Source organism: Boleophthalmus pectinirostris, unplaced genomic scaffold (assembly GCF_026225935.1).
Source record: "Boleophthalmus pectinirostris isolate CB_2022bp ecotype Guang Dong unplaced genomic scaffold, ASM2622593v1 HiC_scaffold_18, whole genome shotgun sequence".
NCBI lineage: Eukaryota > Metazoa > Chordata > Actinopteri > Gobiiformes > Gobiidae > Boleophthalmus > Boleophthalmus pectinirostris.
The window spans coordinates 42,820,308-42,964,486 of NW_026571133.1; the positions used below are offsets into that span (position 1 = coordinate 42,820,308).

Consider the following 144,179-nt stretch of genomic DNA (forward strand, 5'->3'; position numbering starts at 1 on the left):
TTAAGTCAAAATTGCCCATAAAAGTGATTTTAGTCATTGATTTACATTAGAATGTTGTGGCCCCTCTTTCTGTGTTCATATTAACTCGCTCTACATCAGGGGTGTCAAACATACTGACATACAGTATAATCCGTCATACTGGGTGACGGATCCGGCCCTCCAAGACCTTTAATCTGGCCCTCGGCTGATTTTCTACTAAAATATTTTAATTAAATTTTCTATTCAAATATTGGTAATTTTCTGCGTCGCTTAACATAGCATCATCTCCAGCGCCAGCACCAGAGCAGCACAAATGAAGACTTGTCTCTTTCCAAACACTCTTAAAGGACGATCGTTTTGACTGTTGACCGTGACACCCTCATCAGAAAAATGTCCAAAAGTGAGAAAAGTGGAGCCGAGTGCAGGATTTTCCAAGAAAAATGGACTTATGCCTATTTTCATACAAGTTCATGTTAAAACATTGTGTTGAAATTGCATTTTTCTTAAAGTTTCAGGTTGTTCATAATATTATATTTTGTAAAAGAAAATATCTGTAATAGATTTGCGTTTCTCTGCACAAATATTTGAACTTATTTTTATTTTTGGGGTTTATATGACATGAGTTTTCTGATCTGGTCCCTTTGGGATCAAAGTAGGTTGGGTACTGCCCCTGGACCAAATGAGTTTGACACCTCTGATCTACATGATTCCATTTCATTATGAGGGAGCCTCTGTCCTGTCTGGTGTCATGTCAGTGTCTTGTGGGATTTCAGCAGATTTGGGACTCTCCCGGGAGCTAAGGTAGTTGTGTCACTCAGGTTTGGGTTTATGTCGGCTACTTGGGGTTTGAGACATTTCTTCTCGTTGTTTGCTCACTCACTGCATTTGATGGATGCAGCTGTTGAGACGTGTCCCACTCACTAGTGTTGATTTGGCATCATGACTTGTTTTGTCACACGGCAATGAACTGTTTTGGTTCTGACAGCGGCGCCAGCGTCACGGCTTCATGTTCACCGTACAGACTGCGGCGCTTTCTGCACTCAGGCTGCACACACATCTGCTCTGTTGATAAACAAATAATCCATCTATAGTCTACATCAGGAGTGTCAAACTCATTTTGGTCCGGGGGCCGTATCCAACCTATTTTGATCCAAAGGGGCCGGATCAGAAAACTCATGTCATATAAACCCCAAAAATAGCAATAACTTCAAATATTTGTGCAGAGAAACACAAATCTATTACAGAAATCTTTTTTAATTGATGAACTCTTTCTTTTACAAAATATTATAATATTATGAACAACCTGAAACTTTAAGAAAAATGCAATTTCAACACAATGTTTTAACATGAACTTGTATCCAAATAGGAATAAGTCCATTTTTTCTTGGAAAATCCTGCACTTGGCTCCACTTTTCTCATGTTGGACATTTTTCTGATGAGGGTGTCACGGTCAACAGTCAAAACGATCGTCCTTTAAGAGCGTTTGGAAAGAGACAAGTCTTCATTTGTGCTGCTCTGGTGGGAGGGGCCACGTACAGAGACACTGGAGACGCTGCTGTGATAAACACCACAGAAAATTAACAATGTTTTAATAGAAAATATAATTAAAATATATGAAGAATCCCTCAGTCGTCCAGGTAGAATCCATGAGGAGAAAATTCAGTTTGTCAACTGGACAAACATTAGTTTGGTTGAAGACGTTTCACAGCTCATCCAAGCTGCTTCTTCAGTTCTGGTGGACACTTCTTTATATCTGCAGGGAGGAGCTATAACAATGTTCTGCTAATTAGACCCCACACCCTGTACAAGTCACTAGGCCTAACTAACAAACACAAACTGTAAACAAGTAGTGTGTTAGTTTCAGTTAGTTAGCTCCTCCCTGCAGATATAAGGAAGTGTCCACCAGCGTCTGACCTGAACTGAAGAAGCAGCTTGGGTGAACTGCAAAACATCTTCAACCAAACTAACTTTTGTCCAGTCGACAAACTGAATTTTCTCCTCATATAATTAAAATACTTTAGTAGAAAATCAGTCGAGGGCCAGATTAAAGGTCTGGGGAGAGCCGTATGTTTGACACCCGTGGTCTACATTGACAAGTTCGTCCAAGCGTCATTACCGTAAGTAAAACAAATAAAATAAACTGATGGTGATTGATTTATTAGTTAAATAACCTATAAGGACGTGTAAACACCTAGTTTTGACAAATGTGAAATGAAAGACCTCAGTCATGATTGGCTCTTGTGGTTGCTATGATACTTGCGGTCAGATTTCTAAATATGGAGTGTGGCTCCAAATTCACTCCTGTAAACGTTTGGACCAGAAGTCTCATTTGAGCGACGTTGATCACTTCTTATTCCACTTCTTTTATACAGTTTGTGGTACAATGTAACTTTTGGTTGGGGGTCCGTCACCTGCTTGTGGATATACAGTATCATTGTTCTGCCTGGAATGTTCCACAGTGTGACATTAAACAGCTCTACCTTACTTCTTTTTTTTTTTTTTTTCAAGTGGTTTTATAGCTCAAAAATACCTTGAAAAACTCATTCTGACTGTGAGCAGTGTCGCCTCTCCACAGATCTGACCTGTAACTTGGTCTGGTTTGGTCTCCGTGAAGTTAGAAAAGTTTAATGTCATACTGTGAAACATTCCAAAGCAATAACGTCTCCATGGAGAAAAGCGTTTGACGAATCCTCCGCCAGAAAAGTTACACAAAGCACCTTTAACACACAAACCCTGAATTTTTAGGCTTTTCTCTCAAATTGAAAACACTCTATTCCACTTTGTGATATCATGTGGTAATACAGGTCCTCCACTGTGTTTTGAAACTTCACACAAGTGATAGATCAATATATCAGTTCGCCAGTATATCAGGCCGATATTTGGACTTTTTAGCATATGTCCAGCACCGGCCTATATTTAGTTTTGGTTGATTTGTCTCCTAAAAATACACACAAGTTTTATTTTAACTCTTTCATAAGAAGGAAAACTGCACAAAATGTGACTAGACAGTTTCCATATGGATTTGTGGTAGAAAAAAAAGGGTTGTGGGTGAGTTTCTAGTAAATTTGAATTGTATAATTTAAGGGAAAAAATCCTAATCGTCCCTGCATATCTCCTCAAAACATCGGCAGAGCTTATCAGCCATCACTTGCTCTGTATTTTAAACAATCAGAATCGGAATCTGCCATGGAAATACCTGTATGAGTCACTCTCTACTCCACGCACCTTCACTAGAATCATCTGGATAATTTCAGTTCTGGAATTGCTGATCTCTACTGAACTAACGGCCTGTTTACATGAGAACACTTGCAGGTAAAAACAACAAAATATTTGATCAGAAATACCTTTAGTTTAGACGGTGATGGCGTTTTGGGGGCTTAAAATACAAATATCTGAAACCACCCTCCAGAGTGGAAAAGTTGAATATGGTCCCAGTCAAGCAGAAGTAAACAACAAGGCCAAAAATTCAAGTTCATGCATCTGATATAAAAATGTATTGAACAGATACATATGTACTCTAGTTTATGAAACTGTTGACCTTTTTTCTGTACCATTTTTGGTTCTAAAGTTCCATATGTTTTAAACAGACCATGTATGAAACATGGAACAAAAATTATTTCCCAAATTTCAAAGACCTGAAAATCATGTCAATAAATGGATGTATTTCATCATATCTTGTGTTATTCCATCTTTGAAGTGTTCATGAAGGTACAGGATATATATATATATTTTTAATGTCTTTAAAATGATAAAAATTTGCTTGGAAGGACTGACATATTTTATAGAAATAGTTTCCTTTCATTTTGAAATAATATTAAAATATTTGGTAGAAAAAAGCGACAAATTATACAAAATCATTCACCTTCTACTTGCTTGTACAATTTTCCCTCCGTTACCATGACTTTTTTAATAAAAAATCTCATGAGTCAAAAAGTAAGAGGTTTTTCAACCTAATCTTGTACCATATGGTAGAAAACAACAACAACAACAACAACAACAACTTGAAAGAATATCACAGGTTTAACTTGACCCTGTTGGAGTGTAACTCTTTCCTACATTCTGATACTTTACTTATTTCAATAGTCCCTCGAGTTTCTGAATAAGAGACATTTAAAATCGGCCCCTGTTTTCCCTCCGTTACTGCTTGACCCGACACCTCTGTCAAATTCTGGATGCACCAGTTGGTCTCAGGCGAGTCAGACGGATCTGGACCTGGAGAACCAGTCGATGGTGGGACGACTTTGTGGAAGGAAGTAAGTGATGAAAATTTGTGGCATGAAATCTTCTGTATGTCCAAAGACGCTCTTGTTGCTTTAAATACAAACATACACAGTCCAATTCTACACACTTTTTCATCACTGTATGTACGCAGATTTACTCCTAAAAACACTTGTCTAAACGTGGAATAAAAAGTGAAGATGTGAGCCAATTTTGCGTCTTCTATTCAGACCGTCATCATATAAACGTAGCCTAAAGCTCAAAGGACGAATAAAAGGTGGATTAAAAATGTAATTACTTTGATTTAGAGATGTTTATAGTCTATATGGCTTTAAGAATCTTTACATCATCATCATGGGGAGACTGAATGAACTGTCGTGGAAATTATCTGTGAAATAATCCTAAAACATAAGAGAAGACTGTCTAGATGATTTATTACATTTGCACTGGTAACAAACTTACTACTGACGGAGAGAGTTTCTGCTGTGAGCCCAGAGCAGTGTGGTAACAATACTCCAATACTTTCTGAGGTCCAAGAACTTTTTGCGTGTAGGTCAGTCAGTCTGGCCGCTGGGCTTTCTTAGCTCAGAGATGTTAAACCTTTACATTTATCATCTGAGTACAGGTCAGGAGGATCAAACAATGAACCTGTGAAATAAACAGCAGATACTTCAATGGAAAACCCAAACGTACCTACATCCTTCCTGTGAGAGAATAACCAGGTGGCGCCACTAGGTCAGGAATCAGAATACACTAGACGATTTGCAAGAACCCCAGAAGTTGTAAAAGAGCTGTGAAGTCTTGACGTCAAACCTGTCGCGTCTGTCTGGGTCCTTTTTGTGGAACAGCACAACAGTAAACAAAGCATCGAGATGGATGTAGATGAAGACAGACATTCTGTGTTGGCAACGATTCCCGAGATCGAGGATTTAAAGCCGGAACAAAGAGAAAGTTTGGTGAATTTTATCAAGAGGAAAGATGTTATTGTCCTTCTTCCTACAGGATTTGGTGCATTACATACGTCACGACCAAATAGCAGTGATTGGTTAAATAAAAAAAGTACTCGCCTACTGTCGAGTGAACGAATCCTAATGCTGCGAGGATAGTGTGGCTTTTAACACTACTTACCAAAGTGTTGAATTGTGAAACAAAACATACAACAGGAAAATCAACCAGATTAATAATAAGAATTATTATTAAGAATTATTAAGAATTATCACCAACAGTCATTGTAGAGAGACATCCAACCCAATATTTGTTCAACTTAAAGTGTTGAAAATGCAGGAGATTATTGACTTAAGTCTCCTCAAAATCATGAATAAAGCAAAGTGCAATGTACCTGTAAATATTCAAAGACTGTTTGCGATGAGAACAACCACTACAATTTAAAAAGAACCTACATGTTTAAAAAAAACTGATTCAGAACCAAGGTTATGGAACGAAGCGTCGCTGTGAAAGGAGTTCACTTATGGAACAGTTTTGACATTTAAAAAACATATAAAATCGAATGCAGTGTGTCTGTATGAAAAAGAAAACTATGTTGTTGTGCATAATAATGAAGATTTACTGTTTGCAGTTGATCAGTACTTGTGCCTGAACTGACATGGAATGTTTAGTGACCATCAGTGTTGATGTTTTGTCTTGAAAAAGGAAAGGGGGCAGATAACAGAAGAAAATGTTTCTTCTTTCTGCTCCTTTTCATTCATTTCTGGTGTGTCTGGTGTTGTGACACTGTCGATGTCTGTTTATGCTTTATGAAATAAATAAATAATAAATAAATAATAAAAAATAATACCAACAGCAAGCTGCCAAGGTGTTCCTAACTCTGGGCAAATGCCAAGGAGTAAAGCTGCATTTTGAGCAAGGATTTAAAGTGCTCCAATGATGCTAAAACAACACCCAGTACTAACATGTCCACCACAGAACCTGATCAGAAGATGTCATCTGAAGCTTTATTGCTTCATTGTTTGTAATGTTCCACTGCATCTGCACTGTAACTTTCTTTTTTTTTAAATTACACGTGTTTTTAGGTTTTATGCCATTCAGCATTCACAGCAAAACAAAATCTGAGTTTTGTGAGTGTCTGTGATGAGGAAACAACATTATAACATAAATCAGAAAATAGTGTCCTATGAGACATTTAAGATTTGCTTTAAGTCTGTTTGCTGTGGCTCCTCCTCGGCTGATTGAAGGATCACACAAACATCTTTTACAGAATTAAACCTTTTCTTTTTCTTATGAATGAAATCACAAATGAAAACGGGTAGAAATACACTTCTAATGAATCCTAAAACGAGCAAATGGCTGAATGAACCAAAAAAAAAGTGAATGAAACCGAGGAGGGACCAGTGCGCACAAAGAATGCGCGCGCCCTCCTCTGCCACGTGAACGCGCAGGGGTCCCGCGGCGCGCATGCACAGCTGTTCAGCACCGCGGACAGCAGCCGGGTGCAGTCCGCGTTGAGGAGCGAGGCACAGCGGCAGCAGCAGCGGCGGCAGAAGCGCGGCGGACCGTGGAAGGAGGCACCGGCGCAGCGCGGACTCACTGCGGAACAAAAATGAACCGGCGACGCGCTTTTCTCCCGCACACCCCACCGCAGCGCTCCTGAATCCGCCTCCACTGCTTCCTCTCTCCACCTCCACCACCTCCTCCTCCTCCTCCAAGCCCGCGGTGCCGTCCACGAGCAGCGAGCGGACCCCCAGTGCCTACACCGCGGAGAGCAGCCAGCGCGCGGACGCCGCTCTCCTCCGCGCCATGCGTCTGTTCCTGCTCGCGGTGCTCCTCTCGTGCTCCTGTGCGCGAGCCGGCTGCGAGCCCAAGATCGTGAACATCGGAGCCGTGCTGAGCCAGAAGCGCTACGAGCAGGTGTTCAAGGATGCCGTGGCGCAGGCGAACCAGGTCTACGGCCGCGACAAGTTCAAGCTGACCGCCATCTCCGTGACGCACAAGCCCAACGCGATCCAGATGGCGCTGTCCGTGTGCGAGGACCTCATCTCCAGTCAGGTACGCGCTCATCTCCGCCGCATGCCTGCCCTCCTCTGCGCCGCCGTGCCGCGCCGTGCCGCGCCGTGCCCCCGTGCGCTATTGCCTCCGTAGTGTGTGAAGGGAGAGAGATGCGGTGTTCTCGGGGAACGCGCGGGCAGAGCGGGTACACTCTGAGGTTTTTCAAAGCAGTTTTAGTCCTGGTTTGGATCTGGGTTGTACCTGCTTTGGTCCTGGTTTGGATCTGTGTTTTTAGTCCTGCCTTCTTGGTTTAGATCGGGGTTTTATTCCTGTTTTCATCCTGGTTTAGGTCTGAGTTACACCAGCTTTAGTCCTGGTTTAGATATTTCCTTCAGTCCGGTTTTAATCTTGGTTTAGATCTGGGTTTTAGTCCTGGTTTAGGTCTGGTTTGGATGTGCATTTTATTCCTGGTTTAGATCTGGGTTTTAGTCCTGGTTTAGATCTGGGTTTGTCCTGGTTAGGTCTGGGGTTTAGATATTGGTTTTAGACTTGTTTTACATCTGGCTTTTAGTCCTGGTCTAGGTCTGAGTTACACCTTCTTTAGTCTTGGTTTAGATCTGGGTTTTATTTCTGTTTTAGTCCTGGTTTGGATCTGTGTTTTTAGTCCTGGATTAGGTCTGCTTTAGTCCTGGTTTAGATATTGGTTTGAGTTCTCTTTTAGATCTGAGTTTCAGTCCTGGTTTAGATCTGGATTGTACCGACCTTAGTCTTGGTTTAGATCAGGGTTTCTTTTCTGTTTTATTCCCGGTTTGGATCTGCATTTTAGTCCTGGTTTAGGTCTGTGTTTTTAGTCCTGTCTTAGTCTTGGTTTAGATCAGGGTTAGCCCTGGTTAGGTCTGGGTTGTTCTTACTTTAATCCTGGTTTAGATATTGGTTTGAGTCCCATTTTAGATCTGTGTTTTAGTCCTGGTTCAAATCTGAGTTGTACTTGCTTTAGTCCTGGTTTAGATCTGTGTTTTTAGTCGTGCCATAGTCTTGGTTTAGAGGGTTTTATTTCTGTTTTAGCCTTGGTTTGGATTCTGTGTTTTAGTCCTGGTTTAGGTCTGGGTTGTACCTGCTTTAGTCTTGTTTCAGATCTGGGTTATCCGTGGTTTGGATTTGCATTTTAGTCCTGGTTTAGGTCTGGGTTGTACCTGCTTTAGTCCTAGTTTAGATATTGGTTTGAATCCTGTTTTAGATCTATGTTTAAGTCTTGGTTTAGATCTGAATTGTGCCTACTTTAGTATTGGTTGAGATCTAGGCTTTAGTCCTGGTTCAGATTTGAGTTGCACCTGCTTTAGTCCTGGTTTAGATCTGTGTTTTTAGTCCTGCCTTAGTCTTGCTTTTGATCGTGTTTTTTTTTTTTTTCCTGTTTTACTCATGGTCTGGATCTGCGTTTTAGTCCTGGTTTAGATCTGGGCTTTAGTCCTGGTTCAAATCTGGGTTGTACCTGTTTAATCCTGGTTTAGATCAATGTTTTAGTCCTGGTTTAGTCCTGGTTTAGTTCTGGGTTTTAGTCTTGGTTTAGATCTGGGTGATGCCTGCTTTTGTCCTGTTTTAGATCTGGTTTTTAATCCTGGTTTAGACCTGGTTTGTATCTCTTTTAGTCCTGGTTTAGGTCTGGGTACCACCTGCTTTAGTCTTCTTTTAGATCTGTGTTTTAGTCCTGGTTTAGTTCTGGATTGTCACTGCTTTAGTCTTGGTTTAGGTCTGGGTTTTATTCCTGTTTTAGTCCTGGTTTGGATCTGCGTTTTAGTCCTGGTTTAGGTTTCGGTTGTACCTACTTTAGTATTGGTTTAGATCTGGGTTTTAATCCTGGTTTTAAGTCTGGGTTTTATTCCTGTTTTAGTCCTAGTTTAGATCTGTGTTTTTAGTCCTGGTTTATTTCTGGGTTATACCTGCCTTAGTCTAGGCTTAGATCTGGGTTTTAGTCTTGTTTTATTCCTGGTTTAGGTCTGGGTTATACCTACTTTAGTCTTGGTTTAGATCCTAGTTTTAGTCCTGGTTTAGACCTGGGTTGTACCTGTTGTAGTGTTGGTTTAGATCTGAGTTTCAGTTCTTTTTTTTTAGATCTGTGTTTAGATCTGGATTGCGCCTACTTTAGTCCTGGTTTAGATCTGGATTGTACCTGTTTTAGTCCTGGTTGAGATCTGGGTGACGCCTGCTGTAGTCTTCTTTTAAATCTGGGTTTTAGTCCTGGTTTAGATCTGAATTGTACCTACGTTATTCTTCGTTTCGATCTGGGTTTTAGTCCTGGTTTAGATCTGGGTTGTCCTTGCTTTAGTCTGGGTTTAGATCAGGGTGTTTGTCCTGGTTTAAACTTGAGTTATGCCTGCTTTAGTCCTGGTTTAGATCTGGTTTTTAATCCTGGTTTAGATCTGGATTGTCTTTGTTTTAGTCTAGGTTTAGATCTGAATTGTACCTACTTTATTCTTGGTTTAGGTTTTCGTCCTGCTTTACGTTTGGGTTTTAGTCGGCGCACTTCCTGTATCACCACATGACATCACAGGGTCGATCGGAGTATTTTCTGTTTAAGAGAAGAACTTTGAAGTCTAAATGTGCAGAGTTTGTGTGTTAAACGTGAGTGAATGAAACAAAACACAACTCCAGGTCTGTTTGACATGACTAAACTAGTTTATAACCCAGATTAAAAACTGGTGGGCCCTTTGAGTTTCATGCAGCACACATCGTTTATTGACTTTAGGGCCTTTTGTGTTTTATTACTCGCAGTTATGATTCTACTAATGCTCCACGGTTAAGATGGATGGAGCCTTCAGAATCACACTTTGGGAGCGTCCAGTGTCACAGGTTCAGCCGATAAAATACTCGGAAAGACTCAAACGTTGACTTTTGTTAATGGTTTTAAAGGTGCATTGCGTAACTTTTCAGTTGGAGGTCCGTTTTCTGCTCGTTTCTATGGATACGTCACTGCTCTACCTTACATTTATTCAATTACAGGTGGTTTTATAGCTCAAAAAACAGGGATTTGGACTGTGAGCGGGGTCGCCTCTCCACAGATTTGACCTGTAACCAGTGTTGGGGAGTAACAGATTACATGTACCAGAGTTACATAATCAGAGTACAAATTATGAATAACTGTATTCAGTTACAGTTACTGTTTTAAGTGAGTGGTAATTGGATTACAGTTACTTTGTAGAAATAAATGGATTACACAGAGGTATTTTCCTGTTTTCACTTTTATTTATTTTTTTCTAAACCAGGTCTAAATTAGGTCTAAACCAGGTCTAAACCAGGTCTAAAACCAGATCTAAACCAGGACTAAACCAGGACTAAACCAGGTCTAAACCAGGACTAAACCAGGTCTAAACCAAGACTAAACCAGGTCTAAACCACATCTAAACCAGATCTAAACCAAGTCTAATCCAGGTTTAAACCAGGACTAAATCTGTAGGGGAATACATTTTAAAAGTAACCTTCCCAACACTGCCTGTAACTTGGTCTGGTGTGGTCTCCATGGACCTTACTTTGGACATACTTGGAGTTTTGGAGTTTGTTTTATTCGTGTCTGATTAATCCTACGTACGAGGCATCCTCCCCAAAGTGCTCCTCCATGTTTTTAAAGTCCATAGCCTTTCACAGGACCCATTTTGGTCGATTCAGTGCAAAAGTCTTAAAGACACAGCTCAGCAACGTTTTGTCGTTAACCTCATTTGAGCTGCTTCACTCATAGATTATAAAATGTGTGTAAGTAAATAATACGGGTCTGGTCAAGCAGTAACGGAGGGAAACGGGCAGATTTTTGACATTCAAATGTCTCTTATTCAGAAACTAGAGGAACTATTGAAATAAGTAAAGTATCAGAATGTAGGAAAGAGTTACACTCCAACAGGGTCAAGTTAAACCTGTGATATTCTTTCAAGTTGTTGACAAAAATTTTTAAAAACTCATGTCGGTAACAGAGGGAATGAAATATGCAGCACTTTTTGGACAATAAATCCAAACAGTGATAACTCTTGGTTCTCACTTCCATATCCTTAACAAACTGGTTTGAATATTTGCTTCATATAGTTTTCTACCATATGGTACAAGATTAGGTTGAAAAACCTCTTACTTTTTGAGTCATGAGATTTTTTATTAAGAAAGGTCATGGTAACGGAGGGAAAAGTAACAGAGGGAAAATTGTACAAACAAGTAGAAGGTGCAGGATTTTACATCATTTGTCGCTTTTTTCTTCTGAATATTTTAATATTACTTCAAAATGAAAGGAAACTATTTCTATAAAATATGTCAGTCCTTCCCGGCTAATTTGTATCATTTTAAATACTTTTTTTTTTTTTTTTAAATCATGTCCCTTCATCAACAGTTCAAAGATGGAATAACACAAGATATGATGAAATACATCCATTTATTGACATGATTTGCAGGTCTTTGAAATTTGGGAAATAATTTTTGTTCCATGTTTCATACATGGTCTGTTTAAAACATATGGAACTTTAGAACCAAAAATTGGTACAGAAAAAAGGTCAACAGTTTCATAAACTAGAGTACATATGTATCTGTTCAATACATTTTTATATCAGATGCATTAACTTGAATTTTTGGCCTTGCTGTTTACTTCTGCTTGACCGGGCCGATTTGAAGCATTTAGGCTCGTCTATGAAATCAAAATAATACAAAATCTCACCAAATAAAAGCCCCACAGCCTCTCTCCCCACTTTTCCCACCCTCCCCACCAAAAGCGCCAACTCCGTTGTACAACATGCAAACAAACAGCACCGTGCGACAACACCATCGGCTGCGCAGGTGTGAACACAGACCATAGAACCACAGGTCAGCGCCCGAGCACGGCACGGCCCAAAAGTCCCAGGGTAAGTGCACTGCTACTACAACAGGCGCTGGGACAGACAGTTGTGCTGACTTGACGTCCCTGAGCAAATCCTGCACCTCAGAAAAACTGTTGTGTCCTGTGTGTCCTGTGTGTTACATACATATATTATTTATCCAATACCTAATCAGCACATAATGTCCAAGTCCACTGTCACGTGATCGGCGTCAATTTCTGATTACGTGATCGAATCGGGACAACCCTAGTCTGAGTGATGTGACCAGCTACTTGGATTTAGGTGTTTTTGACCAGAAAGCTGCAACTGTACCTGATTTGTTTTCAATTTGCCAATAGGAACAGTAGATAATGCTGCACAAACACCATATACACGGTTTAGTAGTGGAAAAAAGTGGATTAAGTGTTTAGTTTTACATTAAATTAAATAAATATATTATATATAAAGCTCCATTTGATAGATTTGCATGCATCTCTCACACCTAGACTCAGCCTGTCACTGCTCAGAATGGATTACGACAGTTTGATGAAGTGGCTGAGAGGTTTTATCATTACTCTTCATAAGAATTCACTTAGAGCTCGCCCGTGTTCACATGAGCTTCAACATTCACATTCATCTGACGAGTGAAAAATGGAGGACAAATATTTGAGGTGTGCTTCCTGTTTGAGAGTTAATGATGATGTGAAGAGAAGAGAGCAGAGACGGGAGAGGGAGATGCGAGGAGAGGAGCAGAGGAGGGCTGTGAGTAGGAGGATGCTATTGTTTCTCTGAGCTCAAACTCCGTCGGCCATGTTTGTGTGGGAGGGGCTCGGAGCGGTGACCTTTCTGTGCCGGAGCGTGCGGGAGTCTTCAAAAGTGCACACGGAGCTTTAGAGGTTTTGTGTGGAGTTTAACCCTCAGGCTTTTCTATGGACTTTTGTCCATTTTACTGTTCTTTTCAAATCAGTCATCTCACTATTTCACTTCAGTTCATGTTAAAGACACTGCATTTTGTGGAAAGGTGTAAATCTTGTTGAACTTTTACTCCCCCGGTTTGTTTTTGCTACTACACTGGAATACTCAGATAAAAAAGCCACACTAACCCAAACCTAACCTGATTTTATTTTATTTTTTTATTTTTTTCATTTAAATCCAATTGGTCTCTCTATGGACAAAAAATCTTCTCTTTTTTTGAGAAATCAGTCTATATTTAAGGATTAAAACTGCCGGTTTAAAAACATTTCACATGTAGTGTAAAAATAGCCTCTAAATTTGAGATAACTTCTAGAAAACTGGAGCATAATTGGGTCCATTTAAGCTTCAGTTTCTGGTTGAGGATCTGTCACCTGCTTGTTTCTATGGCTACATCACTGCTCTGCCTGGAATGTTCCACAGTATGACATTAATTTACATTGATTCAAATACAGGTAGATTTACGGCTCAAAAATACCTAAAAGTCGCCTCTCCACAGACCTGACCTGTAACTTGGTCTGGTTTGGGCTCTGTGAAGATAGAAAGGTTTAATGCCAACAACCTGCAAACATTACTTTGATCCAATGTTGTTCCTTTATGAAAAATATACTTGGAGTTTTGTTTTGTTTTCTAAATTTGAGATATCTTCTAGAAAAGTGAGACCAGCGTATAATGGAGAATTTGAGTTTTTGTGTAACATCAGTTCTGAAACACTCTTCATATTAATTACAATGGGGCCTTGAAAACTGCAAATATCTGAATCTTTCTGTAACAATGGAAACATTATCAAACATAAGATAAGACCGAAAAGCCCAAATGAGCCACAGCTCAGACCACTGGACTGTCTTTGGCACTTTGAGCCTTGTAAGTAAAGACAACAGCAGTGGGACTGTGAAAGAAATAGAATTCTCAACTTAGAGAAAAGATCTCAATCCTCACCTCCAGTGATGATGGAGGATATAGAGAGGCTGGGGAGGTTGATGGTTCTACTGCTGCAGTAGAGATGATCTCATCAGGTTTGTCAAGTTATAGTGAAATCATTAGATTACTAAAACCAGGCATGTTTTACAAGAGGAAACAACATTCTAACAAGGCAGCTAAAAAAAAAAGAATGCACACTTTAATATCAGCCTGAAGGTAACACACACACACACACACACACACACACACACACGGGGTCCTTGAATAAATGCTCATTTTGGCTCAAATCTTTTTTTAGTTCTAGTCTATTTATTTGGTCCATTAAATTCTTACTCCATTTATAAACGTGCACGTTCAGACAGAGCTCATCCTGCTCACGTGCACATCCACTGACAGTGGTGCAAATGCAGTAACCAAAATATATGTTATGGCATAGGCTATAGGCTACAGCGTATTCTGAGACTGCAACGGCTACAGTCAGTTGATTTATTTACCCGTCTCCCCTGTCATTCAGCCTGAAGTCAAAGTGCTGCCAAATTGCAGAAGTACTAGTATTTTCGCTTACGCCCTGACTTGCCGTCTTGTCTTGGTCTGCCTTATGAGCATCATACTAATCAAACATCATCTCCCCACGCAGTTAAAAGAAACATTACAGATACTATTAGTTTTAAATTGTGATATTAAACTGAGCCCTCGAAATGAGTTTCCTCCGCAGGGTGGCTGGGCACTCCCTTAGAAATAGACGTGAGGAGCTCAGTCACACGGGAGGAGCTCAGAGTAGAGCCGCTGCTCCTCCATGTCGAGAGGAGCAGCTGAGGTGGCTCGGGCATCTGTTCCAGATGCCTCCTGGACGCCTCCCTCGGGAGGTGTTCCGGGCATGTCCCAGCGGGAGGAGGCCCCGGGGAAGACCCAGGACACGCTGGAGGGACTATGCCTCTGGGCTGGCCTGGGAACGCCTCGGGGTCCCTCCGGAGGAGCTGTAGGAAGTGTCTGGGATGAAGGAAGTCTGGGAGTCCCTGCTTAGACTGCTGCCCCCCGACCCGGCCCCGGATAAATGGAAGAAAATCGATGGATATTAAACTGAAAAAACAACCGCACATTCATTTGTGCTGAGTAAACAAATTCAGGGATCAATAAATTATAATATTATATTAGGTCCTTATGCACTGCAGATTTTTTAATGATGGTGATGAAACTGATACCACTGCTACTTTTTGAAACCGCAGGATACTGTAATACCGTATTAGCGGCCAACCCTACCCTGGTGTATGTTCTGCTTTGGAGCTTGGACCCAGTGAGTCTCCATTTCTTTTTATTAGTGACAAAACACAACTGTAATTTCAGCTTTAGTCATAAAAATGAACAATGCTTTTCCATGCGGCGTTCGTTTTGCACTTGAGGGTTTACACAGTGCACCCACATCAGCCATGCATCACCACGCGGCTGCTCCGGCGACTGCTTCAAAATGACTTAAGCCATTTGGAGGTTCTTATTTTCAAAGTCCAGACGCATTTGAGCAGTGATCCATAAAACGAGTGGACCTGCGGCGTCCTTCAGGCTGCACTGACCCTGGTTCTGGGTTGTTTTATGGTGCCACAGATGAGAGCAGAGGTTTGATTTGCACACTGTCTAATGAGCAGCGCAGGACGGGAACAGAGAAACAATAGAGAAGTATTACACTGGATACTTTTTACTTTTACTTCACCACATTTGAGAGCAGGTCGCTGTACTTTCTGCTCCACTATATTTTTGAACTAGACTGAAAAGTAAACACATTTTATTCTAGTTTGAGACGTGCTGAAAAGGCTGAGGGGGTTTATTGTTTGAGCAAACTGAAATATAAAAATAAAAAGACCTATGGAAAAAAAAAAAAAAAAAAGGACTGTTTAACAAAATTCTTCACAAATATTCATAAAAATCACTGCACGTGAAGCTTCAGTATGACTCAAAATTTGCGTGAAATACTTTTAACTTTTTTATTACATTTTTAAACAGGTACTTTAATACTTTTTTTTTCACTGGATACTTTTACTTTTATTAGATTTTTGTTGTGATTTTGTTTCAGTAGCTGTACTTTTACTTACGCTCATATGTGTGTGATTCATAGACTGTAAAAAGAAGTGGTCGAGGGGAGAGTGACGTCACCCAGCAAAGCAGTTATAGTAGCGACATTTATTAGGAATAGGAATTTAATTACGGACAAACTAGCAAAACAAAAACACCATCATGTCAAGTGGATTCATATGAACCTTTTAAAGATGCCTGGAGTTTTAAAGGTGGAGGAGTTCAAGTATAGAGGCTTTGCACCGTCACGTGACCCTATAGCAACGGTACCTACGCCGCCATGACACCGGGCACGATATGTCACTGACTTCAGCAGCATCGGAGAAACATGGGCAGGTTTTGTTGTGTATTTGGTTGTTCTAGACGCTCTGAAAGGTATAAAAGGATTCATTTCTTCACTGTTCCTCTGGAAATTACTCATCAGGAGCAACAATTCCCGAGATTGGGATTTAAAGCCCGAACAAAGGGAATGTTTGGTGAATTTTATCAAGTGGACTAACGTTATTGTCCTTCTTCCTACGGGATTTGGCGCATTACATAAGTCACAACCAAATAGCAGCGATTGGTTAAATAAAAAAAGTACCTGCCTACCGTCGAGCGAACAAATCCTAATGCTGCGAGGTCAGGTCCACGAAGTGAAACCGGCTGATGAATCAGGTTATCGAAGGAGGTCCCAGGGAAAACCCAGGACACGCTGGAGGGACTATGTCTCTGGACAGGCCTGGGAACGCCTCAGGGTCCCCCGGAAGAGCTGGAGGAAGTGTCCGGGGTTAAGGAAATCTGCGAGTCCCTGCGTAGACTGATGCCCCTGTGACCCAGCCCTGGATAAGCAGAAGAAAATGGATGGATGGATAAAGGTGCATTGTGTCACTTTTTCGGCAGAGAGTCTGTCAAGTGCTTTTCTCCATGGAGATGTTTCACAGTATGGTATTAAACCTTTCTATCTCCATGGAGACCAAACCAGACCAAGTTACAATTCAGATGTGTTCAGACTCAGATCGTTCCGCTCACAGTCAGAGTGTCTGTTTTGAGTAAATGTAAAGTAGAGCTGTTTAATGTCACACTGTGAAATTCTACGCAGAGAAATGACGTCTCCATAGAAACAAGCAGGTGACAGACCCCAACCAAAAAGTTACATAGTGCACCTTTAATAATACCTTAAGAAACATGGAGTAAACGTGGAGTATTTTAGACAAAGCCATAAGTTCTCCATGAAACAGCAGGTGACGGATGTTCAGAAAAGTGACACACTTTCACTGGGTTGAAGTTTCACTGTCGTCTGCTTCTGAGTGTTTGGTGATTCACGCTCAGTCGCTCATTAACTTCTCAATGGGCTGGAGATTAAAACATTAGCAAAAGAGCAGATTTGACAAGCAGGCCTTATGGCTCTGATCACTCACACACACACACACACACACACACACACACACACACACACACACACAGAGATACACACGGGCTCATGCGGGGCTGAGAGACGCTAACAACACACTAAGAACACACTACAAAAGAGGAGGAGATAGGGTGAGATTGGAGAGAGGGAGAGGAGGAGGGGAGGACGAGAGGAGAGGAGAGAAGGAGATGGAAGAGAGGAGAGAAGGAGATGGAAGAGAGGAGTAGAGGACTGGAAAAGGGTTAAGATGGGGAAAGATGAGAGGAGGAGGTGGAGGAGAAGAGATACTAGTACAGAAGCGAGAGGGGGAGGACAGTATGTGTGTAGATGGTCTACAGCAGCAGCAGCAGATGAGGCAGATGTGAGGATGAGAAGAGGAGAGGAGAAGGTGGAAGAGAGAAGGAGGAGGAGGAGACAAACTGGTATAGAAGAGAGTGGGGGGGGCTCCGTATGCGTGTAGATGGTCCACGGCAGCAGCAGATGGGGAGAGTGCCCTTGAGCAGATTTGTGACCCAGGCGTACGAGAAACAGCTCAATAATAATGTGTGTGTAGCTCTGTGTGATACACACAGTGTGTGTGCTGAGTGTGTGTGTCTTCATTCATGTACAAGGCGTCTCTCAGTGTGAAACACAAAAATACTGCAGGAGTGGGATTAGGAGAAACTGCATTAAGACTTGAATGGACTTTTGTCCCTTGAGAAAAACATATTCCATCAGTCACAAAGCACTTTGTGTGTGTTCTCAAATCCACGTGACTCTCTCAAAGAAAATGAAAGAGACGGCATGTAAGGTTTTGAATTTATATTTTAAAAATGTGTCCAACAGTGGCTCATTTGCCTGGTTGGTTGTCTGTGCGGATTCCAGCTCCTGCAGATGAATGTGTGTCCTTGGGCAAGACACTTATTCCACCATGGCCCAGAGTGTCTGTGTGTCTGTGTACACTGTGGGGAGTGAGTGGTTTCTTGCTGTAAGTACTTTAGGTGCCTGAGTGGTGCAAAAGCTCTGTAGAAAACTGTGACCATCAGTGAGGGAATAATGGTGTTGTAATGGGTAATCTAACTAATTACTTTTTCTATCATTACCATGTGGGTGTGGGTGGGTTGGAGACCTGCCTGTGCTGGAGCACAGTGGTGGGTGTGGGCGGGTAGAGGCACACAGAGCAGGTTGGGTCAGGCCACCATATGGACCAGACTTCTTCTCCAGGCCAGTGCTCTTTTCAACTGGAGACTGTAACTCTCTCCTACATATTACTCTTATAATGTAAACTAGAATTATGTCACGTAATTCAAAAATAAAGGCTAAAGGAAGTGTAGTAGTTTGTACTCTTATGGGCAAACAGACCTGCCCATAGTGGACACAAACAGCTGCAGGTTCTGGGCTTGAGGTAGAGACCATTCAGATCAGAGAGAGACATTTTTAGGCTTAAAGCAACTGGATTTCAGCATTGAAACTGGCAACGCAAATTAAAGACTCATGAGAGGCTCATTCTGTTTTCTGATTGAATAATTGTCTTGAGAACCAAAGACACCAAATTATAAAATAAACAAGTTGACCATCACGCCCAATGTTTTCGTAAAAGGAAATTAATCAGCGTTAACAGTTATTATCAGTAAGAATATGTCCACTTCATATCAGAGAACATGTTTCTGGAATCTAAAATTTAAATCTATAATATATACAGTGGCACTAACAGCCAAAAATGTACCAAAAATACGTAAAAAAAAAAAAGAAAAAAAAAAGCCTATTTTAAAAGGCTTTTTTTTTTCTTTTTTTTTACGTATTTTTGGTATGGTGGACTATTAGAGCAAAAATAAAGAACCTCCTTTCATCTCTTCATCTTTTTAGACCGCCATAAAAGTACTTAACATGTTCACAGAAAGTACTTTTTAAAATATTTTTCTCTTTGTTAATTTTAGTAACATGAAATAGAAAAAGCAGAAAAAGCAGTGGGTGTGATTTTTATGAACTCAGCGCCAGAGAATACACCATGAATCACAACAGGCCCGAGCCTGACGGAAACAGACCACTACTGCATATGGTCGGTGGTTCGATCACTACCGGCGACGCGTGCTGTCATTGTGTCCTCGGGCAAGACACTTCACCGACCTTGCCTGTAAAGTGCACAGCAGAGGAGTGATAAGAATACTACGACGAGTTGTAAGAAGGACTTTGTTTATCAGGAAATCTTGTGTCTAATGCATTATTTATTCATCCTTTTTTTTTTTGTTATTATCAAAGAGTGATTTGTACAGCACGTCTCTTGTAAATGTTTCCAGTACCAGTGTGTGTGTGTGTGTGTGTGTGTGTGTTGAGGTGAGCTGTATGAAAATGGAGCAGACTGAGGGATAATGCTGTCTTGGTTTTGCATAATCTCACTCTCTTATTCCATTTACGTTTTTGTACAAATGACTCAGTAACTTTAAAAGCTTCTAATGGACCGGTGTGTGTGTGTGCGCGTGTGTGTTTGTGTGTGTGTGCGCGTGTGTGTTTGTGTTTGTGTGTGTGTGTGTGTGTGTGCTGCAGGTAACTTCAGTGTAATACTTTTCACTTCCGTCAGAACCTTTAGGAGACTTGGGGAGGCGCACGTTTGTCTTTGCCTTTTATGTGGAGTGACTGTTTGGTTTGTGTGGGGATGTGCTCCACCTGCTTGTCTCTATGGAGATTTGTATTGCTTTACAATGTTCCACAGTGTAGCATTAACTTTTCTATTATGTTTCTATTCTCAGACTTACACTAAGACAAACTTTATTGATCCACAAAGGAAATGATTTGGACACATCACAATGTAATATAATAACACAGAGAAAAAAAAATGTAAATGTTAATGATACATTTTAAATAAGTAGTAAAAAAGAACAAGAGACAGATGTGAAATAAGACATCAGCTTTATACAAGAGCAAGAGCACCATCAGGTGGGTCGCAAGAGATTTTTTTAGGGTCGCCTTGTCACGATCTGCATGTAGGTCTGCAGTATACACATACATACTTCTCCATGCACAGAATCTCCACACACTCCTCCTGCTCCTCACTTATTCACTTCTTTGGCAGCACTGTGTTGTTTAACCAGTTTTCAGTGGGAAACTCTGATTAATGTTTTTCATAGTTTAAAACTGGAGTAATACTAATTGTTCAGAGAGACATGATCACTCAGTCAACAATAAAAGATATATTTTGTGATTTACGAATAATGTCTTGTACAGTTGTAGGGAGTATTATCTGTCCCTCAGTGCAGTGGGGGAGCAGGAGTGTCCATGATGGAGAGCAGTTTGTCCAGTGTCCTCGTGTCCCTCAGTGAGACAAATGACTCCAGCTCACACAAGCAGCTTTGTGGATCAGTTTGTCGATCTGCCCAGTGTCCCTGTTCCTGGTGCTGCTCCTCCAGCAGATCACAGACAAGTCCAGGGCACTTGCTCCACAGACTGGGAGAAGATCTCCAGGAACTTGCTGCACACAGTGAAAGACCTGAGGTTTCTCAGGATGTAGAGTCACTCATGCTCTTCTTGTACGCAGCATTACAGTTGTTCCTCCAGTTCAGCCTGTCGTTCACCTGGACGCCAAGTTACTTGTAGCCAGAACCTGAAGCTGCCACCAGGCGCCGTCATTTGTGCCATTAAGAGTTTCAGTCAAAGCCAGCCAACAATTGTGTATGCCAAACTGAGCCGCCAACTAATCAAATTTGGCTGAGTCAGCTAGAATTATATGCATCAAATAATATTTCTATCCATCACGTAGAGAGATATATGAAAAATAAACAACAAACGAAATCGATCACAAAACACAACGCACAGCCAAGCGCAGTTTACAGAGGACAATCTGAGCCCCAACACGACGTAACACACCACACACAACCCGCCCCAACAACATCAGTACAACTACAATAAGAGGCCATGGTCCCAACATGAACACATCAGCGCCGCTCCTACAGCACAGAGCAGAACACCCAGAGCAGCTCCGTCAGACCCACAAGCTCATTTACACATTTACACAACAGTGAAGCTGCGTCCTCAGATTTGCCAAACTAATGAAAACAGGCCTCTTACCTGCTCCAGACGACTGATGCAGAGCCTCTCCTCTGTCTACTGTCCTGTTGGTTCTACATTATTGTCCAATATGATGAGAACAAACTGGTCCAAGTCCTGCTCCAGTCAAGTCCGGTCAGGTCCAGTCAGGTTCGAGCTGGTTGTAAAACACATCTTAATCCCATTTCCCACTGAAATGTGAAAGTTACATCAGTCCATATTAGCACCAGGGCACCAGGTGGACTTAAACCCTTTGTGTGCTACGTCCAGGTCAAACTTTTATGCCCAGAAACGTGCGGACAGAGGCGGATAGAGCAGAGAGCAAGTGCCCCGGGTCCAGCCGCAGGTCCTGGCAGTGGGTCTGTCTGCTGCTTTGAGTTTCTGTTTGCTCTCTCCGGTTTGGAGGTTTAGGCAAAAGTACCTTAGCTAGCCGCCATTGTGTCAAAATCAAAATAAGAGCTGTAGGATATCTGCATATTGACATCTTGTAAATCAGTGGAACACAAACTATAGGCATGAAATGACAGCTTTAGTCATTTGTAGCCATGAACATTTTGGCGGCTGCAGCAGACATTTAGGTTTTGGCTGAGCCAGCTCTCCAGCCAATAACTTCATCAACCAGCCATTATTCTCAAAACAAACATCTTAGAGGTCTACTTGTAGCAGTCCATGTCAGTAGTTTCACGTCATGGCCCTGGATGTTGAAGGGCTCCACTGGTGTTCTCTTCCTCATGAAGTCAGTCACCAGTTCCTTGGTCTTGTCAACGTTCAGGAGCAGATGGTTTGCCTGGGACCACTCCACTCACTGTCCTGTCCTCCAGCTCCTGACCATCTCTGATGCACCCAACCACTGCAGAGTCATCAGAACTTCTGCAGATGGCAGGACTCAGAGCTGTACTGGAAATCAGAGGTGTACAGAAGTACACAGATACAAGTATTTAAATGCTTAGAAATACATTCATAAACGGCGTACTTACTGTGATGTTGATTCTTTTACAGTGCGACTCCTCATCACGTTTGATTCTTTGTTTCAGAATTAGACTTGGAGATGCAGACGGGGCGTGTTTGTGAGTCCTGGAGTTGTCGTACTGCAGTATTTGCATATACTCAGAGTCACTTGTAATCAGCGCAGCTTCACCACATTCTACAACTAAACAAAAGCCAAAAGGCCCCTGGCGATGAGGCCCCACAGAGCAGTACTGCACTTTGCATACTTCTGCATATTTGGACCTTTATAAATATGGATAAGAAAAACAGTGGGGAAAGGTCACGATATGAACTAGAATGTCCTCGCCACATTTAAGGGTAGTAGTAGTTTGATTCTTCGTATGTATCGCCGCATCATGATAATATCGTATTGTGAGCCGTGTCTTGTGTATCGTATCGAATATGTAGTAAATCATATTGTCTAGAGCTCACTCCGTCCATGGAGAAGTTACCAGAGCACAATACCAGCATCAACTAGTACTGGTGATTCTAGCCGATACCGATATTATGCAATCTTCGACCGATATCGGTGTCGATATATTGGTGCACCTCTAGTATCAGCATTAGTAAAAGTGATAATACTCTTAGTATTTGTGGTAGCAGTGCAAGAAGCAGTAGTAGTAGTAGGTAGGCAGGTAGTAGTAGCAGTAGCAGTAGTAGTAGTAGTAGTAGTAGTAGTAGTAGTAGTAGTAGTAGTAGTAGCAGTGGTAGTTGTAGTAGTAATGGTAGTAGTAGTAGTACTGGTAATAGTAGTAATAGTAGTAGTAGTGGTAGTAGTAGCAGTAGTGGTGATAGTAGTAATAGTAGTGGTAGTAGTAGTGGTGGTAATAGTAGTAGTAGCAGTAGTAGCAGTAGTAGTAGTAATAGTAGCAGCAATAGTAATAGTAGTAGCTGTAGTAGCGGTAGTAGTAGTAGTGGTAGTGGTAGTAGTAGTAGTAGTCGTAAGTAGTAGTAGTAACAGCAGTAATAGTAGTAGTAGTAGTAGCAATGGTAGTTGTAGTAGTAATGGTAGTAGTAGTAGTACTGGTAATAGTAGTAATAGCAGTAGTAGTAGTAGTAGTTGTAGTAGCGGTAGTAGTGGTAGTAGTAGTAGTAGTGGTGATAGTAGTAATAGTAGTGGTAGTAGTAGTGGTGGTAATAGTAGTAGTGCCAGTAGTAGCAGTAGCAGCAGTAGTAATAGTAGTAGTTGTAGTAGCGGTAGTAGTAGTAGTGGTAGTGGTAGTAGTAGTAGTAGTAGTCGTAAGTAGTAGTAGTAGCAGCAGTAATAGTAGTAGTAGTAGTAGTAGTAGTAGTAGTAGTGGTAGTAGTAGTAGTAGTCGTAAGTAGTAGTAGTAGCAGCAGTAATAGTAGTAGTAGTAGTAGTAGTAGTAGTAGTAGTAGTAGTAGTAGTAGTGGTAGTAGCGGTAGTAGTAGTAGTAGTAGTAGTAGTAGTAGTAGTAGTAGTAGTAGTAGTAGTAGTAGTAGTAGTTGTAGTAGTAGTAGTAGTTGTAAGTAGTAGTAGTAGTAGTAGTAGTAGTAGTAGTAGTAGTAGTAGTAGTAGTAGTAGTAGTAGTAGTAGTAGTAGTAGTAGTTGTAGTAGTAGTAGTAGTTGTAAGTAGTAGTAGTGGCAGCAGTAATATAGTAGTAGTAGTAGTAGTAGTAGTAGTAGTAGTAGTAGTAGTAGTTGTAAGTAGTAGTAGTAGCAGTAGTAGTAGTAGTAGTAGTAGTGGTAGTAGTAGCGGTAGTAGTAGTAGTAGTAGTAGTTGTAGTAGTAGTAGTAGTTGTAAGTAGTAGTAGTAGCAGTAGTAGTAGTAGTAGTAGTAGTAGTGGTAGTAGTAGCGGTAGTAGTAGTAGTAGTAGTAGTAGTAATGGCAGAGATAAAAATGCTGGTACTACATACAGTAGTACCGCAGCTATAAGTGGTAACTGACAATATCTAGAAGTACTAGTACTGCTAGCTGTACTTTTAGAAGCCTAATTGCAATACTAGTACTAATAGTCATAGTTAGAGTGGTTTTGAGGTAGTGGTATTATTAGCAGTCATGTTGTAGTAATAATAGTTGCAGCAGTAAAGTAATAAACATGTACTAATACTGATGGTAGAAGTACTGGTAACTGAGGATGTACAAGTACTAATGTATGTAGAAGTTATTTAGGAGTGAATTCGTTTTACAAGTACTTTTATTTAAGTGTAATCAAATTAAAGGTCGTGTATTACAAAAAAAATGTCTCTTGTGAACTTTAAGCCTTGATAGAATGTTGTTCCCTCCTCAAAAACAGACCTGGACTTGTGTTTTGTTTCATTCCAAAGCTCAAAATGCTCTGCTCCACCTTGTGATGTCATGAAGTGGTAGTTCTCAAGTGAACAGCTCCATTTTACTTTTAGTTCAGTAGAGATTGTCGATTCTAAAGCTGAAATCATCCAACTGATTCTAGTGAAGGTGCATGAAGTTTAAAAACACAGAGGAGCACTTCCTGTATCACCACATGACATCACAAGGTGGAACAGTGTTTTCTGTTTGAGAGAAGAACAGGGTTTGTTCATGTACATTTGCAGTAAGAAAACTTGAGTGAAGTGCTCCTTGTATTTTTGTATTTTTTTTTTCAAAGCAGGATTACATAAGACTAAATCATGAATATTTAATGTTTTTGTTTCTTTTGTTTTTTTGTCTTTATTTGTTCTAATAGTTGCACAGATACAAACGTGCGGTGTGCAAACGAGTCTTTCTAACGACCCTCCCACACATGACGGACACTTTGGAGTCGTTGGGCGTTTTTACACTTGTCCTGATTTTGAGTCCTGGTTTAGTCCAGATGTAGACTTGGTTTGGTTCTGTTAGAGTCCAGGTTTAGTCTTAGTTTTGTTTCAGTTCTTTCTCTCTCTCTTTCCCCCACTTTCTCTCCTCTCCTGGACACCCCTCTCTCTCTCTCTCTCCCCTTTTCTCTTTCTCCCTTCTTTCTCTCTTCTGCTCTCTCTCTCCCTTTTCTGTCTCTCCTTCCTTTCTCTCTCCTGCCCTCTCTCTCTCCTTGTCTTTCTCACTCTCTCTTGCTCTCTCCTGCCCTCTTTCCCTCCCTCTCCTCCCCCTCTCCCTTTTCTTTCTCACTCTCTCTTTCTCTCCTTCCCCTCTCTCTCTCTCTCTCTTCCAATTTCTCTCTGTCCCTTTTTCTTTCTCACTCTCCCTGCACCCACTCTCTCTCCTCTCTCTTTCTCCCTTCTTTCTCTCTCTCTCTCTCCTCCCCCCTCCACTCCCTCTTTCTTTCTCCCTCTTTGTCTTTCCCCCTCTCTCTCTCTTTCCTGGACCCCCCTCTCCCTTCTTCCCCTCTCTCTCCCTCCTTTCTCTCTTCTGCTCCCTTTCTCTCCCTTTTTCTTTCTCACTCTCTCCTGCAAACTCTCTCCTATCTTTCTTTATCCCCTTCTCTCTCTCCCCTTTTCTGTCTCTCCTTCCTTTCTCACTCCTGCCCCCTCTCTCTCTCCTGCCCTCACTCCCTCTCTCCTTTCTCTCCCTCTCCTCCCCCTCTCCCTTTTCTTTCTTGCTCTCTCTTTCTCTCCTTCCCCTCTCTTTCTCACTCTCCCTGCACCCACTCTCCTCTCTCTTTCTCCCTTCCTTCTCTCTCTCTAATGCCCCCTACACTCCTCTTTCTTTTCTCCCTCTTTCTCTTCTCTCTTTCCTGGACCCTCCTCTCCCTTCTTCCTCTCTCTCTCCCCTTTTCTCTCTCTCCCTCCTTTCTCTCTCCTGCCCTCTCTCCCTCCCTCCCCCTCCTCTCCCTTTTCTTTCTCACTCTCTCTTTCTCTCCTCCCCCCTCTCTCTTTCTCCCTCTCTCTCCTGTGCCCCCTCTGTCTTCTTCCTCTCTCTCACTCCCTCCTTTTTCTTTCCTGCTCCTCTCTCTCTCTGCCTTGCTCTCTCCTGCCCCAACTCTCTCCCTCCTTTCTATATCTCTCTCCTCTCTCTCCTTCGTTCTTCCTCCCTCTCTCTCCCTCTCTCTCTCTCATCCCCCTTGATCTCCCTCTTTTTCTCTCTCTCTCTCCTCTCTTTCCTACCCCTCCTCTCTCTCTACCTCCTTTATCTCTCTCTCTCTCCTGCTCGCTTTCCTTCTCTGTCAGGATTTATCTTTTACTTTTAATTATTTCTATAGGATTGTGAGTGTTTAAAGTCTTTATAATTAAGTCTAATGTTAAGGACATATGGTTTATCCTGTGATTACCCACAATCCCGAGGGTGACCTGGTACATATAATGAACTCTCGTGAGCTTCTTTCTGTTCGAATGTTGTTTCCTCTTCACTATGGCTCTTTAAACGTGAGGCCAAACAACCGACAATTTCACAGTTTGGAAATTCATTGTGTTTCAAATATTACAAATATTGTGTTTCAAATATTACAAAACTCACAATTTACCAGAGTTTTACAGTAAAATATATTCATCAACATTATAACTTAACACATTTAAACACTGTTGGGCAAGTGACTTCAGAACTGTAATGTGTTATTTATGACCTGGTACTGTCATGTCAAAGTCATTCGTTACATTACAGTATTACTGTATTTAAAATGTAAAACATTACACGACTATTGGATTACTTTTAAGTTACTCTCACCAAAATAACTGAAGATGCTGAACTTTTGTGCCGTATACAGACTGAACCAGGACTAAACCAGGACTAAACTAGGTCTAAACCAGGACTAAACTAGGTCTAAACCAGGACTAAACCAGGTCTAAACCAGGACTAAACCAGGACTAAACTAGGTCTAAACCAGGACTAAACTAGGTCTAAACCAGGACTAAACCAGGTCTAAACCAGGACTAAACCAGGACGGAACCAAGGACTAAACCAGGACTAAACTAGGTCTAAACCAGGACTAAACTAGGTCTAAACCAGGACTAAACTAGGTCTAAACCAGGACTAAACCAGGTCTAAACCAGGACGGAACCAAGGACTAAACCAGGACTAAACCAGGTCTAAACCAGGACTGAACCAGGTCTAAACCAGGACTAAACCAGAACTAAACCAGGACTGAACCAGGTCTAAACCAGGACGGAACCAAGGACTAAACCAGGACTAAACCAGAACTGAACCAGGACTAAACCAGAACTGAACCAGGACTAAACCAGAACTGAACCAGGACTAAAACAGAACTGAACCAGGACTGACCTAGGTCTAAACCAGGCCTAAACCAGGTCTAATCTTGGACTAGAACTTGAAATCTAGGACTAACCCTGTGGAGCGTGGAGTTCTGCGTCGGTCCTTTTGCTCGCGGTCACCTGACGGTCTACACGATCGCATCTCCTGGAATTTCGCTGTTGATATTTTAGCGAATTTGTATGAAGAAAACCAAAAAACCCAGCACTTCAAACCAGGTTAAAAAGGATTGTAAATGCGCGTTACTGACATATTTTTTCCCTGTTATGCCGAACATTACTGTGTTACAGCAAAAAACAATGGATTACAGTATTTTGTTACTTTTATAACATGTTACTCCAACACTTGATTTAAAGGGCCTATAATATGTTCTGATCTGTGTTAGAACCTGCAGATTTAGGCTTTTTTCTCAAACAGAAAACTCTCTGTCCCACCTTGTGATGTCACGAGGTAATACAGGAAATAATAATAAAGTGTTACTCAAACAAAACACACAAAAGTCCAGGTTTGTTTTTGAGGAGGAAACATCATAATAACCTGACTTAAAGCTCACAAGAGTGTGTTCTGTGTACCAGGTCACTCTTTGTGGGTAAACACAGGATAAACCATATGCTGTTGGAAATAGATTTAATTATAACGTTGTCAAATGCACAGAAATCCTACAGAAATAATTAAAACAGGCCAAATCCTGTAAATTAATGAGCGTCATCTGTCCAAACAGCAGAACCTATAGACAACATCTGTGGTTTTTCAGCCTTTCACATTTCACTAAACCAAAACTTTATGTTCTGAATACTAAAGTGTACAGATGATGTAGCGTTCTGTTTCTGTGTTTTTCCATAAATCATGTCACTTTTATACAAAATCTGTATAAATATGAGTCATGTTGTGCCCGGGTTAAACCAGGACTATAACAAGACCAAGACAAAACCAAGTCTACAAGTGGACTAAACTGGAACTCAAAACCAGGACAAGTGTAAGTGTGCACAAGGACTCCAAGATGGATACATGGGGGACCCGGGATCGAATTCCCACCTAAGTGCACAATGAGTCAGTGTGGGTCCTTGGGCAAGACCCTTCACACTACTGCCCACCTCATACACGATGAGAGACAATGAAACTTACAAGATGCCGGCTCAGTCGTCGCCCAACCAAACAAGGTCTGCGTCAGGTGCTGGGGAACCAAAGAAGAAGATGAAAAATGGGCAACTGGAACAAGGAGGAAATGGGTGAGATGTGAGAACAAGTAACAAGAGGAGTTACATGAACAAGATGTAGGAGAAACGGTGACTTACCCACAGTCCAAACTAACAGCCAACAACTAGTGTTCCAATGCAATGACAAGGAGGAGCCAGGGCACCAGGTCAGAGGGGAGGAGAAAATTCCTCCAACTCCATCCTCAAACCTAAATCAAAACAAACAAGAGAACAACAAGTGTATCCAGGTCAGGTCCAGAGGTGTGGAAGCTCCATTATGGCCATGAATTGTTCTGTTAGTTAGACCCCACACCCTGTACAGGTCAATAGGCCGAACTAACAAACACAAACTGTAAACAAGTAGTGTGTTAGTTTCAGTTAGTTTAGCTCCTCCCTGCAGCTTGGATGAACTGCAAAACTTCTTCAACCAAACTAACTTTTGTCCAGTCGACAAACTGAATTTTCTCCTCACCATGGATTCTACCTGGATGACTGAGGGATTCTTCACACAGGTCAGAGGGAAGTTATAAAGTCCCCTGATACTGTTTTATCCTCCCCTTACTGAGGTTTATTGCCCCAATAAGTATCAGCCCCAATAAGTATCAGCGACTGACTAAACCTAAGGAAGCGTGGAGAGAAGTGAGCCAACTGTCAGAGGCACAGAACGGTGCAATGAAAAAGCACCCAAGAGGTAGAGCCAGATCCCCACACCTGAAGCACTGCAAACTGTCAAACAAAGACTCCAAACCTTGGCCAGACGCCTAAAGAGTTATACACGAGATAAAGAAGCAGACGAAAGAACTGCCTGTTCACAACACAAGCTGCGAAACCCACAGCAAACTCCCTGCCTTTATATATATATATTTAGATCATCCATATACTTTATATATCTTATATAACACACAGACTCCCTGGTGGTTCTCACTCTCTTTGTTTTAAAGGGTCTGTCTCTTTTCACATTGTATCTTCTGCACATAAACAAGCACAGTTTGGGTTTTGGAACATCCATTACACAATAGTTCTGAAATCTTATTGATTTCTTGGAGGCATCACAGACCAGGAACTATGAAAGACCGACTATTGCTCCTCCCCCCGCCCGTCCTGAGAAAGCACAGGCTCCGCCCTCCAAACGTGACGTAGGCGACGAGTGAGCCGCCCTTCCTCCGCCCATCTCAGGGAGGGAGGCGGAGACAGGCGTGCATCCTGTGGCATAAGTGATTGGTAAATTATGAATAAACTCTAGTAGATCAACTTATTATATCGTGTAAACTGCAGTGTAGAACAATGAGCTTATGCTGTCACTTTTGTTTAGGTGTTCATGTGGGAATTGTCAGCTGATATGGGGTTGATGCAGGGCGGAGGCGGGGGAGTGGGGGAGCGGGGTGGTTGCGAAGTGCTTTCTGCTATGTCAAACGTGTCATAGGTGTATCTGCCGCGTCATCGTTGTAGCAGCTTTAGTTCGTTGTCATGTGGGAGGGTGGCAGAAATACACTGCAATTTGCTAAAAAAAAACACAGACTCAATCTAAAAACCACTTGGGCGACATATACAAGACCCACACATCACTCTTAGAAAGTCGAAAGCTCTGAAAAGTAGATTGTGCATGAGATGTTCCCTTTAAATTGAGCCCTTCCCTTGTGTTCTCACTGTGTACTTCTTGTGTACTGAACAGTTTTTGGATGTTGAATGGCAGTATATGTTTGTTTGCTTTATACAAAAGAAAAGCAGTGTAGAGTTTCACTAAATAAAATAATAATAATAATGATAATAATAATTTTGATTTGAAAAACAAGTCGTGTTTGTGTGATTCAGGTAACCAACCTTAAGCTTTATTCTCACAGAAGTAAAGTTTGGTAACTGTTGTTCCAGATTTCAGTACATCAAGTATGGAAGTGTGAGTGAACAATACAACGTGTAAAGAGCATTTTGATTAAGAGTGAATTTAATTTTGTTGATTACAGCAATACTTTTCGAGACCTTTGATTGTGTGTATCGGATGTGTGCTTTCCATCTTGGCTTTTCATCTATTATTATAACTAAAAAATATATTATGAGAAACCCACTCGATTTTAACATCATCGACATGGATTGAAACGTCAGAATTTATTTTATAATTATCAAAAAATAGCACGACTTCAGTAAACTACAAAGCCGCACCACCAGCGCACACAAACACACAGGGAGCAGACAGCGACCACACAGCGAAACACACCCACAGACACACTCATCACTCCACGCCCACGAGGAACGGAACGGAGGAACAAACCGAAAAAGCGAGTGCAATGTGAAACTTCTCTATTATACAGTTTTCCGTGAGGATGGGTTGTCTAACCACAACTGAACAACTGAGTCACTGCGAACACGCCAACAATCCAGCGGTCCCAGACAGCCCCCTCCCTACTAGTCCAGTTCCTTATATACTTTTGTGGGATTTTTTTGGGTGATTTGCTAACCTATATATTTTTGGAAAGGTTATAGTATATGAAGTCAGAAAATCAATGTTTGCATTTGCCCAGATGTCTATATGGCGGCCATATTGAATTTTTAAAAAATGGCCACCAAAAAACTCTTTTTGAAATATCTCAGCCTCTGAATAATTTGAAATGTTGATTTTAACTGCTAAACCCACATTTTCAGGGTCAGGGAATCAAATGGTGCTAGTTACAAAGCTATCAAGCTACCAAGACTTACCCACATTAACCCTTGGATGCATAAGTGGGTAAAAAATGAATGGTTGTTTTCTTGCAATTTCATTGTAATATCCGCATGTAATACTCCAAAAACATGTTTTTGTTTTTTTAATTATCCTGTTGAAATACATCAACAATATGGGTAAAACAAACATGAGCTCCCTGACCCTGAAAATGTGGGTTTAGCAGTTAAAATCAACATTTCATCTTATTCAGAGGCTGAGATATTTCAAAAAGAGATTGTGTAGACATCTGGGCAAATGCAAACATTGATTTTCTGACTCCATATATTATAACCTTTCCAAAAATATATAGGTTAGCAAATCCGCAAAAAATTCCCACTAAGGTTAAAAAATGGGAATAAGGAACTGGACTATACACACCACAACTGAACAAAGCCCAGAGTCACCGTGAACGCCACAAACAAAGTCCCACTCACCCATCCAGCTGTTGTGTTTCCTTTAAAGTCCGTTTATTTGTGAAAAAAAGTTTGAAAATAGACCATTTAATGACAGTGCGTTTTATAATCCAGAGCGCCTATAGCTCGGAAAATACGGTCGCTTTTGTCTTGTTTAAATTTAGAGATAACTTATTAGAATCCATCCATAATTTGATTTTACTTCCACAGTTGTAATAAGTTGATCATAATTGTCACTGGTGTCATCTGCATGTGTTAAATTCTGTGCCCCCTCTTGTTTTGCAGGTCTATGCCATCCTGGTGAGCCACCCCCCGCAGTCCAACGACCACCTCACCCCCACCCCGGTCTCCTACACCGCCGGCTTCTACCGCATCCCCGTGGTAGGCCTGACCACGCGCATGTCCATCTACTCCGATAAGGTGAGTTCACGGACCGCGCGGAAATCTCGACTTCCGTGTGTGTGTGTGTGTGTGTGTTTGTGTGTGAGCTGTTGTGTAATCGTGCGTACTCCCTACTGACAATGAAAGGTCGTTAATAAGCTACTCCTGAATGTTTAATGGAGCTGCATGAATAAAAGATCACGCGAGGTCTGTCACAGAGACGAGACGATCAAGACGCTCAAGAAGTGACAGAACAAACACAATACTAGATCATATGTTTTTAATGATATATTTTTATTTGCACCAGTTAAATGTGCTGTAGGCTTAAAGGTGCATTGTGTCACTTTTCTGGTGGAGGGTCCATCACCTGCTTCTTTGGAGAGGCCATTGCTTTGCGTAGAATGTTCCACAGTGTGACATTAAACAGCTCTACCTTACATTTATTCAATTACAGGTGGTTTAAGAGCTCAAAACTACCACGAAAAACAGACATTCTGACAAATCTGACCTGTAACTTTGTCTGGTTTGGTCATGAAGATAGAGTGAGTTGTACTTCCTCATAGAAAGCTTGGAAGTGGCGGACTGATATATGAGAAAATAGTCCCTCAACCTGCAACGATTTATGCGATGCAAGGTTAGTTTTATTTCAAACATTATTCTATCAACACAGACATTCACATGGACAGTCTGGTGTAATAATAGATTTGTTTCAGGTGTTTTGTGGAGTGGGTAAGACTGTTTTTAGTGGCAGGAGAACTATGACCATTGACATGCACTAGTCTAACACCACTGACCTCTGCAAATACAAGGACTGGATGGAATATTTAAAAAAGTGTCTCCACACGTCTCCAACACTCTAGGAAATGAGGTTCTATGTCCAAAATTCCAGACTGTCCCTTTAACAACACAAATCGGCTCACATGTTATAGTTTCAACTAAGTCAGTTCTTTATGGTCAGATTGTGTTAAAACAAATCTCAAATTAAAGCTCCTGTATTACACGAAATTGACTCTTGTGAGCTTTAAGTTATGTTATAATGCTGTTTCCTCATCTAAAAAATACATGGAGTGGTGTTTTGTTTCATTCACACATGTTTGAGTAAGCTCCAAAGTTCAAAATGCTCTGTTCCACCTCGTGATGTCATGTAGCAGTAGTTTCCAAGTTAACACCTCTTTTTACCTTTAGTTCAGTACAGATCGGAAAGTCTGGGTCTGGAATCATCCAAATAATTCTAGTGAAGGTGTGTGGAGTTTAAAAACACAGTGGAGCACTTCCTGTATTACCACATGACATCACAAGGTGGAACAGATTTCTAGTTGAGAGAAAACTCAGTCTAAATCTGCAAGGTTTTTGTGTTAAACATGTGTGAATGAAACAAAACACAATATTATAACATAGATCAGAAAATAGTGTAATATGGGCCCTTTAAAATCTAACAGAGCTTCAGACAGAGCAGTGCCTCCAGTTAGCTTCACACCCATGTATGTATTGTGATTCTAACATAGTATCATACATCTTCTCCTATAAGCTCATGTTTGTCGAGGATTTTTCTTTTTTTCTTTTAATACTTTCTGCATCCACAAAACACATCGACCTTCAAAAATCTGTCCCACAACAAAACAGAAATTGAAAATCGTTTTTAAATGGTTGCCAACACATTCTGAGCCACTGGAGTGAGGAGAATACATCTGCGGGGCATCTGGAGTAAACTCGTACAGTCAGGGAAGGGGCCATTTCCACCGGATCTGATCTTCGGTTTCATCTGTTTACTCCACAAACAATCTGCTGTGCTTTAAAAATGTACAAGAGACGGCGGAGTTGGGAATATGACAGAAAAATGTGATAACTCTACTGATTAAATTAGCAATAAGATGGGAGTCTGTTTCCCCGCCGGCCGTTCTACCCCGCCGTGGGAGAAGAAGAACGCAGCGGTGTCCTTTTAAAGAGACGTATTTTAAACAGTAAGAGACAGTGAAGAGCTAAATCGTGCAGTAAACAAACAGAATATAAATGAAAGAAGAACCATTTGCTCTATTTCCAAGACTCTATGAACTTCAGTCAACCAAAGAATGTACTTCTATTCGTACTTCACTTCCTCTAGTGTTTATTGTAGTAAAAAGTCAGTATGCGAGGTCTGGGGAATGGATAGTAATATAGACCACAATGCATTGTGAGAGTTGGGAAAACAACAATGTATGACAGGTGTTTAACTGGACACAACACAACTGAATGAAGCAAATAAAAGTGCTGGTTTATGGCACTTTACAATCCAGGCTGGCGCCACCTAGTGCCTCTGCTCAATTTCATTTCTCTCCAGCAACTAGGTCAGGAAACAGAATACACTAGACGGTTCGCAAAAATCTCAGAAGTGCGAGTTCGGGCACCAGCCAAATAGCGAAGAGCCATATATTCTGTGTTGGTGATGATTCCGAGGTTCCGAGGATTTAAAGCCGGAATAAAGAGAATGTTTGGTGAATTTCATCAAGGGGTAAAGACGTTATTGTCCTTCTTCCTACGGGATTTGGGAAAAGCTTAATATATCAGTTAAACTCGTTAGTGGCGCATTACATACCTGACGAACAAATAGCTGCGATTGGTTAAATAAAAAAAAAAAGCCAGTCGACTGGCAGAAAAGTGTACCAGTTTTCCAGGGTGGACGGCGTTGGGTTTAAAAGATTAGTGGCTAAACTGGAGCCAAAATATAAAATACCATAGCATTTAAGTTTTTTTTTTTCCCTATGAGAAGGATTCAAATATCCATTGAGTAATAATGTGTTTAATGCAGCTTTGTGCAGCTTTGTTTACGTTTTACATAAACTAAACTTATGGCTCATTAGCATAAGCTCTGAAAATAACTGCTCGCTCCTTGTGCACTGATGCAGTCAAAATCTGTCAGACTTCCTCTGAGGCTCTTGACTACAGTAGCCGTAATGCTCAGACAATCCATGAAGCGGTGCACCTTCATAGTTTAGCCAAGTTGTACTAAAACATTGTTTAGTTGTTACTTGAATTTTGCACTTCAACTTCAAAGACTTTTCAAGATGTTCAAAATGTCACTGATATGAAAATGACAATAAATGTTTTACCAAATGACTGATCAAAGCATTTTATAATGTCACTCTTGTTATAATGTATAATATAATATCGTGAGCATTCCCACGATATCGCAATAAATATCGTACTGTGAGGTTCATACTGTGACTATATCGTATTGTGAGACTTGAATATCGTTACACCCCTATTATTAACATTTAAAAGTCTTATCTATGACCGACCGGGTTTAGACTGAAGTGAAATCACTTATGAAAGCCTAACCCTGTTTACAAATGATGATGCCAACAATACAGCAGTCAGCAAAGAACAACCAACAACTTGGGCAGCACTGAGAAAAAAAATTAAAAAATACAATAATAATAATAACAGTCCTCTTGAGTTCAGTCCAGCAGTTCTTTTGAGTAAACTCTATTCCTACACCTAAGGAAAAAAAAAAAGAAGACGATGATGAAATACAGCTCGGGTTACAACACCAAAACAAACCTTTTTCCTTTAAAATCATCAACATTTACTGTACAAACTAACCTGCCTCTGCTGCCTACAGAATCTACATTATTACAGTTTGTGACGAGGAGACAACATTAGAACATAGATCAGAAAATATGGGCCCTTTAACATTGTCCAATTATGCAGCTAAGTTTGATCTTGTGCTTGAAATGAACATATTTTAAAAGCCCTTCCGCTCTCGTCTTCATACTGAAATATTGATGAAGGTCCGTGCTGTCTGGAGGCCATCTGATCTCATTCCTCGGAAGAGCTCTGGGCTAAAGAACACGAGCATATGGACTACTCTAAGACTATTGGATGGAAGCTACATAAAGGGAATGACAGATTTAGCAGATTCTCCAGTGAGATTCTCTGGTGATGTTGTTATTGTATCTGCTATAGACAAAGGCTGCTTGAAGGTGCTCTACCTGATTTTGATCATCTAGAAGCGTGCAAAACAGAGCTGGTTCATCTGAAACAGTCCATAGACGTCCAAAGTTATTCCTCACTTCCCAGTCCTTTCAGGCTGTGGCTCCCAAATCATAGAATGCCCTGCAGACTCCACTGACTCTTGTAAAAAGCAGCTCAAGACTCTGCTATTTTGACAAGCTTTTGTTCCTCTGTTTTGTACATGTTCTTCATTGCACTCTCTAAAGCACTTTGTCATTCTTTATCTGTGAAAGGTGCTTGATAAATGAATAACTTACCGACTTACACATTCTGAGCATTCTAATTATTCAACGTGATGAGTTTATGAGCTCTTTTCACATCTTTCAGAGACCAGAGTGCAGATTTAGCCTGATTTATCAGAGAGTTTCACTTTGTAGAAACCGTCTGACCTCACAGCGTAAGAATTTGTTCGCTCGACGGTAGGCAGGTACTTTTTTTATTTAATCAAGTGCTGCTACCGGGGCTAATATATTAAGCTTTTCCCAAATCCTGTAGGAAGAAGGACAATAACGTCTTTCCCCTTGATAAAATTCACCAAACATTCTCTTAGTTCCGGCTTTAAATCCTTGACCTCGGGAATCATTGCCAATACAGAATGTATGGATCTTCGTTGATTGGCTGGTGCCCGAAATCACAATTTGGGGATCTTGCAAACCGTCTAGTGTATTCTGATTCCTGACCTAGTCGCTGGAGAGAAATGAAACTGAGCGGAGGCACTCGGTGGCACCAGCCTGACTAGCGCAGATTTGCCATCACTGTAAAACTAGCACAAACTAGCAAGCTAACTGACACTTTTGTTTTTCTTTTTTAAGAGCTGTTTATACAATATATCTGTACTGGGGACAAGACAAATTTGGACTTAGACAAACTTTACTGATCCACCAGAGGAATGATTTGGACACAGGAGCTCACGCATCACAATATAATATAAAAAAAGAGAAAAAATACAAATGGTAATAATAATTTCTAAATAAGCAGGAAAAATAGTAGGTGTCAAATAAGGCACAATTATATAAATGTAAATTAGAGGTCTGCGAGGGACAACATTTTCAGCCCAGCTCCAGCCTGCACCCGCATTGTGCAGTCCTGCTCCCGTCCCCGCAAAGAATTGTAATTTTCAGTCCCGCTCCTGAACGCAAGTGCCAAATAAAATTTCCTGCACAAATGATGTATGATGGGCACACATGAATCATTTGTATATTTTACCTTACACTCATATTTAGTTTCTGGGATTTCAGTTTATCATCCCACCCGCCCGCTCCTGCATTGTGCAGTCCTGCTTGCGCCCACACCCTCAATGAGCTTTCAAAATGTGTCCCACACCGCACTGTTTTGCATCAGGACCCGCGGTTGCACGGCTCAAATGTTAATGTACAAGTCAAAATAAATATGTAAATTAAGTAATAAAAATAGATCTCAGCTATATATAAGAGGTCATAAGGAAAACAGTGCAAAAATGATATGATGATTGAAATTTAGTTCAAATACATGAGTACAAGGCTTTTAAAGCAGAATGAAGCAACATTTTTACCACATTACACATCATTGTAAGTCCATGTGATGTTCAAATCTGAATTTTCAGGGTGTTTGAAGTGTCCATGTGCTCCCCCTGCTGTTTCTGAGCAGAAATCTACACTTGCAATATGACCAATATGAGCCAAGAGTTCTCCTGAGAAACCCTGGCTCTTTTAAAATATTTGCCAACATAATAAGTTTGTATGAGATTAGACTGGTTCACTGGTTGGCGGTTCAAATCCCACTCTCAACATCTTGGTAGAGCGGTCAGATCCACTTACCCACAGGTTGGCGGTGTGATTCCAGCTCCCACAGATGAATAGTGTCTGCGTACATTGCTGTATGAATGTGTGTGTGAATGGGTGAGCGGTTCGTTGCTGTAAAGGACTTTGAGTGCCTTGAAGGTGGAAAAGAACTTTATAAAAATGTGACCAAAAAAATGTGTATTTTCATAAGGGAGCTGTAGGGGGAGCTCTGCCGCTGAACGTGACTTAGTTGTTCTTTAAAGTGAAAGTGTGAATAACCGTATGTCGTGTAAAATGTGTGGTCCACAGAGCATCCACCTGTCGTTCCTGCGCACCGTGCCCCCGTACTCGCACCAGGCTCACGTGTGGTTCGACCTCATGAGGGAGTTCAACTGGAACCACATCATCCTGATCGTGAGCGACGACCACGAGGGCCGAGCGGCACAGAAGAGACTGGAGACGCTGCTGGAGGAGAGAGAGACCAAGGTGAGGAGAGACCCCCCGCCCCCCACAGGCCCGGAGTGTCCTCTCTGTGGGGCCGGGAGCCGACCAGGGCCCCAGTGACCGTCCAGAGGCAGCACATGGTTCACACTGAGAGCTGGAGTTAAGCGATTGGTCATAAGAGCTCATTAAAAAAGAATAATAATGAAGACATGATCAGTTTGGGACACAACCACTGAGCTACTTAGATGTCAGCTTCCTTAAGACCTTTGACCTCATTCAAAAGGTAATTGTATCGCAACAGATCAAGAGTTTGTTTTCATACCTGACCGTTTGGACTTCCTCAGAGTCTCGTGATGTTGCTGTGATGTATCAGTTGATTTAAACAGGTTTGGCGTTGTCTTTCTACCGGTGGAAGCAGGACGACAGCGCCACCTGCAGTCCCACTTCCTCAGGACAGTATCTCAGGTGTGTGAGAGTAAATCATTGGGACAGGGATTAAAAAGGCAATTCACGGGACAATAAACCAGGACGAGGGGCCTTTTTTTACTGTCACAAACTGTCAGGTATGAAATCAAACTCTTGGGTCTGAAAAAAGAACCTAATAACATAAAACAGACATGTCAAACTCAGGCCCAGGGACCAAATTTCGCCCGTGATATAATTATATTTGGCCCACGAGATCAAATCAAATCTGTATTAGAGCTGCCCGCTGGCTACAGATCGACTATAGACACATTTATTTATTTAAAATGTTGTTAAAATGATTTTATATTCTGCTTGTTCTGGATTCAATGTTTAAGCAAAACTATTATTAAACATTTATTTTAATAAGAAAAGGTTTAACATGACATATCTTGAAAGAAAAGAAAACATGCAGATGTTGCTGAAATTTTTCAATAAATATTTAGTTTGGCCCATGACTTAGTCCCAGTTTTTAATTTTATCCCATTGTGAGTTTGAGTTTGAGTTTGACGACCCTGTAATAAATCATCAGGAGGTCAAATGAACATCGTTGGACTGTCATGGCAACAGTCCTAATTTCTTATAATTCTGAAACCTATAGATCTACTATACAGCATGTTGTCTAGATAAATGAGAATAATTGATATGTACATATATTTTGGTTACAACATAAAAGTTTTAGAAAAGAGTTATCGATTTGACAAGATATTCACGGTGGATACTTTTCAAACATTTGTAAGGACAGTAAAACCAGGGCCATGTCCAGCCGTTTTACATTGGAACTGACCAAGTAACACTAATTAATAAGAAGAATTACACATATTTGTCTCCAGTATACACACATCAGGAATCTCGGACTTCTGATCACTGTTCAATTCATACTGGGAAGGATTTTCCGAAAAAGTGAGCATCAAACCGTCATGTTTGTTTTCCCAGTGGGATGTGTCTATTGACAAAGTTGATCTTTTCAAGTCTTTTGAACCATATCACTTTTGTTTCTGGTTCTGATATTGTCATATTTTAGTTTTGGGATTCGGACATCGTAATTGTGTGGTTCCCGTGGATCAATCCTGCCCATCGTCTTCGCCTTTCACTATTTTTAAATTCCGTTGAGAAGGGAAACAGTTTGAACGGAGGTTTGCAGTCACACACATCTGATTCTCTTTTGCATTTATGGAGTTCACAAACACATTTCTCGAGCTGTTTCCCGCTGTTAGGATCCAACAACCACACAATTACAATGTCCGAATCCCAAAACTAAAATATGACAATATCAGAACCAGAAACAAAAGTGATATGTTCAAAAGCAGTGTTGGGAAGGTTACTTTTAAAATGTATTCCCCTACAGATTACAGATTACAGATCCCAAAATGTAGTTTGTTACATAATCCATTAAATTACTTAAAGTGAGTAACGTAATCTGAATACTTTGGATTACTTGATTTGCTGTAGAGAAGACTAGATCTTCACATGAGATGTTTTGTCTGCTAAAAGACAGCGTCATGGTTTAGTCCTGTTTCAGTCCTGGGTTAGTCCTGGTTTAGACCTGGTTTAGACTTGGTTTAGTGTCCGACAATGAGTGGAAATACTGGGAAAAAAAAAAAAAAATGGATATAGCCTAAAATGTGAAAACAGGAAAATACCTCTGCGTAATCCTTTTATTTCAACAAAGTAACTGTAATCCAATTACCACTCATTAAAACAGTAACTGTAACTGAATACAGTTACTCATAATTTGTACTCTGATTATGTAACTCCAGTACATGTAATCTGTTACTCCCCAACACTGTTCAGAAGACTAGAAAAGATCAGCTTTGTCAATAGACACATCCCACGGGGAAATCAAACATGTTCAGCACTTCTTTCTGCTGCAGTACCATTAGACTGGCCACTAGTCCCAAAGCTTAAAATGTAGCCGCTTCATGACATCACAAACTGGAACAGAGCATTTTGAGCTTTGGAAATGTAGACTGACTAAAATAAATAAAAATGTCAATCTCAATGCACTGCAGGCAACCAAAATAAAAAAGCAATAACAACAATGCATGAAAGCAATACATATAACTGAAACAGCATTCTCTTTTTGTGAATTATTTTGCAAAACATGTTATATTATGCTTATTATGATTATTATTATTACTAGTTATTTTTTATGTATCATGTAGTGCCGCTCTACTAATCATGCTGGACACAATAGGCGAGTTTCAGCTGACGTCATTGTTATTAAAAGCCCGCGTTGCATGCTAGGAAATATTTTGGTCGGAGGCAAGAAACATGATAGCGGTCAAACACAGTGCGTAACCTCGCGTATTTATCCCCGATAATGGTAAATTCCTGCTGTATAATCGGATGCACAAATAGAAGCACGGAAGAAGGAAAATGTCTTTTTCGTATTCTGAGTGAAAAGAACCTCTAACGGCGAATTAAACGTCTTTCAAACATTCGCAGAGCAAACGTAGAAGATCCTAACAAACCGTGGACTTCAACAAGTTCAACAACACATCCAGACTCTTGGAGGTTTTCATCTTTTCTGCTGTGAATGGCCCAGGAGTTTCCACCAAGTCATTGTGGATATCACCCAAGTGAATATTTGTCCAGGTAGTTGGTGATTCTGACCAGAAATTTGGTTTGGTCCACCTTTTGTCGGGGTTGAAAAGGGTGATTTGGCTCCATCGATGCTTATGACCAGTTTCTGGTCAAATGGTCTTGGGTCCTCTGCTGTTAGAGTGGATAAATAACCGGGATCAATACCCTTTACGTGCTTTCTCGCTCCGTCCGTCATGTTGAATTAGGGTTTCTTGCCGCCGACCAAAATAATTCCCAGCATGCAACGCACGCTTTTGTCAACAATGAAACTCGCCTATAACGAAAAAAAAAAAGAAACACGTCATTATAAATATTCTTTCTTAATGAGCTCAATCCAAATGTTCCATTCCAACCAGTGTCTGCGTGGTGTCACTGGCGCCCTCTAGCGGCCCGTCCCCGTGTGTGTCCCTGTGTACATCTGTCACCATTGTGTAAACACTGCTAACACCCGAGGCATCAGCAGCGTCTAATGTGCTGGAATCTGACAGTGAAGTGTGTTCCTTTGCCCATCTTCACGTTGCTTTTTGCCATAGTCCAAATTTATCCAGTGTCTTTCCACATTGGGAGCCAAATAGTGGACCTTAACACGGGGCTCTGCAAACCATCACCACGACGACGTCAGGGTCACGTGAGTTTGAAAATATAGTTGGATAAATTGAATATTTAGGTGTTGATGTTGAAGGATTTACTTTTTTGAGCTTTTATAATGTTTTTTTCTAATACAAAACATGCCTTAAAAGTGCGCTGTGACTTTTTTCTTGTGGATATGTCATTTCTCCATCTGGAATGTTCCGCAGTGTGACATTAAACAGCTCTACTTTACATTAATTCAAATTACAGCTGGTTTTATAGCTCAAAAACACCTAGAAAAACAGACATTCTCACTGTAAGTGGCGTCGCCTCCCCACAGATCTGACCTGTAACTTGGTCTGGCTTGGTTTCCATCAAGATAGAAAGGTTTAATGTCATACTGTGGAACATTCCAGACAAAGCAATAACATGTCTACAGTGAAAACCGTTCGACAGACCTTCCACCAGAAAAGTTACGCAATGCACGTTTAAGTTTTTATATGTATATGCTTAAATACTCATACAAATTCTGGAAAAATTACATGGCTACTGTTTTATAACATTGTAGGATTGCAGGTCAAATTAACTGAAAGTGAATTACTGTATTTTTCGGACTATAAGTCGCTCTGGAGAATAAGTCGCACCAGCTAAAAACTGTGTAATGAAGAAGAAAAAAACATATGTAAGTGGCACTTTTTAACACTTAATAATAACTACACCTTATTTAGCCTTAATAAAGCATGAACAAAGACTTAATTAATAATGATTCAAGCTTAGTAACTACTTAATTACTACCTGAAGTAGCACTTAACTTGTACTTAATTCATCTGTGCTGTAAATAGTTACTCAATACTTCTTAATTACTCATGGACTCACCATTTGCATGTTTACAAAGGCATATTTAAGTTCACATTTGAGCATTTATTAATCATTAATAAGTGATGAGAGAATTATTTTCTAATAATACAATGCAATGATCATTCAGGCAGCTGTTATCTGTTAGTTAAGTCTAATAAGGTGTAGTTATTATAAAGTGTTACCTTTTATTTTATAAAATCACAGACCAGGAACCGAAATTTCCTGTTGAAAGTCAAGTTCTAGTAAAAACAACAGAAGAGAGAACAACAGACTGTTAACGTCACATATGAACAGTTCTTCAGATAAACTCTAACATAAACAACAGAACAGAACAAGTTTATGAAACTCTCCATCTCACTCCAAATCACTAAATCCATTCAATTCTTCATCCTCGGTGTCACTTCTGAAAAACTCAGCCTCGACTTTCGGACTTAAACAGAGCGTCGCTTCCTCTTCTGTGTCGCTGTCGTCAGACTCAGCATCAGTTCCAGTTAGAATTATTCGGGTCTTTCTGAATCCCGACAGGATGGTTTCAGTGTCACTGAAGTCCAGACTTTGTCCATTCATCCAGTGACTTCAGGAAAGTTTCGTGCTGCATCCTCCCGGTTACTGTGAAGCTTTCCGTCAGTCCCTCACAAATTTCTCACTCATTCCAAACTTTCTTTCTGTTGCTCGAGAGGCTCTTTCTGCAGGAGACATGTGCAGTAGAGTGAAGTGACAGTGGTACAGGAGGAACAGGAGCAGCAGATACTCACACACAAGACTAGAACCTCTCACTGTTTTCTCTCATTTTCAGTGTGAAAATTTTAACATATAAGTCGCAGGAAACACCCAAACCATGAAAAAAAGTGCGACTTATAGTCCAAAAAATTGTTCATTCTGGCTCATTTCTGTGTTGCAGCTCAGACTTTTTGATACTGGTTTACTGGGATTATCCTGCTCTGTGTCAGTAGCATGAAGTAGTTTCAGTACTAGACTAAAGGCCACCACACACTACAGGAGAATTTGCCCAATTTTGGCTGTGATTTGAGTTCGGGGAGGCCACTGTGCTCCTCTTGTGTGTGGTGTCAGTGTGACTCTGAGCAGCTCTTCTCATACACACTCTAAATTTTGACTGTTGAATTTGAGGGCTTGAATATATTTGTGCTGAATATTAAAAAGGTGATTTTTTTAATACTGAATTTTAAACACTTAAAATGTCAACAACTAAAATTCAGAATAAAAATAATTCAAACATGTTTTTTTCAGAGATGAAAAATTGAAAGCGAGAAATTCAGTGGTATTTAAAAATCAAAATCAGATGGAACAAATTATCTTCCATACAGGATTATCTGTTACATGGGGTGAGTTATATATAATGTACCAATATTATCATTTCTTGTAGTATATCTCTTCTTATTATTCTTCTTTTATTATTATTTATTTATTTATTTTATTTCATGTATTTATTTGTTTGAGCCAGGAACAACAAAATAAAAAAATTATAACAAAAATAGTGATATGTACATGAACATATTTGGGACCTGATGTTCAAAAGGAGGAGGATAACGTTTAAAAAACTTCCCCAATATTATTAGTAATATTGTTTATTATTATTATTATTATTATTATTATTAGTAGTAGTAGTAGTAGTAGTAGTAGTAGTAGTATCTAGGCCTGTAACGATAATCAATAAATCAATTAATCGTACGATAACTTTTAACAAGCTCAATAACTTTTCCAGAAGCAATAAGTTCTATTTGCAGCTTTGTTTTCCTCGCTCTCTGTCGCTCTCAAAGAGACTGAATGTTAGAAGGCGTCTATCGCTCTGACTCCTCTCGTTTAACAAGCGTAATGACGCTTGAACCAACATGTGCTGTATTTATCGACACTAAATGACTAAAATCACTTTTAAGGACAATTTTGTTACAGAGACTTAATAATCCATTTTATTTATTGCTTTGGTTGTGTTTGGTTCAGCACTGGTTTATTCAAGTGCATTTTTATTAACAAGTCCTTGCTGTGAGCCAGACACATTAGACTAGTCCTGTGTTAACAAGTCTGTTTCATTTAGGCCTGTTGTTTTTGGTTGTATTACAGTTCCTGTGTTAAATGTTCTTTAGAAAGTCAAGTTTATTGATCTTTAAAAGTGTGTGTTTGCATTTTTATTCCATGGTCATTATATTAGCTGAAATTGGTCTTAAAATGTCAATATTATTGTTTATTGCAATAAATTCTTGGTCAGTTAATCATCCAGCAAAATCTGTTATCGTTACAGGCCTAGTAGTATTTCTGTAGTAACATATCAAGCTTCAGATTCAATTATGGTGACAGGCCTAGTCGTCCACGCTCAGAGAAACAAATACCAGGATCATAGAGTCCATCAGTGTCTGAAAACCAGGTCTAGGGAGCATAAACCAAGACGAGGGGGCACACACCTTATCACACACATGGACTTCTGTACTTCTTTTTGTGAAAGTTTGCCAGACAGTAGGGGAAGCTGAAGCTCCCTACTGTCTGGCAAATTTTCCTGTGGTACAAAAAGAATCTCTAATTCTAAAGCAAAAGACAACTCATTTTTCTAATCTGAGCCGTCTCCCTGGGCCTGTCTAAGAACAAGAGACAGTTGTTTTAATAGCTGCTGTTTTTGCCCAGACCTTTTCGTCTGAAGTGTCACTCATGCGGTGCCCTGATTAGTGCACACTGCTCAGGTCGCTCTCACGTGTGTCGCTTGTTATTTTCTCTGCGAAACATAAAAGATGTGAGCACCTCCAGGATCCACTTTACTGCGACTGACAAAACTACCGACGCCTGAGCAAATGATTTAAACGTTCACCAATGAAACTAACTCCAGGTATGTTTGAGACCAGGAAACTTCAGTAGAACTTCTTTTACTGTTTTATAACGTAGGTCTTTGAAGTGGCCCTGGATACTTCTCAGTCTTCTTATAATACCCTGGTAACACTTTAGTTTAGAGACCACATATTCATCTCTAACTAAATGGTAATTAGTATGTTAATTAGTGGTTATGTCTTGGGTAGTGTTTATAAAGCACGTGTTAAAGCAGAACAGATAGAACAGTTATGATCATGTCCAAATGATGATCACTAAACACTAAACATACCTATCTTTCATTCACTGAATTACAGATTTCATTGATCAAAACCCCTTAAAGGTCCCATCTCATGCCAAATCAACTTTTCAGAAATTTCTACCTTCTAAGAGTGATGGCCTTGTTTATGTCGCCCAAGTGGTTTTTAGATTGAGTTGGCGTTTTTTAACAAATTGCAGTGTATTTCTGTCACCCTCCCACGTGACAACGAACTAAAGCTGCTACAACGATGACGCGGCAGATACATCTATGACACGTTTGACGAAGCAGAAAGAGCTTCGCACCTGCCCCCCTCCCCCACTCCACCGCCTCCACCCCGCGTCTGCTGACAATTCCCACATGAACACCTAAACAAAAGCAACAGCATAAGTTCATTGTTCTACACTGCAGTGATATAAAAAGTTGACCTACTAGTGTTTATTAATACTTTACCAATCAGTAATGTTCAGCTGATGTGGACGCGGTGCTTGAGCTTCGTGCACCTCCAAGTCCTCGTCCGATTCCAGGTGTAACACATGTGGCTGAACGCGCTGTATCTCCATGATGAATAAAAGTTTATTCCTACCACTATCAGGGTGCACGTCTGTCTCCCCCTCCCTCCCTGAGATGGCGGAGGAAGGGCGGCTCACTCGTCGCCTACGTCACGTTTGGAGGGCGGAGCCTGTGTTTTCTCAGAACGGACGGGGGGAGGAGCAATAGTCGGCCTTTCATAGTTCCTGGTCTGTGACTGTCTTCCAAGAAATCAGTAAGATTTCATAACTATTGTGTAATGGATGTTCCAAAACCCAAATTGTGCTTGTATATGTGCAGAAGATACAATGTGAAAAGAGTTATTTTACATGAGATGGGCCTTTAAAAACATACATTAGTACTGTAAGTAAGCTTGTCTGCCCACAGATCTGACTTGCAACAAGCATCACCTGCTTGTATCTATGGAGACGAACATCTGAGGTTGTGAACTAACATACAGAAATAAGAACTAACAAAGATCTAATCCCCCGCAAATGATTAAAAAAAAAGTGGGTATGAGAGCATAAAAACAGGTGGCATGTAAGGGACTTCAAGGAAAAAAGAGTTGGGGACCCCTGATTTAGCTCGACCTCAGTCCAAACGGTAGTGGTAACGGTCATCGGCCGGTTTCACTTCGTAGAAACCGTCTGACCTCGCAGTGTTAGGATTCGTTCTCTCGACGGTAGGCGGGTACTTTTTTTATTTAACCAATTGCTGCTATTTGGTCGTGACATATGTAATGCACCACTAATGGGGTTAACTGGTATATTAAGCTTTTCCCAAATCCCGTAGGAAGAAGGACAATAACGTCTTTCCCCTTGATGAAATTCACCTTTCTCTTTGTTCCGGCTTTAAATCCTCGATCTCGGGAATCGTTGCCAACACAGAATGTCTGGCTCTTTGCTGATTGGCTGGTGCCCGAACTCACACTTCTGGGGTATTTGCAAACCGTCTAGTGTATTCTGATTCCTGAACTAGTCACAGGAGAGAAATGAAACTGTGTGGAGGCACTCGGTGGCACCAGCCTGGTTATATAACTGCTAACACATAACATATTTAGATCACATGTTCCTTTTATTGTTTTGAAAATCCTGTATTCATTGAAAACAATAAATTAACATGTTTTCTAAGTTTCACTTTCATTTTTGACACTCTCCCATTCCCTTGCCCTCTGCACTACATCACTCCTCCTTCAGAGCTCTATCACAACACAGTCCGTTTGCATTTGCTCTAGATTACTATTAAAGTTAAGATGAATATGTGGTCCCTAAACTAAAGTGATACCAGAGCCAATTTTCCTTTAGCCTCATCCGGTGCACAGCTCTAAGTGGGCCAGAGAAGTGCTGATGTTTGAAGAGCTCTGTGCCCTTTAGCAAGACAGGATGAAAACAAGTGTCTCTAATAAGATAACTTTACACAGGCATAGCCGCTCTCTCTGCTCCTCTGTGTTCCTGGGAGCCTCTCGGGGCTCACAGCAGTAATTGTGTGCCAGACTGAAATGAGTTCTGATCCGACGCCTTTAATTAAATCACAGGCTAAAGATACGGCGGCTCCAAACACACCACGTTTAAAGAGAGAGCGGCTTACACGCGCCGGGCAGGATTAGCCTATACACAGACATGGAGCTACGGCGAAGAGGCTCGTGTTTGGGTACGAGAGGATGTGGGGGGTCCAGGGGTTCACCGCAGTTAAAGGTTGTATGGAGGATTTTTTTTTTTTTTTTCAGTTTCAAATTGTCAATGAAAGTTTAAAATACCATTACAGAGATGCAGCAGCCTTATAATTATGATGACCAAAAAAAAAAAAAAAAGAATGAATATCTATCAATTGTGGACGTAGTGAGGACAGATAAACATCAGCCAATAGAAAATGAGGCTCCCTCTTTATCTATTGGCTGTTAGGTCGTTAATCAAACCCCCTAAATTTCTAGTGTAACTGACTCATCGGCGTGTGGGGATTGCATGGTTTATGCAGCTTTTTCAGACTGTCGCTTCCTCACAATTCGCGCAAACTTTGTTGTGATGGCGGATGAGAATCCACGACCAGTTTGTTGCAAAAGAAAGTTCGTTTTTGAGGTCGCTGAAAGAAGAAAAGAAGGAGAAAGGGAGCAAAACCAAACTGAGGTGATTCTTGGAGATTCCTTCCAGCGATGGTGCGACAGAAGCAGACGAAGGGTCTAAAAACACGTCGATCGCTAAATTATTTCTAGACAGGTCCCTTCAACAGTAATTGTGAATGCGCACGGCTGTAAACAAGCGTAACTTCTAGAGTAAAGAGGCGGGAGGAGATGTTTCTACTGAGGGAGCTGTGGAGGAGGAAGGTGGTGTCACGCATGCACAACATTTGAAAAAGGAATGTCGCTGTATTTCTCTTCCCTTAAAAAATCCTCTATACAACCTTTAAAGAAAGTGTGTAGTCTGTGCTTAGACTGTTTTAAGAAATCTATTGCAGTCACTACTGAACCTGCCAGAGCCTTCACCTGCAGACAGAGACACATCCAAATTTGTCTCATTCTTAGTTTATAGACATGCCTCATGTGAAATGTGTGAAAAAACCCTCAGTCGTCCAGGTAGAAGCCATGGCGAAGGAGAAATTCAGTTTGTCGACTGGACAAAGTTTATTTGGTCGAATACGTTTTGCAGCTCATCCAACCTGCTTCTTCAGTTCTGGTCAGACGCTGGTGGACACTTCCTTATATCTGCCTGCAGAAGATATGTTTCTGTCTGTCTTTCTGTCTTATATCGGTCTGCAGAAGATATAAGAAAGTGTCCACCAGCGTCTGACCAGAACTGAAGATGCAGCTTGGAACATATTTGACCAAATAAACTTTGTACACAAACTGAATTTCTCCTTTGCCTCATGTGAAGCTCAGAACCTCCAGAATTCTCTCCCTGAGCTGCAGAGGCTGCACTAGCACTGACTCAGGATTGGTGCAGGTGCTGGGGTTAAGTGAGTGACCCTTCAGATCATAGAGAGACATGTTAGGTTTAAGCAACTGGATTTCAGCATTGAAACTGGCAACACAAATGAGAGACTCATGTGAGGCTCAATCTGCTTTCTGATTGGATAATTGTTTAGAGAACAAAATCACCAAATTATAACACAACAATAAATCATTTACTGAAATATAAGTTTGTGCTCAAAATGCAACAGCCTTTTCATTGCTTTATGAGGCTATGTTCAGACTGCAGCCTGAAGTGACCCAAGTCCGATTTTTTTCAAAATGTGACCCAGGCCACTTGGATATGTGCTCCTGAAACCGATACATATCTGATCTTTTGACATGTGACTTCAGTCTGAACGGCCAAAGCGCATTCATCCACCTACACGTTATCAACAAGCCACAAACGTCACTATTCTGCACTGAAGTAGGCGAAAATTGTTAATGAACTCTGTGTCACTGAAGTGAAGCACATCACCACTCACCACTCTTGGTTCCGTCTCCACATCAACACGTTCCTTTCAACGGACGTTGCTGCCGCTGTCCCACAAAACACCACGACCAAAAACCTCGTCCTTCTCCTAAGTAAGTTGTTCATGTTCTGGCTCTGGTACGAGAGGAACTTTAAAATCTCCAGGTGCTCAATGCTGCGTCCATGTTTGGACAACTTCAGTAAACACAGAGCACGCTCGCTGCGGTTGACGTCATCGTGTCTCCAGTGCACATATAGGACACTTTTGGGCTGTTTAATGTTCACACTGGAGTCACATACAAGTCACATTTAATTGGAAATGTGAATGACCTCGCAAAAACATCGGATTTCACAAAACAATCAGATTTGAGCATCAAGCCCTGCAGTCTGAACGTAGCCTTAGTCATGTCACCAACACAACAGCTTAAAGAGCCCATTTCTGATCTATATTTTAATGCAGTTTCCTCATCACAAACAAACCTGGAGTTGCGTTTTAACACACAAACCCTGCAGATTTAGATTTTGGAGTTTGAGGAGGTAATGACATTCTAACTTGGCTTAAAGCTCACAAGAGTCATGTTTGCCGGATATACGACCTTTAAACAGACTGAAACATATTGCAGCTGAGATGATTCGGTGAACTTTAGTGAGGACACTTTGCTCAGTTCCTCCATCCTGTCGTATTCAGAGGAAGGAGATGGCTCATCAGAACAGAGCAGTGAGTCAGCCTGTACCAGCGCTCTGAGTGTGTGTGTGTGTGTGTGTGTGTGTGTGTAAATGAAGTTTGGAGTGGGTTTAACAAAGCAGCCCCATCTGTGCGCCGCGCTGAGGGGACACTCTGTAATCACACACAATTCACACAAACTCACTCTGTCATTCTGTCAGCGTACGCCAATTCAGCTCCCTCTCTCATTCTCATCAGTACAGTTCAGACGAGCAAACTCCACTCTTTAATAACACCGAGAGTTCATTTAACAGCACCTCAAAGGCACCGCGCAAAGACCTATCCATACCACATCCAAAGAGAACATGATATGAACTGCTAAAGTGTGCTAAAGAACAGGGAGAGGCATTGAGTAAACTGCAAAACACGGACTGAAACTAGAGTTACTGCAGTTCTATGACTCCCTCCTGACGGCGCTGACTTTCTTTTCATTAGTAGACTCCTGAATATAAGTCAGATGCATTATTCTCTTCATTCTTTGGATTTGGCTTCCTCTGACATGTGAGCACAGAGCACAGAGCCCAGCCACAGCCCTGCAGCTACACGTGTGTGTGCAGCTGCTCTTCTTCTGTAACTCACTGGGGCTGTTACAGTTCAAGTGCAGATGACTGAAGAGAATTTCAATAAAACATTGTTAACATCATTATTTTTAAGCAGTGTTGGGAAGGTGACTTTTAAAATGTATTCCCCTACAGATTACAGATTACATACCCCAAAATGTAGTTTGTAACGGAATCCATTAAATTACTTAAAGTGAGTAATGTAATCTGAATACTTTGGATTACTTGATTTGCTGTAGAGAAGCAAAGACGAGGATATTGTAATATAAGAAGTTTTATCTGCTAAAAGAAAATAAAAAGCCCAGACTTTACTGAACCAAATTACAAATATGATTGATAGAAGAAGAGACACGTCCACGCAGCAGGATTTAGTCCTGTTAAATCCTGTTTGAGACATAGTTTAGAACTGGTTTTAGTCTTGGTTTAGACCTAGTTTAGACCTGGTTTAGACCTGGTTTTAGACCTGGTTTAGTCCTGGTTTAGTCCTGGTTTAGACCTGGTTTTAGACCTGGTTTAGACCTGGTTTAGACCTGGTTTAGTTCTGATTTAGACCTAGTTTAAACCTGGTTTAGACCTGGTTTAGTTCTGGTTTAGACCTAGTTTAGACCTGGTTTAGGCCTAGTTTAGTCCTGGTTTAGTCTTGGTTTAGACCTGGTTTTAGACCTGGTTTAGACCTGGTTTAGACCTGGTTTAGTTCTGATTTAGACCTAGTTTAGACCTAGTTTAGACCTGGTTTAGTCTTGGTTTAGATCTGGTTTAGTCCTGGTTTAGACCTGGTTTAGAAAAAAAAAAAAGTGAAAACAGGAAAATACCGCTGTGTAATCCATTAATTTCAACAAAGTAACTGTAATCCAATTACCACTCATTGAAACAGTAACTGTAACTGAATACAGTTACTCATAATTTGTACTCTGATTACGTAACTCTGGTACATGTAATCTGTTACTCCCCAACACTGTATTTAAGATTTTACTAAGAATCTTGTGTAGTTTTATTTCCTGGATGGACAAGGGCAGCAGATCAAACATGTGGAAAGGTCACTGTCCAGAATACTTAGATACTTCTGATTAGAACGACCAGATCTCCAAAATGAAAAACTAGGAAAGCCCCAGTTTAGGATGGGAGGTAATAACCAAATGATGAAAACAGTGCGTAATTAAAGTCAAATGTTATGCACTCATAACATTCATGCATTCATGACTTATTCACAGCTTATTTATGAGTCAGTACATCAACTGAGAGACTTCAGGCAGAGCAACTGAGGACACTTTCCTTTCAAACACATTTTGATCTGTATTTTGGCTTAACACATGCTCCTGTTTACTGTTGTGAGGATCAGACTGGTCCCAAATAGAGACACCTGGGATATTACTTTATAAAACTGGGACAAATCACTGGTTTTGTATAAATCTGCTGGGACACAGAGGACATGGGACACAGAGGACAGGACATAGAGGACAGGAGACACAGAGGACAGGGGACACAGAGGACAGGGGATACAGAGGACAGGACATAGAGGACAGGACATAGAGGACAGGGGACACAGAGGACAGGGGACAGGGGACACACAGAGGACAGGAGACACAGAGGACAGGGAACACAGAGGACAGGGAACACACAGAGGACAGGAGACATAGAGGACAGGGAACACACAGAGGACAGGGGACACAGAGGACAGGGGACACAGGACAGGGGACACAGAGGACATGGGACACAGAGGACGCATTAGTGAACTATTGTATGTGTGAGGGCACATACAATAGAGGGGGACACAGAGGACAGGGGACAACAGGGCTCACAATAGATACTGTCTGGTCAATAGGAACGTCTGCTCATCATAGTCCTGATTAGACAAATAAAATTAAATAACAACACTTTTTTTTTGTCAAAAGAAGGTTTAAATGATCCTTTCAAGTACATTGTCATGACATTATGGTGCAATGTTCAGTGTTTATGACATAGATAGAAGTATTCCGTAATAGAACTCAGTGCTTTTTACTGTGTTTTTGTACTTTCCTTTCCTACCTTTTCTCATAACATAGTCTTACCCGATGTAAAACTATAAGTATTGACCAAATCTACTATCAACAAACCAAGTCTGAATGATATAAACATAAAAACCTGTCACATAGTTACACTTTAAAGACCCTTCACACTTTAACTGCACGCAGAGTCAGGGCAGTTCTGGTGGCGATTACCCGGCACAGCTCCAGAACTCCAGTCAAATGAGGGAGTATTTTTAGACAAGTGGATGGTGCTTTCACACATCCAGCGGCGTGCTAAGGCCTCGGACAGTGGACTCGGAGCGGACATGAAATATGAATGTGTCACGCCGCATGTAAAAATAGAGCTCTCAGACAAACTCAAGGGAAACACAAAGACGGTTTTGTGCACTGCAGCAAAATGGTTTTTATGGAGACAGCCACAGTTTTTACACAAACTCACTCTGCTCTGTGATGCACCGACGTCTCTGCTGGTACATACTTTTATTAGCACACAAGCTTAATGTCGCAGTAATAAATAATAGTGTATACTGTAGTGTTTTTTGCGATTTTGACCAGCTTCTCAAAACACTACTTTAAAATAATTCATAATTCCTATTTATGTAGCCACAGTTGTCCTTTAGCTGAATGATAGAAATCTGCACTTTACTGTCCAATCTCCACCAGTCTTTCATTCACACAAAGCCGGTGAAATGTCTTGCCCAAGTGCACTAACCTGGCTCATGCTGACTGATTGGTGGGTCACTCTGTATAGAGTTCTACATAGCTCACCCGCAAGTAGGAAGTGAACATGGTGGCGCTTCAAGCTCCATCGACTCCAACAGACCTTTTTCACGACAGCCAGAAGTGCCGCAATGTCGGGTAAACGTCACGTCCAATTAATGCTTTTCTGTGTCAAAATATCTGTGTAAATGTGTGTCGTATTCTCCAGCAGCTTCATAATTCTGCCCCATCACCAAATCTTCATCCAACAAGGTCCACAAAGGGATAAATATTTTTCCATGAAGAATTTATCCACAACTATCAAGAGAAGAAAGAGGAAAATGTAAAAGGAGAACGACGACGCATTAGTGACACACTGAACAAAAGTAACATTATGGTCATGAATAAAACATAAGTAATAAGTAATTCGGTAACACTTTATAATAACTACACCTTATTTAGCCTTCATAATGCATGAACAAAGACTTAATTAATAATGAACAAAGACTTAATTAATAATGATTCACACTTAGAAACTACTTAATTACTACCTGAATTAGCACTTAACTTGCACTTAATTCACCTGTGCTGTAAATAGTAACTCAATACTTCTTAATTACTCATGAACTCACCATTTGCATGTTTACAAATGTATATTTAAGTACAAATTTGAGCATTTATTAATGATTAGTAAACTATGAGAGAATGATTTACTAATAATTCAATGCAATGATCATTCAGGCAGCTGTTATCTGTTAAGTCTTTCTGAGAGCTTTTCTAAAGTGAAGACTAATTATGTTTTATTAAGCATTTGTTAAGGTTGGTCAAATTCCAGAGAAACAATAATGCATTATTAGTAAATCATTCTCTCATAACTTACTAATCATTAATAAATGCTCAAATTTGTACTTAAATATACATTTACAAATGCACACACAAATGGTTAGTTCATGAGTAATTAAGTAAGAAATACTTATGAGTAACTATTTACAGCACAGGAGAATTAAGTGCAAGTTAAGTGCTAATTCAGGTAGTAATTAAGTAGTTACTAAGCATGAATCGTTATTAATTAAGTCTTTATTCATGCTTTATTAAGGCTAAATAAGGTGTAGTTATTATAAAGTGTTACCAGTAATTCATTAATAAGTAACTTGTTCACTCAGACTGATTCTAGAAAACTAAAAATATATTTCATGATGTAGATATTTGCATAGACTTGAGATTTGAACAGTCTGAATGCTACAGATGTTCACAGTTGCATGTCGAAGATTTTAACTGCACAAATCTCTCTGTCTTTGCAAATATCTATATGATAAAACAGATTTTTTATTTTATTCTGAGTTAACAAGTTCCTTATGTTTTATTCATGGCCATAATATTAGTTTTGTTCAGTGTGTCACTAATGCGTCGTCATTGTTTGCCTTTAAGTTTTCATCTTTCTTCTCTTGATAGTTGTGGATAAATTCTTCCTGGTAGAATGTTTATCCTTTGTGGACCTTGTTGGATGAAGATTTGGTGATGAGGCAGATTTATGAAGCTGGTGGAGAATACATGAGATATTTGCTCAGATATTTTGCCACAGAAAACCATTAACCGGTGTGACATTTACCTACATTGCACCACTTCTGGCCGTTGTGAAAAAGGTCTATTGACGTTACTGTAACTGCTGTAGCAAGCCTCATCATTTTGGTCTTTATCTCACCATAAATAATTTCCTATTCCTAGTAAAGAATTGAGTTCCTGTAACTGCAAGCCTCGGTGAGCTTCATTTGACTGGAGCTGAACGCTGTCGGTGACTCCTTTAGCCCACAACTTTATTCAGTCTATGACCTAAACATGTCTCTGCAGTTGCATACACTCAGAATGAAAGTGCCCCATTACAATAAGAGTGTAGCTCCATCACGCCGTCTTTGTGGCTGTGAATCAGAAGAGGATTATCTGCCTTAATAAACCAGATCATAACATTATGGTGCAGTAGACTCAGTTGTAAAGGGACAGCCCAGGCTTAGAGTCCATGTGCTGGGGGGGGAAGTCGACGCGCAGGGGAGGGTCCGTGTGCTGAAAGGGGGGATCCGGCATTGGCGTGGGTTGGGTGTTTTTTTGCCAGCTCGGATGTAGTGCGGTGGAATGGAGCAGAGACAGAGGCAGAGGCACTGGGGTGTGAGCGGTGGTGAGGACAGCTGTGTCTGTGCAGCCAGAGAGCACACGCAAACAGTATGGAAGATCACACAAGCGCCGAGAAGAACGAGGAGACATTTAGAGTAGTTTAGATTCATTTGTGTATCCTATGCAAAATGTGGGCTTCTAAGCCGTGTTATAATGTTCAAATCAGAAACTCGTCAGTGGACCTCAGTCTGCTGTTCATCTCCAATTAAAAGCCACGGACCACTCATTTGTGGACAGTGAAGTATAGATTTTAGCCAAAGAAAAGAACTGGTTTGAGAGGGGAGTGAAAGAAGCCATTTTTGTTAAGAAAGAGAATCCTTCTCTAAACAGAAATGGAGGCCTCAGTCACCATCTATCTCCTATTTACAACTCCATCCTCAAACCTAATTCAAAACAAACAAGAGAACAATAGGTGTATCCAGGTCAGGTCCAGAGGTGAGGGAGCACCCATTATGGCCATAAATTGCCCTGAACACTCAGTGCAGTTCAATAAGTCTAACTAACTAACAGAAACTGTAAACAAGTGTGTGTGTTTCAGAGTAGTTAGTTAGCTCCTCCCTGCAGACAGATATAAGGAAGTGTCCACCAGAGGCAGCTTGGATGATCTGCGAAACGTCTTCAGCCAAATTAACTTTTATCGACAAACTGATTTTTTCTCCTTGCCATGGATTCTACCTGGACGACTGAGGGATTCCTCATGTTATAATGTTGTTAACTCATCAAAAACATACCCAGAGTTGTGTTTGGATAGTGCTCTGTTCCCAGCCTAGTGCCTCCGCTCAGTTTAATTTCTCTCCAGTGAACTAGGTCAGGAATTGGAATACACTAGACGGAAGTTGTAGACTGCGCAACGGCCAATCAGCAAAGAGCTGTGAAGCCATGACGTCAAACTCAAGCTCCTGTCTTGGCCCTTTTTGCGGTACAGCACAACAGTAAACGAAGCGGTTGAGATGGATGTAGACAATACAAACTTTAGCATTTTTTATTGCACTTTTGAATTGAATTAGGGCCTTTATTGTCAATTTTCATGTACATACAAAGAAATCGAAATTAAACCTCTCCCCAAACATACAATACAATACATGGGGATAACAACATGGACCGGACCGGGAGACAGGTAGCAAATAGGAATAAACACTGCAGCATAACATGAGGATAGGGGGAGGAGAAAAAACAAGAGAACTGCCCCAGATCATGCTCCGAAATCAGTACAAGGTTTGGGAAAGTGCACAAAAAACAACACCTTTAATTTGCAAGTTCATCTCACAGAAACGACAATGATCATCAACAGACATGTTCACTCTTCTGCTTCGTTTGCTGTTGCGCCTGTAATTACTTGTACTCCACTGAACGTTCCGGTGCATTACATACGTCATGACCAAATAGCAGCGATTGGTTAAATAAAAAAACAAACAAAACCTGCCTATCGTCAAGGGAACGAATCCTAATGCTGCGAGGTCAGATGGTTTCCACGAAGTGAACCCGGCTGATGAATCAGGCTACTCTGTTCCACCTTGTGATGTCAAATTACCAGTTATGTTTTACCTTTTGTTCAGTAAAGTTTGGCAATTTTAGGGATAAATTCAGACCTGGCATTGCCGATCTTTACTGAAGAAACGTAAAAGGTAGCTAAACCTTTGAGCTTTGGAGATGTAGACAGGCTAATAATAAAGGGTTCCTCAAACATGTGTGAATGAAACAAAATGCAACTCCGGGTATATTTTTGACAACAACATTCTAACGTGGCTTAGTAATAGTAATAGTAGTAGTAACATAGGACCTCAAATAAAATCTGACAGCTTTTTATAATGTTTGACTGATTGTGTTTGTTAACTTATTATAGCTCCAGCATAGATTAAACTGTAAACTGAAAAAACTGTATTTCTCTTCCAATTCTTTTTCCTCTCATCTGTCAATTCCAGCCTGTTACCTTTCCTAATCTAACCATTCATATAAAATAAGAAAAAAACTAATCCACCACCTGTCCATCGCAGCAGTGGAACCATCTTCTCTTCACTCACACAAATTTGGCATTCTCTAACATCACTGACGTCTCTTCCTGCTGTGGTTTGAGCTCCAACCGTAGACTGTAAATAGAAATGGACATAACTAACCCACTAGTTGGCACTTTCCAAATAAGAAGTGGGCATCTCCATCGACTCTGGCTCCAACGCTGTCCTTCATTTTGGTCTTAAAATGTTCATATTAACTCGCTCTACATGATCGTGGTGTTTTTATTTCAAGAGTTTGTCCATGAATCAGTTCCTATTCCTAATACGGAACTGTCTCCAAATTTGCTCCTATAACCGCTAGCCTCGTGAGCTTCATTTGACTGGAGATGAGTGCTATGGGTGACGTCACATTTCCTCCGTCCACTTCTTTGTACAGTCTATGGTTCCAAACTTTATCCATTCAGTAAACTAGTCATCGCACCTCATTCTTCTGTCTAGTTTAGTCTCGACAAGTAGAAGTATTTCTGGGATTGTTTTGGAAGGTTTCAGATTGCCCGTAAACGTGATGTCTTTGCAAGCCCCGCTGTTAAAAGTCCCAATTTGAAGCAGAGGTGGAGATTTGTTGGAATGCTTTACTGCCCACCATTTTCAACTGTTTATAATATTCTTTCTGTGTCTGCATATTTTCTCTGTGCACATTACTCATCAGAATAAAAAAAGGAACTATGAAAACCCCGACCAACTGTCCTTTGACAACAAGCGAGGACCCAAGGTATATTTGCATGGTCAATGCACGCCGCCCACCAACTTTCCAAACAGTAGCAACTCTAGTGACTCAGCCCAAAGCAGTCACCAGCCGAACCCAGAACTATCCCTCTCTTGGTAGCACGTCTTTTTTATTTTCACTTTGAGACATCTCCCTATGATTTGAACAAAGAATGTTATGAAAGGTTTTAATTTTTGGCCATTTTTATGAGTCAAAGAGAACCAATGAACGCGCCCCCCGCTTTTATCATTGCCATCTTCTCCTTCAATAAAGGAATGCATGTATTCAGAACACGCACTCACTCTCCAAGAACCTAAAGAGTTTGCAAGTCCATTCCTTTGTGGAGAACCGGTAGTGTGGGACCAAACCGACTCCCGGATGCTACTTCCTCCCGTTTCGTAGCACCTCCCTGATTTTCAGCAGTTTTTTCTGTTGGGGTAAAAACGACCCCGCCAACCCCCTTCACTTGTTTTTAGTTACTGGTTGCATTGACCTTATTCTACCCTTTTACCTTACCTAACACATGCACGTCCTTCTTTGGAGCCTTGATAACCCTCAGTTTGCATGCCGAAACAAATGCAAAACTTTTAATTTTTTACCCCTTCAAGCTTTTAATTATTATTTTTTTAATTCAGCCGATTCCCCCCCTTCTGGATCGCTTTTTCTTTTGACCTCTGTCTCTCGTTCTCAAATGAAATGGTCCGAGCTCAGAAGGGAGCAGGTAACCTCGGTGGTGGAGGGACGGGGGGAGGTAGCTGGCTTGACCTTTGTTCTGCCCCTGATCACAGGCAGAGAAAGTCCTCCAGTTCAGCCAGGAGACTAACTTAACTGCTCTGCTGCTGGAGGCCAAAGAGTTGGAGGCCCGGGTCATCATCTTGTCGGCCAGGTAAGAAACTCGATAACTAACTAACTAACTAACTGTTGTGTACTGTTTATTGCTGTTATTTTCAATGTATGTAACTGCATTGTGTAACTTTTTTGGTAATCCGTTAAATGTTTTTCTTCATGGAGATGTTATCACTTTGTCTGGAATGTTCCACAGTATGGTATAAAACCTTTGTATCTCCATGTGGAAAGGTGACCCCGCTCACAGTCAGAATGCGTGTTTTTTAAGGAATTTTTAGCTATAAACTACTTGTAATTGACTGAATGTAATGTAGAGGTGTTTAAAGTCATACTGTGGAACATTCCCTCCACCAGCAAAGTTACACAATGCACCTTTAATAACTTAATTTGGATTGCAATAGTAATTCAAATAAGTAATTAATAATAACAATAATAATAGACTAAACACAAGTTAGTACTATTTTCAAACAGATTATATTATTATTTTATTTGTATTATTTTGTCGCCCTGATTTCAGTGTTATTGTTTTTTGTTTTCTCAGTTTCTTTTAAAATGATTCAAAGAAAATGTAATTCGGTTAATTCAACAATAGTCAGTGTTCACAGCTTATATCATCATTTGGGGAGTTCCTCAGGGGTCAGTCATAGCACCATTACTTTTCTTAATGAAATTTGTATTTTAAAAGATAACTATTCACGGGCTGTAGCTCTCTTTTATGTACACTATTTCAAGGACTTTTTCCCCATTCAGAAGATATAATATTTTGTTTCAAATTGTTAATCGCTATGGCAACAGTCATAGAATCGCATCGTTCTGAAATGCACAGGACCTTCCACAAAGCTCACCTGAATAAATGGCCATATTAACTTTTAACTTTTTTTTTTTTTTTTTTTGACAGAGTAGTAAAACACAGTTAAGATCATTATATTTAAGATTTTACAAAAAAAATAAAAAATAAATACATTTGACCCAGTTTGGCAATATATTTAGGTTTCAAATTTTACTTCTTGGTTGGAAATTATTAGCCAGGCTGGCGCCACCTAATGCCTCCGCTCAGTTAAATTTCTCTCCAGCGACTAGGTCAGGAATCAGAATACACTAGACGGTTTGCAAAAACACCGGAAGTTGTAGACCGCTCACCGGCCAATCAGCTGTGAGCTGTGAATCCATGACGTCAAACTCAAGAGCCTGTCTGTGTCCATTTTGTGGAACAGCAAAACAATAAACAAAGCGTCGAGATGGATATAGACGAAGACAGACATCCTGTGATGGAAACGATTTCAGAAATTGAGGATTTAAAGCTGGAACAAAGAGAATGTTTGCTGAATTTTATCAAGGGGAAAGACGTTATTGTCCTTCTTCCTACGGGATTTGGCACATTACATACGTCACGACCAAATAGCAGCGATTGGTTAAATTTAAAAAAGTACCTGCCGACCGTTGAGTGAACAAATCCTAATGCTGCGAGGTCAGACGGTTTCCACAAAGTGAAACTGGCTGATGAATCAGGCTAGGAAACTATGGCATCACACTAGAGAATTCCATAATTATTATTTACCAACTACATTCTACATTGGACCAAAACTCCTCTATAATTATTATAATAAATTATAATTTGACAGATTTAAAAAAAAAGAGAGAGAGCTTTATTTTGTTGAAATAACATTTAAAGTATCAGAAAAAATGTGTTTCTTGAGTAAATTGTGCAGAAGTTTTGGACAAAATTCTCCCAGTATGATCTCATCAATGTAGAATTCTCCAAAATAGAAATCTCTACTTCCTGAAATTTTCAACATATTTTTCAAATTGTCTTCACAAATTGTTTCTTGATTAGTGTAAAACTATAATTTATATTTACAATTGTTATAATCCCAGCAAATTAAGTAAAAATGAGGGTCATCAAATAAATAAATAAATAAAAAGTGTTTTGTATAGTTGTGTACGTGCTCTTGCTGTTAGTGGATGATCTAAGCCAAAACCGTGATATGTAATTTAAAATTTTTGGCAAACTAAAGGCCCTAGAGAAGATTCTTTGCAAAGCTATAAACGCCCCGTCTGAGTCCTACATGCAAAGCTGTCAGCCGCTCTCTGTTCGCTGTAAACAGTGATAAAGATTGTCAAAAGAGGTGTTAAGAGCTCAGTGCTAGAAATAGTCTCTCCAGGTTTTTCCATGCAGATAAAAGAGTAATGTTTTATACATAATAAGACCATGCGGAAGCCATTACAGCTGTGGACGGAGCATGCATTTTTCAGGTCAAGTGCACCTCTCTTATGTATGTACTCTGCAGGACCAGTTCAAATGGGTTCAATAATAAATGAAAGTACTGCAGAGGGCTGGTTCAAAACATCAGGAAATGGTGCTGCACAAGCCCTGCATACTTTAACAGATGCAGACAACAGAGAAAGCTCTTATATGGGGTTTTCTTCAGTGATTATGAGACAAGATTACACATCTTCCAAACATGGTCCAAGAACTGCCAGTGTCTAACAAATTTTTCGCACCCACCATTGCTCGGAACTGGAGACTAGGATTGTTAGAAATATTGAAAATCAGATACTAACTTATATCATTTATACAAAAAAAGAGTCCCATTTGCAGGACAGAAATGAGCCTTTCCTGAGTAGGTTTAGAATGATCTTGAGCTGTATCAGAACAAATATAACATAGACTAGTATATGCTCAATGTCAGGCTCGTAGACAGAAATTTGGAGTCCCACGGCAAGGAGCCTAACATGGGCCCCCCTCTAATATAAATGAATAGAAAGAGGGTCCAATTCTGGGCCCCTAAAATGCTGGGACCTGGGACAACAGACCCTTTTTTCCCCTCCGTCTTCTGCCCTAACACCCATGGACCACTACGGAACCGATCTGAACGACAGAAAGTAATTCATGCTGAAAGTCACATTCTATTGTCTAAAGAAAGTTTTATTATATTTGTGGTATCGGAATCAGTATCGAGTGTCAATTCAGTTTCTTAGTATCAAAATCAAGCTTGACTTTTTAGTATCATGTAAACATAAAGCTATATCTAAAAGGTGCGTTATGTTACTTTTCTGGTGGAGAGTGCGTCAAATGCTTTTCTCTCTTTCTGGATATGTTTTTGCTTTGTCTTGGATGTTTCACAGTGTGGCATTAAACCTATCTATCTTCACGGAGACCAAACCAATCCAAGTTACAGGTGAGATCTGTGGAGAGGCGACCCCGCTCACAATCAGAATGCCTGTTTTTCTAGGTATTTTTGAGCTATAAAACCATCTGTAATTGAATAAATGTAAAGTAGAGCTGTTTAATGTCACACTGTGGAACATTCCAGGCAGAGGAATGACATCACCATAGTTACACAGTACACCTTTACAGGGACTGCCTGGAATTTTGGACATAGGACCTCATTTCCTAGTGAGCCAGAGTACTGTACATATGTGGAGACACTTTTTAAGATATTCCATCCAGTCCTTGTATTTGCAGAGGTCATTGGTGTTAGACTAGTGCATGTCAATGGTCATAGTTCTCCTGCCACTAAAAACAGTCTTACCCACTCCACAAAACACCCAGAGCAAATCTGTTATTACGTAAAAACAACCTTGCATTTGAAGGATTTCTGTCTGAACAGCAGCAGTGAGTTGTATTTCTTGATAGAAAGTTTGGCAGCGATGGACTGATATCACCTAAGCACCTATCTTACCAGGCAAAGTAAAATTCCGCCACCGTAGAGAAATAGTCCCTCAAATGCGACCCTTTATGCAAGTTTAGCTTTATTTCAAACATTATTCTATCAACAAAGACATTTACATGGACAGTCTGGTGTAATAATAAATTTGCTTTGGGTGTTTTGTGGACATAAAATGATCTCAAAGTGCTACAGGTAAAAAACAGAGACTAAAAGTGCATTAGCGTAAAAGCACATCAAGCTAAAACTATTACAGAACCAATAAAATACAATTAACTAAAGGTTTTGGTAGAAAGATACGTTTTAAGATTTCATTTAAAAACAGAAGTAGACTTTTGGAGCTCCCACGTGGTCGGGGAGGAGCGCATTCCAGAGCCTTGGAGCTGCAGCGGAAACGGCCGATCACTTATAGTTGGAGATTAGGGGTGTAATGATATCCAAGTCTCACGATACGATATCGTCACAGTATGAACCTCACAGTACGATATTTATTGCAATATCATGGAAAAGCTCATGATGAGGGATGTAACAATATCCAAATCTCTCAGTACGATATTTTCACAATGTACATCTCACGGTACGAATTTTTTTGCAATATTTTGGGTTAACAAAACTGTGAATATGCGACTTTTTCTTCTTAAAATCCCTTGACAAGACTTAATCTAAAGAACTAAGACTTAAAAGTGTTAGAACTGTTATTTCTTCTTGTAGTCTGCCCTGAAATGGAGCAAAGGATCATGGTCTATGTAGTTCCATCTTTGTTTATTTTAGCTACTGCTGCACCATAACTCTTCATTTAAGCAAAGAGACTTGTAATTGGATATATTGTGATGGTCCACGATATTATTGTGAGAACTTTGACAATACGATATCACAAAATTTCGGTTATTGTTACATTTTTATTGGAGAGAGAGAGGGTCTGGGGAGCGAGGAGTTCCTTGAGGTACTGGGGGGATTGTCCGTAGGTGCGCTGGTGGGTGACGAGGGAGACTTTGTACTCGATCCTGAGCGGGATAAGGAGCCAGTTAAGGGATTTCAGGATGGATGTGATATGAACTATGGCCACTGACACAGGACTGGATGGAATATTTCAAAAAGTGTCTCCGTACGTCTCCAACAGTCTACAAAATGAGGTCCTATGTCCAAAATTCCGCACTGTCCCTTTAAACATACTGTATATAGGCTAAAAGTGGCCTTACAGGACATCATGTATTGAACTCAGCGTAACCCTCCCCGTCCTCTGGCTGTGTCATTGTGAAGTTGCCGCGCCATTTGGGAAATCTGTTGTGTGCATTTAAAGCGTGGCCTTGAGGGATTTCCATTAGGAGACGCTGGCGGTCAGAGCACCCATGGGACCCGTCCACGTGTAAGGCTCACATCAAGCTCAGTGACTGCGGAATGAACCAATAATGTACATCTCTCTTGAGTGCACGTAATTCTAATAATAGCCACTTCACTGCTTTAATGTGGCACAAATAGTCTTTTTCTATAGGCAAAGGCTCTGCTTGGAATTGTGTGGAGGCCAGTGCGCTTCCAAGGACGCACACGAGCATGTTGATGTGCCTGTCATACATGTTTGTTTTTAAGGAGCATTGTGGAACTTTTCTGGTTGACGTTACAGGTCAGATCTGCTCACAGTCAAAATACCAGTTTTTCTAGGTATTTTTTGAGCTTTTAAAAAACACATACTTTGATACATTTAGGCGACGTCCACACGGTAACGCTCCTGGATTTTTTTTCTTTGCGGGTTGAAAAAAAATTGAGTCCACACACGTGCCGGATCAGCAAATATTCACGTCCACACGTCAACGGAGTGAAAACAATGTAATACATCTGCCACACCTGTATGTGGCGCTGTTAACAATGATAATAATATTTAATAATGCAGATCTCATCACCGTTTTTTTAACTTTAAGGTAATTTAGCCTATTTTGGATGTAGCCCAGAAATATAGCTGTTTTGTTTTGCAAAAGTTAAACATAAAGCACAGAAAGAACACTCATATTCCCCTGAGTCGTGTCCTTTAGTTTTGTTCAGTTTTGTCCTGTTTTTTGAGCACTTAGTTTATGCTAATTAGCCATGCAGTTTTAAGTTTTGTTTCTGTAAAACGTAAACAAATATGCTAAAAGCTGTGTGGATATGGAAGACTGGCGGACACAGAAACGAAGTGTCTGTGGTGATACGCAGATTTGTTTCACTGTAAACATAGTCTTTGTTATTGATCCGTGTGCGTAATCTGTGGTGCGTGTTGTTAACATTAGCATTAGCGCGTGTCTCGGTTGTCGGGTGACAGGAGCTCGGCTACACTGTCCCATTTTGACAACGCTCTTGTGATCTGTGGAGGCTAGTTCAGGGGCTGCATGCTTCACTGCTCAGACGACTCAGGCAATGACGGGGTCTTTATGTCATCGTTTTCCAAACTCTGCCTTTTGTTTGTCCACACGACAACGCAACACCAGCGTTCTCAGATTTCTTCACTCTGGAACTTGTTCCTCCATTTTTACCAAAAAACTTTGTCGTGTGGACGGCCCCTTAAGGCAGAGCTGTTTAATGTCATACTGCGGAACATTCCAGGCAGAGCATGCAGGTGACGGACCTCAATCAAAAAGTTATATATTGCACCTTTAAATGTGCATAGGCTCCAAGTCACCTTTTCTTTTTATATAACTATTTTATTAGGAGGTGTCCTTTAGGTCCAAATACATATCTCCAGTGATATTAACTCACAAACCAGAATAAACTGAATGAACTGGACATTTTTTCATCTCTGGTTATGGAATGATTTACTAAAAACTGGTGTTAAAAGCAAATTTTACTCTCGTGAGCTATAAATGATGTACTAATGTTGTTACTTTGTCAAAAACAGACCTGAATTTTGTGTTTTGATTCATTCACACATTTGAGTAACTCTTTAGTCTGTTTACATCTCCAAAGATCAAAATGCTCTGTTCCATCTTGTGATGTCACGTAGAGGTAGTTTTCAAGTGAACAGCTCTTTTTATCAGTAGAGACTGGCAATACAAGGACTGAACTTATCCATAAGATTCTAGATGTACAGAATTAAAAAAACAAAACAAAACAACAGAGCACTTCCTGTATAACCACATGACATCATAAGGTGGAACAGAGTGTTTTTAGTTTGAGAAAAGAACTCAGAACTCACAAATGAAACAAAACACAACTCCAGGAATGTTTGTAATGAGCAGGGGTGTGCAAAAATATTGAAATATCGATATAAATCGTAGCGTTTAATGTGATAATACAGTATCGATATCGTGGGCTGCTGTATTGGTATAATGCCAAGTGTATTTTTAGGTATATTTTACTCATAGACTGTATAAAAGAAGTGGACTAAACGAGCATTCAGCACCACTCAAATGAAGCTCATGATCCTCACGGTTACAGCAGCATCTGGAGCCAGACTCTAGGTTAAGAATAGGATTTTTTTTTTTTTTTTGACAGACAAAATTGCGAAAAATAAAATAAAATAAAAAAATCAGGATCATGTGTCACAGGTTAATACAAACATTTTAAGACCAAAACGACGAGGCTCACTGCTGCAGGTACAGAGAGAGGAGCCGTAAGATCCTAATGTAAGTCTATTGGAGCCAGAGTCAGAAGGAGCCAGAAGAGCCTCATGTGAACTTCCTATTTGGCACACGGCGGCTCATACACAGTCTATGATTTTACTAAATGATTTTGTTACAGCTACAGTTTTGTTGCTTGTTTAGTGAAAGGAAACTTGTTTATGCGACACATTTGATATTTTCTCTGTTTTGATGATTAAAATGTTTGTGCTTCATCTGAACTTTGCACAAGACGTGGTTTAACAAAGACTTTGAGTATCAAAGCCGTAATTTAGCCTTTATTTTTTATTGAACCGTATAGAATCGATTTTAAATATATTGTACCGAACCCAAAGTGCACTGTATCAAGGTATGTATTGTATTGTGGCCTATGTATCGAGATATGTACGGTATCGGCAACTTCTTAATGATACCAGCCCTAGTAATAAGGAAAGAACATTACAAGAAATGAAAAATAGCTTAATGTGGACCCTTTAATACACACAAATGGGTGGTACAGTAGCAAAAAATTTGAGTTAATTAGAGTAAATTAAGTCGAAGTAGAAGGTAGTGGGCTAAGAAATGACTCAAGTAAGAAAAATGATCACTCAACTTCAGGAGTAACTGTCTGGACCTAACATTGAGTTCCAATTTAAAGTTAATGTAATAGAACAAAATATTAAATAAGTCACAAAATCTGATATTTTCAAAGGTCAGACACAAAAATGAGACAAACTAAATCATATCTGAAGGAGCTGCACAAGTACAAGTTCAAATCATTTCATATTGACATTGTAACTTTTCTGGTGGAGGGTCCGTCAAACGCTTTTCTCCATGGAGACATTGTTGCTTTGTCTGGAATGTTTCGCAGTATGGCATTAAACCTTTCCATCTTCATGGAGACCAAACTAGACCAAGTTACAGGTCAGATCTGTAGAGAGGCGACCCCACTCACAGTCAGAATGCCTGTTTTTCTCTGTATTTTTGAGCTGTAAAGCTGTAATTGAATAAATGGGTCCGATTCAGAAACTAGAGGGACTATTGAAAAAAGTAAAGTATCAGAATGTAGGAAAGAGTTACACTCCAACAGGGTCAAGTTAAACCTGTGATATTCTTTCAAGTTGTTGACAAAAAATTTAAAAACTCATGTTGGTAACAGAGGGAATGAAATATGCAGCACTTTTTGGGCAATAAATCCAAACAGTGATAACTCTTGGTTCTCACTTCCATATCCTTAACAAACTGGTTTGAATATTTGCTTCATATAGTTTTCTACCATATGGTACAAGATTAGGATGAAAAACCTCTTACTTTTTGACTCATGAGATTTTTTATTAAGAAAGGTCATGGTAACGGAGGGAAAAGTAACGGAGGGAAAATTGTACAAGTAAGTAGAAGGTGAATGATTTTACATCATTTGTCAACTTTTTTCTTCTGAATACTTTAATATTACTTCAAAATGAAAGGAAACTATTTCTATAAAATATGTCAGTCCTTCCAAGCTAATTTTTATAATTTTAAATACATTTTTTTTTCTTTTTAAATTAATGTACCTTCATCAACAGTTCAAAGATGGAATAACACAAGATATGATGAAATACATCCATTTATTTACATGATTTTCAGGTCTTTGAAATTTTTTGAGATAATTTTTGTTCCATGTTTCATACATGGTCTGTTTAAAACTTATGGAACTTTAGAACCAAAAATGTACAGAAAAAAGGTCAACAGTTTCATAAACTAGAGTACATATGTATCTGTTCAATACATTTTTATATCAGATGCATGAACTTGAATTTTTGGCCTTGTTGTTTACTTCTGCTTGACCGAGCCCAAATGTAAAGGTAGAGTTGTTTAAAGTCATACTGTGGAACATTCCTGGCAGAACAATGAATGCCATATCCATAGAAACAAGCAGCTGACGGACGCCCCACCAGAAAAGTTACGCACCTTTAATGAAAAACTACTCAATAAAAACATCACTCAAGTAGGAGTAAAAGTATGCTGAAAGAAAAGTACAATTTCTTTAAAAAAGGTACTCAAGTAAACGTAACACGAATTCCTGATCAAATCTAATGTGTAATTTACTTGAGATAAATATTTGACTGGATTTTTTTCCGTCCATAGTGATAAGGCTTTCCTCCAAGAGCACTCATTGTAATGTTGTATTTATGATTTGAAAAAGTCCTATCTGAAACGACTCCTCTGTGACCCGTGTTGTTTTGCAGTGAGGAGGACGCTGCTGCCGTGTACAAAGCCGCTCGCTTCCTCAACATGACGGGCTCGGGGTACGTGTGGCTGGTGGGGGAGCGCGAGATGTCTGGGAAAGCCCTGGCGGAGGGCCCTGACGGTAGGTTCACGAAGGGACCATGTTACGCTGTATTCTGGTCTTTGTTTTAATATTGTTCTTCATCGCAAACATGCCCGGAGTTGTGTTTTGTTTTGTTTCATTCACACATGTTAAACACACAAACCCTGCACATTTAGACTGAGTTCTTCTCTGAAACAGAAAACACTCTGTACCACTTTGTGATATGGTAATACAAAAAGTGCTCCACAGTGTTATTAACCTTCAAAATTCAAAGGCAATCTTCATTATTATTTTAAATCATTAGAAAACCTTTCAAATAAACAAGCTTATTACATGTTATCAGTTTATAAAGAACTTAAAATTATCAATCTAGGGGTCTGTTTACACGAGAACACTTGCTGGTAAAAACAACAAAATATTTTATCGGAAGTGCCTTTCATTTAGACTGTGATGGTGTTTTTGGGGCTTAAAAAAAAAATTCTGAAACCACCCTCCAGAGTGGAAAAGTTGAATACACTCTGCCGTAGCGTTTCCATCTACACTTCCAAAGGCCCTGTCCACACTAGTTTGTATTTGAGAGGTTTTTGTTGTGGATGTAGTGTTCGTTCACACTAATCCGATGGAAAACGGCTCCTGAGACAGAACAATCTGGTGCCTCCAGCTCCCACAAATTCATCTGAGTACAGATCTGATCCGACACTGTGTGGACGCCTGAAAACGTTAATATGCTGACGTAGGTCTATGCGCCCTGAAGTAATTCAGCACCAAAACGCTAAGAGGCTAGAATATAGGTCCATTCATACATACAGTCTGTGTGTACGACCTGCAGTTTAAGATGAACCATCTCCAATGTGACAGAAGACTTACCATCAGCAGAACACCCCTCTGTCGCAGAAAGAACACATATTCCACTGAGATGTGTCCTTTAGTCCGACAGAAGCTCTCAGTTTATGTAATTTAGCCATGGTTTTAAGTTTTGTTTCTGTAAAACGTAAACAAATATGCACAAAGCTGCATGGATAGGGAAAGCTACACAGAAACGACGTGTCTGGATGCAAATCGTTTCCGATACAGTGATACGGTGATTCGTTTCGGTGTAAACGTTACTCAAGAGGCAAAACTCTGGTCAGATCTGCTCATGTATGCATTTACGTCACATACATCAACACCTAGCGTCACCACCGAGCTGCATATCCAATTGAATTTCACACACTTTTGTGTCACCATATGCATACAGATTGCCTCCCGAAAATGCCCATCTAAACGTGGAATAAAAAGTGAAGACATGATGCCACTTTTGCGTCTTCTGTTCAGACCATCGTCATATAAACGTAGCCTTTGCCCGGCTAGGTACTTCCCGTGACTCCCTGCCCATTGAACATCTGCAGTAGTGCTCTTTTCTCCCGCGGGCGCACACCAAGGAGCGCGGTCTCATGTATCACCTGATCACTTTGACCAATTAGAACGAGAGGAGCTACAACGAAGCAGAGCGGAGCCAGAGCTAACAATTAAAAAACAGTTTTTAAGACAACTGAAAGACTTGGAGCTGAGAAAAAGTTTATGTTCTAAAAATAGGTAAAACTTGACACAAAACCTTATCTTTTTCCAAACTGTAGGTCCCTGTCAGCCAAACACGAGCAGTTTGTGATTACACTGCGCTCTATGGGAAAAATTCTTTCCAGTGACTGGCCGAGCCACCTGGCATGTATACCCAATCCAATTCCACACACGTATGTGTCACTGTATACACGCAGATTTCCTCCCGAAAATGCTCGTCTAAATGAGGAATAAAAAGTGAAGACGCAACACCATTTTTGTGTATCTTGTGTTTATATTGTTCATCTGTTTGCATGTACAGTATTTATGTTTTAAAAAATGTATATGTGTATATGCAATAAATGTAATGAAATGAAAAAAGTGTTTTCAAACTCCATACACTTTCACTGGAATCATTAGGAAGATTTCAGCCCTGGAATTGCCAGTTTTGAACAAAAGGTAAAAGATAGCTATTAACATGACATTTTTGGAGATGAAGACAGGCTAATAATGCAGGATTACTGAAACAAAACATAACTGGAGGTCTGTCTTTGAGGAGGTAATTACATTATAACATGGCATAGAGTCTATTTTGCATAATAAAGGACATTTAAATGTTCCAATGCAATGCTTTCTAATTCTGTAAGACAGGGGCCTCCAACCTTTTTCTCCTGGTGAGCTACATTTACACAAAGAAAATGCCAAAGAGCTTCTAATTTTAGCTGCCACAAGAAAATGAGCGTAGGAAAGCCTTAGATGGGGAACAGTTAGATACCTATAAAACACAAACCTTTTATCCTTTTATTAGTTTTATTTTATTTTTAATTGCAGTTCATGAAATTTGAATCAATCAGCACAATATGTATAATTCAGAAATCCCTTGGTGAGAGACTTGGAAGGGGGTGGAGAGCTGCTGGTAACTCCCGAGCTCCATGTTAGAGACCCCTGCTGTAAGAGATCAGATCTAATCGCCTGGTAACACGATGTATGCACAATAATCATTCAGTCTGTGCGCACTGTAGTTCAGCCTCTCTCCACTCTAGACACAAACACACTGCTGCTGGTTAATGCTATTTTGCATATTTAGTGCAGCTAGGCAGAACTTGATATAAGAATTGTATTTTATGTGCTTTTTTTTTTTTTTTTAATAATAAGGAAACAATGGTACAATAGTTTTCTCAATGGTACGTATTTCTAGCCAGACTGGCACCTCTGCTCAATTTCATTTCTCTCCAGTGACTAGGTCAGGAATCAGAATACACTAGACGGTTTTTCCAAAACCCCGGAAGTACGAGTCCAGGCACCAGCCAATCAGCGAAGAGCCATATATTCTGTTGTTGTCAACGATTCCCGAGATTGAGGATTTAAAGCCGGAACAGAGAGAATGTTTGGTGAATTTTATCAAGGGGAAAGACGTTATTGTCCCTCTTCCTACGGGATTTGGGAAAAGCTTAATATACCAGTTAACCCTGTTAGCAGCGCATTACATACATCATGACCAAATAGCAGCGATTGGTTAAATGAAAAAAAGAACCTGCCTACCATCGAACGAATCCTAACGCTGAACAAATCCTAATGAGGTCAGACGGTTCCTACGAAGTGAAACCAGCTCATGAATCAGGCTACATATTTCAGGACTGATAATGAAAGGTAGCAGGTATACAGTACTGTTAATGCCAGTTGGAGTTTTTAACCCTCTCAGGCTCAAATTAAGTTTCAGTAACAGGAAAATTCTGATATTTGGGGAAAATGATCATATGGGGTAGTGATATACAATCCTGACTTTTTGTTTTGTTTTGAGAGAGACCCTCACATCCAGTGTGTTCTGGGATGTTGCAGATTTGCAGCATTGGTCCAGTGTGGTAAATTAACACTGAAGACTGAAAATGATATGAACACTAACTTTATGTGTAAACCACTTTTCATAACAATGAAAACATAAAGCACAGTGTAACAGCTTTACAGTGGCAGAACAACATCACTTTTTCATGTGGTATTCCAAGAAACAATTTTTATCCTTTGTAAAGTACAAAAGTACTTTGCACTTCTGGCAGGCCGTTTGTGTGGAGCTGTTCTTGCACAGTCTGCATCATCCATGTTTATCAGCATGGATGGGAGAAAAGGCTCCTGAGTAAAAAAGGCTCATAAAATACGGATGTGGAGTAAGTAGGTATTTGGCATTTAGCTGTTGCAAATCTGCAACACCTGCCTGGAGAGGAATGAGACTCCTGCATGTAAGGAGGGTTTGAATTGTGAGAGAGATCACTAGATTACTCAAACATGCATGGCTGACTGCTAAAACCTCTTCAGGCATGCTTTTGATGAGGGAAAAACGTTACAACGGCTCCAAAAACTCAAATTTTTGTAATAGCCATTCTTTAAAGTCGATCACTCGATGTGTTTTTTCTTCCCGTGTGTTTAGTATCGCCTTTGACTGTCTCCAGCGTTTGTATGTAGACCAGCACCATTGGGGTCTGTGCTAGTATCTGACACACAAAGGCCTCTGGTCCTCTGGGGACAGGCTGTCAGTGCACAGGGCACTTCCATAGAGCTGCTGAAATATAGTGTGGGTGGAGGATGAAAGAGAATCACACTTCAAGGACTCTCCCCAAAGGCTGTGTAGATTTGAGTCTGTGTTTGGTTCAAACTGTGCTTTTGAGGACTGACACTTTAAAGGGCACAAGTGACATAAGGTTAACTTTAAAGGAGAGGCAAAAATGCTCTGGTATTTTCTTAATCAAATGACTTTAAATGCTCTCTTTCATACTTCTGCAGCTGTCTTAACGGACACATCTCATGCATTATTTGAAATCTCATTGACCTTTAAACATACTAAAAAGTTCTCAAAAGAAGCTGCAGGTGGGTGCATCAGAGGATTCGGATAGTTTCAGTTTACAGAATAAAAAGAGCAATACTGGCCAGAAATCTAAATGCAAAACAACAGAAGATAGAAGAAAAAGATAGAATTCCCAGGTGATTGTACTTTAATTTAGGTGCTGAAGATGACCCCACGTATTGAAACACATAGGCTTCATTTGTCCATGTCTGAATAAAGAACTTCTTATTTTGACAAGGTAAATTAGAGCCCCAGACCTACACTTTTATTGGCTGCATCTGTAGTTTGACCTACCTGTGACATAAAAATGAACCTCTTTATTTATATTTGTGGCAATAAATATACTTATATAATATACACAAAGTCATAATCTGGTATACAGTGTCCCAAAACAATCTGACATCATTTCACAGGCTAATCATTTTGGCAATTCTTGTTGAAATAATCTCAAATTTTTACAGAATGTATAGAAACAGATTAAGATTTTATATTTAATGTTTTATTTTTGTTATGTTTTCAGGTTAAGACATGTCATCATTTTGCATTTTATAATCTGCAATGCAAAATTTGGAAACACTTTAACAACTGGCAAAGAAATTTGGACTTGGTGTTAAAAATTTAAAGAGGAAGGCTGCTTGTGCAGGGCTAAATGATCTGGTAGACCATCATCAACATCAGAAGAGAAGGTCGAGCAAGTTTGTGAAAACTTTTTGTGAAGCCCCAACAAGTTTGGTAATCCAGATTTCTCGAATGATGGTTTGGCGTACCTGATCCTTTAGCCCTGCATAAGCAGCCTTCCTCTTTAAATTTTTGGTACCAAGACCAAAATTGTTTGCCAGTTGGTGAAGTTTTTCCAAATGTTGCACTGAAGGCTGCACAGTCTGGTATGAGTGTGTGCGAGCAGATTCTAAGATACAAAATGACTTCTCTTTTGGAGTGAATGGCTCAACCTGAAAACAGAACAAAATAATTAAATATAAAATCTTGATCTGTTTCTATACATTCTGTGAATATTTGAGATTATTTCAATAAGAACTGCCAAAATTACTGACCTGCGAAATGATGTCAAATTTTTTGTGGACACCCTGTATGTTAGTATACAAGACCAAATGTTCCCCCTCATGTCTCTCAGCCTTCACATGACCTGTAGCTCCCTCTTGGCTCTGTTATCTCTGGTGGGTGATGTGTGGTGTGGTCGTGTTCTTGGTTGTAGGTCTGATTGGTTCCCTCTCGGTTTCGTTATCTCTGGTGGGTGATGTGTGGTGTGGTCGTGTTCTTGGTTGTAGGTCTGATTGGTTCCCTCTCGGTTTCGTTATCTCTGGTGGGTGATGTGTGGTGTGGTCGTGTTCTTGGTTGTAGGTCTGATTGGTTCCCTCTTGGTTTCGTTATCTCTGGTGGGTGATGTGTGGTGTGGTTGTTTTCTTGGTGCTAGGTCTGATCGGGCTTCAGCTCATCAATGGGAAGAACGAGTCTGCTCACATAAACGACGCTGTGGCGGTGGTGGCTCAGTCCATCCAGGAGCTGTTTGAGAAGGAGAACATCACAGAGCCCCCCAGAGGATGTGTGGGCAACACCAACATCTGGAAAACAGGACCGCTCTTCAAAAGGTATGGAGATACAGAACATACGTATGTCAGATATCAAAATCTCTCTTCTCATCCAAAAACCTTAGATGTGATGATCAAATGCCTGAACTTGGCCTTTGCTGTGGTTTCTCCTCAGAGTCCTGATGTCGTCCAAATACCCCGAGGGCATGACGGGCCGAGTGGAGTTCAATGACGATGGAGACAGGAAGTACGCCCACTACAGCATCCTCAACTACCAGAAGAGCCGCCTCGTCCAAGTGGGCATCTACAACGGCACACAGGTACAAACATCACTCATTACATTACATACTTTTCAAATCAAACTATGCGATGTCACTTCTTTTGTGAAGCACACAACTCATTTCACTTATAACACACTATTTTTTGATGTGTGTTATAATGTACTTTCCTCATCACAAACGAACCTGGAGTTGTGTTTTGTTTCATTCACATGTTTAACACAAATCCTGCATATCTAAAACAGAAACACTCTGTTCGACCTTGTGATGTCATGTGGTAATACAGAAAGTGCTCCACTGTGTTTCTAAACTCCATACACCTTCAGATGAATCATTTGGATGATTTCAGCCTTAGAACTGTCAATCTCTACTGAAAGTAAATGGTATAACTGTTAATTTGAATGGTACTGCTTGATGACATCACAAGGTGGAACAGAGCATTTTGAACTTTTGAAATGTAGACAGACTAATAATAAAGGATTACTCAAACATGTTAATGAAACAAAACACAAGTCCAGATCTGTTTTTGAGGAGGTAACAGCATTGTAACATAAAAGCTAAAAGCTCAAAAACTCAAAAGTCAATTTCATGTAATAAAGGACGTTAAAGTTGGTCCCAGAGGTGAGTAGAGAGGCCTAAATATGTTTACCAGGCCTGCTAGAACCACACATTTTGACAAAACTTAACAAAGACGAGTGGATCTGGAGCTGTATCTCGTCTCCCTGATTTCAGAGGGCGTGATTGACAGGTGGATTAACCAATCAGAGAAATGCATTTTCTGTTTGTGTCAAAAACAAACATGGCTGTTTACACAAAAAGGAGGAAAAACAACATAAAGGTCTGAGAAACAGCTGGAATTTTGTAAGGATGTCTTCTGCTTTTGAGAGACACGTGGCACACATGAGCTTCTGTGGCTGGATCATCTCAACTTAAGACGGCTCTTCGCGCTCTCTGGTCCGGTTCCTTTCTTTTCTGGATTCAGACAGAATGTAGAAGGGACTGGCTGCTCAGGCAAAAAAAAAAAAATAAATAAATAAAATTAGTAAGTAAAATACTATTATTTACTATTCAAGGGACAGTTTGGAATTTTGGACATAGTGCCTCATTTCCTAGTGAGCCAGAGGTCACTGGAGCAAGGCTAATGCATGTCAATGGTCATAGTTCTCCTGCCACTAAAAACAGTCTTACCCACTCCACGAAACACCTGAAACAAATCTATTATTACACCAGACTGTCCATGTCAATGTCTGTGTTGATAGAATAACGTTTGAAATAAAACTAACCTTGCATCGCATGAAACGTCACATGTTGAAGGACTATTTTCTCAAATATCAGTCAGCTGCTGCCAAACTTTCAGGAAGCATAACTCGCTGCTGCTGCTCAGGTATAAATCTTTCAAATGCAAGTTTGGTTTTACTTCTAAAATTATTCTATCAACACAGACATTCACATGGACAGTCTGGTGTAATAATAGATTTGCTTCGGGTGTTTTGTGGAGTGGGTAAGTACGGAAGCCGAAAGGGGTCACAACAAATACAAACGCGACAACACAACAAAAAGCCACAACACACCAAAAAAAGCCACAACGGAAATGACAGCGGGACTCTATTTTAATGCAAACGCTGCTACAAATACAAACGCCACAACACAAAAGCAAATGCCGCAGCGCATTAAAAAGCCACAACACATTAAAAAGCCACAACGGAAGTGACCGCGGGACTCTATTTTCTGACGGACCGATCAAGCGGCAAGTGAAGAAGAACTACAACGTGAATGAATAATGATAAAACAATAAATTACTTTTACTTACATTTCCAACTTCTCCGTTCCTTTACTTTTCATGTCGTAGTTCTTCTTTTTAATGTGTTGCGGCGTTTGTGTTGTGGCGTTTGTATTTGTTGCGGCGTTTGCATTAAAATAGAGTCCTTTTTTTGGTGTGTGGTGGCTTTTTGTTGCGGCGTTTGCGTTTGTTGTGACCCCTCTCAGCTTTCGTAGGTAAGACTGTTTTTAGCGGCAGGAGAACTATGGCCATTGACATGCACTAGTCTAAGCACCAGTGACCTCTGCAAATACAAGGACTGGATGGAATATTTAAAAACGCGTCTCCACACGTCTCCAACACTCTGGCTCACTAGGAAATGAGGTCCTATATGCAAAATTTAAGTAAAAATTAATTGAAGAAGCAGTTTAGATGTAAAATATATTTAAAGGTACAGCATATAAGTTTCTGGAAGTGGCACATCACCATCATATTTCCATGGTAATAGAAAGTTAAAGCCACACTTCAGAACATTCTCCCTGGAGATATCCAGCCAAAGGAACAACATTTCCATGGAAACACACAGGAGCGACCATCCTCCAGTCCAAATAAGAGTCAGGTTTGTGGAGAGGCAAGCCCGCTCACAGTTAGGACACGCTTTTGTCAGTGCAGTAAACGTCTCCATGGAGATATTATTGCTCTGCCTGGAATGTTCCATGGTATAACTTTAAACATATCCATCGCCAACATTTATTCATCACAGGTGTTTCCACTGCTCAAAAATACATTAATTCCTTCTGTGAATAGAGGCGTAGTGCTGTAACCTGTCTCCCTCATGATAGACAAGTTTAATCTATACTGTGGAACATTCCAGACAAAGCCATAACATTTCACAAGTCATGAGTTAGTGTCATCGGACTGAGAAAACGTTAAATCATTTGCTATTTTGTTTTGTCTTTGTTTAAAAATGTCAAAAATCTAGGTAAAAGGAGGAGGCAAAATACTAAAAGATTATTTCCAAGAACATTCAGGGTTCGTTGCACTGTCCTTCTCGTCAGTGTCCAGCCTAGTTTTCTATCTTTAGTTGACCTTGCGTGGGGCCGTCTCTCCTCCCTCTGAACCAGTCCCTGTGCTGCTGTCCTGCTCTCTGTGCCCCTCTCATACTTTCTCTGGGCCGAGTCTGCCATTTAAACTCACATTTATTCATTTATGGCATACTTTAGGCGTATAAAAACATGCGCATGAATCATGAGGCGCGCTCTCATCAGATCAAATATGAATCACGGCGAATTGAGTGGAAAGTTGGAAAAGTCAAAGCTAAATGTTGTGTGGAGATGGCCTGACTAATACATGACATTATGAGAAGGCTCTGACCAAGTTTGTTGTATACTGAGGTTTGATTCAATTGTGCTGTGAGGAAAAGAAAGATTATGATGCCGTACAGGCCCCTGCTGTTGAACAACAAAAATACTGGACTGTTTGAACTCGATCGTAGTACGGACTGAAGCCGAGCATCCTACAGAACATCTCTTCACCTGCTCAGCCAGCACCACCTGGTCTCCATGTGGGACAGACCCAGAAGAGCAGTACATTTTTACGTTGATTGTTTTGTGGCTTGAGCTCTGATAAATCCCATGAAAAGTTTGAAGTGGCACTACAGAATCATCTTTCATTGTGTTTTTCTTGAAATTAAAGCACACTGAGTTCTAATTTTTGACACATCTCTGGCGTGTCTGTCCTTGTTTACTGCCTGATTTCTGATGTTTAATGTTTTTGTAATTAGGTTATAATTACTCCCTCGCTGGGACTTTGTCAGGCCTTCAGAACGTGTGTAGAATCCCTCAGTCGTCCAGGTAGAATCCATGGCAATTTGTCAACTAGACAAACATTTACTTAGATATAAATAAATGATAAATAAACATTTGTTCAGTTGACAATTTGAATTTCTCCTTTGCCAGGGCTTCAAAAACCTGATTTAAGGAAGTCTACATTCATATAAAATAATGACAAATAATTATTACGGAGTGTCTATTTGCACCCTGGGTGTTAATAGTTCAATTGACAGGATTCTATTTACACCCATCTCAAGAAAAAAGGGAACAGTGACACGTCTGCTTACGTCATTTCCTGTGAAAAGTGCGGGAAGCTGGATTTGAGAATCCAAAGAAATAAAATTCAAAATGAAGGTAGGGTAAAGCAAGGTAAAGGTAAATCAATGTTGCTACAAAATATATTTGCAATGCCTGTCCGACCATTAATATTTGGGTAATTAAGTTGAAGACATCACAGCATCATGGGCAGTTTATTTAGCTTGTGCGATATATAGTTAGCGGTTATGTTAGTTGATCTGTCTATTCAGCAGTTCAAGTGCAGCCTCGAGTAAGAGAATGGAAACATTAAAAGTGGTTCAAATGTAAGCATTTGGCCCTCGTAAGCACCAGAACTACTATAGAGCGACATCAGCCCGTTTGAGATTATAATGCTACATTTTTGCATAAAATACCCCCCCCAAAAAAAAAACAGTTTGCTCTGTGCCTGATGCGGAGCTTCTGTCGGACAGTGGTGAGTCTGTTCTGGAGATGGTTCATGTTAAACTTTACAGAGATCATACATGTGCAGATCGTACATGTGCATGTCGTACGTGTGCAGGTTCAGTGTGTCTCTTTTTTCAACAGTCATTTCACTCATGTACAGTCACTTTATTTACGTCGGCTCCCATGTCACTTTCGTCTCCAGGCAAATTCGTGTGCTGTCCTCTTCATCATGCAGCAGTCCAGCCTTTCCAAACCTGTTGGTTATCGTGGATTTTTTCACATGGCCCCATGCTGTCACAGTGCATGATACAATGTCAGTACCAGTTCACCCAATACGCACAGTACGCACATTGAATAGGGCCCCGTAAACCAATAGAGGCCCCTTACCTTGGCGTTACCCCTTCTCACATACGCTGCATGGACCCATAGACCATATGCGTCTCCTGCTGCTCCCGTAAGCCGTGTTTCCTCCCGTAAACCGCGTGTTCCCCCGTACAGCGCGTGGACCATGCCTCTTCCCATGCACCTCTAAACCAGAACTAAAAGCAGGACTCAACCAGAACTAAAACCAGGACTAAAACCAAGACTAAATCAGAACTAAACTAGAACTAAAACCAGTTTTAAAACAGGACTAAAACCAAGTCAAACCAGGACTAAAACAGGATTTATTTGGGACTAAATCATTAGGTGCAGACTGCAAATAATTGATCGATGAGTCCGCATCATTTTGAGTAAAAAAAACCCAAACCATCAAATATTACTGATTTTCACTGGGCTGGTGCCTGTATGTTTGTAGTGACAGTGAGTTTCGTTTTAATAAATAAGCTGGGTGTAAATAGCATTTTTGTCTAGGAACACCCGGGTGCCCTTCTGTGTGCCACGCTAAATACACCTGGGTGTAAATAGCAACAATGGCTATTTGCCCTGTGTGTGAATAACAATGTTAGTTTTTTACACCCAGGGTGCAAATAGCATCTGCCTAATTATTATTAATGGTTTTGATATATATACAGTAAAAATATATAATCTGGCCTTGGCACATGTTTTCTTCTGTTCTTTTTGCTGGGCTCCTGAAGGTCTCTCAGACTTTGGAGCTGTTTTTTTCTTCACTACCTTCTGCCTGTCACCTGCCATTCTTGGAAAGATGTACAGTATTTTAGATGGTTTTGAAGGAAACACCTCATCATGTCAGGCTTTTGTGTGGGGGCCTGAACTTTCAGTGACTGACAAGTTTGTTTACTTTCAGAAGCTGGTTTCTCTTCGCTGTTTTCAATTGTCTTGCGGTCACCTGCCTTTCTTGGAACACATCTTGATGGTCTTTGTTCTTTCGGTGGGCTCTGAGGATACGCTTCAAATGGCTGATGGGGTTTACACCAATTTTGTCCAACATTAAGAACTTCAGCAGCATGTCTGGGTGGAATATTATTATTATTATTATTTTCAGTTCTCATTTCTGTGGGTATAGGAGCAGCATAAACTTTGGCTTTTCTTTCTCCTGTGAGACTTGTGTTTCTTCAGTCTGTGCTTTGTTGAGTTTTGGTCCCTTCCTATCTGGTCCGGGTCTATTGGCACTCTTTCTATAATGTTTTGCCCAGTTTGAGATGTCTCCCTGTTGGTCTGCCATCATTGTCTAAGTTTTAGGTTTGATAGAAAAGACGACTTTGTGAATATGATCATTTTTAGTTTGGTCCAGCACAGTGATGGGGTGAACAGAAGGTCTATGAGCGCACACAGATCTGTAATGGTTAAAACGCCTACAACAGAGTAATCCAGTACAGTGCTGCCAGTCACGTGACCCTCCAAACACACTCTGACTGGCTCCCTGTTCGAGGCATAGATAATGATTATTTACAGCAGATAATAATGAGACTACACAAACAGACGTGCGGTACAGTATGATGTCGTCGCAGTGAGCGGCGAGCGTTACATCACTGGGCTCAGACAGGGAGGTGTGTGGAGTGTGGAGCGATAAATACAGCTGGCCCCGTGTCTGTGCTCAGAGGAAGCAGCTGACCAAACCAGACACACAGTTTGTTCGTCTGAGGTCAGCAAAAGGCCAATGCAATCCCACTGGACCTGTTCTAAAAGCATCTATCTGTTCGCTGTACTGCCAATTGGCCAATTTTGGATGCCCCGCTCACTTACACTTGTGGTCTTGAAAGCAAACGACAAGTAATCCAAGCATTCTCTGGTGAAGTGAAATCAGATCAAGAGTGTAACTACATCTGCTGCTCACATTTTGGAGTGGAGCTTTGTGAAACATCAGGTTAGCAGCCTAATGAATTGAGTTGTTAAAAGATATAATAATAAAAGTAAATTAAAGTAGAACAAAACACTAAATCAACTGTTCAATTTTGGGGGGTTTTTTTTTGGCAACTTTAGTACAAACGAGGTAAATTTACAGCTTCAAAAGCAGTCAAAAAGTGTGTGTGCTGCCTCTACTGGCCTCTGCAATTTCAAGTACGAAGTGACATCACACATGACTGTGCTTCATCCAGGTGATTGTATCAGAAACACCTGTCTGCAGGGGTGGAGGTTGAGGTGTGGATATATGTTAGACCAGGGGTGGGCAAACTTTTTGGCTCGCGGGCCACATTGGGTTCTAAAATTTGACTGAAGGGTCAGACAGGACATGACGTATTAATAGCCCGGCTCCAATGCACTCGTGTTTACGCTCAAGCAGGAAATATTCTGAACTACGTGCTGCAACTTTTGAACGCATAAGTTTCAGAATTCATGAAAAGTGAATAGATCTGCTCCACCGCAGACCACAGTTGAGTGTGAGTCCTGAGCGCTTAAATCTCATTGAGAAACAGAGCCCATGACAAAGTTACACACGAAAACACCTCCACACGCAGTAAACCCAGACCTTTAAGACATTCCATGTGTTAAGATTTGTAGCACAACATCTGTAAGTCTTATCACTTTCCTTCAAACCCACTCAAATTGGAAACAGTGCAGCCTTATGTCTTCAACACTTCTACCTCACTCATGGTCCGAATACAATGACTCCTGTCATTAGCTAGTCCAAAAGAATACTTTCCCATAAAGCATTGTGGCCAACATAATACGCCACACCTCAATGTATATATAGTGCGCCATCTACTGGGAAACACCGGAAATGCAGGAAAAATAAAACATCAACAAGGTATATTATTGTAATTTATTTAAATTTGGCAGACCGGATTAAAAGGTTTAAAGGGACGCATAATAGTAGTTTGTAGTTTGCCCACCCCTGTTTTAGACAAATCACGCATGTTCCTTAATCCCGCACCCTCCTCCGACTTCCGTCTCCCCTTTAATCCTTCAGACCTCGCCCCTCCGCCCCAAGCCCTGGGGTCTAAAAATGGCCACTCATTTAAGTCAGCGGACTGAACTCAATGTCGCATGTCTCCAGATTATCCTAGGACCTGTTTACATGAGAACGTTTGTGGGTAAAAACAAAAAAATGTTTTATTGGAAGTGCCTTTCGTTTAGACGGTGACGGTGATTTGGGGCTTAAAAACCAAAAAATGTGAAACCACCCTCCAGAGTGGAAAAGTTGAATAGGCTCCACCATAGTGTTTCTGTCTACACTACCCAAGACGCAAAACTCTGGTCAGATCTGCTCAATTCGCGTACACGTTTACATCACATACATCACCACCAAGCCACCTGGCATGCATCCCCAATCGAATTCAACACACTTTTGCGTCACTGTATGCACGCAGATTTCCTCTCGAAAATGCCCATCTAAACGTGGAATAAAAAGTGAAGACATGATGCCACTTTTGCATCTTCTGTTCAGACCATCGTCATATAAACGTAGCCTTTGCCCGGCTAGGTACTTCCCATGACTCCCTGCCCATTGAACATCTGCAGTAGTGCTCTTTTCTCCCGCGGGCGCACACCAAGGAGCGCGGTCTCATGTATCACCTGATCACTTTGACCAATTAGAGCGAGAGGAGCTACAACGAAGCAGAGCAGAGCTGGAGTTAACGATTAAAAAACAGTTTTTAAGACAACTGAAAGACCTGGAGTTGAGAAAAAGTTTATGTTCTAAAAATAGGTCAAACTTGACACAAAACCTGACCTTTTTCCAAACTGTAGGTCCCTGTCAGCCAAACACGAGCAGTTTGTGATTACACTGTGCTCTATGGGAAAAATCCTTTCTGGACAGGAGGGATTTTTTCGCTGAATGAATGTATTGAGTGGCTGCTACACCAACTCAAGACAGCTACAAACAGCAACACCCTATACAGTTATTTTAAAAGATCCATGCTCCTCTCCCCTCACTCTGCCCTTTAGTCCTCCAGGTGCTGCTCAGTTTATCCGCTCTTTTTGTTCGATTATCCTTCCGAATGGGTTTTCTGAGGAAGTTGCCTAGGGACACGCCCCTTTTCCTGGGACAGCGTGACTCGGACCTCAGTGGTGGAAAAAGTCGACTGAGCAAGGATTCCGAGTCAGAATCCAAGATGGCTGTGCCCACTGTGATGTGTAAATATGAAGTGTTTTCATTGTGTTTGGACACTTTGGTGGTTTAAATGACAGTTTCAGTCACTTGTATCACTGCAGGACTTTACTGCATCTGTAATCTCTGCCTGTGGGTTTGGTAGGTTGTAACAGAAGAGAAATAACATAAAATGAAGTGCAAATTTCTAAAATTAAATGAATTAAAGTAAGTCTTCATTTATATAGCGCTTTTCACAGACATTTTCTGTCCCCAAAGACGCTTTACAGAGCATTATTCAGCATTATTCATTCACTCTATACCTGGTGATGGTAAACTACTATTGTAGTCACAGCTGCCCTGGGGCACACTGACAGAAGCGCAGCTGCCATGCCAATCTGCGCCATCGGTCCCTCCGACCACCACCATCACTCACACACACACCACTTTCATACTAGGCAATGTGGGTGAAGTGTCTTGCCTAAGGACACACAATGGTTGAATTGATTGTTTTTAATTGACCTTGACTATCAACTGTTCATGGACCTGGAGCATGTTTTGGGTTGATGGGGGAAACCGGAGCACCCGGAGGAAACCCATCCAGACACAGGGAGAAACATGCAAACTCCACACAGAAAGATCAAACCCAGAACCTTCTAGCTGTGAGGCATGAGTGCTAGCCACTCAGCCACCGTGCCGCCAGTGGTAGCATTTTCATAAGATGAGGGAATAGTCATAATCATACTCCACATAGTCCAACACACAAAACATAATAATACACTTCAAACTCGGATGTGACGTCAAATCCGAGGGTCAAGTGGGACTCGGAAGATAATTGAATGCAGCGTCAGTCCCACTCTAAACATGAGTGAACATTGACTTTAAAAACACACAGGAACACTTTCTGACTTTTGAGAGTGGAAACATGCATTTATTTCTTTTCAGAAGGAGATCATTTCATAAAAAGCAGGATTTCCAAATTATCTCTTTAGCACAACATGTCTCTTTAAGAATAAAAAGAAAAAAAGAGAAGTAGAAATATTGTGTCTCATCATTGCACAGCAGATCTTCCCATCAGCAGATTATGAAAAAGTCCAACCTCAGCAGCTTTCAGGGAGGCAGTAATGAAGGCCCCGGCTGTGAGGGTCAGGGGTCATGAGTATTAATAAAGCTGGAGCCGGTGCTGTGGAGCTGGCTCATTACAGAAGCCTCCCCCTGCCTCGTCAGCGCCTCCTGTCAGCGCCTCCTCTCAGCGCACCTGTCTGCCGAGAGCTCCCTCACCACCACACTTCATACAGAACATCATACATTATGTGCACCGCCGCAGAACAGACACTGACACATGACGGAGGCGCCCTGAATAGTTTATAAAGAAGCTGCACGTAGGTACTTAGACGCTGAGTTAGTCTGTAAAATATGTACTATTTGGTGGTGAAAAGGAGATGGAGAGGCTGAAGAGGCGGTGAGTTCTCCTGCTGCGGTGGAGATTAGGCAGGTGTGAGGCATTTTTAATGAAGGAAAGATAATATTTATATGAATGATTTGAAAAGGTGATTGGTTGAAAACTTACATTAGGAAGCTGTGATTGGCTGACAGGGGACAGTAGGTGTTCCTGGCTGAGCCTTTAGCCCAGGGGTGTCAATCTCATTTTGGTCCAGGGGCCGTATCCAACGTACTTTGATCCCAAAGGGTCCGGATCAGAAAACTCATGTCATATAAACCCCAAAAATTAAAATAAGTTCAAATATTTGTGCAGAGAAACACAAATCTATTACAGAAATCTTTTTTTTAAATGATGAACTCTTTCTTTTACAAAATATTATAATATTATGAACAACCTGAAACTTTAAGAAAAATGCAATTTCAACACAATGTTTTAACATGAACTTGTATGTAAATAGGAATAAGTTCATTTATCTTGGAAAATCCTGCACTCGGCTCCACTTTTTCTCATGTTGGACATTTTTCTGATGAGGGTGTCACGGTCAACAGTCAAAACGATCGTCCTTTAAGAGCGTTTGGAAAGAGACAAGTCTTCATTTGTGCTGCTCTGGTGGGAGGGGCCACGTACAGAGACGCTGGAGACGCTGCTGTGATAAACACCACAGAAAATTACCAATATTTTAATAGAAAATAAAATTTAAATATTTTAGTAGAAAATCAGCCAAGGGCCAGATTAAAGGTCTTGGAGGGCCGGATCTGGCCCCAGTGCCGTATGTTTGACACCACTGCTTTAGAGCTTTTCATGTGATAATTGTTTCCTCTTCTCATTTACCCACACAAAGTCAGAGTGATTCATCCCTGTTTGAGTCATCAGTTGTCACGTTTACATGAAAACTTTAATTCCAAATAAAAATAATTTAAATTAATTCTGCTTTAAAAAAGACCATGTAAACAGTTAATTCCTAATGAAAATGATTATTTGGAATTAAACCTAGGTGAAGTAAGTGGTTGGTTTATTCAGATTTTAAAGCCAAATTCATTTATTCTTTGATCATGTAAATGTTTATTCTTCTTAAAACAATTCTGGTCGTTCAGCACATGCTCTTTGGGTCTCCCTTTTGACGTGATCCGGCTCCACCAGTCCTGTCTTTGGACTTTCATCCATGTCTCTTTGGAATTGTGAGAGTGGGCTAAGGTAGAGCAGCCTCACACTCACTTTGTCTTCTTCCTCCCTTCTCCTCCTCAACTGACCTAAAGCATGATGAGAGAATTCTCCAGCTGCTGCGCAATTATCATCAGAACCACTGCGGAAAAAAGTTTGTGTCCGTGGCGTAACAACAAACCGAGATGACAAAAGAGCCGGTAGCAGCTGTGTGTTTTCTTCCGGTTGACGTAAATACATTCATGTCTCTGTCCAATCAGAATCCTTCTAGACTCCCAGACGTTGAACAGAATTAAATAAAGGTGATTTAACAAGTTAGTTTAACAAGTAACACAGATATTCACATGGACAGTCTGGTGTAATAATAGATTTGTTTCAGGTGTTTTGTGGAGTGGGTAAGTGTTTTTAGTGGCAGGAGAACTATGACCATTGACATGCACTAGTCTAGCACCAGTGACCTCTGCAAATACAAGGACTGGAATGAATATTTCAAAAAGTGTCTCCACACGTCTCCAACACTCTGGCTCACTAGGAAATAAGGTCCTTTGTCAATAAATTCTGGACTGTCCCTTTAAGCTTTCCTTCTAGTTTGTTAGTGTGTGGAAATTTTAGAAGTGAATATTCACGGCTTCGTATTTGGAGCACTCACATGGATTTAAAAATGTGTGTGTTATGTGTGTGTGTGTGTGCAGGTGGTGATGAACAACCAGAGGAAGATCATCTGGCCTGGAGGAGAGACGGAGAAACCACAGGGCTTCCAGATGTCCACTCGACTCAAGGTAAGTGAGTCCAAACAGCTCCAGGCAGCGGCTCGGCACAGCTCAGTGCTCTTTTACACGCTGTGAACACTTCCAGAACTGGACTAAATTAACATTTTCTTATGAGCAATGCATCATTAAAAGACTAGAGAACTGTGATTTTAATAGTGACAAAAATATCATAATAAAAGATTTAAAGCTACCATCCGTAACATTATCACACTTTATTGTTATTGTATCAGAGGTATTAAGTAGTTTAAATATTATCGTGTGTCATGATATTTCTCTGCAGCAATATATCGTACTTCAAAATGTGTGTGTCTAGTGTGATGTGGAAGGGAGCTTTAAAGGTGCATTGTGTAACTTTTCCAGTGGAGGATCCATCAAATGCTTTTCTCCATGGAGACGTTATTGTTTTGTCTGGAATGTTTAATGTTTCTCTCTTCATGAAGACCAAACCAGACCAAGGTACAGGTCAGATCTGCCGGAAAGGCGACCCCCGCTCACAGTCACAGGGCCTGTTTTAGGTGCTTTCCATCTATAAATCCACCTGTAATTGAAGAAATGTAAGGTAGAGCTGTTTAATGTCACACTGTGGAACATTCCAGGCAGAGCAATGACATCTGAAACATCTGAAACACCAAAAGTGACACAATATACCTTTAAATAACATCAGTCTATACATATAAATCACTTAAAAATAAAAAGTATTTGGAAGAGACGTATAACTGAATTCCCATAACACCAAAGCACTAGGCTGAATTACATAGCAAGCCTTATCACACAGGAAAAAAACAAAAACAAAAAACGTTATTTATGTTTACATATAAATTTACGGTTACAGAACGGCTCTAGTTGAAAGATCCCTGCAGGAACAGTTTAGTCGACAAACAACACAAACACACAGTAACCTTTGCTAAAGTTTCATTCTGTCTTCAATTTTAAACTTAGAAATAACATTTGTTTTTGTCAGACAGGAGCTTCTGTTTACTGCCCCCTGTAGTCTTCCTCAGATGTGCCACATGCCTACACTGTATCTACAAACATAGCTAACCCGTGAACTGCCGCGTGCCAAATAGAAAGTGAGCATGGGCGCGCGTCCAGCTTCATCGACTTTGTTTTCAGTTGACTTTGTATTGAGAAAACGTTGCCCCTCTCTCTGTAACTGCTGCTGTCAGACTCCTCCTTTCGGTATTACCATATTTTGCGCACTATAGGGGCTCTGGATTATAAGGTGCACTGTCATTGAATGGTCTATTTTTGAACTTTTTTCACATAAAAACCACACTGGACTATAAGGCACATTAAACGAAACACAACAGTTAGATAAGTCCGTCAAACTTTATTTAACACGTTCACAATAACTCTCAACTTTGTTTTATTGTAACACATAAAAAAATACTGTCTGAGACGCTAAATTGTTAGTGTGTTCACAATTAACTCATAACTGTTCAAACAGTTGGGTGATTCCAGCGTCCACACGCCCACATCCCTCTGTCATTATCTGAGTCAGTGTGGTTACTGTTCCCTGGAGTTCAGTTCAGTGATGATTCTGGTCTTGGTGAAAGCTCGGACCACAGTTGATACTGATCTTTAGCCCAAGCGTCCATGATCCATTGGCAGATCGTGGCGTAAGTGGCTCGGCGCTGTCTCTCTGTCTTGGTGAATGTGTGTTCTCCTTCTCTCACCCACTGCTCCCACGCAGCTCACACTTTCACTTTAGAACAGGTTTGAGTTTAAAGTGGGCGTTGTGAGCGTGTCTCTTGACAGGTGCATTTTGATATTAAAAGGAATCACAGTCTGTATTACTCCTGATGCTCCTGACTACAGGAGCCATAATGCTGCAAGTGGAGCGGCTTTGTAGTTTACTAAAGTCGTACTAAGACACCCCAATAAATTCATATATAAGGTGCTCTGGATTATAAAGCGTGCAGTAGTTTTTTGATGAAATTAAAGGCTTTTCAGTGCGCTCTATAGTGCGGAAATACGGTAGAATGTTTGTATTAACCCGCTCTACATGATCCTGGTGTTTAGAGATCGCGGTTTTGTTCATAAATCAATTCATAATATGAAAATGGCTCCAAATTTGCTCCTCTAACTCCTAGTCTTGTGAGCTTCATTTGACTGGAGCTGAACATTGTGGGTGATGTTACATTCCCTTAGTCCACTTCAGTCTGCAGTCTGATCACATGATGGTGTAGTCAGTGTTGGGGAGTAACAGGAGTTACATAATCAGAGTACAAATTATGAGTAACTGTATTCAGTTACAGTTACTGTTTCAGTGAGGGGTAATTAGATTACAGTTACTTTGTTGAAATAAATGGATTACATGGCGGTATTTTCCTGTTTTCACATTTCGGGCTGTATCCCCAGATCTAAAACCAGGTCTAAACTAGATCTAAACCAGGACTAAACCAGGACTAAAACCAGGACTAAAACCAGGTCTAAACCAGGTCTAAACTAGATCTAAACCAGGTCTAAACCAGGTCTAAACCAGGTCTAAACCATGTCTAAACCAGGACTAAAACCAGGTCTAAACTAGGTCTAAACTAGATCTAAACCAGGTCTAAACCAGGACTAAACCAGGACTAAACCAGGTCTAAACCAGGTCTAAACCATGTCTAAATCATGTCTAAACCAGGACTAAAACCAGGACAAAAAAACAGGTCTAAACCAGGACTAAACCAGGACTAAATCATGCTGTGTGGACGTATCTCCTCCTCTTCTATCAATAATATTTTTAATTCGGTTAAGTAAAGTCTGGGCTTTTCATTGTCTTTTAGCAGACAAAACTTCTTATGTGAAGATTTCCTCGTCTTTGCTCCTTTACAGCAAATCAAGTCATCTAAAGTATTCAGATTATGTTACTCACTTTAAGTAATTTAATGGATTACTTTACAAACTACATTTTGGTGTATGTAATCTGTAATCTGTAGGGGAATACATTTTAAAAGTCACCTTCCCAACACTGGGTGTAGTGCAGGCTCTGTACAGTAGACAGTACAAGAATCTTACAAGAGGAAGTAACATTTGAATCCCATTTACGAGTCTAGAAATGAAGAAGAACATGAGTTATATGACCCCCGTGTGTATTTCAGATCGTGACCATTCACCAGGAGCCGTTCGTTTATGTGAAGCCCACACAGCTGGACGGCACGTGCAAAGAGGAGATGACCCCCAACGGAGTGCTCATCAAGAAGGTCATCTGCACCGGGCCCAATGAGACCATCCCAGGTACGGGTCATCACGAGACAGGGTTGAGTCTGGGTCACACGCCTGCACACGCTAACCCCCGCTTTATGTTCAGGTCGTCCAACGGTCCCTCAGTGCTGCTACGGCTTCTGCATCGACCTCCTCATTAAACTGGCTATGACCATGAACTTCACCTACGAGGTTCACCTGGTGGCTGATGGGAAGTTTGGAACACAGGAGAGGGTTAGTGATAGACCTACATTTTATCAAAGAATGTGTGGGTGAATTTAGAATGTTTTGTTTTGGTTCATGTTTTTCTAATTTTGTCCTGTTTGATGGGATAGTACCTGTGGTCAGTATTTATCATAGTTTTATATCAGTTAAGTGGCAGTCTGTGAATAAAAGTAGAAAAAAGTGGAAAAAAGTTGGAAGGAAGTAGAGATGAGTAATAAAACAGAATACCTCTACCTATCAGAAACCAAAATTATAAAACCTGAAAGGTGAGGGACCAAGTTATTATGTAGCTGTGCTTGCTACTGTAATATGTTTTTGTAGCCATGAACAGGCCTTTTACTTTATGTTACCTTAAGTTGAGATAAGGCTAGTGGTTGACAAATGATTTTTTTTTAAGTAATGGCCCTGTCACACCTTGATGATTTAGCCAGCATATGCTGACATACCAGAATTTCCTTAAAGGGATAGTTTGGGTTTTTTGACATAATCTGTATGGCATCCCAATGAACAGTGTCGTGCATCCACACTGACTTACCCCCGACAGCGTCCGGTGAGCCCAGATACTGGCCGTTTTTGGTGCTGACAAAAGTAGTCCGGCAAGTTGGCTGGGGACAGTAAAATAAAGTGTTTTTCTTCTCAAAACAATCTGTGTTCAAAAGAGTGATTTGTTTGCATCACAAAACCATCGTCCTCCAAAAAGTCAGACCTCATAATCGCTTGGCACTATTTTCTCTCCATTCGTATCACTGCGTGCTGCCACCAGGTGACAGCCGCGCACGAATCCATCACTTTCTTCAGTTGTTCTGCAGTGTTTACATGCGCAGACTGCCACGACACGAGAGAGCTAACGTGAGAGCTAGAGTCATAAGTATATAAGTTTGTATAAGATACATAAGAATAAGAATATATCTAAAAAATGGTGCAGACTCTTGATTATCCAGGCTGTGAACCAGGCGCGGCTGTCACCTGGCGGCAGCACGCAGTGATACGAACGGAGAGAAAATAGTGCCAAGTGATTATGAGGTCTTACTTTTTGGAGGACGATGGTTTTGTGATGTAAATGTATCACTCTTTTGAACACATATTGTTTTGAGAAGAAAAACGCTTTATTATACTGTCCCCAGCCAACTTTGCCGGACTATTTTTGTCAGCCCCAAAAATGGCCAGTATCTCGGCTCACCGGACGCTTTCGGGGGTAAGTCAGTGTGGATGCACGACACTGCTCACGGGGACGACACACAGATTCATGTCAAAAAACCCAAACTATCCCTTTAAAACACTGGCGTAGGCTGAAATATTGACTATTGATGATTTGTCAATTTTGGATGTGTACATAGTGTATTCATAACGAGTCGGACGTATACACAACGTATTAGTAACTTATATAGAACGTTTTGATAACTATACTATACCAACTAATGCGTAGCGTGTTGCCACCATCCACAACTTATGCCCAACCACAGTCTAACGTATGCATAGTGCACGGCAGCATATCCACCATCAGCTGATCATACATGTCAAATTGCCGTCACCTCCCGATCCACGGTCTCACCCAGTTCCTTCTCCGTTGTTAATCTCTTCTTCTCCTGGCTTTATTGGCACGCAACTGGTACAGAGACAAATGGATGAGATCACGCTGGTGTTGGAGGACAGCTAGTATTTTATTCTCGTCTCAGCCTCACCAGATCCTCCATCTCTCGGTTGATCTGTGTAGCGGGTGGCACCACGGGGTCTGCTCACCATGATGTCTGGAGAAGTACTGACGGTTTCCCCATTTTCAATGTACCAATTTCCCTACACGCTGCCAATACACCATTATACAGTAGCTATAAGTTAGAAACATGTTCAGTAAGTTCTGTGGTCGTCTGAACATGTCAAATACATCTGCATACATCAATATGCGTTGGAAGTAAGTTCAGTGTAAATTACACATAGGTTCAAAGTTACTCATAAGTTAAAACGCAATGGACTCCAGGCACTCCAAAGAAGTAAAAAAAAAAAATAATAATTTAAATCATACAAGGAAAAGCCCTGATGAAGACCAATTAAGGTCAAAACATGTTGCCTTTGGCCATTTAAATAAAGGCCTTTTAACTATAGTTTTTCCTCATGCGATTTTTTAAAAACTTTTTTTTTACTTGTTTGGAGTGCCTGGAGTCCATTGTGTTTTAGTTTTGATCCTTTTTTTTTCCAAGAGCACCCTCTACCTGCTCCCACTCATTGGAACACCTGCAGCAAACAGCCACATTTTTGTTCTTTCTGTTACTCATAAGTTATGAGTACACTAGACATTATCAACGTATTTGGACTTATGAGCAACTTACAATTAACATGCGTGAATGTGTGTCAACGATCACATAAATCTCGCCTGCAGCTTATGACCCCCGTATGCAGGACGTATAAACACGAGCTGAAATACGTTGAGACATTTTCAGCATGCTCAAAATTTTTCTACGACCTTGCCATAGTCGACGTATGCCAGCGTGCTTCAACGTGCTCGAAACTTAAACAAAATGTACCTATGACTTATCTGATGTACCTGATGTGCATTTGCCCAATTTTTCATAAACTGGCATAATCTGGCTAAGTCATCAAGGTGTGACAGCCCCTTTACTTTTACTAACATTTTAACAGCTGCAAAACATTTTCTAAGCACTAGACTTAACACCAAAGCGTCAAAAAACGCCTTGATGCCTCTATTGGGACACCTTTGCATTTGAGTTTAGACGCCCCCGACGCGCATCTTTGACACCGTGGACAAAAGGGAGAAAAATACTTGAAGCACGCCCGTTGCCCTGGAAACAAGAGCCCGGTCCCGCTCTTTTCCCGAAACGATGTCAGACCAAACTGAGAGAGACTTTAGTGTTTTTATTACATAAAACAGTGGAGGAGATCGACTCAACGACTACGGTGAATATATATGTATACTCCACTAATGACACTGGTTCAGTCCCGGTCTAGTCCCGGACTAGTCCCTGTTTAGTCCCGGTCTAGTGTCTAGTCCCGATCTAGTCCCGGTCTAGTCCCTGTCTAGTCTAGTCCCGGTCTAGTCCCGGTATAGTCCCGGTCTAGTCCCGGTCTAGTCCCGGTATAGTCCCTGTCTAGTCCCTGTCTAGTCCTGGTCTAGTCCGGTATAGTCCCTGTCTAGTCCCGGTCTAGTCCCTGTCTAGTCCTGTCTAGTCCCGGTATAGTCCCTGTCTAGTCCCGGTCTAGTCCCGGTATATAGTCCCGGTCTAGTCCCGGTATAGTCCCGGTCTAGTCCCGGTATAGTCCCTGTTCCTGTCTAGTCCCGGTATAGTCCCTGTTTAGTCCCGGTCTAGTCCCGGTCTAGTCCCGGTATAGTCCCTGTTCCTGTCTAGTCCCGGTCTAGTCCCGGTATAGTCCCTGTTTAGTCTCGGTCTAGTCTCGGTTTAGTCCTGGTCTAGTCCTGGTTTAGTCCTGGGCTGGTTCTGGTGTAGTCCTCACAATCGGCTCGGTGATTGTGGTGTATGCTCCACTAATGTTTGTGGCTCTCGCTCCAGTTGTCGGGTCTTTCTCTTCCTGATAACAACGTTGCTACGTTTCTGGATACTCGTCCCTGATTGGTTGATGTGGCACGTCTGACGTGAAAACCTCAGCATTTTCAACTTCTGACGCTGATGCAAAAATGCCAGATTCGTGCCACGGTGACGCCCAAGACGCGCGTCCACATAGACTTTACATAGAAACTGCACGGTTTGACGTTCTGTGTTGTGTTTTGTTTCATTCACACTTTTTTAACGTACGAACCCTGCAAACAGAAAACACTCAGTTCTAATATGTGACGTGACTGTGATGTGCTCCATTGTGTTTTTAAACTCCAGACACCTTCACTAGAATAATTTGGATGATTCAGCCCTAGAATTGCCAATCTCTACTGAACAAAAGGTAAAAAGTAGAGCTAAAGCAGAGCTAAATTACTAAATTTAAATGCAGCAGTTGTCCTTCCCGACCTGACATTTTAATTATAAAAGCCCTAGGCAAGATTCTGTATAAAATCTGTGAAGTAAATTTGTTATGTAACTGTGTAATCTAACCTGTCCTACGCTCTTGAAGTTTGGTGAAATTCCACAAAGCAGTGCAGTACTTCATAATGTAGCTCACAAATATATGCCCAATAATGTATTTCCTGTCATGTTCCTACTAGGCCTGGGAATCACAGCGTCCCCCATAATTTTAGTAACAGTATTTTTTGTTAAACCTCTACTTGTGCAAAGTGAATACGAAATACATTTTTTTCAATCATCAGAAAAACTAAAAATGTCAACTGTATTCATAAACAAGTTTCTGTCTAACTAAATTGTAGTATGGTCACAAAAAACAACTAAGAGATACCAAAAATACTCTTGATGATACAGCAGATACTGTATCAGCAAATTTAGTATTAGGATATATCGATATTTGGATATTTTTGCACACTTCTTCTTCCTACCATGTCACCTGTCTGTTGCTGTCAGCCAATCACAGCTTGTTATGTTTGTCTCTTGACCAATCATATCTCGACCAGTCCATATAATGCATTTTCTCTTCCTTCCTTCCTCCAGCCCTTTCCACACCCCCAATCCACCGCATCAGCAGAACCACCAGCCTCCTCAGCCTCTCCATCTCCTTCACTCCATCATCACCTGTAAAGTCAAGGCTCTGGTTGAGATAAATCCACCGTTCTGACCCCTCATCCCATCATCACCGACGCCTCCGCCCTCCACCCTCCGCCCTCCACCCGCCGCCGGCCGTCATCATGTCCCGTTCATTTGTCTGTGTGAAATATAAGTGTTGAGGATGAGAGAGCATCTGGGGTGAGCCTAACAGAACTCAACGTGACGTAAGACGAGAGCAGGCCATTCATCACTTTATCCAAATGTAATGGGATTTCTTCTTGAGAGGCTGTGCAATGGATTTAATGTATTATGAGAAAAAAACGCACTAAATTCAATTATGCTAATTTACTTTCACAAACAGCCAACTACACAGCTGAGTTGAATAGTGAAATGCACTATGTAACTTTTCCAGTGGCGCCACGAGCTTGTCTCTACAGAGATGTTATTTCATTGCTTGGATTTATTCCACAGTGTGGTATTAAAGAACACCTAGTGTGCTTGTGTCTGAGGGTGTTATAATGGGGACTTTTAAAATCAGAATATTCATCTAAAACAGGGGTGCTAACACTTTTTCAGCATGCGAGCTACTTACAAAATGACCAAGTCAAAATGATCTACCTAATACAAAGCCAAACAAACTGCACTGAAAACACTCCCCTTTTTTGACCCTCACCACAGTTTGAGCTTTGACTGACAACACACAACAAGAGAACTTCCTTGAGTTTACAAAACTGTGAAAAAACTGAAGTGAGCACTTACAAACTGTGAAAAAATTTTAAACCTTTTAGAAGTTCCAGGAAATGAATTTTTTTAAAGTTCCAAACTGGAGTTACATTCTTTTTTGGTTTTGCAGTGATATTTACCAGCCTCTGCACGTTTACCAAACCAAACGCACGTGACAAACACAGATGCACTTGTGCACTTTTGTTAGACAAACTTCAGCCAAATGTGGCAGTAGGTCTGTTCTGTAGATCTGCTCTATGCTGTAGACCTGCTTTGTGCCAACACTGGAACACAAATTTAGACTGGTTTTTGCTTCACGTTTGGTGTTGCTCTTCTAATCAGCCGCACTGTGGGAGGGGCTTGTGTTCGCTGTACGCAGGAAGGAGCGAGAGCGTGAAAAGGCGAGGGGCGGCGTGCTGAGGTGAGGCAGATGGACAGGTAGGATGTTTAGGAAGTTGAACCTGCCCTGTGATGCACGCTGGTACACGAGGGCACACGCTGTTGCAGACGAGCCGTGCATAGGGAGCGTGTGTGTTTGTGATGCGCCGTAGAGTCTCCGCGGGTTTCAAATGAGCGCACAGGCTGCACTGAGACGCCCCACACGCTCCTGCACCCCGCTACAAGTTTATTGTCAACAGCAGCGGCTGTAATGAAATATGATCACACTTGTTGAGTGTCAGACCTCGAGTGAGAGACAAGACCGAGTCCAAACACGAGTCCGAGACGAGACACGGCGATCTACCCACACGACCTTGGCGATCGACTGGTAGATCGTGATCAACGTATTGGGCACCACTGATCTAAAATGACTTCATAAAAGAAACAAGTTTGCTGACTTCTGCGTAAAGGGCAAAGTACAGTTCTGCATCAACTCAACACGCACTGCCGCCATCACCCTGTCGCCTTTGTTTTTGATTTATGGATCTCTGTTGAGGTCTATGCGCTGCGAAGTAATTCACTGCCAAAACGCTAGGAGGCGAGGATAGATTCATATATACGGTGTGTTTGTACGACCTGCAGATGTATAATCTCTGAAAAGTTTAACATGAACCATCTCCAACGTGATAAAAGCAGAGAACAGACTCACCATCAGCAGAACACCCCTCTGTCACAGAAAGAACACTCATATTCCACTGAGTCGTTTCCTCTTTAAGTCTGACAGAACCGCAAGGAGTGATCTGTTTTTTGAGTGCTTACTTTATGTAAATTAGCCATGTGGTCTTAAGTTTCAGTTCTGTAAGACGTAAACAAATATGCTCAAAGCTGCATTAAACACATTATTACTCAAAGTATATTGAAAGAAATACTGTTAATTTGTCACATGATAAAGTTGGCTCCCACAGTCAGTGTCAGTCACAACACTCTCCACACTCTGGTGGAGGGTCCAACACTTTTCTACTGACAGAGATGTTCCTGCTTCACCTGAAATGATATTTCCATTTATTTCCATGGTAAAGGAGAAATACAATTTGTCAACTGGACAAAAGTTTATTTGGTCGAATATGTTCCGCAGCTCATCCAACCTGCTTCTTCAGAACTGAAAAAGATATGTGGAGAGGTGACCCCGCTCATAGTAATAATGCAGCATTTCTGAGCAATGAAAAAAAAAAGAAAAGAAATTATTACAGATGCTTGATAGATACATTTAATGCCATGCTGTGCAACATTTCATTCAAAGAAATACCATCTCCATGGAGACAAGCAGACAGTGTGTCCTTCATCAGAAATTTTACTCAGTGCTCTTTTTTAATGTTTTTGAAATATTATTATTAATATTATCATGTATATTTGAAAAGATGAACACACAATAGTTTGACAAATAGAAGCGCCCAAGCTGTATTTTCTATAAGCTCTTGGAGTCTCTGATAGATCCAAAAATGCTCTTGCCTTCATTTGACAGTCTCTGTTCTTTCCTCGGGATGCAGGTGAACAACAGTAACAAGAAGGAATGGAACGGGATGATGGGAGAGCTGCTGGGAGGCCTGGCGGACATGATCGTAGCCCCACTGACCATCAACAACGAGCGGGCCCAGTACATCGAGTTCTCCAAACCCTTCAAGTACCAGGGCCTCACTATTCTGGTGAAAAAGGTACGACTCAAGGCCAGATTCAAACTCACACTTGTTTGTTTTTTTTGTTTTTTTAAAGGCTACATTTCTACAGTTTGGAGAAAGAAAGAAAAGTGAAATGTATTAGAACTTAGACTTAGACAAACTTTATTGATCCACAAGGGAAATTACTTTTGCTCACACATTACAATATATTATAATAACAAAGAGGAAAAATATAAAGGCAATAATAAATTCTAAATAAGTAGCAAAAATACCAAGAGACACATGTCAAATAAAACAAGTCAAACTAAAAATACAAATATATCTCAACTATGTACAAGAAGTCATAAGGAGAAACGGTACAAAGATGATATGATGATTGACAGGACGTATCTGTTACATAAGGGTGAGTTGTACAGTTGTAGGGAGTATTATCTGTTACATAAGGGTGAGTTGTACAGTTGTAGGGAGTATTATCTGTTACATAAGGGTGAGTTGTACAGTTGTAGGGAGTATTATCTGTTACATAAGGGTGAGTTGTTGTACAGTTGTAGGGAGTATTATCTGTTACTTAAGGGTGAGTTGTTGTACAGTTGTAGGGAGTATTATCTGTTACACAAGGGTGAGTTGTTGTACAGTTGTAGGGAGTATTATCAGTTACATAAGGGTGAATTGTTGCACAGTTGTAGGGAGTATTATATGTTACATAAGGGTGAATTGTTGTACAGTTGTAGGGAGTATTATAGTATGAATGTAATCCTGTATCTCTCACTGTTTGAGTAGAGCTGTAGGAGCCTGTTGGAGAATGAGCTCCTCTATAGTCTGGTGCAGGAGGCGGGCTGGAGTGTCCATGATGGAGAGAAGTACTGAGTGTGGATGCAGGGTTTATTTTATTGTAAACGTAAAATTGATTGATTGATTGATTAATTCATTTTTATTTCGAGTTTGTGCCAAGAGAGAAACAATAATCATGTATATTACATATACATTGTAAACAACAGAAAAGCATATTTCTCGAAAAGGAAACAAATGAAAATGAAAACAATATGTACTCAGAATTAGCCCAACTAGGACACCAGGTTACCAGTGTGTTGTAAAGTGCATTGCAGTAGCGTGACATTTGAACAGAAGAGGCCTGGAGAACTAACAAAGGAGAAGTTTATTTTGGCTACCATCAGTGCAGCACCCAGAAATATGAACCTTCAAGACCATAGATGTAAAATTAGTAGACTCAGAGTTCAGTGATCATCGTCTGTTTAGTAACTTTGATAGTCCAGGAAGATTTAGGAACACCAGAACCAGTCCCCTGTATGTTTTCCTTTAATATTAACATTAGCCCAGAGCCTTAAAGTCAGTTTTCAGTGTGTAAACCTTTCGATGTCTTAATTTATCATAATCATAATTAGCATGTGGAGTGGCGTTTGAGCTAACGGCTAACCAACTTTCACTTAAGATGTTTGAACCTGTGTGGTTCGAGAAAGCTTCTAGTTACTAAACAACCTGTGTTATGTTTGATCAAGTTGTAGAACACACATGTCAGACTCAGGCCTGGGAACCAAATGTGACCTGTGATATATGACTCAAGAGATCATGTCAGATATGTATTAGAGCTGCCCGCCGGCTACTGATAGATTATAGAGATATTATTTATTTAAAATTAAAAATTTAGTTATTATTTTATATTATGCTTGTTCTGGATTCAAAACTATTATTAAACATTTATTTTAAAAAGAAAAGGTTTAACATTGCATATCTTGAAAGAAGAGAAAACATGCAGATGTTGTTGAAATTTTTTATAAATATTTAGTTTGACCCACGACTTAGTCCCAGTTTTTAACTTTGGCCTCTGTGAATTTCAGTTTGACACTCCTGTTGTAGGAACAGGCAGACATAGAGACAGGGTTGCCAACCATCCCTTGAGAAATGGAATCGTCCTGTATTCAGAAACAAAAGTACCGTAAAGCAAAGTACAGTGCTTCACGATGTTCTGTCAAAGTGGGCTGCCCCATCAAAACGAGCTACCTGCAGCCTAACGTAGGTATTCTGCCGCAATTCTAACTCGCACATGTCCATGCTTACACGTCAAAACATACAATAAAACCGAAACACTTTTAAAATGTGACTTGTTACTCCATTTCTGCCTCTGGAGCTCAAATCGACAGCATTAAAACTGTAACAGCGCTTGGGGGTAGCTTAAATCGATTGGTAGCTCAAATTGGCATGACTCTCCCTTATCTATTTTTCAGAGAGTTGGCAACCCTAGAGAACTCTGCTCAAGACACTGGGACTGTGTTGTGTATTCTAGTCTAGCGCTGGATGTCAGGATGTATCAGTTATGCAATAAATCATGTGTATTTCACACTATAATTTAAATACATACATACAAAGATGGTCATTTAAAATGTATAAAGAAGGATGTAGAACTCCACACAAGTCTCATGTTTAATAAATGAAGCAGGTCTATTCTATGCTAACTGTATGTTCAGACCTAATCTAAAATGTAAAGGTATGATTTGAAATGTCTAATTAGTGTTCTGTAATAGTGATCCTGTGTTCTCTACTGTCAGCCCACTCATGTACTCTGGTGTAGGAGTACGTATAATCGACAGAATTGACAGCCGTGTATTTAGTCCATAATTAAGTCTATAAAAATAGTGGTTGAGTGGGAGGTGAATTTAAATGCATGCGAGTCCTTGAGGAACAAACATGGTGTGAAATTGAAGTCACATAACAGCATGGTTTATGATTCAACCGGTCGTACACACATTTATGTAATCAGCACATTTACAATCATTATCTCCACCTGCAGGTGTTACTTCAATGATAATATATTGATATCATATTCCACAGCCTCAGAAAAGATTGCAAAGATGACTAAAAGTAGAAGCTAAAGTGCAAACAGTTTGAGAAGCACGCAACAATAGATCAGGAATAAAACTGGGACATGGAGTAAAGCTAAAAGAAGAAACCACCTAAAACCTGAGCAAGAAAAGAAGCTTCATTAAGACAGACAAATAATATCTAATTCAACTTACTTGAACAAAAGTTACACGTGATGAATAATGTTCTTAAAGAGGGTTTTGTGCAGCTTTTTGGAGTATAGCGGGATGCACGCTGATTGTGCTGTGATAGTGCTCTGAAGGGGGAGTGACTTGACATTGGGAGCAAAGAGAGGGGGGACTCTGAGCATCAAAAAATAAACTGAAACTAATATATACATTTCCATAACAATACGGTAACATGATCTGTTCTGTGTTAGCAGTTAATACCCCATTGAAATAAAATATTCCCTTTAAGTTGATGAAAAAACATTACATTTACAGTGTTTTTTGTGGCATCTATGCTTCAAAAAGTAGAACTAAATAAAAACTGGGGGGAGGGGTTTGGAATTGAAAATGCACTAATGCATTGTTTAGTTGTTTATTATCTGATTGTTATGGTCTGTGATCGTCATTTGTAGTTACAGTCAGGATTTTTATAGGTCTTATAGTGTTGGGTGTAATGCATTATAAAAGTAACAAATTACTGTAACACATTGCTTTTGCTGTAACGCAGTAATGTTACGGCATTACAGGGAATTTTTAAAAAAATATTTTACTCAGTACAAATGTCAGTAACGTGCGTTACAATGCATTTTTAACCTGGACTGAAGTGGTGGATTTTTCTTCGTTCAAATTTGCTAAAATCACCGCAATATCAGTAGCGGTGAAACACCAGAGGTGCTCCCGCGTAGATCGTCAGGTAACTGTGAGAGGAAGGACCAGCGCAGAACTCCGCGCTCCACGAGGCTGATCACAGCTGATGCCCAATCGTGCCTTGCAGACACCCTGTTCCACGGACTCGGGGTTCTCTCAGGGGCGGTCCTAGATTCCAAGTTCTAGTCCAAGATTAGTCCTGTTTCAGTTCTTGTTCAGTTCATATATGGCGCAAAAGTTCAGCATCTTCGCAGTTTATTTTGGCGAGAGTAACTTAAAAGTAATACAATAGTAATGTAATGCCTTACATTTTAAATGCAGTAATATTGTAATGTAATGAATTACTTTGAAATGACAGTAATAAGTCATAAATAACACATTACAGTTTTAAAGTAACTTGCCCAACAGTGTATATTACACAAAATTCACCCTTGGAAGCTTAGAGCCATATATATAAAGTTGTAACCTCATCAAAAACATACCTGGAGTTGTATTTTGTTTCACTCACACATTTCTGAGAAACCATTTATGATAAGTCTGTCTACATCACCCAAGCTCAAAATGCTCCCCACCTTGTGAAGTCCACTACATGACTTCACACGGTAGGGAGCAATCACTACTTTAGTTCAGCAGTGATTGGAAATTCCAGGCCAAATCAGTTTCCCATGAAGGTGTAAAGAGTTTAAGCACTTCCTTCAAGTTTTGCTACAGCAACATTTACACTGCACTTCTGTGGTGCCTTTGTGTCTCAGGAGGACTGGTCAGGTCGGGTCAGCAGATCTGTGTTAAGGCAGTTTGAGGAGGAGGAACAGCCCTCAGGACAAAAGTCCCGCCTCTATGTCCTACAGCAGGGGTGTCAAACTCATTTTGGACTGGGGGCCGTATCCAACCTACTCTGATCCCAAAGGGGCCGGATCAGAAACTCATGGCATATAAACCCCAAAAATAACAATAAGTTCAAATATTTGTGCAGAGAAACACAAATCTATTACAGAAATATTTTTTAATTGATGAACTCTTTCTTATTATAATATTATAATATTATGAACAACCTGAAACTTTAAGAAAAATTCAATTTCAACATTTAAAATATTTTAGTAGAAAATCACCCAAGGGCCACATTATAGGTCTTGGAGGGCCAGATCTGGCCCCCGGGCCTTATGTTTGACACCTGTGTCCTACAGCATCAGAGCAGTATCCAGTGGGGGTCTAGTGAACACAACAGGAAAGGTTTAATTCTTAATTCATTCCCTCCAAGTATTTCCTCTGGAAGGTCGTCAGTCACATTTGCTGTCACTTATGGTGTGAAAAACCTGTAGCATCATAAATGTCCATAGCGAGCTCCCTTGGTAGCCTCCCGCACGGCCTTCATGGATAAGGGAAAAAAAAACAACGTTAATTTCACAAAGCAACAGTACTTCAATACAGACACAAACATCAATGCAGTAAAATGAGTGTGCTGATTATGTTTGTGTTTGCAGGAAATTCCCCGCAGTACGCTGGACTCATTCATGCAGCCGTTCCAGAGCACACTGTGGCTGCTGGTGGGGCTGTCGGTGCATGTGGTGGCGGTGATGCTTTACCTACTAGACCGCTTCAGGTACAAGAGGGGCTCAGTGTTTGTGTTTGTGTGTGCCACTGTCAGATCTTCCCTCAGCGCGGAGCCAGACGACAGCCAGGGGAAGATTGGTATAAACCATCCCACCGCTCTGTCCCTGCAGTGCACCTCCTTTTGTCCGTCAGCTTTCCTTTCTGTCTTTGGCCCCATGTCCACACTAATGAGTCTATATTTAGTCCAGGCTGTTCATTTAGAATTATCTGCTATTGTGACTAACAATAACAAATATTAGTAACACCACCAGGCGTCTCTTTTGAAAAAGGGAACCACATGAGTAGCTCAAAATTCTAGATACGTACATATATTTAAATATAGTGATGAAGTAGGGGTGGGCGATAACTCGATATTTTAAATATATCGAGATATTTTTAAAACTCAATATGGATTTTGACATATCATATATATCGATATAATGCTTATGTATTCTGATTTTGCCGCTTCGCTTGTTTGTCTTCTCTGTGTTCGTCCCCACGTGCCTTTACCTCCTCACTTTTGTTCCCCCTCCTCTCTCACGCTCCCCTCGCCCTGTGTCTCATTTAACACAGCAGTGCCCAAAACCAGCCCAGAGGATACAGAACACGTCACATGTCTACTGCCACAAATGCCGAAAGTTACTAACACCACAAACCTTTTCCACCGTTTACAGACAAGGCCAACAGCAGCACGTCCTCTGTCACAGAGACAATCATAGATCCATGGAGAGAACACCTATATTCCACTGAGTTGTGTCCTTTAGTCCGACAGAAGCTGAACCACGTCAGCGCTACAGTTTATGCAAATTAGCCATGCGGTTTTATGTTTCGTTTCTGTAAAACATAAATAAATGTGTCAAAGCTGCGTTAAACACATTATAATCTCAAACGGGCTGATGTGGCTCTAGAGTCATTATGCTTTATATGTTGTAAAGTTTAGTAATGTAAAGTTTATTTATGCAGAAAATTTGTATTAATAATCTGCTGAAGTGTAATTTGTACAACGTTAGGTTTGATCTGTGCAGTGGATTGTGGGAAACCTCAGATCTATTATGGATATAATGGATCTATTAAAATAAGGAACCTTCCAAACTTCCTCTGCTGAAGGAGCTCAAAGTTCTGGTTATCATATGGGTAACAGAGTTAATGCAAAGATGAGCTTGAGTTGAGTTATTTTAATGTAATTTTGAATGAAAAGAAGGCAATATGTATTATTTTTGTATACAGAGATATTTTTTATTAATGTCACAGAAGCACTTTGTTCCTAAATGAACATTGTGGAATTTGTTTTTGCAGTGGATTTGAGGGGTTATTTTTCCTGTACAGATATCGAGATATATATATATATATCGTATATTGAGATATAGCAAAATATATCAAGATGTATTTTTTGCTCCATATCGCCCAGCCCTATGATGAAGTTTGACAGTATGTATGTTAAAAGGTATACAACACAAAGCCGTAAACCATTCACTTCCTCCAAACCAGCAACAAAATCATAGTGTTGCAAAACTATTCTAATGTTTTGATTCAGCTTTCAGCCCTCATTATATTATGATGAGAACTATATCTATGGTTTTTAATCTGTATTTCAATTCCAACTGTCTGCAAAAGAAGCATGCAGCACTACACAGACTTCATGTCTTATTCATTTCTAAGTGTTACTTTCTATGAGCAATATGAACAAAGGTGATCTTAAATAGAATTTCCACATTACAGTCCGTGCGTAAAAAAGAGAGTAGTCTTTACTGTGGACATGGTTGTGTGTCTCTTCTGGCTTAGCTCGCTCATATTCAGTTGACCTCACACCTGGGCGTGTCCATGTGTCCTCGCCATTATGTCTCACTCAGTGTCTCTCTACAATCCTCCCAAATGCAGCCCGTTTGGAAGATTTAAAGTAAACAGTGAAGAAGAAGAGGAGGATGCGCTCACACTGTCATCAGCCATGTGGTTCTCCTGGGGAGTGCTGCTGAACTCCGGTATTGGAGAAGGTATGTTCATTGCAGAGACACTGTTTGTAATGTTGTTTTATTATAATTACTCCATTTAGAGAGTTTAATATTTTGGCTTCATTTAACTCTACCAACAAGGCCATTGAAACCTTTAGAAAACTTATTTGTACAGTGTTGAAAAGAGGTCATGTACATCTCAGAATTGATGATGATGGTCTTGGAACCAATATTTTGGATCCTAAATCAGCAGTTGTTTCCAGGTGCTCCGAGGAGTTTCTCTGCGAGAATCCTGGGTATGGTGTGGGCAGGTTTTGCTATGATCATCGTAGCCTCATACACTGCCAACCTGGCTGCCTTCCTGGTGTTGGACCGACCTGAGGAGCGCATCACTGGCATCAATGATCCCAGAGTGAGTCACTGAGGGGGAAGCCATTTTAGAAATGATACTGTGTAGGCCAACAGTAACTCAGACTTATACCTCATTTCAGTGGGTATGAGTTTACAGAGACCCTATAGATTTGATCCTTTGTATCAGTTTTCTGTTATCATAATTCTCTCATAATTCATAGTCTGGACGTGAATCAAAGCATGTCTTTGTTTTGTAGCTGAGAAACCCGTCAGACAAGTTCATCTATGCCACGGTGAAGCAGAGCTCAGTGGACATATACTTCCGGCGGCAGGTGGAGCTGAGCACCATGTACCGACACATGGAGAAGCACAACTACGAGAGCGCTGCCGAGGCCATCCAGGCCGTACGAGACAAGTGAGTGCGAGCGGGGCCCGGGGCCGAGCCAGGGGCCGGCTGCTCCTGTAGCCTCAGACAGGGTCAGAGCATGGGCCTGGAGCACTGGGAGCTGGGGCCTTACTGCAGTGTCTCTGTGCCCCTGGTCCATCCCACACAGGGACAGCTCTAGAGTGGACTGAGGCTGAGCTAACTGTGAGTCCAGGAGCGCCCTTTTTCAGGTTGTCTCCAGACGTGCGATGGGGACCTCGCTCCTCTGCCTCTGGTGGGATTTCTTTTGGGACATAGCATCGGTAGAGACGCTGGTAACACTGACCGACACACAGCATGTGGAGTGCTAGAGAGCGTGCTGGAGCCGTGAATGTGTTTGTAAATCATTGTACTGTTGCACCGTAACCCCTCCTGCCCCTCCCCTCTGCCCCCGCCCTCCCTGCCCCCCCACAGCAAGCTGCATGCCTTCATCTGGGACTCTGCGGTGCTGGAGTTTGAAGCCTCGCAGAAGTGCGACCTGGTGACCACGGGAGAGCTGTTTTTCCGTTCGGGCTTTGGCATAGGCATGCGCAAGGACAGCCCCTGGAAACAGAATGTGTCCCTGGCTATTCTCAGGTCTGTCCCAGCCGAAGCTGCATTACTCGTATGATTTAAATTATTAATATTAAGTTCATGGTTCTATCCATACACCCAGAGGTGTGGACCAGACATGACTTTAGAATATATAGTAAATATATATCTAAAGCTCTTATGAATGGCTGTGGTGTTCATGAGAGTCAAACACAGCATTTGAATGCCATGTCATATGAAAATCATCTAAAATGGCAGTTCACAAAACACAATTATATTTTACAGATACATTTTTCTTTTTGTAAAATATTCTTGTGTTTTCAAGAATGTTATCTTTGGCCATTGTGGCCACCACAGACTTTGAAGGAAGGACTCAAGTGAGATGACCCACAAATCCAAAATACAAAGTGACCTACAAAGATGAAAAGAAGCTTCCTACTTTGTTAATAAGTCTGCAGCTACTGCTTTGTAATACTTGGAAATGGAACAAAACTATTATTTTGAATAGTTATACTTGATTAACATTTTCCCTGACTAAAAATCTTGACCAATACTGTGAGAAGGAACCATAGTCACAGTCACATGGACACCAGCTCCACACCGGACAGCTGAGTGTAAAAGACATATAAGTGAGGACTTGGCACATGAACCTCTTTGATCTGACCAGACTTGACACACTGTCCAGGCCTGACATGAGACTGAGTAGAAAAGTCCTGCCTCTGCTCTCAATTCATCGCTTCATGTCAGCATCTTTTGTGGCTCTCCTGCCTCTGTCTGTCCGTCTGTCTGTCCTCCGTCACCCATCAGCTATCTATGTCTCATTCACTTTGGGAGAGTAGAAGTGGCGTGAGTGGTTCGATTTCTCTGCCTGGTCTCTTAACTTTGTCACCTCTCCCATCCACCCTTTGCAGTTCTCATGAGAACGGCTTCATGGAGGACCTAGATAAAACCTGGGTGAGGTACCAGGAGTGTGACTCGAGGAGCAATGCCCCGGCCACACTCACCTTTGAGAACATGGCAGGTACGGCCCTTAGTGCGTAGAAGAAAAACAAAAAACGTAAAAAAGTGATTGGACAAAAAATCGGCAGTGGTAAGTTACTGTAGCCACTTTTTGTCCAATACCTTTGCAATTTTTATGTCGCGTGGTTGTATAATGTCTAGATTTTTCATAGTGCTGTGGTTTGGTGGAGTATAAGTAGTTCTTTTTATGTTGTTTTTTTCAGCAGTCTTCTTCATTAGCAGCTGGTTGGATAATTTTCGGGCAACCGTTGAGCATGACACGAAACAATGCTTAATGGTAGCAGAGACTGAACAGTTTTTTTCTCACATATTTTGCCTACTTTGTGTCTTTTTGTCTCTTCCTCCAAAATCCAGGTGTGTTCATGCTGGTCGCTGGTGGTATTGCGGCAGGGATCTTCCTCATCTTTATTGAAATCGCCTATAAGCGCCATAAAGACGCTCGCAGGAAGCAGATGCAGCTAGCCTTTGCGGCCGTCAATGTCTGGAGGAAGAACTTGCAGGTAGGAACCCCAAATGCGAGCTCAATCCATGGAAGTTAAAATGAACTAGCAGGATTTTATGTGATCGTTGGAACCTTTGGGATTAGTTCGGGGCAAGTTAGAGAACTTCTTTGTGAACAAATCCGAAAGTCTGTTGTCTCTCTTGTACGTTGCATGGGAGAGTCGAACAATTGCATAGTTGGAATGAGCGTATTTCTACCTCCTTATTGGTGAATGAAATTTATGACAGCACATTAACATTTAAAAGGCCTTGTTGAGGCTGTATGTCTCTGAGAGTGAACAGTGTTTCTTATATGTCCCACAGGGAAGTAAAGGGCCTTCTGGAAGCCAAGTGGCAGCCAAGAGATCCTCATTAGTACGTAGTTAAACAGCAGTGACATGCTTCCATATAAATAATAACTCATATCTGTAGACAGTGGCTACTTGTTTAATCCCAAAGCAGCAACAGCCAGTCTGAAGTGGTGTTATAATTCTACACTTCATAAGGTCAGATGATGTGACACATCAAGAGTCAGTGCTTTGGTCAGAACAGGCCACACAACTATAGACTCAAACAGAACAAATAGAGCATGAAATTAAGAAATCAATGCCCTGGCAATTACACAACAGTGACTCTCCACTCGACAGCATTAAATTTCAGAATTGTATTCCATGCACAACTGCATGCCGGGGGCTTCCAACTCAGCGACTGCTTCAAAATGTCAATTATATGGTTCAGTTCAACCAAATTACAACATCATTTACTCATTTATATTCAACTCAAAGGGTTGCTTTGTGACCTATTTGCCATTTGGTTCTACTTTTGATAAGGCTGCAGTCGTTTTAGGCAAATATGGCTAAGAATAGTGGCAGGTAGGTCACCAATTGCAGATATGTGGTTGGAATAATTGAGAAAATGGTTTTGTTATTTGGAGGTTCGGAACGTTTAAGGTTCAGGTTCTTGTTGCTATAGCTGTTTCTCTGTGAAAGACAGAAAGAAAACCAGCTCTACCGTGTGTTTGTTGGTTTGACTCCTGATCAGTGAGACAGGAGTTTGTGGGTTTACCTCCAGACACACACTGCTTATGTAGCGTGCTGGGGAAAGGTACAGTATTGGGTCACAGTGTCCGGCCCACTTGTGTGATGTTGTGAGTGTCCTGTATGGCCTGCCTGGGGAGCTGCTGAGAAAGGAGCAGGACACACTAAACTGACACAAACTGACTTTAGCTTCACGTCAGCTGGGATTATTCAGATTCTTTGTTCTGCGTCACCCGCCCGAGATGGCGGCTAATCGACTGCCACCGTTGGCCTCTAGCTAAAATCAACATCCAATTTTGACTGCTGTGACTTAAAGCACTGTAATGGGCCTCACACAATCTGCTGCTTCTATTACTCACAGTGTTTGGGCGCACTGATTGGATTAGCCACTGTGATCTCATTGTCACAAACTTTAGATAGCAGCTCCAGGCAGAAAGTTGTCGGCTCACAGTTTATGTGGCCTCCTCTTTCCTTAGCTCAGCATTTGACTGCTTGTATGTAACTAGTGCTTCTATGCCATTAGGTGTAAAGGCTATGTAAGAGACGGTGCACTTTTGACCAATATTGTTTACAAGTTGTCTGGATATAGCTAGTTTTCCATCGTTTCAGTTTCCAGTTGACCAAAAGAACACTGGTAGTTGCAAGTTTTTGGAATTTAGATGTACTTTTTTCTCACATGAAAAATGCAGAACAAAGACTATTTCCCTTGTCAAACATTGTCATTGTATCTCTGTAGAGACATGTCAGGGGAGACTTTCCTGAACTGTCAGCCCTGGAGCTGAGACGTGTGCACAGGGGCCAAGTACCCAGTGATTGTGACAGAACACATGCAGCTCTATGGGGCAGTGCTCGGTGATGGTTCAGTGTCAGAGGCCACTGAGTCTCAAAGTGTCACATCCTGCAGCTGTGGAACAGATGTTGGTTAGAAGTGCTCCGTCTGGACCCGTGTGTGGCTGGTGTCACTTTGGTATACACTGTCACTGCTGAAGTTTGAATTTGATCTGAATTTGATGGTGTATTCTGGATTATGATTCAAAGCAGCACACTGTTTCAGATAGAAACAGACCGCTGCCAAGCGTTGGCCCAGCATGCCCTGCATGGCATGGACTGTGCAGCCCCTAGACAGTGGAAGAGTAGTGGATCAGTACTCAGATGACACATTACACTCTGGAAGATACAACTCAAGTTACTCTGAGCACCTCAAGTGTCCAGAGACAAAAAAGTGAAATGAGCACTCAACTCAAATGTCCTTTATCAAGGGCTGACACTTCATGTCTCTTTCAGCATTGATAATACCATGGATCTGTCTGGCATCATACTTTCTCTTCTGATTTGTACTCCCTTTGTGGTTTTACAGCTAAAACTCCATGAGAAGTGGTGTTAAGATTTCCTGTCTGCATCTTTCCAGAAGGTGTCCCAGGTCAGAGGTGCTTGGGCAGAAGGCAATAGGCAGTTTGATAAGACGACACTGGCCTATTGGTCCACTAATCCTCCAACTGCCTACGGTGATAAAGCAGCTAGCTATTCATCAGGGCTAAAGCAAAGAAGAGACGTCACTTGGGCATTGATTTTTCTTTTAAAGCACAAGTTGTCTGTTAAGGCTTAATATAAAGGCTTTACTAACCTGAGATGTCATTTCCCAACAGGCAAACACTCCTCATGTTTATTGAACTCAAAAGCTGTGCACCTGTCACTCCCACAGTGGATAAAAGTGTGGGGTGATGGCGGTGCGCACAGTAAGAGCCTAGTCATGTGACCTGATGAAAAAGGATGCATTGCGGGGCCAGACCTGATTTGTCTGCTCTTTGTTTTGTGTTTTTACTATTATTATGGTTATTATATGTTCTATCCTCCCTTTTTTAACCTCTCCATCCATGGGATATTTTAGCATGTTGAAATTCACACCACACTGCCCTTCTCCCCAAACCATCCCTCATCAACATCTTAAGGTTTCTGTGTGGAGCAAAGAGACAAACATGATCTAATAGTGTAATACAAGACACCAGGAGATTTGGAAAAATGCTACACCAGAGCAAACTAAGACATGCACAGAAGCGAAGGCTTCTATCTGCACAGATTGAGAGTTCATTATATTGTAATCAAGCACTTGACTGTTTAATGTCTATCATATCTGTGCTTAAAATTAGACACAGACCCTTCAGTCCCTGTATTGGTCAACTTCTGTTACAAGTGAATAGCAGGAGCAAAAGAAAGAATCTAGTCTGTCAATTGGACTAAAGTTTTAGAGTGAAGACGTAGATTGTATTGAACTGCAATTTTTCTGACAAGCTTTGCAACTACAATAACATCTTCAATTTGTGTTTTAATAATAGGATTCTGTTCAAAGTTCACATTTTGTGCATGTCCAGAAGAAAATACTGAGATATGAACTGAAAAACAAATGAAAGATCCCATCTCAGAACATGTTTGTACAAATCTAAAATACAGAGTTAGCAAGTTTCATGTAGTAAAGAATTCTTTTGTTGTTCATCTAGGAAATTTTGCAGCCTTTGCCATTTATAATAGCCAGGCTGGCGCCACCTAGTGCCTCTGCTCTCTCCAGCAACTAGGCCAGGAATCAGAATACACTAGACAGCTTGCAAGAACTTCAGAAGTTGTAGACTGCGCACCGACCAATCAGCGAAGAGCCATACATTTTGTTTTGGCAACAATTCCCAAGATCGAGGATTTAAAGCTAGAACAAAGAGATTGTTTGGTGAATTTTATCAAGGAGAAAGACGTTATTGCCCTTCTTCCTGCAGGATTTGGGAAAAGCTTAATATACCAGGTTAACCCTGTTAGCGACACATTACATATGTCACAACCAAATAGCAGCGATTGGTTAAAATTAGTAAATCCCTGCCTACTGTCGAGCGAACAAATTCTAATGCTGCGAGGTCAGACGGTTTCCACAAAGTGAAACGGACTGATGAATCAGGCTAATTTACTAAAGGCATCCACTCAAACTGTGATTTCAATTCGATTGTGATTAATCTTGCAGCCGTTTTAAACATACAATATTGTAATATCAGTGAATCATGATTGCATTGAAACTGACCTAAGATAAGAAGAAACAGGCCATATTGTCCACCCCTTAAAAGACAATGTACAATGAGTAGAAAACAACCTGTATGATCAGGTCTGACGAGGTAATGGAGAGTCAAAAAGAGTAGCAATGCTCTGCACAGACCCTAATCTTGTATATTTGCATATTTTACTTTTGGTTTGCTCACTTTTTACTCTTGCTTTGATCAAATCACAGTTTATTTCACAACTTATTAGGCATCTATCTCCTCAGTTCTTTAGACACACACTCATTCCATTCCCATGTGTGTGGGGTGAATTTCCATTATACCAAAAAGGTATAATGATTTTGAATGGGCTTTTCTCAATGATTTTGTGCTTGTTTTCTTTTGAATGCTCTTTAGTGGCTTCTGGACTTAAATAGCTGCCTGGCTTTGAATGCTAAATGTTTGCTTTGCTAGTTAATTTTCATAAACACTTTTCTTTTGGCTTACGCTTATAAGGGCATTCTTTAAAGTAATAACTATTTACCAGCAAGTGGATGGACATTTATTTTATTTTTTTCTTTTCTTCCCCCTATGCAGCCCTCTTCCTCTGTAGAGACTCAGGATGTAAGAATACCTTAATATGAGTCATTTGCACACAACACTAGTTAGAGAGCGGGGCTTTGGTGGTATGAGGGAGGGCACCAATTGGACTTTTTACAGTGTATATTTAGCTTCCTCCTAAATGAGCTTAACATGAGGCTTCCTTTTTTGCTAAGGTGAAGATTGAAGTAAGTAATTCAGGCAGAATATCCACACCCACTAACATCTTTAGTCATCTATCATCCCAATGCATTCTAGTGGACAGCTCTGCCATGTTGTGCAGTCTAAGTAATTCTTTTGCATACAGACTGTAACCTGGTCTAGCAAATCACACAAACCTATGTGACGTTTCTGCAAATATACAAATATTTTTGAATAAAACAAAATCACAAAAATTTGCATTTCATACTCTGCTATGTTCTAATTATTTGAATAGTAAACATTCTGATCCCCGTGCACTGAGTGCACATGGAAGTGCAAGAAAAATAAAGCACTATGTATAATATAAGACAATAGTCTGCCAATTAAAGAGAAGTACAGCTTGTCTTGGCAATCACATGTAATTAAAATAATTCTAATTACTGGTAAGGTCAATACAGTTTTTTATCATGATGCAGAATAAATATTATTAGGCCTTACTATTTTTATGAGAATTTGTGTGTGTTTTAGATTTGCTGAAATGTCAGATAGCTGTAACATTTTACAATAAGAGATGGGCTGAAACAGCCTTATGACCAGGCACCTTAAAAGGCTTACTGTTCTCCCTTCTGCTTTGCTCATTTCAACATTTCCAAAGGCTGTAGTCTTCTGACCCTCCCTCTTTAGCCAAATCCAGTCCATACGATCATTGATCGATCATTGATTGTTGGTGGTTTTGGAACATTGAGAGAGCTTGATAGAGCCAGAGATCATGAATAATCTTTGTACATATATTCATTTTAGGATAGAAAAAGTGGTAGAGCAGAGCCCGACCCCAAAAGAAAGCATCTTTTAGGTCCATCAGTACCACCCTGGCGTCCAGCATCAAGAGACGTAGGTCCTCCAAAGACACGGTAAGGAGCCAAAGAAGCAACATACTGTCCTCTCCTATCTCTCTGTCTCGGCTGTCCTCTTCTGACCACATGACCATAGTCCAACTGCGACACCATTTCCACATGGCTCAGGGGCCTGGGCCACTGTCTGTCCACTCACCATCGACCAATCAGCCATCACCATTAGCATCTGTAGCTCCCTCAGAGGACCAGAGGGTGCCAGTGCAGGTCAGATCAGGTCATCAGTTTGGGGAAATGTTTTGGGTTGTTTTCTCCTGGAGGAGGGGGGCAACAAAAGCACAGCAGTCTGCCCGCAGTGGTGTTTTGTCTTGGCCTTCTCCCTTCTCTGGTTTGGACATGGACCTCTGGCAATTGTCTCAAATGGTGGTGTTGTGCTGTGCGAGCTTTACTGACGCGTGTACAATACTGTCTGTGTGTTGTTGTCTTGTCAGTTTTGAAAGCTTGATTCTTCTTTGTCCTGTTTCCATGTTTTTGGCACTTCCAATCCTGCAGTTGTGTTGGCTTTTTGGTTTGCATGCGCCTGTGAGTTTGTCTCTTTTGTTTTAACTCAAGATGATGTCCAGTCTTCCAATAAAAATGTTTTATTTAAACACATCTTTTCCAGGAGACACCCATAGGTTTTAATTCTGTACTTTTGCTTTGTCATATTTGGTTTGTCATAATCCTTGTTTATTTTTCAGTGTTTTGTGGTCTAAATTAACACTGTTGACATCCCAAAGCACACTTTAATGGTGTTTGGCATTTGGCCACTCTTGTCCTGGGAGGTGACATGTCTCATGGTGCATTGGAGACATACATAAACAGGTGACTGATGGGCCACTTCAGAACCACTTAAGTTGCAAATGAGATAATTATCTGAGTTTATTTATCTGAATTATTTTGACATAAGGTCCTCTATTAAGCAAAATGGACTCTTAAGTCATGTTAGAATGTTGTTCTCTTGTCAAAAACAGACCTGGAGTTGAGTTTTGTTTCTTTCACACATGTTTGAATAATCCTTTATGATTATTAGTTTATTATTAAGCTCAAAATGCTCTGTTCTACCTTGTGATGTCATGAAGCAGTAGTTTTCTTTTTTTTTTTTTTTTTTTCTTTCAATTATTTGTTTATTAATTTTCCAAGACAATAATTACACTTACACATATGCAAATATTGTTTAAGGCTCAAGCGCTGTCTTAAACTTAATCTTCCAAATAGAATACAGATTTTTACTATTATATTGAAAAGAGAGAAAGAACAAAAGAAGAAAAAAGAAAAAGAAAAAAACCAACCAAACAAACAGAAAACTCAATTTGGTAGCAAACAGAACATTGGGGGAATGAGCACTCAAATAAAATCCAAACATATCATTTTAACAAATCTGAGCCAACCCTTCCAAATCTTTTCAAATTTCTCTGTTTCTAATCTTAGAGCATAAATTAAACCAGTTGTCTTTTTGTTGGTGCTTCAACTTTTAACCATTTCCTTGTAATACCTTTTTTTGCTGCTAGCATCATGATTTAAAATATCTTAAAATTAATTTTGTTTTTAAAATTTGCATCTAATTTGCCAAAATATAAGACTTCACAGGTAAAAGGGAGGTCAATATGTAGGACTTCGTCCATAATGTTTTTTCCAATAACCTTGTATTAAGGGACATGTCCAGAAAATATGTATATGGCTGCCACCATTTCCCCGCACTGTCTCCAACATCTTGTGTCTCGATATTTTGTCTGAGCTGGTGCTCTGAAAAATCTCACCAGATTTTTCCACCCATATTCCCTCCACATGTGAAGAAATAGTTTTCAGGTTAACTGCTCCTTTTACCCTTAGTTCATTAAAGACTGGTCATTCAAGGATGGAAATTATCCAAATGATTCTAGTGAAGATATACAGATATAGCATTTAAAAACACAGTGGAGCCCTCTTGTATTATCATATGACATCACAAGGTGGAACAGAGTGTTTTCCGTTTGAGAGAAGGACCTAGTCTAAGTAAGCAGGGTTTGTGTTAAATATGTATGAATAAAACTAAACACAACTCCAGGTCTGTTTGTGACGAGGAAACTCCATAATAACAGAAGAGAAAATAGTGTAATAGGAGCACTTTAATCTTTGATCACAGTATGACAGAGGTGTACACAGCACACACACATCTTGGCTGTGACTTCTGTACTTTCACGCTAGTTAACTCCATGTTTGAAACAGAGCATTCCCTGTTCAGAAAGAAATCTGACAGATTGCCGATTGCTTTTAAATGTAGCGCATCAACATAAGACTCTGAAAGGATTGGCGTCAGTACAGAGCGAGAGTGTACGCCTAGCACAGAGCTGGTAGTCGGATGTGCTGGCTCTTGGAGGGCCCTTGGGAACACTCCAACTGCAATGCCTCTGGACACAAGTCTTTTATTAGAGCAGTTTTCCTTTTCACTTCACTGTTGTTGCGCAGTAAAAGCGTTGGATTAGCTCGATCTTTACGCATTACAACTTCCCCAACCACTAACCTACGCAGACTGGTAGCCGACGAAATAAGTCAAGAGACAGCCCCTTCACTGAACTCTACTAACTCTGTTCTTTTCAGACCAGCCACAAGTGTTTATGTCTTTTATTTTTTGAAACTTGTTTTTCTTCCAAGCATTGTTTTAATTATGTTTTCTGAATGTCTCTCGTATTGGAGGTTTTGCAATGAAAAGAAGGCAAGTCGCCCGGTATCTTTGTGGGGAGGCTGCACATGTACAGCAGGACTTTAGTCTGACCCAGATGTTCTAACCGCCATTGCCAGTCTTCGACCATTATTTTGAGTTTCTATAAATGTTCTTCTTTTATATTTCTATTGATGGATATGAATGGATTAAGTGTCAGTGTCCCTCACCCACATGCCACACTGCTCCTCTCTAACTCTGCAAGCATGACCCTGTCCCTAGAACGTAGAACTTGAACAAACCTGTGTCGTGTGCTAAGATACTAAGATTAAGGAGTGGTTGTGATGCGTATTGAGTGCCTCTAGGGGGTGCTGCGGTTAAGGCCCTCAAGAGATTCAGCTTGAGGGCATCTACAAAGGGGTTTTAAGCCATACCGTGATGCAACCGGAGGGGGTGAACAATGCATGAGACACATCCTGACTGGTGCGATGGTGACAGTTGGGATGTCGGCTCATCAGAAGCATGGAGGTTGCATTACTTACACTTGGTTGTAATGGCTTGAAATAAGAGGCACTTCAGTCGAAAGGTCATTAAAAAAGTGTACAAAAAGTTATCATTTCTTTACTCTGCAATGTTTTCAGGAGCATTGAGTAATTGGATGAGAAATATGACTTTGACATTACGTTAAAAACAGCTTGAAAAGTGTAACAAGATTGCGTCGACTGCCAAGACCAGGTCACAAATAATAAAGCTAAACTGAACTAAAATACCTGCTGTATGGAGCGCAAAAGGAAATTTCCTATTAATTTTTCTCATAGACTTTCTGAAAAACAACAAACAACATCAACAACAACAACATATTTTCTACATGTTTTCCTTAGACTTACACTTTCTATTCCATTCCATTTTTTTCCGCTTACCCGGGGCCGGGTCGCAGCAGTCTGAGCAGGGCCTCCCAGACTTCCCTCTCCACACACACTTCCTCCATCCTCCAGCTCCTCCTGGGGGATCCCGAGGTGTTCCCAGGCCAGCCGAGAGACATAGTCCCTCCAGTGTGTCCTAGGTCTTCGTCGGGGCATCCTTCCGGTGGGACATGCCCGGAACACCTCCCGAGGGAGGCGTCCAGGAGGCATCAGAACAGATGCCCAAGCCAACTCAGCTGGCTCCTCTCAACATGGAGGAGCAGCAGCTCTACTCCGAGCTCCTCCCGTGTGACTGAGCTCCTCACCCTATCTCTAAGGGAGCACCTAGCCACCCTGCAGAGGAAACTCATTTCGACCACTTGTACCCATGATCTTGTCCTTTCGGTCACTACCCAGAGCTCATGACCATAAGTCTATGACCCTATGGTCACAGACTTAAACTTTTATTAAAAATCTCTTTCCGAAAAGTTATAATCCGCAAATTTATTAGAACATTTTGGACAATTTTGTGTTTTAAATGTGCTTTTTGGATTAAATCAACTGCGATTTTTGGATAGTAGTTAGCACGTAGCTGCTTCACGATACCTTTGAACTCTTGTTTTTGAAATTTTCAGAATGTCTATGGGCAAAATAAATGGAAAATTTACTTCCAAAACCGAAGCCAGACTGTTGTAGACTTAAGTTTGAATAGTTATATTAGCATTCTAGGCCAAATCATAATAATGAATTGAAAATAATAGCAGCAGTAGAGAACTTACCTGAACGTGCATATTCTTCAAACAACTAACATCATTTGGAAATTCTAATTGGCTCCTCAGAAACGGCGGGCTCCAAAAGTCGCATCAGGAGCTCATAGTTGTGGGGTGTAATAGGATAATAGCCTGTTTCAGAGTAACACTGGCAGTCCACGCATTCGGAAGACTCCAGGCAAAACCGAAATGATCACTAAATAAATAAATATGAAATGTAGTTGCCATAGAAACTAAGCACCTGGCTTGCACAGATGCGGGATCTGTACATCCCTGCTCGGCGCAACAGACGCCTACAATAAAACTGCTTCTATCAGGCAAACACAGAGGAGCTCCAACAGCACTTTGAAATCAGCCACAGTATTTCCCGTCTTCTTCTCCCCGAGTGAAGGCTAAAAATAGATCTGCACAAAAAGACAAAAGAAGTGGCCGCTGCTCCCTGTGGCAACATATTCGCACCCGGTTATATAAAGGCCGGACGCTGGCGGAGGAGGAGGAGAGACTGCTGATTTCAGTGTGCTGCAGTAGCTTATGCGCTCTAAACTAACCCTCCTCAGCATGGGCCTATCAAAACGAGGACAGTGAACCAAGTTGATGTACGGCCTGTCTGAGAGGGGTTACGCAGTTTCTATTTGAGGTTCTTTATTACTGGGGCAAAGTTTATCTTAATGATAAGCATAAGGTATTTTAAAGGGATCCATTTTAAATGGGTTATAAGTCATTTGGATAGTGGACATTATAGTATACTGAAGTTGTTTCCAAAGATTTACAGTTAAAAAGAATCTGTTTTTTTACTAAAAATCATATTTTTTGTAAGAATGTGCATATTACTTCTGTATTTAAAGGTCCAATAGTACACAAAATGGACTCTCGTGAGCTTTAAGCCATGTTATAATGTTTTTACCTCACCAAAAACAAACCTGCAGTTGTGTTTTGTTTCATTCACACATTTGAGTAACTATTATTACTCTGTCAACTTCGCAAAAGTTCAAAATGCTCTGTTCTACCTTTTGATGTCATGAAGTGGTAGTTGCACACGAGCAGGTTTGTCTTTCCATTTTAACCAGTTGGACAATCTACACCAGCAGTGTCATACACAGGTCTAACAGTCGTCATGACACTACACACTGCTCAAATTAGGTTGGAGTTCCAGGTTTGCAGTGTCAACAGAGGGTCTCGGGCTTTTTAGCAGGGGAAAGACAGGAAATGGGCACATGGTGTCAAAATAAATTTCCAATGCTCATTCAAAATAGGTTCTCTAAACCACTACAGTCGTGTAAACATTGTGCGTCGCATCAGGAGCTCGGGGAATGACTCGTGATGGACTACGGAAAGTTTACAGCTGTGGAGGATAAATATAAAACACTTTATGACATCAGAAACTTTACAAGAACAACTTCTGAAGGAAAATGCGCGTGGAACAGACAAACAAATTTAAATGGTGAGGAGTTTCATTAATTCGAGTCATAATTTCATGATACGACTCATTATCACTGCAAAACATCGTCTCTCTTATTGTCAACCTTTGTATTGTGATTTAAAACATAATTCATCCAATCAACAATTAAAATATAAACTATGTAAAAAGTGAAGTGTTTAAGTGTGTAAATTGAAAGTTTAAAAAGTACGCACGATCTGCTTACGCTCCTGGTCTAAATTCTGGATTAGCTAAGTTTTACCTTTAGTTCAGTACAGATTGGTGATTTTGTGGCTGAAATGATCAAATTCTTGTGAAGCTGAATGGACTTTAAAAATAGCGGAGCACTTCCTGTACTACTACATGACATCACAAGGTGGTGTTTTCAGTTTGAGAGAAGAACTCAGCCTAAACATGGCAGTTTTGCTTGTTAAAGATGTATGAATGAAACAAAACACAACTCCAGACATGTTTGAGATGAGGAAACACTATAACACACATCAGAAAATAGAGTCACATGGGTCCTTTAATATGAATGGACAACCAAATGTAATGTTCAGCCAATACAATCTTCCTCTTCATTCATAACTACTTCGTATCTATAACTCCAACTATGCATAAACACATTTTATAACCCCAAATCTCAAAATGGAATCGCTTTAATAAAACGACTTTAAAGGTGCATTGTATAAAAGTTCCGGTGGAGGGTCCATCAACTGTTTGTCTCCATGGAGATGTTATTGCTTTGTCTATCTTCATGAAGACCAAACCAGACCAAGTTACAGGTCAGATCTGTGGAGAGGCGACCCCACTCACAGTCAGAATGTCTGTTTTTCTAGGTATTTTTGAGTTATGAAAGCATCTGTAATTGAGAGCTGTTTAGTGTCATACTGTGGAACATTCCAGGCAAAGCAACGACATATCCACAAGCAAGTGATGAACCCTCAGCCAGAAAAGTTACCCAATGCACCTTTAAAACAGATTTTTGGTCCAGAAATGACTTGGTGTTTTTGTGTCCCTCTTCTTTTTTTGTTGCACTCCCCTCTGCAGCAATATCCCCCCACTGACATCACGGGCCAGCTCAACCTATCCGACCCGTCTGTCAGTACCGTGGTCTGAGGATCCCGTAACCCGGACCACGGAATTCCAGCGAGGAGAGAGGAAACCACCCACGGGGATGGAGGAGAGGATGCCACAGTACAGCCTCAGCAGCCTGCCAGACAAGACTGAGGGAATAGGAGTACTGCCTGCTGAAATACACCGCACCTTTGGAGTCGGGACTACCTGATGTTTTCTGTGCTACGCATGCGTCTACGAACCCATCACATCTGAGCCTTTTGTTCTGTATATGCTCAGCTTTTGTCTTTTGTTCATATTTAGTGTGCTCTTTAAGATTAATAGATCAGCTTATTTCTGTACACTAATTACGAAGGTTAGTTTGAGTGTTAATTAATGTGTTACGGCAGGGCTGTAGCAAAAAAATTGAAATAACAGTCCACCAAAACCAAGAGATTAGTTTGGAGATTAATCAAATTATCAAAATTAAGATATAATACAAAAAATTGGTTTCATTTTAAAAGATATACAAATAAACATCTACGGTCCTAGACTACAGCCCTGTGGCACACCAATAATAAAAGCATATATCACAGTACAATTTTTAATAAGCTTCATTTGGTATTTGGTTATGTATTTTCACAAGAATGTGATTGTGTTTTAATCTATTTTACATAAGGTACAACGCTTTAGGGTCATTTCTTTGAGAACACTACTAATTGCACTGTAGGACTAACCTGTGAAGACAACAGAAGCATGCTTGTACTGCATAAGAGCGTTGAGTGAGCATCAACTGAATTGTGGACTTTTGGACTTGAGCGATCTGATCTGATTCTATACCTTGTTAATAACTTGTTGAAATGCATGGTTTGTTAACGCTGTCGGTCTGTCAATGCAGCTGTATATAACGTGTGATTTTGTAGACGTTTTGATTCCAACTCACTTTAAGAGCCATTTTTGGGGAACGCCCTCATAACTCTTCCTCTCTCCTTCCACGCCGCAGCCTTTCTCACTTCCAGTCTCATAGGGGTTGCATCAAGGGGCCACGTTTTTCACCCAACCGGCGCTCGCTCCCTCCTGCAAAACCTCCTTCCTGTGAAAAATAGAACAATAATACGACTACGTTTATTGTTGTCGTGCCAGGGAGCTTTTGCACGCTGGGAGTCGGGTTTGTTCCTCTGGTTAGATGCAAAAACAGGCCGTTTCCCGTTCCTCTGGGTCTGAGAAACCGCTGCCGGCTGTGTGCTTGTCTATTTGAAAGACAGTTGAGATCATTTTCTGATGTGTGGCACTCTTCGCACTTTACACAGAGGGTTCCCTGTAAAACTGTAAAAACGTATATATATAGATAACATGCCAAATGTATTCCAGGCTTGCTCAGACTTCCACAGCTCTTATCTAGACCTGTTTTGACCGTATAAGCGCTAATTTGCTTTATAATCCAAGCACGACATTAGCTACTACTTGCATGCATGAATATTTACATTTTCGATCCATCGTCCTCTACAGATACGTGTTGTTTTTCCGTAAGTTCATGTACATAGTCAGAATAGATCATGGATCAATCCGATAAGTTTGTACTGCGCTTGTAATGTTGAAATAGAGCAGAGGATTCTATAAAGCAACAAGTACAGTTTTGCTATCATACACATTTGCATGGATACACACATCGCACATAATCGAGTCCATGAACTAAGCAATCACTGTTTTCTTACCTTTTCCTAGGAAAGCTCTTACATTGAAACGTTTTGTTAAAGCTACTGTAAATAAATTATGTTCTGACATACTGACAAATGCAAAATGTGTTGGCTTCTCATTTTGTGCTTTTAGTTAAATCATTTAAGACCCAATATACTATATATATAATCCACTGGATGTATTCTAATTAAATATAAATATGTATGTAAATGACAAATATGAATTCTTCATGTGGGTCATGACATGAGCTTAAATCTGCTTTTTGATTTCTTCATAATAATAATAATCTGTCTTAGCTCACAATTCACAATGTTCATGCATTATTCATTCATTCCACACTCTGAAGCTGCCAATCTGTGCCTCGGCCCCCCAACCAACACTCACATTCATACTACGCAATGTGATTGAAGTGCCTTGCCTAAGGACACAAAAACATTTTTTTGCCACTGGTGCCCTACTGTGGCAGTTGATTTTCCCAGTAATCTCACATCCAAGTATTACCCAGGCTCATCCCTGCTGATCTTCTGAGATCTGACAAGATCAGACTTTGACAAGGAGGTTTGGTCACAAAATACCCAACACATACACATGTTAAAATAATAGCAACATATGAAGAACAGTGTTCCTTCTTCAGTATTGAAATGACAGCTCTGTGGATGTCTTACCCTTCTGACTTTTACAGAGTGGGTGTATCTTATGTGCATATGTGCCTCGTTATAATGGTTAATTGTCAGCAGCTGCCTCGACTCAAATGCCAAGTCCCTGAGTAAAAACACAAAGGCCACGGAGCGCGCTCGGTCAGGGTCGCTTTAACCTTTACCCACAGAGCAGTGGCACATCCATCACAGACACAGACCTGCTGTGTGGAGTTTTTAGAGGCTGTGGAGCAGAAGAGAGCCAGGGGGAGCTGTCAGGTACGGTCCTGCTGGATGCTCAGGGGTACTGCATGTTAATGTGAGGTGACACCAGCTCACCGTCCATCACACACACTAATGAGACACTGACAGGCCACTGCTCAGAGCCACCAGCATTTTAGGGATGGGACAATGTGGTGTTTCTGCAGGATGATAACAGTGACCAAAAATACCATGGTAGGACAGTATAACAGGGATTTACGTATTTTATAATGTTTAACAAAAACAAGGGACCTTTTAACCACATGTTACACTGCTGCTTACTTCTGGTCTACTGTTCTGTGATTTGAGGAAACACAGAATGACCTTTGTCAGTTGACCAAATTTCACTTGTGCCCCAATGAATGTCAAAAACTGAATCTACTCACTTATATTCTCTATAAATGAGAGACCCTATTTCACAGCACATATTTTGAACAGTGGATGAGGCCAGGACTTATACAGACAGTCAAAGTCTCATTTCCATGTGTCACTTCTCAGTCAAATGAGTCAGGCTGCTCTTCACATGCAAATCCAGCACCAAAACCATGGTCACATAACTACAGTGCTGTGAGCGAGCAGCATAGAGTGAAAAAAAAAAAGATTAAAATAATATGATAGTGATTATATCTGAGGCTGTGGATGTGGTCAGAGTGTCCAGTTTGCCCCAGGTCACACACCTGACCACTGACCGCTGCCTGCTCGTCCTCATCACAACTACTGGTCTTTCTCAGCACTGGTTTTAAGTCTCACTACAAGCCAGCATCTGTATAAATAACTGAATAACACATGTAAAACAATTGATCTTCTTGGTAATTTTGTTATTAACCCAATAACAATAATTTAAAATAATAGATTGCAGTCCACCAAAATTGTGCTTAACTTTTCTGGTGGGTGGTTTTCTACCTGCTTGTCTTCATGGAGATGCTGTTTCTTTGCCTGGAATTATCACAATAAGGCATTTGATCTTCCACCAGAAGTTACATAGTGCACCTTTAACCTTTAACACACTACTACACTGCAAGTTTTAGTGTTTTTCTTTCTAGCAACTTTTTTGAATGTTCTTTTATTTTAGACAATATACCCAAAACTTTTGCATACCTTCAAAACCACAATTTTCATCACATTATCACCTCTATAATGTAACAACACATATCTTACATTAGTGTTGTCACAATACTAACATTTCAAACACAATTTCAGTTCCAAGGAATAGACATGATACTCAATATCAATTCTAATACCAACATGATCATTCGAAACACTTGATGTAATTTTCAACATCAAATAATTGTACATTCTTTGTATTATATTACCATATGGCCTTAGTATCTGCTCAAATGAGTATCTAGTTACAATACTAGTTTTAGTATTGATAAGTGGAGATGCACTGATGCAGCTTTTTCAGTTCCAATACCAATATATAGAGACATGCATTAAAAATGCAGAACGCATGGATCCAAGTTGTTTAATGCTGAAATGAAGCACCTCGTGAAAACCAGGAGACTTCAAACCCATGAGCTTCAGCATTTGTTATTTTGCCTTGACTCAAATGCCATATCCCTGAGTCTAGAAGCCCACGGAGTCAGTCATGGTCACTTTAACCTTTACCCACAGAGCTGTGTCACATCCATCACAGACACAGACCTGCTGTGTGGAGTTTTTAGAGGCTGTGGAGCAGAAGAGAGCCAGGGGGAGCTGTCAGGTACGGCCCTGCTGGATGCTCAGGGGTACTGCACGTTAATGTGAGGTGACACCAGCTCACCGTCCATCACACACACTAATGAGACACTGACAGGCCACTGCTCAGAGCCACCAGCAGGACCTAAGTATAACTAATGCATAAATACTGAAGTGAAATGAGGTGAAACCATGAAGCTATTGCATAATCTTAGGTTTTAAGCACTTTTCATGGCTCTCACAGACCAGAGCGGAGTTTTGCGGTGACGGTAAAGCTGTGGTGACCCCTAATGGACACTAGTGTCCCAAAAGAAGCTGATTACCTAAGAGAAAGCTTGCTACTCCATACCAATTTTAATACCACCATTTTAATAGAAAACATTTATTAGTGTGTCATTTTCAACACAAAAAACAGGTAGTTTTGTTTTGTTTTGTATGTTTTTGTCATGGGGTCATGCATCAGTTACATTCTAAAATTAGTTTTGTCCCATCTATTCATCTGCTCAAGTCAGCATCTACTTTTGATACTAGTTGTTTTCTCAATTAGTCTCTAGAGCAGAGGTGTCAAACTCAAATTCACAGAGGGGCAAAATTAAAAACTGAGACTAAGTCATGAGCCAAACTACAACATCTGCATGTTTTCTCTTCTTTTGAGATCTGTAATGTTAAACCTTTTCTTATTAAAACAAATGTTTAATAATAATTTTGCCTAAACATTGAATCCAGAACAAGCAGAATATAAAATAATAACAACATTTTAAATAAATAAGGTCTCTATAGTCTATTTGTAGCCGGCAGGCAGCTCTAATACATATTTGATCTTGCGGGTCAAATATAATTATATTGCAGGCCAAATTTGGCCCCCGGGCCTGAGTCTGACATGTCTGTTCTAGATTTTATTGACCACTCTTACCCACACATTGACCTCTGTCCTCCATCTGTCTATTCAGCAATGTGCAGTATGTGTTCCAGGCCGAGCCTGCAGCACTGCAACGTGCCTCACTGAATATTATGGAATCAGCTGAAGATCCTCAGAAGATGACTCAAAATTGTCTTTACATTTTAACAAAAAGTTATACAGTACATTAATTCTTTTCTTTTTTGATGAATCCCCCTCTCCCTTTACCACAGATACTCTCCCTTCAGAGCTCTGCACGACACAATCACTTACGCCCTGCTATTCAAACTACTGCACATCGCATCAGGTTCGTGAAGTTGTAGTGTGTTGTTTTGTATCCTCCTCATGTATATTTATGGAAAACAGATGTGCAGAATCATAGGCAGGACTGCTGCAGAGAGCTTCCTGATTACGTAGACTTATGGGCTGAGCTTTGTACAAGAGGCATGGGCCCGGGAGGGTTCAAATAGTGTCCCAAAACATTACTCAAACAAGCATGAAAGACATAACAGGCATGACTTTTATGAGGGGACCAATGTTATAACGGCTCCAAAAAATTTCCATAATACCTCCTCTTTAACTGCTCTGTTCATCCGCCATAACAGGTGGGGCATGTTGACACATGGTAAATGGTTCAACGCCACTGCAACGCACTTCAAGAGAATCTGTGAACACAATTAGAACAAAAGTTACCATATGTGAAAAAAAGACTGTGTACATCATCAGCAGATAATATTACTCAAGTAGAAGTACAAAGTGGTGGTCACTAAAAATATTGTGGAATGTCAGTGTAATTACTGGAGTAAAAAAACAAGTACTTGTAAGTGTAAGTATTGTCAAAGGATAGAACCAAGAATGAGACAAACCACAAATTAATATTGTCAACATAAAGCGTTTGTCACTAGATTTACTCATAGTGGGAAAAGGAACTACAACTTTTACTCAAGTACTAATATCGTTACTTCAATAAAAAATATTTCTCAATAGGTGTAAACATATCCTGCCAGAAAAGTACAATTTCTTTAAAAAAGTTACTCAATTAATGTAACTGAGTAGTACCCACCTCTGCCCAAAACCACACTCCAACCCAACAGAAGAAAGTCTGACTAAAGCTAATCTACCAAGTGACCAGCAGAGGTCTCACTTTTGTTATTTTTACCTCTTCTGCTCAGTGACTTCTGAGGAGAAACCACATTCACAGCTCATTTGTTTTGCAAAGTGGGGTTTAAGCCTTGGGGGAAAAAACAAAATCTGTTCAAGTGAAACCAAACCTCCAACTACAACGACACTAATGGGTTTCAATGTTTTTTGAAGTTAAATTATTCGCAAACTGGTAACACATACAAAGTATCTCTGTGACTTGATCATGTATCTGACCCAAACTGCAGAAGACAACAGATGCCCAAAAACAGTCTTTATAGAGAAAGACACTGCAGTAGTGTGTACATTTGTACTCTAAAACCACATGAATAAACAACAACAACAGGTAAAATGATGAAATGATGTTGATGATGAAAACACCACTGATGAATCATCTAAGGCTTGTGGTCCTGAACTTCTGTTTAAGAAGTTTGCAAGTTGTGATTAAAGCAGCCCATGGCCATGCAGCTGATTTCCCTGTCACTTTCCAGTCAAACGAGGCCTGAACTGCTCAACAACTGCTGCTCTTCACATGCAAATCCTGCCCCAAAACTAGACCAGTATCTGGGCCACTCTCACACCTGTGCCTGCAGGCACCGGCAGGCTACAACAGTCACCATGCTCCTCAACCTGCCCGTCTGTCACTGAACCAACCTTCCATTATACTTTCACACAGAGCAGCCACGATGGGTACACAAACCAGGCAATTACCTGGGGCCCCAGGCTGTAAAAGCACAAATCACACCATTTTTACTTTTCTCTTAAAATCTTGTAGGCTTATACAAGGGGCCCCGGACAACCTCTTGCCTCGGGCCCTCATGGTACCTATAGACAGCTCTGCATTACCCTGCTTTTATTTATTAACACTTTACAAGCACAACCAAAATAAGGGCTGTTATTTGTGGCAATATGTTTCATTGATGCCACAGCCACAGACCTAAAACCTGTAACCAGCATTAACCTAGACCAGGGGTGTCAAACTCAAATTCACAGAGGCCAAAATTAAAACTGGGACTAAGTCGTGGGCCAAACCAAATATTTATTGAAATATTTCAACAACATCTGCAATTAAATAAATGTTTAATAATAGTTTTGCTTAAATATTGAATCCAGAACAAGCAGAATATAAAATAATAACATTTTAAATAAATGTCTCTATAGCTCTTTGATATATTTGATATGATCTCACAGGGCAAATATAATTATATCATGGGCCAAATTTGGCCCCCGGGGCTGAGTTTGGCGTGTCTGGCCTGGGCCTATAGAACAGTGGTTCTGAAACACCGGTGGTGCGTGCTATGGGCTATATGTATATATGAACTCAATACTTGGTTTCCTTTTGCCTGAATCACTGCTTCATTGCAGCGTGGCTTGGAGATCACCCTGTGGCACTGCTCACATGTAATCACAGACTGTATATATAAATGGACATGGCTAACACACTACGTTCCAAACCACCATGTTCCAAATAGGAAGTTGACATGGGGGCGCTTCCGGCTCCTACTGACCCTGGCTTCCATTCACTTACTCACATTGGAAAATTGTGTTGTATAGTGGCCTCTCTCTCTGTAACTGTTGCTGTCATTTTGGTCTTAAAATGTTCGTATTAATTTGCTCTATATGGTCATGAGTCTGATGTTTTTATTTTTATATTTTTTTTCTGTTAAAAAAATCCTATTCATAATATAGGGCCTGGCTCCAAATTCACTCCTGTAACCATCATGAGCTTCATTTGAGTGGAGCTGAACTCTGTGAGATTACTCCACTTCTTTATACAGTGTACATGTGTAATGGAAGCCCAGGGTGCATAGATAGAGGCCTTCAGGTCATCTGCATTGCTGGGTCTGGTGTCTCTCATCTTCCTCTTGACAATATCACACAGATTCTCTGGTTCAGGTCTGGTGAGTTTACAGGCCAATCAAGCACAGTAACACCACGATCAGTGAATCATCTTTTGGTACCTTTGGCTGTGTGGGCAGGTGTCACATCCTGCTGGAAAATGAAATCAGCATCTCCATAAAGCTTGTCGGCAGAAGGAAGCATGAAGTGCTCTAAAATGTCCCGGTAGATGGCTGCATTTCTCTCCAGCGACTAGGTCAGGAATCAGAATACACTAGATGGTTTGCAAGAACCTCAGATGTTGTAGACCATATACATCACTAATCAATGAAGACATGTGAAGCCAGAAATGAGTTGGACACCACTGAGCGTTCTGGCACATTACATACGTCATGACCAAATAGCAGTGATTGGTTCAATTAAAAAAGTACCCGCCTACTGTTGAGTGAATGAATCTTAATGCTGCAAGGTCAGACGGTTTCCACGAAGTGAAACCGGCTGATGAATCAGGCAAAGCTGCATTGACCGTGGACTTCAGAAAATACAGTGGACCAACAGCAGCAGATGACAGGGCAGTTCAGATCATCACTGACTGGAAACTTCACCAACAAACTCCACTCTTCCTCCAGACACTGGGACCTTCATTTCCAAAAGACATGGAAAATGTACTTTGATCTGAAAAGAACTTTGGACCACTGAGCAACAGTCCAGTTCTTTTCCACTGCCCAGGTCAGACACTCCTGACATCGTCTTATGTCTCATACAGTCTTCATCTGTGTGTAGGGGCCCCAGCCTCAGTCCACTCCCTGTGACGCTCCCCAAATTCTTGAGTGGATATTGTTTTGTTGACAATAAGCTCTATTCCAGGGCATCCCCAGGTTTGACTATTCCAAGAGTTTCTTAAGACCTTTTTAAGACCATGCAGATGAAAATTAAGACCAACACAGCACCCATTATGTGGGTAAAAAAAAACTGATCCAATTCTAATAATGACCAACCAACTACTTGTACTATATCTAGAATCTAAGAGCCACTGTGGATTAAAGCTACACTTCCCCATGACCCATCCAACGACTTCCTCCACTGTATTGATTGTTTACTCATTGCCTTCAGCTCTAGAAACCAAAGTATTTTTTGCTCATACTCAAAATTAGACGTTCATTCATGTTATGTGATTTCATTGCACTGCAGCCCGGTGGAGTCTACAAAAAAATGGGCTAATGAGTGAAAAAATAAGACTTGGACAACATAATTTAAGACTTTTTAAGGCCTTCATTTAGGATCATGAAATTTAAGACCTTTTAAGACCCCATGGCTACCCTGTATTCACGGTTACATCACAAACCAGAAACAAAATTGGAAACATGCAATGACAACTCTGTTCAAGTAAGTAAGTGTGACAAAAACATTTTCTTCATCTCCATGTCATTGTAGTGTTCTATTATGTTCGACTAATCAACAGTTCCAACCACACCTCAGTTTTCATCATTTCCCCACGGACGCACAACTCTGAGCACTCTGGGTACATGTGATTAGAAGAGATGAAATTCAAACAGATGATTCCAAACAGCACATACATATGCAGTCTTCATTTTATTATTTTTGCATCTATTCCTAACACACACGTTTTTTCCCCCACTCAAGTTTCTATGAATATACTTGAATACAGCACTCTGTGAACCACCAGATTCTTTAGCAGGTACCATTTGTGGCTTTCCCTTCTTGTCTTCAGGTAATCTGTCAAGTCAGTTCCCCATGTTTGTGTTGCCCACTGAACCAGTAAGCTGATTAGGGTGACACCATGACTTACCAATATTGAACTTTTCATGTATTTATATTATATTTATTTCCTGAACTATGTTCTAATTTTCTATGACAAAAAAAAAAGTTGGTATTTTATTACCTGTAAGCCATAATCATCAAAATGTCAATAAATAAAGGCTGGAAAGCTTCACTCTGTGTTTGAGTCCATATAATGTGGGTTTAACTGAAATCAGTGACAAAAATATTATATAAACGTTTTCTCGTTTTCTAATTTTTTTAGATGGTCTGTAGATTCAGTGTGGTAAAATTGGCTATAAATTCCAGACAGTCCTGGTTCTGACTGGTCGTGTTACCTGCTTTGATTTGTAGAAAGTGTTCTAGTTTTTTTTAGCTACCTTCTTACTTAATGAGCCAAATCTTCTCCGGTTTGAGGCTTCTACATTCTTCCATGTTGACAGACTTTGCTGTAGTCTGTTAATTACCCTAACTACACGTGTGAGTGGATTTTAGCTGTTTATACTTGCTCATTATTTATTAAATTCAGCTGCTACATCCATGTTCCAAACTGCAGCGGACTCCCGCCACCTCCTCCTCTGAGGACACAGGACTGAGGATAGAGGACAGAGGACACAGGACAGAGGACAGAGAGGACAGAGGACAGAGGACAGAGGACAGAGGTCGGGCTCGGGGGGTGGAGGAGCAGACACGGCTCCGTCACTCGTTATGGAAAGCAGCGGTGTCAGGTGAAGCTGGAGGCGGCCAAAAGAGGCGGCACTTGTCCTCCCTCTCCGTGTCCGTGTGACAGAGACTTCCACTGGCCGTGTCCCTGTGTGTCCGAACAGAGAACCGTGTGAGAGCCGTGTAAGAGCCGTGTGAGAGCCGTGTGAGAGCCGCACAGAGAGCCGTGTAAGAGCCGTGTAAGAGCCGTGTGAGAGCCGTGGACTCAGGTCTCGTGCACACAGGACAGATGGCGCGTGAATCCTCTCGGCGCTGCACGCTCGTGCCCCTCGCGCTGCTGCTCTTCGGGCTCGTGGCCATCCTGCTCCTCACGCTGCCCACGAGGGACGTGCCCGACGCGCCCGGATACATGGTGAGACCGGAGAGACCGGGAAGGGACCGACACCGGGGAGAGACCGGGGAGAGACCGGGGAGAGACCGGGGGAGACCGGGGGAGACCGGGGGGAGACCGGGGAGACTAGGGTGACAGGGGGGAGACCGGGAGGAGACAGACGGGACACACCGGGACTGAGGGAGGAGAGGATGGGAGCCGATCGATAAGACGACAGAACGTAGAGCCTGATATATTATTAATACACGGATCGAATCAGCCTCTCAAAGTAAAAAAAAAAAAAAAACTGAGCCAATATTTTTTGCAGAGGAATATATCACCTTGAAATACTAAATTCAAATATGCCATAACCTTAGTAAAAACATGGAGCAGGCTCTTCGTGATATTAATTAATACATAGATTTAGTAAATAAATAAATACATTTCCTTCTTAAGTTGCCTAGGCTGCAGCAATGTAGGCCAAACCACACTAATCATCTTACTGAAAGAAAGGTAACTGACACTTGACCTTAAAGAGTTTATCTTAACTCAAAAAAACAAAACAAAACAAACAAACAAACAAACAAAAAAAACCTGAAAATTAAATCACATCAATTATCAATTATCAGAAGTGCAGAACCTTGATTTATTTTATTGAAATGATGATGATTCAAAACCAGCAGGAACCATTTGTCGCCTTTTAATTTATTAAATAAATCTTATGCAAAATGAAAACGGCATGGAATATACCTTTGTGTGTAAAATCCCTCAATTGTCCTGGTAGAATCCAAGGCAAAAGGAGAAATTCAATTTGTCAACTGGACAAAAGTTTATTTGGTCAAATGTAAATTTTGTATATAATTCTTCCTTATTTGCTCACAATTTGTTTGCAGTTTCACTTGCAGCAACAGGAAATGAAATTGTGTCCTTATTGGTTTATATTAGTGTTAAAGGTCTCTCGTTCACGTCCACATGCACATGATGTCTGCACTTTCATTGTCAGTGTTGGATCTAGAACCTCGACACATGTGAGCAGAGCAGGGCAGGTGAGCATTACATCGCAGTACTTTCTTTTCTGTTCCCATCTGGTGTTGTATGTGTGTGATCCTCAGTGGTCCAGTAGGTTCATTGTGGTCCAGGATGTATATTCCGTGTATCATTCATTCCTTTTTTTTAATAAAACCAAAAATTAGAAAATGAAAAAAAAAAAAAAACTATTTTCTTCCTTATTTTTCTCCAAACCCAAAATGAAAAAACAAACAATGATTAGTTGGGTTTTTTTTTTTTCAGTTTTCGATTTTGTGTTTAAATGAATGATGGGAAAAACAGATAAACCAGGACTAAACTGGTCTCAGTTCTGGTCTGGTCCCAGTCTCAGTCCCGGTCTCAGTCCTGGTCTCAGTCCTGGTCTCAATCCTGGTCCAGTCTGGCATCGCAAAAAAATGAATCATTATCCATTTTTTCATTTTGGTTTTGGAGACAAATAATGAAGAAAATAGTTGTTTTTTTCATTTTCTTATTTTTGGTTTTATTTTGAAAAAACAAATGAACGAATGATACATGGAGTGCGTCTATGTGCTCTTCTACTTGTTGTGATACAGCTCAAGATCATTCTAAAGACATTCAGAAAAGGGTCATTTCTGCCCTGTGAATGTGACTTTTTTAGTATCAATACCTGCACAAATGAGTATCTAGTTGAAGTACTAGTTTAGTATCTGATTTTCTATACTTTTGACAACTCTGCTTTGTGTAAAAAATCCCAAATTGATGGCCTCCTTCACTTTGTCCAGTATACTTACTGTACGTCAGGCTAGTGCCCTTTTGTAAGCCCATGTTTTATATTCCGCTCAGGTTTGTCCCTCTTCCCCTGCTGTAGTTCTTGCATTCACAGGCTCATATCCCGTGGTTACGTAGTGAGCTTCAGTAGGGCACTAAACTGTGCGAGGGCCACATAAAGACCACACGCAGACTTAAGTGGACAGATGCATCATTAGAGCCTGTGTGAGCCGCTGGCAAAGCTCCAAGTGAGTGTTTAGCAGAGAGTAATGAGGACAGGCCCGTGAGGACTCTGGGACATGTGCTGGAGTGGTGCTTCTATCTACTTTTCATTTGGCACTGCACAATTCTGTCATGACACTTCAGCTCATTAGTATTATAGACTTATTTATTACTTATTCATTGAGCTGTTACAAATGTTGATGTACAGCATCTTTACCTTGGAGTATTGTCAAGATTAAAACACCACTAACAGGAATTTATGTTTTTGTGGAATGACCCAATTAACAGTAATTAGTGAATCAACTATGGGTGTGCAAAAATATTGAAATATAGATATACAGTAGCAATCAGTATCGCCAAGAGTATTTTTTGGTATATTTTACAAAATTATTTTATTACAGCACTACAGTTTTGTTGCTTGTTTAGAGGAAGGAAACTCGTTTATGCAACACATTTGGCATATTCACTGTTTTGATGTTTTAAATGTTTGTGTTTCGTGTGAACTTTGCACAAGAAGTGTTTTAACAAAGACTTTTAGTATCACAGTCTTAATTTAGCCATTATTTTTTATTGAACCGAATCAAATCGATTTGAAATATATCATATCGAATCGAATCGAAAGCTCACTGTATATGTATCGTATCATGGCCTATGTATCGAGGTATGTATTGTATCGGCAACTTCTTAGGCCCCATCCACACTAGTACGTATTTGAGTTGTTTTTGTTGTGGATGCAGTGTTCATCCAAGATAATCTGATGGAAAATGGCTCCACAGAGAGAACGATCTGGTGCCGCCAGCTCCCACGAATTCATCTGAGTACAGATCTGATCCGACACTGTGTGGATGCCTGAAAACACTGATACGCTGATGTAGGAGCTCTAGTCGCCATCCTTATCGGACCACGTCACTGTGACTTGCTCCTTCCTGATTTGCTGGGTTCATCGGCCATGTGATACTTTTGAGGAAAACAGTTTAAACAAACCGTAGACAGGAAAGGGGAAACAGCGCAGCTCAGGGGTGGGCAAACTAAGGCCCGGGGGCCATATACGTCCCTTAAATCTTTTTAATCTGGCCCGCCTAACTTGAATAATAATAATAATCATAATTTTTGGTGTTTTAAAAGTCTTTTAAATAAATAGTAAATACTGTGGGACTTTGTGGGATTTTTTGTTGTAATGCTTTGTAATGGGATATTTCAATAACATGTGATTTTTTTTTCTCTTATGGGGTGGAATGCCAAAAAACTAGCTCCTGGTCCAGCCTTTCTGTCAAATTTTAGAACCATTTGTGGCCCACAAGTCAAAAAGTTTGTCCACCCCTGGCGCAGCTAGACCTACTTGCTTGTAGAAAAGACTGTTTTCACGCTTGTCATCTTTCTCGGCTTGAAATGCTGCCTCTGCAACTTCAGACACTGTGCTCCACTTCCTTGTTTTTACCGTCCACATGACATCATGACGACATGACGTCAGCCTAGTCATGTGACCAACGTTTCAGGCGGTTTCACGTTACTGTGTGGGTAGAGAAGGCTTTGACTGCAGACACAGAAACAACGTGTCTGATACATTAATATGATGATCATTCAGTGTAAATGTAACCTTAATGATACCCAGCCCTAGAATCAACATCAGTTACCCATCAGTTTCTTAAAGAGTTGTCAAAAGTATCAAAAATACAAAATGATAGAAAATATTAAATCTAGTATTTAAACTAGATAGGCCTACTCATGTGACATAGACTAGTATACACCCATGGACCACTGTTACACACATGAGAATATAATAGAAAGTACTACCATTTAATCTTGAAAATCACATTCTAGTGTCTAAAGACATTTTTATTATCATTGTTCTAACAGAATTAGCATCGAGTATCGAGTCTGTTCCTTAATGTCTAAATTGTGTTTGAAATTGGCTTTGTGCCTCAACAATAATTCATATTCTCAAAGATTCCTATACCCTGCTCATATATTGTTGTGTATTATATTTTTATTGCAATGTATGTATTATTTTATTAATTTATATATATATATATATATATATATATATATATATATATATATATATATATATATATATATATATATATATATATATATATATATATATAAATAACTGGGTAGTGATTTACACCCTTAAATGGCAGTACTTTCTTTTCTATTCCCATGTGTCTTATATATGTGTAATCCTCAGTGGTCAGTAGGTTGTGTGTATACTAGTCTATGTGCTCTTATACTTGTTCTGATACAGCTCAACATCATTCTAAGGACATTTGATTCTAGTTTTAGTATCAATTAGCTCCTGATTTTCAATACTTTGACAACCCCAGTAGCAAACACTGCATGGAACTCGGTGATCAACATCTTTGAACTGTGCAAAGCCGCTCCTTATACAAATGTGTTGAAGCTCAACCTTTAACCTGCTTACTTTTACTTTTGGTAACAATAAAGATAACTATGTCATACTATATACTGTAGTATAGTACATGATACTACATCACGTACTGATTGATATTCATAGGCGATTAGTGTTCAGTTACATTTACTTTAGTAACTTTTCCAAGAAATTGTACTTTTCTAGAGACATACTATTACTTCTGGTTGAGCAATATTTGAAGTTTTATTGAAGTAAATGAATTTACTTGAGTAAAAGTGCTTCCTCTTCCCACTGTGAGTAAGTCTAAAATGACAAAAGCTTTATGTGTCAATATCAAACTAGAAAAGCACTCAGAGAGCGCAGACCTCCGCCAAGGACTACAGTCCCCCTCATATTAATTGTGTTTTCCATAAATATTTGTCTCGTATCTTTCAATTTGGAATATGAAAGAGGATCCCATTGTCCATCCCTGAGTCAAATTTCATGGGGTTTGGTCAATAATTAACCCAGATATTGAGAAACAAAATTTTTGGCCCCATTTACCACAATGTTAACTAAAATTTCAAAGTGATCCAGAATCCAGGATTTCTTCCGGATCACCCCCAAAAATGAAATCAGTTCTTCCTTTTCACATTTCCAACAAATCCTGAAAATTTCATCAAAATAGGTCCATAACTTTTTGAGTTATGTTGCTAACAGACAAACAAACAAACAAACAAACAAACGCCGGCAAAAACATAACCTCCTTGGCGGAGGTAATAATTTGAACATTTGTGTTTCTTGCAGCTCTTTCAGTGATGATTTAGTTTGTCTCTTTTTTGTGTAGGTCCTTTGAAAATAACAGATTTTATGTATTATTAATTTTTTTGTTCCTTCAAACTACATTAACTTCAATCAAATTAGATGTTATGTCCCAACAGTTACTCTTACGTACTTCTAGGACATACACTATGCGATTTTCGGCCCTTTTTGAGGCAATTTTTCACCCGTGCAACTGTTTTTGGGATCAGGCTGACTTTTAGCTTAATCATGTGTCATGCATCATGCTCCTGTAGCCAAATATTTGACTCATGTACAAGTACAAAGTAGTGGTCCAACAAATTATTCAGGTAAGAAAAGTAAAAAAAAAAAAAGCACTACTTAAGTAATGCTGAACATTTTTGATTGTTTCAGTGAGCGCAAACTGTACGACCAAACTGCAGGGTTTAAAAGTTCACAGCTCATGATTCATGCTCTCACATTATACAATCTGATGCTTGGTGTGAAACTCTCACGGGGCGACTGGATTTCAAACAGATTAAATATTCTTGTGACCTATGATTGCTAATCTGAAGCTGGTCGTGAGGTATTGATCAGTTCTGGTTATTCCATTCATACTGCATGATCGATGTAGCTAACATGACAGCCTCCACGTTCCAAAAAAAAAGTAACCATGGGCACAATTCTGGCTCCACCAACTCCAGATCCATTTCACTTTCTGTCCCCCCTCTCTGTACCCCCTGCTGTCTGGCTCATCATTTTGGTCTTAAAATGTTCATATTAACATACAAACTGAATAACAACAAATCAGATCAAATCACAGTGTGTATTACTCCTGATGCTCCTGACTACAGGAGCCATAATGCTGCAAGTGGAGCGGCTTTGTAGTTTACTAAAACGCCCCAATTAAATTCATATATAAGACGCTCTGGATTATAAGGCGCACAGTCGTTTTTTGATGAAATGAAAGGCTTTTAAGTACACCCTACAGTGCGGAAAATACTGTACTGGGGGTGTGCAAAAATATCAAAATATCATATCGTTTAATGTGATGAACCAATATCGATATCTGGGAATGCTGTATTGATATATCACCATTGAGTATTTGGTATATTTTACTAAATTATTTTGTTATGGCACTACAGTTTGGGTGTTTGCTTAGAGGAAGGAAACTCATTTATGCAACACATTTGTCATTTTTACTGTTTTGATGATAAAAAATGTTTGTGTTTCATATGAACTTTGCACAAGAAGTGGTTTAGAAAAGACTTTTAGTATCATAGCAATCATTTACCTATTATTTTTTACTGAATCAAATCAATTAGAAATATGTCGTATCGAACTGAAAGAGCACTGTATCGAGATATGTATCGTATCGTGGCCTATGTATCGAGATATGTATTTGTATTGAGGCTTTGCACCGTCACGTGTCCCCCATGGCAACGGTACCCACGCCGCCATGACACCGGGCACACTATGTCATTGACTTGAGCAGCATCGGAGAAACATGGGCAGGTTTTGTTGTGTATTTGGTTGTTCTAGACGCTCTGAAAGGGATAAAATTATTAGTTTCTTCACTGTTCCTCTGGAAATTACTCATCAGGAGCTCAAACAAGGGAATTATTGAATTATGAGAACATAAACCACGAAGAGATTTCCTGTGGTACCATCAAGACGCCCGAAGTTTCATCAAGGTATTTGCTATTTAAATTGTTTCATAGCTTATTTAATGAAAGAAGCACATTTACTAAACTAAATTTTCATAAATTTATCCAGGAAAACCTGCACTAGTTTAATTCAACAAACCCACACTGGGCTCCTATGATCAACATGGCGCACGAGTCTGTGAGCCGAACCTCGAAAGAATCGGCCATGAAAAGATCCTCGCGAACGTTAGAAAGATCCACTCACAAAAAGCGATTAATTCTAGAAGACATAGACACAGGCAATAAAGAAAACATGGGACCTACGATGAGTGACATGTTTATATGTGCGCTGGAAGATACAGTTTCTACTGCCACTCACACTGCAAATGTTTTCTTTTTAAATTTTAGTTCAGTAAATGTGCTTCTCATTAAATAAGCTATGAAACAATTTAAATAGCAAATACCTTGAGGAAAGTGACGTGAGTCTTGATGGTACCATTGGAAATCTCTTAGTGGTTTATGTTCTCTAGCCATAATTCCCGTCTTTTTTTTCGATAATTCCCTTGTTTGAGCTCCTGATGAGTCATTTCCAGAGGAACAGTGAAGAAACGGATCGTTTTATACCTTTCAGAGCGTCTAGAACAACCAAATACACAACAAAACCTGCCCATGTTTCTCCGATGTTGCTGTCAGTGACATATCGTGCCCGGTGTCATGGCGGCATAGGTACCGTTGCTATAGGGGTCACGTGACGGTGCAAAGCCTCTATTGGCAACATCTTAATGATACCCAGCCCTAATGATTACAATATTTTGAGATTTTTTGCCACACCCCTTTTTAGACTAAATGATCGGCAGGACATGTCTATAGCCGCCCAAGAATTTCTTTAGTCGACTACAGGCCTACTAAATGTCATCTTGTGGAATTTATGTCTCGTTCCCCCTGTAATATTCCATGTAGTTGTATTTTAGGAGCTGTCATTGTTACGTCCAGTGAGTGTGTGTGCTCTGTGTGTTGCAGTACGGGATCGTCCTGGATGCGGGCTCCTCCCACACTGCTCTCTTCGTGTACAAGTGGAGAGCAGACAAGCAGAACGGAACCGGCATCGTCACTCAGCACAGCGAGTGCCACGTCAAAGGTACACGCTTTTCTTACTTGGAGCACTCAGAGAAAATGTGGAAAAAATCTAGTACATGTTCTTAATATGTTTTTTGATAGAAATAATTAGCCCTTGGCTCTGCGGAAAACTCCATCAAATTCACATTCTATCTTGATTGAAGGGTCCATATTTACTGTTTTTTTTTTCCGGACAATAAGTTGCTACAGAGTATAAGTCGCACCAGCCAAAAAATGCATAATGAAATTTATTTTATAAAATCAGAGACCAGGAACTGACATTTCCTGTTGAAAGTCAAGTTCTAGTAATAACAACAGAAGAGAGAACAACAGACTGTTAACGTCACATATGAACAGTTCTTCAGATAAACTATAACATAAACAACAGAACAGAACAAGTTTAACAAACTCTCCATCTCACTCCAAATCACTAAATCCATTCAATTCTTCATCCTCTGTGTCACTTCTGAACTCCTCGACCTCCGGAGGTAAACAGCTTCCTCTTCTGTGTTGCTGTCGTCAGACTCAGCATCAGTTCCAGTTAGAATTATTCGGGTCTTTCTGAATCCCGACAGGATGGTTTCAGTGTCACTGAAGTCCAGACTTTGTCCATCCATCCAGTGAGTTCAGGAAAGTTGTATGATGCAGATATGTACCTTACATACCTGGAGCTCCAGGTCTGTATTTGCAGACATTTTAACATGGTTTAATCTAATCTTTGCTTAAATGAAGAGTGCAGCAATAACTAAAAAGACAGAGGGAACTACATAGACCATGATCCTTTGCTCCATTTCAGTGCAGACTACAAGAAAAAATTACAGTTCTAACACTTTTAAGTCTTCGTTCATTGGATTAAGTCTTGTCAAGGCATTTTAAGAGGAAAAAGTAGCATATTTTTGTTTTCCTCCACAAAATATCGCAGTAAATATTGTACTGTGAGATGTATATCATGAAAATATCGTACCGAGAGATTTGGATATTGTTACAAACCTAATCATGAGCCTCCCCACCATACCGTGAGCTTTCCCACAATATCACAATGAATATTGTACCATGAGGTTCATACTGTGACAATATCATATCATGACTTGGATATCGCTGCACCCCTAATACTAATATATTTCATCTTCTGTGATTTGCTAATTGCGTCCATTTAAATTCCTATTGCGTTTACCATAAAATCCGGACTATTAAACACACCTTAATATACGCCGCAACTAAATTTTAACAAAATATTTAATTGTACTTATACAGTATAGGACACACCACACATCAAGAATGTTTTCAAGTTGGGGTTGTCTGCTTTTATCACGTCTGAAAGCTTTTGTCGTGTTTTTGCACTGAGTCAGACGCTGCTATCGCCAACGTCTCACCATCGACTCACTGATGTCGAGCTCACGTGCAGCAGCTCTGTTTCCTTCTTCAACAGCCACATTAATCATCGTTAACTTAAAAGCTGCATCATCTGCTTTTCTTCATGTGTTTTCCATAAGCAGGGTGTGTGTATGAAGCACAAAATAACTGTTCAAAACACAATCAAACTAGAATCTTCCTCTGCGCATCATCCCCATCTTTTCCCGTGCTCTACTGCTCATGTCTCCTGCAGAAAGAGCCCCTGTTCTGTCTGTATCATGTCAGTGTCTTGTAGGATTTCAGATTTCAGACTCTCTCGGGAGCGGGGTTAGTTTTGTCAATCAGGTATGAGTGGATGTCCGGCTACTGAAGTTTGAGACGTTTCTTCTCGTCATTTACGCACACGGGCAAGACGTATCCAAATCACTAATATTCATTTAGCATCATAACTTATTTTATCCCACAGCAATAAACTATTTGAGTGTGCTGACAATATCTCAAGCTTTTGTATACAACTTCATGTGAACCCTAGATCCATGTGTAACTGCACAGACAGCACCGTTTTCTGCACTCAGGCTGCATGTATCCACTGTGTTGTCAAACCATAGACTGTACATATGAATGGACAATGTGCCAAACAAAGAATCTGTCCATATATTTGCCGCATCGTTTTATTGGCCGCAGGGTTCAAAGTGTGAGAAAAAAGTAGCGGCTTATAGTCCGGAATTTATGGTAATCTTGTAACCTTATAGTTTTCTTCCTCCTGTCATGTAGGCTTATTGTGTAACATTTGTCTGTCTAATCTCTAACAGTGAGTGAGTCAGACCCGCAGCTCTGTTCCACTGTTATGATCCACTGAGTCATCCACAACTTCTCTGTGAACTTTGACCTGTGCCTCAAGTGCACTCATTAAACATACACAGTCATGCCTTTACATACAAGTCAATAGTGTACTGCAGGGTGGGACTCAATGTAAATGCTGTGATCGATTATCCTTCTATTAAAAATGTACATTGAAACTATAAGAGTGGTTATAGGTACGTGTTTCTGTAAAATGTGTTTGAGATTACGTAGGTAAGAGTGATTTTTAATTACTGATCTATATTCTAATGTTGTTTCCTCATCACAAACAGATCTGGAGTTGTGTTTTGTTTCGTTCACACGTTTAACGCACAAACCCTGCACATTTAATCTGAGTTCTTCTCTCAAAATGTCATGTGGTAATACAGAAAGTGCTGCTTTGTGTTTTTAAACTCCATACACCTTCACTAGAATCATTTGGGTGATTTCAGCCCTGGACATCACAAGGTGGAAAAGAGCATTTTGAGCTTTGGAAATGTAGATATACGGATAATAAAAGGTTACTCACTCTTAGGGGTGTGCAAAAAATATTGAAATATCGATATATCGTATTGTTCAATGTGATGATACACTGGAAAAAACAATATCTAGCTAAATTAACATGACTTAAATTAGGAACGTTTTACTTTATTTAAGTCAATAAGTAATAAGTAAAATTTTCTACCAATGGAATAAATGTGTTTTTTTTTTATTCAAGCGACATTAGATTTTGTTTATTTATTTATTTTGTATGTATTTATTGGTTTATTTATTTCATTCATAAAGTATAAAAAGGCATTAACAGCGTCACAACATTAAACATACAAGAAATGAATGAAAAGAAGCAGAAAGAAAAGTCATCTTATGTTATCTGCCCTCACTTCCCTTTTCAAGACAATACACCAACACTGATAGTTACTTTATGTTTCTTATGTTAAGTGCAAAAAGTTGTTGTAGTAAGATGTATTTTCATATTTTAACTACAAAAAGTCTTGTTCCACTGGCAGATCATTTTACTTGTCAAGTGAAATTGACTCAAATCATGATAAAACTTTCTTAATTCAAGTAATTTTAACTTGGCTAGATGTTGTTTTTTTGCAGTGTCCAGTATCGATATAGGGTGCTGCTGTATCGATATATTCCACAAAAGGGACCCAGTCATGGCTTTACAGCTCACAGCTGATTGGCCGGTGCGCGGTCTTACAACCTCCGGGGTTCTTCCAAACCGTCTAGTGTATTCTGATTCCTGACCTAGTCACTGGAGAGAAATGAAATTGAAGACTAGGTGGTGCCAGTCTGGCTACACAAATTTATCTTTAAGGTGTGTTGTGTAACTTTTCTGGTTGGGGGTTCGTCATCTGTTTGTTTCTATGGATTCATCCTTCTTCCTGGAATGTTCCACAGTATGACATTAAAGAGCTCTACCTTACTTTTATTCAACTACAAGTGATTTTATCGCTCAAAAATACCTAAAAAAACAGGTATTCTGATTGTGAACGGGGTCGCCTCTCCACAGATCTGACCTGTATCTTGATCTGCTCTGGCCACTATGAAGATAGAAAGGTTTAATACCATACTGTGAAACATTTCAGATAAAACAATAACATCTCTCCACCAAAAAGTTACACAATGCACCTTTAAGTTAAAGATACAATCACAAATTCACTCTTCACTTGTAAAAAATACTACAAGTCATTCCATGTTTGTGTAAACCTACAGTCAAATAAAACTCTCTTATTTCCATTTCACCCATTAGTCTGTTCAAAAAGCACACACAAGAGATGGGCCAGCGCCAAAATATCATTATTGAATATACCAGATATTGATACTAGAACCGATATATGGCTCATCCCTAGTGCTGTCCTCTTTGTGCAGGTGGGGGCATCTCGAGTTACGCCGGGGAGAGTGGAGGAGCAGCTCGCAGTCTGGAGCTCTGTCTGGAGCAGGCTGTGAGGGATGTGCCCAGAGACAGACACGACTCCACCCCTGTGTACCTGGGGGCCACGGCGGGCATGAGGCTGCTCAAGTGAGTGTCAACTAACAACTACAATACTTATGGCTACGTTCAGACTGCAGCCTGAAGTGACCCAAATCCAATTTTTTGGCTTCTATGTGACCTGTATCTGATCTTTAATGACAGTCTGAACCACACAGATCTGATTTTTTCAAATGTGACCCAGGACACTTGGATATGTGCTCCTGAAACTGATACATATCTGATCTTTTGATATGTGACTTCAGTCTAAACGGCCAGAGTGCATTCATCCACCTACACGTTATCAACAAGCCACAAATGTCATTATTCTGCGCTGAAGTAGGCGAAAATTGTTAATGAACTCCGTGTCACTGAAGTGAAGCACATCACCACTCACCACTCTTGGCTCCGTCTCCACATCCACACGTTCCTTTCAACGGACGTTGTTGCCACTGCCCCACAAAACACCACGGCCAAAAACCTCGTCC

At 40.5% G+C, this 144,179-nt stretch overlaps 2 protein-coding genes across 2 annotated transcripts in view; both read left to right on the top strand.

Moving 5' to 3' along the window:
• The first annotated feature begins 6,951 nt into the window (after positions 1 to 6,951).
• grin1a (glutamate receptor, ionotropic, N-methyl D-aspartate 1a) lies at positions 6,952 to 120,733 on the top strand. Its single transcript, XM_055153535.1, is given in 22 exon segments — positions 6,952 to 7,200; positions 32,024 to 32,158; positions 38,179 to 38,355; positions 58,620 to 58,682; positions 59,465 to 59,562; positions 68,985 to 69,106; positions 74,872 to 75,046; positions 75,162 to 75,306; positions 87,284 to 87,370; positions 90,448 to 90,583; positions 90,657 to 90,784; positions 98,040 to 98,204; positions 103,342 to 103,460; positions 105,329 to 105,441; positions 105,663 to 105,811; positions 106,008 to 106,165; positions 106,589 to 106,750; positions 107,617 to 107,726; positions 108,080 to 108,225; positions 113,796 to 113,826; positions 113,829 to 113,905; positions 120,665 to 120,733. Coding segments are annotated over 22 exon segments (2,814 nt in total).
• Positions 120,734 to 131,440: 10,707 nt separating this feature from the next.
• Positions 131,441 to 144,179, top strand: part of LOC110163994 (ectonucleoside triphosphate diphosphohydrolase 2) — a 23,017-nt gene continuing 10,278 nt past the window's right edge. The window contains exons 1-3 of the mRNA XM_020929011.2: positions 131,441 to 131,672; positions 139,428 to 139,545; positions 143,592 to 143,742. Coding sequence (XP_020784670.2) covers positions 131,550 to 131,672; positions 139,428 to 139,545; positions 143,592 to 143,742 — 392 coding nt within the window. The 5' untranslated portion in view covers positions 131,441 to 131,549. The remainder of the gene's footprint in view (positions 131,673 to 139,427; positions 139,546 to 143,591; positions 143,743 to 144,179) is intronic.